Source organism: Geotrypetes seraphini, chromosome 10 (genome assembly GCF_902459505.1).
Source record: "Geotrypetes seraphini chromosome 10, aGeoSer1.1, whole genome shotgun sequence".
Classification (NCBI taxonomy): domain Eukaryota; kingdom Metazoa; phylum Chordata; class Amphibia; order Gymnophiona; family Dermophiidae; genus Geotrypetes; species Geotrypetes seraphini.
The window spans coordinates 27,984,253-28,108,972 of NC_047093.1; the positions used below are offsets into that span (position 1 = coordinate 27,984,253).

The 124,720-nt window shown below is 44.2% G+C and overlaps 2 protein-coding genes across 2 annotated transcripts; one reads left to right on the forward strand and one right to left on the reverse strand.

Annotated features, from left to right (window-relative positions):
• Positions 1 to 8,915: 8,915 nt before the first annotated feature.
• OTOP3 (otopetrin 3) lies at positions 8,916 to 14,723 on the forward strand. Its single transcript, XM_033962237.1, has 5 exons — positions 8,916 to 9,021; positions 9,160 to 9,286; positions 11,903 to 12,509; positions 12,642 to 12,853; positions 14,276 to 14,723. The coding sequence occupies exons 1-5, from the start codon at positions 9,014 to 9,016 to the stop codon at positions 14,444 to 14,446; spliced, it is 1,125 nt and encodes a 374-aa protein (XP_033818128.1). The 5' UTR covers positions 8,916 to 9,013; the 3' UTR covers positions 14,447 to 14,723.
• Positions 14,724 to 25,606: 10,883 nt separating this feature from the next.
• On the reverse strand, positions 25,607 to 112,721 carry HID1 (HID1 domain containing). The gene is made up of 19 exons (XM_033961768.1): positions 112,317 to 112,721; positions 91,578 to 91,727; positions 88,103 to 88,273; positions 81,838 to 81,951; positions 79,462 to 79,568; positions 75,361 to 75,480; positions 60,183 to 60,405; positions 58,617 to 58,673; positions 58,314 to 58,454; positions 56,204 to 56,294; positions 55,340 to 55,491; positions 48,844 to 48,922; positions 48,249 to 48,413; positions 45,370 to 45,597; positions 37,534 to 37,667; positions 32,755 to 32,835; positions 31,072 to 31,163; positions 28,828 to 28,986; positions 25,607 to 27,989 (listed from the first exon to the last, which is right to left on the reverse strand). The coding sequence occupies exons 1-19, from the start codon at positions 112,380 to 112,382 to the stop codon at positions 27,926 to 27,928; spliced, it is 2,394 nt and encodes a 797-aa protein (XP_033817659.1). The 5' UTR covers positions 112,383 to 112,721; the 3' UTR covers positions 25,607 to 27,925.
• Positions 112,722 to 124,720: the final 11,999 nt, after the last annotated feature.

Genomic DNA, 124,720 nt, shown 5'->3' on the forward strand with positions numbered 1-124,720 from the left:
GGGGCACTCGGAGAAATTGAAAGGGGACAGGTTTAGAACAAACGCTAGGAAGTTCTTTTTCACTCAGAGGGTGGTGGATACGTGGAACGCGCTTCCAGAGGCTGTTGTAGACAAGAAAACATTAAATGGTTTCAAAGAAGGTTTGGATAGATTCCTAGAAGAAAAAGGGATTGAGGGGTATAGATAGGTATAGACCATTGCTCAGGAAATGGGCCTGATGGGCCGCCGCGGGAGCGGACCGCTGAGCAGGATGGACCTAGGGTCTGCCTCAGCGGAGGCAACTTCTTATGTTCTTATGTATCGAGCGATGGTGCGCCCGCATCTGGAGTACTGCGTCCAATACTGGTCGCCGTACCTTAACAAGGATATGGCGATACTCGAGAGGGTCCAGAGAAGAGCGACTAGGATGATAAAGGGCATGAAAAACCTTTCATATGCTGAAAGGCTGGAGAAACTGGGGCTCTTTACCCTGGAAAAGCGGAGACTTAGAGGGGACATGATAGAGACTTATAAAATCATGAAAGGCATAGAGAAGGTGGAAAGGGACAGATTCTTCAGACTAGCGGGGACAACAAAAACAAGAGGGCATTCAGAAAAATTGAAAGGTGACAGTTTCAAAACGAAGGCTAGGAAGTTCTTCACTCAGAGGGTGGTGGACACCTGGAATGCGCTCCCAGAAGAGGTGATAGGACAGAGTACGATATTGGGTTTCAAAAAGGGATTGGATGATTTCCTGAAGGTGAAGGGGATTGAAGGATACAGATAGAGGGTAACTATACAGGACACTAAATGAATAGGGAATGCACGATTTAGGTAAAGGATCACTTACAGGTCATGGACCTGGGGGGCCGCCGCGGGAGCGGACTGCTGGGCACGATGGCAATGCTTATGTTCTTATGAGGCTTGGGGGGGAACCGTAAATCTATGCGAGGCCCTGCGTTGTGGGATGCCTTACCTCTGTCGTTGCGGGCTATACATAATTTTAAATAAAATAAATGTAGCATACTATGCCGCATTTTGTATCGTAATTTGAATATTTTTTACTGCTGAAATTGTTTATCGCTTACGTTTGGCTTATTCTTGCTGTGTGAATTCCTTCAAAAAGGAGGCAAATGAATCCTAATGAAATAAATAAAAATCCAGGAATGGTCTACTCACGGCAATTGAACTGGATGTGAAAATGATACCTGGATGCTTTTCAAGTTCATAAACCGCACCCTGCTAATCAATTCAAACATATCTCGCTTACCTTTGGCTTTACGTCACCTTTCAGGCTCATAGGTTTGTTTTTGAAAGCTCAAATGCCTCTTTCATAGAGCTGTAATTGAATTGCAATCACCGGTTATAGCCCTGGGCACCATTTGTCCTAGGAGCATGTTCAAGCTCTCGGCATCTACTGAATTGAACAACAACAACAAAAAAAAAGGATCTGTGTTAATCCATGTAAAGCTGCTTACCAATGACAAATAATCTACACCAGAGGGGAAATAAGCCCTTTTGCTTGCTCTTTCCTTTGAAAAGGTATCCACACGCACCATCTTTTGCTTTCAGAACAAGAAAACAACCGCAAGTCAAAGATTCAATACTCAAAGTAAAAATGAATGGCAATTGAAGGGGTGGAAATAGGAACAATAAAGGTCAACCTACAAGAATAAAGTAAATATGGAGTTAGCATCATTATGGAAGGGTGGAAGACGGCCTGGATCGGGCTCTCAACGGAGGTGGCTCCCATTTCCAGATCCAATCGAGAGTAGATTACCACAATGTAGTATCTTGTGGTATTTCTAAAACAACCTTGAAAAGGCTGCAAACTTTACAAAACCCTGTTATACCAGGGGCCGCTGAAAAGTTCTCAGCCCAGCCAACCAAGTTGGGGCAGTCTCCATCGATGGCTATACACGCGAGTCCAGGGAATTTCCACTTTTTTCTTTCCGTTGGAAAAATCGGGAACAAAAAAAAAAAAAGTGGAAAATTGCTGAGCATTGTGTATAGCCCTCAACGGAGACTGCCCCAACTTTGTTGGTTTTATTTATTTAATTAATTATTTAATTTGGTTTTTAGCCCGATCTCCCCAAAAAGCTCAGAATGGGTTACAGGTTAAACATACATAATATACAGTAGATGGGTTACAATTTGCCATACTTACAGTTTTTATCCTAACTCGACTCCTACTGAGGATCTAGTACCAATATACATTTCTTTGTAATCCACCAAACGTAGGCAGAGGAATTAGGTGAAGAGGTCTGTTTTCATTGCTTTCCTAAAGTTCAGGAGTCCTTCAAGGGACCTGATCGGTGGGGGCAGTCGATTGCAGTAGCTCGTTATGGATGGGAGTAGGAACGCCATTTGGCGGTTTGCAGTTGAAGGGCACAACCAGGGGGTGTTTTGAGGTATATTAATATTTCATCCTGCGCGTGGAGGGACCTACTTGGCACATATGGAGGAAGTTTGGTCGTCAAGTAGCCCGGTGCCATGTCAGGCAAGTATATGAACACTAGGATCAGGCCCTTGATGACACAATGTTTGGCTATGGTTATGGAGAGTTTTTAGAAGTCTGATTGCCACGTCTTGTACATACTGGAGATGTACGTTCTTCGCAGAGACCGTTGAATAGTGCTTTGCAGTAGTCCACACAAGAGAGGGCTAATGCATAGAGTAGTTGGGTGAAGTCAGACTCAGAAAAGTAGTTTCTTATTTTTCAGAGGCATCACATGTAATAAAATGAAAAAGAGACTATCTGAGAGATATGGTTAGAAAGGGACAGGTTGGAGTCGTAGAAACATAGAGTATGACGGCAGAAAAGGGCCGACGGCCCAACAAGTCTGCCCACTCAAGAACCCTCCCTCCTCGAGAATCCATCTTTTAAGCATTCATCTGGAGTGACCCCACCAGACGGTCCCATTGTCCCTTGAAGTCGAGCGTGGTACTGGCCTCAACTACCTGACGTGGAAGACTATTCCATTGATCAATTACCCTTTCGGTGAAGAAGTATCTCCTGGTGTCCCCATGAAATATTCCCCCCCCCCCTGAGTTTTAGTGGGTGCCCTCTTGTCACCGTGGGACCCATAGGATAAAAGATTTCTTCCTCCACCTCAATGCGGCCCGTGACGTATTTGAATGTTTCTATCATGTCCCCCCTTTCTCTACGCTCTTCGAGAGAATATAAGCGCAGCCTGTTCGGACGTTCTTCAAGGAATATTCCTAGGCTGCATGCTTGGTTGGGCTGAGAACTTTTCAGCGGCCCCTTGTATGTATCTCTTATGCCACATACAGAAATTTCATCAAGTGATCCCTCTTTTTAAAAAGATTCATTGGCTCCCAATAGAGTTTAGAATCAAATTCAAGATTATAACCTTACTTTTACTTTTCCAGATTTGTACTCCTTTGTACCAACACTCATTGACTATCCCTATATACGAGAGGGTGCTGAAAAGTTCTCATTCCAGTCAAGAAGAGCATAACGTGAATATGGTTCAATCAAATGATCTGAAACAATCTCAAAACATAGAATTTCGTTTCTGCAAATTGGCACTTAACGAAATAAGATAACACTTTTCAGTTACAGTGGCAAAATAATGCTCAGGAAGTTGGTTGGTTGGGCTGAGAACTTTTGAACACCCCCTTATGTGTGATAAAAGTGAACCAAGTATAGGACAATCAAGCCATTGTGACATCACTGATGAGGTTGGCTCTTAGGCATTGGTGGAATGAGGCATTATGACATCACAATCTCAGCTCTGGAATGTTGCTAGAAAGGGAGGTGCTGAAAAGTTCTCAGCCCAACCAAGACGAGAATGACGTGGAAATGATTCAGTCAATGATCTGAATATCAAAACATAGAATTTCGGTTCAGCAAATTGGCACTTGACAACATAAGATAACACTCTTTTCAGCTACAGTAGCAAAATAATGCTCAGAATTTAGGAAGCTGATTGATAATTCCTCTCACCTTGGGTTCTGCATCCCCTACCCTGTATGTTATGTCTGTCTGTTCAAGTTAGAATGTAAGCTCTTCCGAGCAGGGACCATCTATAAATGTCAAAATGTAGAGCACTGCATTCGCCTTTCAGCGCTATATAAGTGATAAGTAGTATAAGTATGAGGTGGTAAGTGAACACACATTAACATTCAGCAGCACAAAACCTGTAAAATAAGATGAGAAAACTCTCAAAAAGTGCTGTGTAACATTTGCAGATATCATGTGCTAAGCTCTTTAGTAAAAGGGCCCTTCAGTGATACTCTTTGAAATTTGCTTCTAGCTTTATAACAGTACAAGGAATCCAATCTTCTGTTTTATTTTAAAATCATAACTTCCAGGCGAAGAAATTTGAGAGACTACAAATCCAGAGCCTTAAGGATCCTCTATAGTAAAACCCTAAGCATGCATGCGCACTTAGAAGGCATTGATCCCTGCCGCCGTGGCTGTGTTCAATTTACGTCACGTGTGGCATGTGTCAGCTTGCGGCGCGTGCAGCGGTTTGATCAGCGCCGAGAGCAATGGCAGAAGGGTGTCCTTCAGCCTGGACAAAGCGGACAGGGTGCAGGTGCTGCGAGGCATCCGGCTGCTACTGCTGCACAGGGAAGTGGAGGGGGAGAGGGAAAGGGGGCTGCTTTGGGGGGAGGGGGGAGCTGGGGGGCAGGCAGCAATCTTGGTTTGCTGGGGGGGGAGACAGAATGGGGCCACGAAGAGACAGGCAGGCATGGCGCAACAGAGAGAGATAAGCAGTCAGGGGGCCAGGGAGAGAGACAGACAGAAAGACAGACAGCCAGATAAGGGGCCAGGGAGATACACAGACAGAAAGAATGACAAACAGACAGGGGGCCAGAGAGACAGACAGACAGCGGCCAAAGAGAGAGAGACAAAGAAAAAAAAAGATAGACAGACAGTGGCCAAGGAGAGAGAAATAAAGACAGACAGACAGACAGGGGGCCAGGGAGAGACACAGACAGAAAGAATGCCACAGAGAAAGACAGACAGCGGCTAAAGAGAGAGAGACAAAGAAAAAAAAGACAGACAGACAGAGGCCAAGGAGAGAGAGAGAAAGAAAGAAAGACAGACAGACACATCTATACTAGCATCCGTTAATGTAACGGCTTAAAGACTAGTTTATAAATAAACCTGTAATCTAGCACAGTGGTTCCCAACCTTGTCCTGGAGGACCACCAGGCCAATTGGGTTTTCAGGCTAGCCGTAATGAATATGCATGGAGCAGATTTGCATGCCTGTCGCTTCCACTATATGCAAATCTCTCTCATGCATGAATTTATAGAATAAACTTGCTAGAAGTATATGTCCCTCCAATGCATATTCATTAAGGCTAGCCTGAAAACCCGATTGGCCTAGTGGTCCTCCAGGACAGGGTTGGGAACCACTGATCTAGTATACACTTGAATGACTGAACGTCTGTCAATGCAGGACACTAGCTAGACTAGTCTCCAATCAGTTTTAGTTCTCTTTGCAAAGGTCTTCTCTGAATTGATTTTTCTTTTTCGGAATGCTCGCTTAGGATCACTGCTTTTATTCGGGGCATGCAGCATCTTGCTGCATGTGTTTAAGATTGGCTATGAAGCCACCTCTACAGACTGCTTTGAGCCACTGCAAATCATCTTCCCAGTCCTGGAAATTCTTTTCACCAGTTTTCAGGTAAGGAGATCCTTTCTGCTCACTGCTTTACTTTTCTTCATATGCTGCCACCTTGTGGGTACTTTGTATAACTGCATGTTCTTCATACTTGTGCTCATACAGTACAATTATGTAATAATTAGTGGAAAAATGTTGCAGCCCGTAGCAGTGTAGGAGGTTCTCTGATACCTGGCTTTAATTTACATCATAGTTTATCAGCTTCAAAAGCATTAAAAAAGAGAGTGGAAACCACGAGAGACTTTCCTGTCCTATTAACCCTCTTTCTTCCTCCCCTCTTAAAGTCAATCAATTTGTACCTTTGCTTAATCTTTGTAAACCGCATAGAACTTCACGGTATTGCGGTATATAAGCTGTTATTATTATTATTATTATTATTTATAGCTCTGCTGGCTTTCTTTTGGCATTTCAGTCAGGTTTCTAATTGCAGCCCTGGGCAGCTCTTCAGCATGGAGTTTGCAGGAGATCCCTTGCTGTCTCTGATACGTGTTTTCTGTTTGGCTCTAGAGAGCTACAAAAAAAACCTGGCATCACACATCGGACGTAGAAAGCAGATTGAGGGTTGTCACCATTGGTATCAGAAAGCTAAGCTGACACCCTGAAACTATTTCGCTTTACACGAAGACTACAACTGCCTGGGAAAAACTGATTCTGCTCTAGTACTATAAAAGGGGAAATGTAAACAGGAGGCCTAGGTTGTGAAGGCACATTGAAATACATGTTACATCAATTTAGCACAGACTTGTACATTTGCACTGAGTCTTTGTGGAAACTTATATATTTTGTAGCATGAACGTTTTTATTCTAATCTTTGTGGGGGTGTGAGGGGTTCAGTGAACACTGGGAAGGGTGGGAGGGGTCTTTACTTTGTCTCTGCAGTGGTTATCTGGTCACTTTTTGATACTTAGACCTGTTTTCACATCGTCTAACTCACAACGTATAAGTTTCATCCAGGAAGTCTCGTAAAACATTCGATTATCCCTGCAGGACGGCTACGTCTAGGTTGGCCCACATCCCACCCACACCACTCCTCCAGACACGTCCCTTTCAGCCTAAGAAGTCCCTCGACACGTCCAGAAAGTTGGTTCGATCATCGGCACTCGGACGACCTGTCTTTTAGGTTGTCCAAGTGCCGACTTGGGTGGGTTTTTAGACGTGTTTGAGTTTTGATTATGAGCCCCAATATGCTTATTCCTTAGACCAGTGTTTTTCAACCGCTGTTCCGCGGCACACTATGTTGCCTGGTGTGCCGTACGGTCAGGGCCGCCATCAGGGCAGTACCACCAGTCTAGGGAGAGGGGCGGTCCGCCCCACGTGGACAGGAGAGAGCTGGACGGGGGACCAGCGGAGTTCAATACATCTCGAGCCGCGAGGCTCGTCTTCTGTTCCTGCCTGCCCTGCAGCTAACATATAGCCGATCGCAAGCGTTCCCCGATGTCAGCGCTGACGTCGGAGGGAGGGCTTAAGCAAAGCCTGCCCTCCGACGTCAGCGCTGACGTCGGAGAATACTTCCGTTCGGCTATTTGTGCGCGGCAGGGCAGGCAGGAAGCAGAAGACAAGCCTCGCGGCTTGAGCTTTGTTTTGCTGAGAAAGTTGCAAAGATGGGCTGGGAGGCAAACACGGAACACAAAAGGGGGGAGGGAGTGCGTTTTGGACACAAGGCATGAACTTGGGAGAGAAGAAGGGAGGGAAAGAGATGCTGAGGTGGGGGAGGGAATGGGTTTTTGGACACAGAAGAAATGGACTTGGGAGAGAGGAAGGGAGGGAAAGAGATGCTGAGGTGGGGGAGGGAATGAGTGTTTGGACACAGAAGGCATGGACTTTGGAGAGAGGAAGGGAGGGAAAGAGATGGTTGTGTACACGGGGAATAGAAGAAAGGAGAATTTTTGGTCATAGGGAGGGAGTGAGGTACAGATAGTGGCATACCAGGGTGGGGGGGGGGCAGTCTGCCCCACCCCGGGTTTACGTCCCAAGGGGGTGCACAGCTGGCCACCCTCCAGTGTTGTCCCTAGGCCGGCAAACTGCGGCTCTTTAGCCACTTGAGTGCCACCACCGCCAACGGTGTTGTTGGCGGTGGCAGCATTATAAAATACTTTCTTTGTGTTTATTTGATTCCTATTCAAGAGAATTACTTTATATATAGTCAATATAGGCACAGAGTTAAATTTTTTAACATTTTCTAATGGTGGTGTGCCTCGTGATTTTTTTCATGAAACAAGTGTGCCTTTGCCCAAAAAAGGTTGAAAAACACTGCCTTAGACCTCCGCTAATACAGAGTCACAACCACAAAAGGATTGGAAAACATTCTTCTGTCAACAAATAATGATTTTTTTTTTAAAAGCCATTTTATGCCCTTTTTCTATTTTAATGGTTGTAGTTCACACACACTCCTTTTCCTTTTGTGTCTGTATTGAATTTTGTATGTATATATTATTTGGTGATAGATTGCTGTAAAGTCTTTCCCCTATTTTAATCTGTAATACGCTTTGAAATAATTGACATTGCGTACACATCAAATTTTAATAAAACTTGAAGCTTTCACCTTGTTAAGGTAATCAAACGCGGTTCACCCATCTCCTCCCAACACCTCTGGCCCGGTTGCTCCTCCTCCTTGTGTACTCAATCCGGAAGCTCCCACATCCCAGCAATAGTCATTCCCAGAGCTCCCAGAACCCAACAGCAGCAGCTCTGAAAAGTCCGTAGGTTTCTCACTATTTTCTCTTTATTTTTTTCTGATTACAGACGAGCTTGCTGTTATTCTTCTGCAAGGACTGCACTCAAGTGCAACACACTATCACCAGGTAACGGAATTTTCTTTCGTTAAAGTGGCATAGTCGGAAAGGGGGTTCAGGAGCCCGGGCCAACCTCCCCTCAGGCCTCTTCTAAAACCGCTGCACCTGATCAGAGGCATAACGAAGATGAAAGGCATCCGGGGTGGTGGCACCCCACCCCCGCCCACCCTATCCGCTCCTTCTCCTCCCCTTCCTGCTGTGCGCATGCCCCTTCCTTTCCCCGAGCCTCTTTAACGTTCTGGGCATGAGCAGCAAATCCCAACCTGCTGCTCGCACCAGCGTCAGCTCTTCCTCTGACATCACTTCCTAGGGGTGGGTCCAGGAGTCTACACAAGCCTCAAACACTTTAAAATCATAAGTGTTCGAGGCTTGTGCGATTAAGGCAGAGCTTACAGGAATGGGACAGGGACAGCGACAAAACTTGCGGGGACGGGGAAATTGAGTTCCTGTGGGGACGGGGGCAAATTTGTCCCCATGTCATTCTCCACTTAGTGCTGATATTTTCCAGCGCTAGTTTTTGACTGCCTTTTATGGAATTTGCCCTTACAGTCTCCCCGTGGTACTCCATACAGAAGGCGTCATGTCCCGGTAGGATAATGTTTTCATTTGAAGCATGGCCGATGACAATGAAAAGGGAACAAAGAACCAGGGCAGATAACAGTTTAACCAGATTAAATATCTTTCCAGCTATAGGAAAACATTTTTTTTTTTTTTTTTTTTTTACAGATATGGGCTGACCCTTACCTTGGCCACAGACCTGCTGCTCTGGGTGTTAGTGGTCAGTGATGACTCTGTGAAAAGGGAACTGGAATCTACTTCCCACCCTTGGGAGAACCTCTCCCTCTCAGGTAATGCATTTTCTTATCTTTCCTTCACATGGGGGCGGGCTGGGGGAAGAACAGGGAGGGGCTGGGGTGAAATGGGGCAGAGCTGGAGGTGGAATGGGGCAGAGCCAGGTGTCCTCTTGTTTTAAAGAAGAAATCTGGCAACCCTAGTTCTGAGTGATGTAGTAGTAGTATAACTTTTGATGGGTTCATAGTTGCATGTTTAGCTTTGCTGTAAGGGTAAATAGAGCTATCAAAAGACCAGCAGACAAATGTATCTCCAAACCATTATTTAAAGCAAATACACAATCACAACCTGCTAACACTACAAATATGAGTCCTTTTCTAATCTAATCTAATCTAATTCTTAGGTTTGTATACCGCATCATCTCCACGTTCGTAGAGCTTGACGCGGTTTACAGTAGGAGAAATAGGAAGGAACTAAAACAGAGGGTTAGAGGTAGAAGTGGGAAGAAAATTTAGAGGACTTGGGATGCCAAGATATAAGAGTTTCCTTGATTCCTAAGTTAGAGGAAGACTTACATTTTTTGAGAAAAGCCAGGTTTTCAGATGTTTGCGGAAAACTTGGAGAGAGCTCAAGTTCTGAAGAGGGGAGGTAAGGTTGTTCCAGAGCTCAGTGATTTTGAAGTGGAGGGAGGTCCCTAGCTTTCCTGTGTGGGAAATGCCTTTTAGCGAGGGGAAGGATAGTTTTAATTTGTGGGAGGATCTGGTGGTATTAGGGTTTGAGGAATTCCAAGAAAGAGGGATAAAGGGAGGGAGGATACCATATAGGATTTTGAAAGTTAAACAGGCGCATTTATAGTGGACCCTGGCGATTATCGGAAGCCAGTGAAGCTTGGTCAGGAGCGGGGAGACACTGTGCTGTTTACAAATAAAGTATATTTTGGAAGAATCCATTGCTGAGTGGCTGACATCTTTTGCCTGATGACTTTTCTATTTGGCTCTTCTCCATGTGCCTTCACGTCTTTGCCAGATTTTTAAGATGTCATTTCAGCCATGAGACAACATTCTCAGCTTCTCAGAAGAACATCTGCATTGTCTTCTACAGGCTTCCATCTCTCCAGATGACATCACACCACCACCAAAGGTTTCTATACAGGACCGATGGATAGAAATTGTTGGACTACAAAAAGACTTTATTAGGTTTGAGCAACATTTTGTAAGCCTGATTAACTAATGTAGGTCCCAAAAAAAAAAAATCCCTCAAGGATTACGAATAAATAAAGCTCCAACTATGTTCTTAGACAATCAATCCTTTCTAGACAAATGGTGCTCTCTTCTAAATAAATGCTCTCTGGATTTAATGATACTGTTAGCTGAGACTGCATGTTAAAAAAAGCCATAAAATTAAAATCTCTTTAGAAAACAATGGAAAAAGGCCTTCGTTTCAACCAGACCGTAGTTAATCTTGCACGCCATTCAGACCAATACAAATGCAAACTTAAGGAAATCAAACAGAAAAAATTTATTAGGGATGAGATCGACTACAGATATGGTTCTATTTACCCTTAAAGCAAAGCTAAAGCATATAACTACGAACACATCAAAAGACCAACGGACAATTTTATCACCAAACCATTATTTAAAGCAAATACACAATCACAACCTGCTACACTACAAATTTAAGTCCCTTTCTCCACCTCATGCTATTTACTAATAAAGTATATTTTGGAAGAACCCATCACTGAGTGGGTGACATCTTTTGCCTGACGACTTTTCTATTTGAATTGTCCTTTCCATCATTGAGACTCTTCTTGGCTCTTCTCCAAGTAGTAGCATAACTTACATATCTTTTGTCAAACTGATTGATTTTAACAGGTACTAGGCCCACACCCAGGTTGTCATCCCAAGCCATGCCCTTTCCCCATTCCTGCCCCACCCCTTTTGATGACTTCACCAGATGTGACATCATAGCCCCACCCACAACCTAATCTTTTGCATAACTCCACCCCAAACCTCAATCTTATGCATAATCCCAGCCCAAATCTGGTGCCTTTTGTTTAGCCCCCACCCCAATCCAGTAACACCACAGAAATTGACATCATAACTCTGCCCAGGCCGCATCCCTTTTTCAAGATGGCAGTGAGTAGTAATGGATGCCCCTGTGGGTACTTCCTGTTTCACACTGTTTGCTGCCATCATGGATGGGCCATGTGATGGGAAGTGACATTAATCATTACATCAATCATCAGACCCCACCGCTTGCATTCCTGGCGGAACGTGCACAGTTAATTTTTCCCAACCCTTAAACTATTTTTAATGTATTTTTTCAATCACAGGGCACTGAATTTTTTTGCTTTGTGTGTCCGCTTTCTCTCAGGAACATAAGGACACTTCAGGCTTCACACAGAGGGAAAATTAAACTTTTAGATACAGCCTTTCAATGTGTGCCTATCGTAAAAAGCTTTTGTTTGTTTAAACACTGAACAACCAGCATCTCCTGTTTCAAAAATGTATTGATGAAAAAAACCCCACATTTTGCACTTTAAGTATGAAACCTATCTGTGCTGTAATGATCGAGTTATACTATATGCAGTGTTGTGAGAACTGTATTAGCATTTTCATGTCATATTGTGAAATCCCACTCTGCCAACCAATATTTTTATGTTCTTCGCTTGTTATAGACGAAAAATGCCACTACCTGTGGATGCTCAGATACACCCGTCTGCCCAGTCTTTAAGAGGGGCTATGATACCCTGTATCCATTTTATCTTGAATACTGCCTTATCTGCTGCTCCATGCTCTACGTCATGTGGAAAAACGTGGGGAGGCGGATCCCTCATCATGGCACTCGTGCTTCACCTAAGCTTAAGCTCCAAGGAGTGGTCTTCGGACCTCTATTGGGTTCGTTTACTCTTTTCGTCGGGCTCTCTATTTTCATCATGTACCAGATCCAGGCTACAACCTCAGAGCTCACTAAGCAGGCCTTTTTCATGTACTACATCTACTGTATCACACTATTGCCAATTATGGTCCTCTGCTGTGTGTCAGGGACCATCATCCACAGCTTGGAAGAGCGGGAGCTGGATCCACACAAAAATCCAACCAGAAGCCTGGATATAGTCTTGCTATTGGGGGCTTCACTAGGCCCATTTGCTATATCTTATTACTCCATTGTAGCCTGTGTGGCCGTGGATCCTAGAAGACAACTGAACAGTCTGAACCTGTCCTACTCGGTGATCGTCATCTTGGAACACATTGCACAAAACATCTTTATAATTGAGGGGCTTCGTAGGACACCTCCAGCACAAGGTGGAAATGCAGACCCAACAAGACCACCAAATATAAACTCATATCCAAACCAGTGCTTTCAGCACGAGGAGAGAACTGCGCCGTCTATTGGCCAAAGTCACGTGGTGTCAGATAGACCGAGCGCGATAGACATTGAAGGAAAAGCATTGGAGGACAAGGTAGATCCATCTCCAAGAAGATGTTCAGTGCTTGAGATAAGGCGTCAATCCTTGCAGAACTTCAGGAGGGCTTCCCATGCCTATCTCCATAACTATTCTCGATTAAACTGGAAGAAGCGGGTTCTGAAAGAAATATCGGTCTTCCTTATCTTGTGTAATATTATTGTAAGTATCTCAAGCTCCTTTTCTATTCAAAAGCATGATTATATATTATGAAGACAATTTTCAAACTGCCTGCTTTACTGCAGAACCTGGGGGTATTTTTTCCCTGCATACTTGGCCTTCGAACATTGCTGTAGGGGATAAAGCATATGCAGACATTTCCCCCCCCCCCCCCCCAATTGTTTTTCTGCACATGAATGCTGCACATACTTTTAGCCAAATAAAGGTTGGGCAGGTTTCAGGCAGCCTGAGTAAATTGAAGATTGCCATCTATAAGGCATTGTAAACCTGCATCTTGACTGTCAGAGGCCCATCGGCTCAATATCAAGTTTCCACTACAGAAAGAATCATTTCCGAAATAGCCTTTGTCTTTTTTTTTTGTGGTAGTTGAATATTCATGAGCTAGATTTGCATACAATGGAGGTAATGCATGAAAATTTGTCACATGTATTTATTGTGTCCTGAAAAACTGATTGGCTAGATGTGTCCACAGAACTGAGGCCCGGATGCACTAAACACTCCAAGCATCTAATGATCATATCTAAACCAGTTTAACTGGTTTAGCGATGACCTAATTTACCGACCTGATGTACACAGTGGCTCACTGTGTGCTTTGCCACACATTCGTAGATTCTCTTTGCTATGCAAACGACCTCATTAGTATTATAATGAGGAAATTAATATTAAAACTAGCCCATCTAGCAATGCCCTACCTTTGCTTCGCCATGCACTAAATTTAGCGATTACCTCAAATGGCACAAAAAAACCGACAGGTCTGCCATATTTGTTTTAATGGGTACAGATGTTGTGCATGTGTTACACATACCTGTCCCCATTTTTTAAAAAAAGTTGTGTTGCCCTCCCACCCTCCCCCCAAGGCTGTCATCAGACGGGCTTGTGGCTGTCAGCAGAGGCTCACAGCTATCATGGGGCGGGACCGGCACAACTTTTTTTAAAAATGTGGACAGGTATTGTGCTGTATGTAACACACGCACATCTTTACATTATAAAAAAAAAAAAAAGGCTGAGGGGCAGGAGGCTGCTTCAGGGCTTCTCCTGCAGTTCAGATGTTTGGGATTCCTCTACCAGCTCTGCACATGTCAAGAGTTGGTTTTCCAATGACTGGTGAAGTGGGATTACGGTAGATTTAAACAAAACTCATTTGCATGGGAAGCAGTTTGAGCATGGATTGGTTTGAAAATTGGCCCACAGTGACCCACACGGTCTTAACAACCATTTTTAGTGCTTCCAGGCCTGAGTTGAGAACCTCTGGCCTTGGACCTATGACAAGTGCCTGATTGGACTTTTGGAGCTCCTTCTAAACTCTTCCCTTCAGAAAATACTCATGCCAGGGAACTGTTGAATATATTATCCCAGGATTTTGATTTCTTCTGACTTAACATTTGTTGCTCATTTCTGTCTTAGCTATGGATCATGCCAGCTTTTGGAGCACAACCCCAGTTTGAAAATGGGCTAGAGAAAACATTTTATGGCCAATCCACTTGGTTTACTATCTTGAACTTTGGCCTTCCTCTGGGAATTTTCTACCGAATGCATGCAGTTGGGGGCCTCTTGGAGATTTATCTCACCGCCTGAGAAAACTACTGTCAAGAACCAAATTGACACACAAAGGAAGGTGGTGAGCCATGGAGAGAAGCAAGAGACAGTTCAGAGTTGGCTTAACCACTGGCCAGGACTAAGCAAAAGTCTAGGGTGGCAGCTTCAGAAGGGTGGCAAACAGCTGCAGCAATCACAGAAACTTAGCAGATCCTCAGAGCCAGACAAACTCAAACAGCCCTCAGCACCGTCTTTGACCTACAGGGTTGGTGGGAAGCATTAAATAGCTCAACTACCTGGGTAAATGACTTTTCGAGACTAGTCTTATCAAAGCACAAATGAATCTTTAAAAGTGTAATGTCCAGTTATGCATTTTTTGCAAGAATTGTTCTGGGAGGGTTAGTGTTAGGATGATCTTGATTTTTGAGTTTAATTATCAAAATCTTAGGGGTAGAAGGTAGTGACCTGAAAGCTAATTAAACAGGGTTAGGGAGCACAAGGCCTAGACTGCCCAATACTCTTGTACTGGCTCTGAGACAGTTGCAGGCAGCATCTGGTTTTTCAGGCTTGGTTTCCTGTGGCTTCGTCAAAGAGGTTTATTGGGGGTGAAAGAGCAGGTGTACATTTTACCCACAGTACAATTCCATTATTATAGCGGGTCAAATATTTTTCTGCCATTAGATACAAACCTATTCATGAAGGTACTGAATACCAATAAGACATAGGGCTCCTTGTACTAAGCTGCGCTAGCGGTTTTAGTGCGCGCAAAATTGCCAGATGCGCTAGACGCTACCGCCTCCATTGAGTTGGCGTTAGCTTTTCCATGTAGTGCGGGAGTTAGTGCGCGCTAATCTGCAGCATGTGCTAAAAATGCTACTGCAGCTTAGTAAAAGGAGCCCATAGTAAAACATGGACAGAAATGCAGATGGTACAAAACCCCCTTTGACACAACCCCAAGATTTATATCTTATAAATAGTACAGAACCTCAGACCCACAACTCCGGGCTCATTACATTCATAGCCCTAAGTGTTATGTGTCATTTCCTTGTCAATTCATTTCCAAATTCTTTCATATAAATAGTTCACATTTTAAATAGTAACACTTAGGGCCTGTTTTACAAAGCCGCGCTAGTGGCTGCAGCGCGGTAATAGCCCCGAAGCCCATAGAGATTTAAAGGGCTTCAGGGCTGTTGTCGCACGGCAGCCGCTACTGCGGCTTTGTAAAACAGGCCGTTAGCTTTGTGGTCATGTTTCGCTTCCTGCTTTTGCAAGGCTATCTCTCTATAACCAACAAGCTATAAATATATCAATTTAACATTTCAAACTTTCCCAGCCTATTTTTAGTCATCCCTTTTTACTAATATTTATTCCACCTGACCACTTTCTCAGTCATGATGTCGTTGTCTAAAACCTCACTCTTAAAACCCCACTATAGCAGCTTCCAACTCCTATGTCATCTTTCAGAGCCAGCTGTCTGCAACATCTGGATTCCCCATTGTCTTAAATCAGTGGTTCCCAAACCCTGTCCTGGGGGACCCCCAGCCAGTCGGGTTTTCAAGATATCCCTAATGAATATGCATGAGAGAGATTTGCATATAATGGAAGTGACAGGTATGCAAATCTCTCTCATGCATATTCATTAGGGATATCTTGAAAACCCAATTGGCCTGGTGTTCCTCCAGGACAGGGTTGGGAACCACTGATCTAGAGCAGTGGTTCCCAACCCTGTCCTGGAGGAACACCAGGCCAATCGGGTTTTCAGGCTAGCCCTAATGAATATGCATGAGAGAGATTTGCATATGATGGAAGTGATAGGCATGCAAATTTGCTTCATGCATATTCATTAGGGCTAGCCTGAAAACCCAATTGGCCTGGTGTTCCTCCAGGACAGGGTTGGGAACCACTGATCTAGAGCAGTGATTCCCAACCCTGTCCTGGAGGAACACCAGGCCAATCGGGTTTTCAGGCTAGCCCTAATGAATATGCATGAGAGCAGATTTGCATATGATGGAAGTGATAGGCATGCAAATTTGCTTCATGCATATTCATTAGGGCTAGCCTGAAAACCCGATTGGCCTGGTGTTCCTCCAGGACAGGGTTGGGAATCACTGATCTAGAGAACATCCAAAACAGAGACCCTAGCTCAGGGGTAGGCAATTCCGGTCCTCGAGAGTCGGAGCCAGGTCAGGTTTTCAGGATATCCACAATGAATATGTATGAGATGGATTTGCATGCACTGCCTCCTTGAGATGCAAATCTATCTCATGCATATTTATTGTGGATATCCTGAAAACCTGACCTGGCTCCAGCTCTCGAGGACCGGAATTGTCTACCCCTGCCCTAGCTCAATGATACCCAGTCAAGTTCAGCATTTAATTCCCATGGAGCAACGGTACACAACCAGTAAATCCACCTCTATTCTTTAAAGTTTAACAATTCTTCTAAAACTTCATTGGCTCCCAATTATTTCTAGAGTCTATTGTGAGTGTGCCTGCTTTACATTTAAGATCTTTCTTGCATGGCATCTTTCCTTCCTGCCTTCCTCTGTTTTGGAATTCTACAAGATCTGAGATTGCCAGACCTACTCAAAAACTTAAATTATCTTTTCCTACGCTGAAAGGCGTTATCTATATTGGAAAATAAGGGAAGTCTCTTCTTTTCAAAATTACTGAGCTCTGGAATAATTTCCTGTCCAGTTGCATGATCTGGGCTCTCTCCAATTATTGCGAAAACATCTGAAAACTTGGCTTTTTTTCAAAATTGTGAACTTCGCTTCCCTCTACAACATTATCCCTAGTCCTATTGTATTTGTTCATTTTAATTTTCTGTATACTGTGTTCAGCTCTATCTTTATAGAGAAGATGCAGTATATAAGCCTAAGGTTTAATTTAGTTTATAACAGAGTCTAAGGGCCTCTTCTATCAAACTACGCTAGCAGTTTTTAGCGCAGAGAGCCACGCTGAATGGCCTGCGCTGCTCCCAACGCTCATAGGATCTCTATGAGCGTTGGGAGCAGCGCGGACCATTCAGCGTGGCTCACCGCATTACAAACTGCTAGTGCAGTTTGATAGAAGAGGCCCTAACGGCCTCTTTTACAAAGGTGCGCTAGTGGCTGCGCTGCGCTAACAGTCCCAAAGCCCATAGAGATTTAAAGGGCTTTGGGGCTGTTGCCGTGTGGCAGCCACTAATGCGGCTTTGTAAAAGAGGCCGTAAGTGTAAGATGGTACAAATCCCAGCATATCAAAAAAACAATTTGAAGCTTTTTTGGAAATACACACTTTTTATGGTAATGTGCAACAATGATTTCTTAATGTTTTATGTCGATGTATTAGTATAATTCACCATAACAATGTACATAGACACCATAGATTTGCTGTGCATTCATATTTGAGTTTGGAGAAGTGAAATCACATTGTTGCATTTGTTTTACAGTTATTTTAAAATTAATGTTTTTAAATCCTAATTTACCCTCTCCCCCTTTTACAAAACTGCTCCGATGGTCATAGAGTTCTTATGAGTTTCAGAGCAGTGCAGAGCATTCAGCACGCCAGCCCGTGCTAAAAACCTCTTGCACAGTTTTCTAGAAAAAAGGGGTGGGGGTGGGATTAGCCATGCTGATATGTGCAAAATCAGTAAAAGTTTCTCCAGGATGTTTTCCAAACTGATCCTGGAGCCCACCTAAGAAACTGGATGTAAATTTTCAGTCAAATAGCTGTCCGTTTAAAACTAGGACAATTTTTTTGCAGCACTGAATATCCATGTATAATTTTAAGCAGATAACTTATCTTCTGTTTCTGTTGTGCCATTTGGACAGATAAGACAGCTGCTAGAGATAACCTATCACCAGTTGGGGGGGGGAGGGGAAAGTGACCAATGTGGGCTATTAAAATGTTATTTTACCACTAATGCATGCTATTTCAGCACAGATCACATTTTATGCAATGAGACTAAGGGCTCCTCTTACTAAACCGCAGACGAGCTTCTTTCTGCGGGCCGGCGAGGTTAATGCTCCGATGCTCATTCAATTCCTATGAGCGTCAGAGCATTTACCTCACTGGCCCGCAGTAAGAAGCTCTTCCGCAGTTTAGTAAAACCCAGTATTAGTGATCTGGGGCTTGAAAAAATCTGCAAGACACTGATCTAAGCTCTAAGGCAAGGGTAGGCAACTTTGGTCCTTGCGGTTTTCAGGATTCCCCCAATAAATATGCATGAGATCTGTTTTGAATGCAAATAGATCTCATGCATATTCATTAAGGAAATTCTACAAACCCACCTGGGTTGTGGCCCTCAAGGTCCAAGGTTGCCCACTCCCAATCTAAGGGCTTTCATACAGCAGCATATCCAGACGTGAATTTTTTTTTAGGAGGGGGCAGTGGTTAACATGGTTGGGCACTTGGTTCCCCATTTCTTTTGTCTCCCCCCACCTATGGCTTTGCTCCTACTTTCATATTAAGTGGAAAAAAATGACTCGTTTGTTTTGAGGCACAAGAGCCAGGACATTAACCCAAATACACAAATGTGTAATTGTTAATTAAGTAGATTAAGACCTGTACCGCAGGAAGTCCCAAACTTTTTATGTCATCATGTAAATTTCAAAATTATTGGCACAGCTAGAAGAAAATGTTAACAGCCTATTCCTCAACCCATCCCTCCTTTTCCATTATCTCCCTTGCCTTTCTCCCATCCCCTTCCTTTTTTATTCCATTGTCTCCCCTCTTCCAGCTGGTTTTCTTTTTCACCCTCATCCAGTGTCTTTCCTCGCTCTCTAGCGCCGCCCTTGTTTCTGAATTCTTCCACCCTCATGCTTGTCCCTTCTCTCTTCTCCCAGCAGGCTACAGCTCTGGTCTTCCTCTTTCAGCTGTGATTCTAATCTCCTTCCTCCATCAGCAACCCTTCCTACCTCCTGTGGTGCGGAGAGGCAGTTGTGGTTGCCACATTCATGTGCAAAATGCTCCCACCATGTACAGTTTTGGCACTGTACCATAGGAGCCAACTTTTCAAAATGATTAGGGATGCTAAATCCATTGGAAATTACCACTCTATGGCCACAGTCAAAGAGTTTGCTCAATACCGAGGGTGCTCAAGCATCCAGTGATGACTCCTGTGCTCTGTGCCTGTACATTCCCCACTGTTATTCTTCAGGTGGAGGCAGGCCCAGTCCTAGCCTGAGGCAGGCTTCAGCATCAACAGCTCAGTGCCTTCACTTCTGACAAGGAAGCCAAAGAGCACCCATGGTCACGGCCTGGAACATCTGCCTCCTTTCACAGAAAGCGTGCATCAGAGGAGACAGGACTGCAGGCCTTGAGCCTGTCTATGATGCTCAAAGACTCAGTACTGCACTACTGTTGCTGATGGATGCAGGTTTGGCTGAGCTGGCTCGCAATGAAAATAGTAACAGCAGCAGTTGGAAAGGGAAGTGGGGGGGGGGTTTAGATGCTGGGCATCTTTGATGGGAAGAGTGTGAAGAGGAAGGTCTGGTGTTGAGCACCCTGGGTGGGGAGGGGAGGTTGAGGAAGTAGGATCTTAAGCCACGCAGGGTGGGAAGGAGGTGCACCTCTAAAGGTCTGGGTGGGGTGTCAAGAGATTCTTGGATTGGTCTTGGAAGGAAGGAGAACCTGAAAAATCATCCCAGGCCAGCTGCCTTGTTTGTGAAAATAAGATGAAAATCAGCTTAAACCAATGTTCATCCATTAAACTTCTAGGTTGTTGCAAAGGTAGGGTAACCAGACATCCGGATTTCTCAGGACATGTCTGGACGGCTTTTCAAAACCCGGCACTTTGTCTTGGTTTTGAAAAGCTTAGGACAAATCACCATCAGGTAGTAGGTTCCTCCTGCCCAAGAGCAGACAGCAAAGGGGTGGGGCTAGGCTAGGGCAGATGGTGGAACTGGGTAGCCCTGGGGGCGGGTCTAGGGGGTCCAGATTTTCCAAACAGGAAATCTGGTAACCTTATGCAAAGGTGAAAATGACTGAAACCGATGAGGTACCCTAGCCATTTTATGTTGGTTTTCAGCTCTTGTGTAGCTGCTATAACGTGTAAATCAGAAATGGCCACTTCTATTTGTAGCTGAAATTCAGGGGGAGAGCGAGAACTCAGAACAGTGCAGCCTCTTCACTTTTCTACTCAACGGCACTTAGTCATATACAAAGTCAATAAAAAAGATCACAGCTTGTTCAATTTTTCATCAGTTCGGCCTTTCATAGCTGTTAAAATCCTACTTATCACGCTCAAGGTTAACAGATTATATGAAAAATGGCTTTGCTATTGCTTGCTGTGACAGAACATAAATCGCTCCTACAGGCTAAATCCAGTCCCGAGTTTATCAAGAGCGAGGGGGTTATTCATCTGCTCTCTAGCTTTTTTCAGTCTAAGCCTGAAACCCAGAGAACAGAAATAATCACCCCTAAATTCTCTTTAATCATTCTCAGAAAGTAGGCCTTTCCCCAACCCTGATGTCCAGGTACAAATGACAAGAAACAAATGTAATAGAATGTTCAAGGTAATTCAAGCCAACATTTATCATAACTTAAGCCCACAAAATGTCATTAGCACACCTTGTGTCAACAGGAAGTACCATAAAATGACAATAGCATAAATTATGTCCCTGTAAAGTTAATTATTCTTCTGTTTTTATGATTAACCACACCAATCGTTCCTACTCAACAACAAAGTTAAAGGTTAGGATGTTGAATGAGACCTCCATCTGACCTGTGTTACTCAGAGATAAAGAATGACATGGGGACAAATTTTTCCCTTTAGGAACTCAATTTCCCTATCCCGTCCTCAAGAGTTTTATTGCTGTCCTTGCCGCTGCCCCATTCCCGAAAGCTCTGCCTTAACCGCACAAGCCCCAGACACTTATGATTTTAAAATGTTTGAAGCTTGAGCAGATGAGGACAGACCTTTCAGGAATCGGGCAGGGGCAAGAGAAGAACTCACAGGGACAGGATGGGAAAATGAGTTTCCGTGGGGATGGGGAAGAATTTGTCCCCATGTCATTCTCTACTCAGAGATAGAGGGGACTGTGGGTAGAAAAGATCATAGGTCAAGGGTCTAGTACTCACCAACCCAGAGCAGTAAGAAACGCCAGAGGGGAATGCACACAGCAGAGCGCCTCCTTCCTCAACAGTAAAGACAGACCTACATGAATATTAAGAATTTTCATTTCTGCCCTGTACAAGGGGCCGCTGAAAAGTTTTCAGCCCAATCAACAAAGTTAGGGCAGTCTCCATCGAAGGCTATAGACTTAATCCAGTGATTCTCCACTTTTTTCATTCCATCGGAAAAATGCGGAATGAAAAGGTGGAAAATCGCTGGATTAAGTGTATAGCCTTTGATGGAGACTGCCCCAACTTTGTTGGTTGGGCTGAGAACTTTTCAGCGACCCCTCGCATGCCCTAGGCCAGGGGCAGGCCATTCCAGTGCTCGAGAGCCAGAGGCAGGTCAGGTTTTCAAGATCTCCACAATGAATATGTATGAGATGGATTTGCATGCACTGCCTCCTTGAGATGCAAAACTATCTCATGCATATTTATGGTGGATATCCTGAAAACCTGACCTGCCTGTGCATGAGATAGTTTTGCATCTCAAGGAGGCAGCATGCAAATCCATCTCATACATATTCATTGTGGCTATCGTGAAAACCTGACCTGTCTCTGGCTCTTGAGAATCAGAATTGCCTACCCCTGTCCTGGGCTCCCAGATTCAGCCCTAGAAGTACAGAAATGCTCTCAAATACATTGATCCCTGTTCATAGAAAGATGTAAATCTGGGCATGTGTGTGACCCGTAAGAAACAACACCTATGCATGACAATATTTAAAATTCACAAATAAATGCAATCCAACCCCACACGGCTCTACTCTCCACCCCAAGAACACCTACAAATTTACAGTCCTTGAGCCTACTTTTGGGAATAGAGTACCATTCTACATGCAAAGTCTATGGCTACTGTGACCCACCGGGCTCTACATCTGAATTTGAAAGGGACAGTATGAGCATATTTTCTAATTGTTCTTGGAAAAAGGTTGCACCTGACTTTTCCCATGTGGATTCTTTTCTTCCTCTGGCATAAGTTCACATGCAGTATGCACTTTTCGCTGGGTTAAGGGTGGGTTATTTCAAGCATCTTATTAAGTAAAAAGTATTGACCATCAATGGCTCGTCTAACCTTCCATTTATTTTTAATTGCAATGGAAAAGCTTACAAAATGTGTACAAATTGTGGAAATGATAACTGAATTCAAAGGCAAATAATCCAGTTTATAATCAGTTCTGATATCCCTTCAGTCATTTAATTCAACAATTTTAAATCTTCTTACTCATGCAACACTAGAAATTAAGCCCCTGGTCTCGTTTTGAATGATTAACTTTCCTAGTGATTCTGAGGTTTAACTGTTTGTGGATTTTGAAGTTACCCACGTTACTGGATTCACTTTGCTCTGGCATCACAAACAAGGCCATTAAGAGCATAAATACGCACTATTTGCAGCAAATCATACAAGAACATAAGGAAAGTCATGCCCGAGTCAGAGCAAGCTCCACATCCTGTTTCTGACAGTGACCAGTCTGAGATGCAACTACCCAGCAGGTCCCCAAAAGTAGAACTTTTGTCTCATGGCTCATTGCCAGGACTGAGCAATGACTTTCCTCAAGTCTAACTGGCTAATAATTTCTTTGATGGACTTTTCCTCCAGGAACTTATCCAAATTCCTTTTATTAGTTTACACTTGTTAGTAAATGACCTCCAAAACTTTTTAAATTCTTGGCTTGTTACCTCCTGTTCCCTCTACTCCTTTTTAAGACAAAGCTATTTTTCAAAGAACACAAGGTAGCAGATGGGTTGACATAAAAACATAAGAAATTGCCATACTGAGACAGATCGAAGGTTCATTAAGTCCAGTATCTGGTTTCCAACAGTGGCCAAACCAGGTCATAAGGGTAGAATCCCAAATAGAAGCAACATTCCAGGGCTGAGATTGTGATGCCATAAGGCCTCATTCCACCAATGCCTAAGAGCCAAACTCATCAGTGATGTCACAATGGCTTGATTGTCCTATACTTGGCTCACATAAGACCATAAAAGTTGTCATACTGGGACAGACTGAAGGTCTGTCTAGCCCAGTCTCCCGTTTCCAACAATGGCCAAACCAGATCATAAGGGTAGAATCCCAAATAGAAGCAACATTCCAGGGCTGAGATTGTGATGCCATAAGGCCTCATTCCACCAATGCCTAAGAGCCAAACTCATCAGTGATGTCACAATGGCTTGATTGTCCTATACTTGGCTCACATAAGACCATAAAAGTTGTCATACTGGGACAGACTGACGGTCTGTCTAGCCCAGTCTCCCGTTTCCAACAATGGCCAAACCAGGTCATAAGATCCTGATAAGATCCCAAAGAGTAAAACAGATTCATATTGAGTCAGACTAGTGGTCCATCTAGCCCAGTCTCTTGTTTCCAACAGTGGCCAATCTGGGTCACAGTACCTGGCTACTGAACCAGGGCAAGCAGTGGCTTCCCCCATGTGTCTCTCAATAGCAGACTATGAACTTTATTTTTTTCCAGGAACTTGTCCAAATTGTTCTTAAACCTAGCTACACCAACTGCTGTAACCACCTCCTCTGGCAACAAGTTCCAGAGCTCAACTACTTTGAGTAAAAAAATATTTCCTCCTATTTGTTTTAAAAGTATTCCCATATAATTTTATTGAGTGTCCCCTGGTTTTTGTACTTTGGGAAAGGGTGAAAAGTGGATTCACTCTTACCTGTTCTACACAACTAAGGATTTTATAGATCTCAATCATATCTCCCTATAGCTGTCTCTTTTCCAAGCTGAAGAGTCCCAGCCTCTTTAGTCTTTGCTCATGAGAGGAGTTCCATCCCCTTTACCATTTTGGTCGCTCTTCTGTTAACCTTTTCTAATTCCACTATATCTTTTTTTGAGATACAGCGATCAGAATTAAATGCAATTCTCAAGGTGAGGACACACTATGGAGCAATACAGAGGCATAATAATATTCTCAGTCTTTGCCCCAGCTGCACATGCAGCAGAAGATTTCAGCTACAATGACACATAGATCTTTTTCTTGGGTGGACCCTAGCATCAGGTAACTATGATTTCGATTTTTCTTTCCGATCTTCATCACTTTGCATTGTCCACATTAAATTTCATTTGCCATTTGAATGCCCAGTCTTCCAATTTCCTAAGGCCTGTCCTCGTGGGTTTTGACAACTTTGAATAGTTTTGTGTCATTTGCAAATTTAATCACCTCACTTATCATGCTGCTTACCCCAGGAACAAGCAATGGATTTCCCCCAAGTTCATCTTAACGACTTAAGGACTTTTCTTTTAGGAAATTAGCCAAACCTTTTTTAAACTCTGCTAAGCTAACTGCTTTCCTCACATTCTCTGGCAACGAATTCCAGAGTTTAATTACACACTGAGTGAAGAGATATTTCCTCTGGTTTGTTTTAAATCTACTATGTCGTAGTTTCACTGTGACAGCTGGACACTCTGTCAACTCGACTACTGTAACATCGCCTACTTAGCAATCCCCCAAAAGAATATGCGACGATTACAACTAATGCAAAACACTGCGGTCAGACTAATCTTCGGTCTACAGAAGTTCGATCACTTGACGCCATACTTCAAACAGCTACACTGGCTGCCGATGGAAGCTCGTGTAAGTTTAAGTTCGCCTGCCTCTGTTTTAAAGTTTTCTACGGTCTAACCCCTAAATACATCACTGACCTATTCTCCTTCTCAGCCAACAAACACAAGAGAAGCTCCCACTTGCACTTCGTTTCTCCCCCGGTTAGAGGATGCAAATTAAAAAAACACCATGAGTATCTTCTCTCACATCAGGCTGCTCTATGGGGTAAAGACCTAGAACAACTCCTATTGCCCACCACTTATGAGGTATTCAGGAAACGCCTCAAAACTCACCTATTCCTGAAATACCTAGACAGCTGACCCACTTCCCTCCTTCCCCTCTCTTGCCCTTTCTCCCCATTGTTCCCACATCCCTTAAGTTAACTCAACTTGTACGTCAACTCAACTTGTACCCCACTAATCTTCTGTAAACCGCATAGAACTTAACGGTATTGTGGTATATAAACTGTTATTATTATAAGAATGTGCAATAAAGAGATGAAACAAAAAGGTGGCAAGTTATATATGAAACAACTGGAGACTTGCTTCATATGAAATCCAGTGTTTTAAGTCACATAGGGTCATTTAAAGGAGACCACAAAAAGAGCAACCTTGCTATTGGGCAAGAAAGGCCAATAGCATAATAGCATACATCTTTCAAACAGCTTCATAAGAGGTTTACAAGTGTAAACAGTTGACATTACATTTTTACAAAGATTTTACAAGAAAAGAAAAATAAAAGGGGAGAACCCACCATAACAAAGGCTTAGTCAGAACACAGCAGTAAGAGTTTACAACACTGCTCCAATGCAAAACTGGTATGACAGCTGCCCCCCCCCCCCCCAAAATGGGACTTCCCTCCTGGGACAGAAGCCCTGTGTCATAACCTGTAATATCCGCCACAGGGCCAAGCTACTGATCTCCTGGTACAATCACATCGGTGCGATGAAGGATGCTATTTCAGGGCCCAAGTGTCAGATCAGGAAAGCAGACTTCACCTATTGTCACTGACAAGAGCTGCCAAGCTGCCAAAGTAGCACAGTCACATGATCATGCTGAGGTCACAGGAAGTTGGCAGATCATGTGATCGACCTACTCAATTGTGTGTAGCACAGGACACACCACTCTCCACCTCATATGCAAAGCAAACCAGACTGACTTAGATTATTTCCTGAAGATACCCAACCTCCTCCCTCCAGCCAGGATATTAGCACAGCCAGCTGCTAACGTGACAGTATTCATTCATATTTAGTTATTTTTCCAGCCACAAAAAAATGAACACATGGCTCCGCCCTGTTCTGCCGGGTTTTGGAAAGTCCGTCTGGGACCCAGAACAGTCCTCTAAAGAGGAGGGCATGTCTGGGCTTTCTCAGATGTCTGGTAACCCTATTTGTATCGCTGGCACCAAGCAGTTCTTGCTGGTTCAAGATCTGGACAAAATGGCATAGCCAGTGCTGGCTGACCTGGATAGTGCCTCTGAACATCCTTAAAGATGCCCAATTCGGATAGTGGCACAGAGGTGCATGAGCAGAGCCAGACAGCAATGATATTCAGACTGCAATCTGGATCGCTCCCCAGATAAAAGCAGGTCAGCAATTTCTCAGTCCTAACAACACCCAGGTAGCTATCCCAGCTAAGGGTGGTACTCACCAGTGTACCCAGCACCAAGCACTATCCGGATAATGGCACTGCATATCAATGAATGCCACATCTGCCACTGAAATAAATGCAACCGCAAAGTTTAAATATTGACTCAATCATGTTTGTAACCGTGAACCTTATTGATATAATGGAGTGAAGGAGAGACAGGAAAACAGGAAGTCAAAGGCTGTCCATTTGTCTGACTATCCATTCTAGGCCCTTGTAGCAACGTCTTGTGCTGCTTCTACTACATCTGCCTTCTCTACACACAAGATCACAGAACGGTGGTAGAAACCTCCCCTCATTCAGACTCCTTGGTCAGCAAGGAATGGGAATCAGGAAAGATCCTATTCCCAATGAACTTACAAACCCTCTTCTCCTGTCACATAAACCCTATGTTTCACACAAAGCCCTCTATCTCCTAAATCTCCCTATGTGGTGGTTGGAAAGTGACCAAGGGACAGCCTAAGGAGCACTGGCCCAGAGATCACCACCAGGACCAGCCTTACTAGAAGACCAATCCAGGATGCATGACATGGGTCAGAGGGAGTGTGTCCTAATTTATCTGAAAATGATTAAGGGATCCCCACATGGACCCCACAGACCCATGGCAGACCACTACAGAAAGCCAATCAGGTTCAGAAACGCCCTAGGGCAGAATAAGCTCGCTGTTTCGGGGAGGGGGAAAATTCAACAATTTCAGCCTATCCACCAGCAAATGTATCAGCACTGATTTCTCATTGTTACAGTAATTCCATAGAGGTACAGACCAATAGAACCAGATACAGAGCAAAGCTCAATTTTTAAGATTTAAAAATAAAACATTTTCATTTAAAAAAAAACAAAACAAAACACAATTCTTCTTCTGAAGTCTCAGCAGTGATTCCCTATGGTCTTGATTTAACCCCATAATCTTTTTTTTTTAGCATGATATACAGTGTGCAGGAAATCCAGTGAATGACTACAGGGGGGGGGAGGGAATTGAGAAGCAGCAGAGATGAATCCTCCTCCCCACCCCCAACCAGTGCTCCTTTAGGGTGTCTCAATCCAGTGTTATCTCTAACCCAGCAGTCAGTATCAGGCAGATGAGTTTGGCCTCCTTCTGGTCTGTGCGTTAGATACGATATGTAATGCAAATGCGGGAGAGGACGAGTAGGAAAGGCATAAATTCACTCCTCCCGGCTAGTGGTTTTCCCCTTCAGAATGCAGAAGTGTACTTTCCTGTTACACTCGCTGTATTTCAAACAGTTTCACATCGGTGTCATACCAAATTGGAGGATCCATGTTCCTAAAAAGAAAAAAGTGTTAACGTAGAAATGATTAGCTTCTTTCTAGATTTGTTTCGCTGAAGTGCTGATCTCACAGGGATTCTCTTACTTGTGTCAGGTTGGGACAGCATAGGACAGGCAGCGATGATCTACAGCTTATGCTTCCAAATGGGGGAATTCAAAATTAGAACTCTTTTGTTATGTTAGTTGGTATTGGACCCCCAGTTTCTGTCAAGTTAGGATACAACCTTTTATCATAAACTTGTACTGTAATTGTCAAATTGTTAACTGTTAATTTGGGTGACCTGTCAAATGCGTGCACTGAATGGGAGGTGACCTGTCAAATGCGCCCCAAAGGTGGTTACAAAGTAACCCTCTTTTTTGAGGGGGGACCCCTCCCCACTACACTTAAAATATTCACTTGCTATCTAGTACTAGGGTAAGGTTTACATACGATTATGGGAACCCTTTACATTACTGGATATCTGGAAGGCCCTGATTTGCTCAGACTCCTCAGGCCCTGTCCCTTGGGAGGGCTTGAGGCGCCTCAAGCCCCTCCCAAGGGACAGGGCCTGAGGAGTCTGAGCAAATCAGGGCCTTCCAGCACAATTGACGGAGTGCCATTGTTATGCGCGCACTTGTATATTATGTATGTCTAACCTGTAACCCGTTCTGAACTCTTTGGGGAAAACGGGATAGAAAACTAAATAAATAAATAGAACTTCTAGCATGGAGTTAAACGAACAGTTCCTTTAAGCTGGGTTAGCAGGAGAGGTCCATCTCCTTTCACCAGGCTGGTCATGCACTTCCTGTTGTGACCATCGCAGGCATGGGAGTCAGCTGGTACTGCAGATTTACCTCAAATAGATTACTCCCCACATGTAGGTTCGGAACCACATAGCTGTGCCCGAGTTGGCCTGATATTTGCGGATGAGGATGGGGTGAGGAACTGGCAGCAACCCCACCAGCGTGCCATGCTGCAGGAACTTGAGAATCTCAGACTCATCTGTGAGGCCTCTGTAACAAGAAAAAGCAGGCGTCAGATACCAATCCTTTAAGGCAGAAAGGGCACAGGCATCAGCGCCACACGTGCATATTAAGAAAAGCATGTAGCACATGTCGAACACACGCCTTGAGAAGCACGTGCGAAAGCATGGCTTCCCATGCCTGACCTAGTGACCTCGCAGCCAGTCACGTGTCAGTGTATCCGCTCTGAATATACACAAGACCGATTAATATATGCTGGATCTCCAGTGTCTGCAAATGTATCTCATTAATTCAGAACACCACCATCAAACTATTATTCTAAGCTACTAAATTTGATCATGTAACATCTCTCTTAATCAGAGCGCACTGGCTCCCCATTTCCCATAGAATCACTTTAAAAAAAAATTTCTACTCCTAACTTTTAAAACCTGAATGACACAGCTACCAGGATTCATCCATAGATATCTTATCCCATACACCCCTGTCCGATCCTTGCATTCAAGCAATCAAAATTTATTGGAGGTTCCATCTATTTGACATATTATATAAGATACAACCAGGAAATCAATTTTTTCTGCTTCTGCCCACACTTTCTGGAACAATTTGCCAGTTCCATCCCCTTTACCATCTTGGTCACTCTTCTTTGAACCTTTTCTAGCCCCACTATATCTTTCTTGAGATAAGGAGACCATAATTGGACAATACTCCAAATGAGTTCGCATCATAGAATGATACAGGGGCATTATGAAATTCTTAGTTTTGTTAACCATCCCTTTTTTTAATAATTCCCAACATCCTGTTTGCTTTTTTGGCCGCCGCCGCACATTGTGATTCAGGTTATTCTTCCCAAAGTGCATCACTTTGCATTTGTCCACATTAAATTTCATCTGCCATTTGGACGCCCAGTCTTCCAATTTCCTAAGGTCTGCCTGCAATGTTTCACAATCTGCATGCGTTTTAACAACTTTAAACAATTTAGTGTCATCTGCAAATTTAATCACCTCACTCGTTGTTCCAATTTCCAGATCGTTTATAAATATGTTAAATAGTACCGATCCCAGTACAGACCCCTGTGGCACTCCACTGTTTACTGTCTTCCATTGAGAAAAATGACCATTGAACCCTACCCTCCGTTTTCTTTTTACATTTATAATTTTATTCATTTTTCAACTTATATCAAGTGTATCAAGAAATAACATTTGAATTGAAAAACATCACTTGTATTACTATTATTATCATTAACTGAAATTCATGAAAGTTAATCTCCCCTCCCATCTCTATCACATCAAAAATATTCATTTATATTATATTATACAATATACATTCTATTAAAATATCAAAAATCATCCCTCCCACCCATCCCTATCCCCTCATTTCAATTATCTTATAAAGGGAAAATGTTACTACTCATTACAAAAAGTCAGTCCCCAAACATCTCGAAATTTACCAAAATATCCTCTCTGTGCGGCTAACGTTCTTTCCATTTTTCCAATTGAATGTAATATGTTGAATGGCAATTCCAGTCAGAATAAGTAGAAGCTTATTGTTTTTTGAAGAAATCTGACTTTTCGCTCTCATTGACATGCCAAATAAAATAGTATCATATGTCAAGGCTACCGGATTTTCTAACAACCTATTTATTTGGCCCCAAATTGATTTCCAAAAAGCCAAAATAAATGGACAATAGAATAATAAATGATCTATAAGTCCCAGCTTCAAGATGACAATGCCAACATCTATTAGACTTAGAGCTATCTAATTTTTGTAAATTAACAGGGGTCCAGAAAGCTCTATGTAACAGAAAAAACCAAGTTTGTCTCATAGATGCAGATACTGTACATCTCATCCTTCAAAACCAAATTCGTGGCCATTGAGATGCAGTAATTTGATGCTTTATCTCAATGCTCCAAATGTCTCTTAAAACCAGTGTTTCATTTTTTTTTTAATAAACCCATTTAATAATTTATACCACTGGGCGGCCTGGTGACCCAAGAAGTCTGCCTGAAAACACAGGAACTCCATACTATATTGATTATTAAGATTTTTCCAGTCAGGGAACCCCGCCTCTTTTCTTTCCTAGTTCCTGCTACATACGAGTGTCTCTCATCTACTTACTTGTCTATACAAATCTTCTCCACCTGTGGGACCAGCACCTGTAACAGTCGCATGATGGTCTGTAACGGCAGCTTGGCTTTCCAGGATATCACCTGTAGGTAGAAGAATCGGCATCAACCGACTCGGTCACTGCTCTTCAGAAAGGAGTGGGCGATGTGCAGGTACAGCGGCATAGTAAGGGGGGGGATGGGGCTGTTCGCACCTCCCTTCCCTTCCGTACCTCTTTAATTTTCCCAGCACGAGCAGCATCACGAACTTGCTGCCCGTGTCCTGTCGGCTCTCTCTGATGTCACTTCCGGGTCCTGATCCTAGAAATGACATCGGAGGGAGAGCCGATACGACACGGGCAACAAGTTTGTGATGTTGTTCATGCTGGGAAAATGGGGGAAGGGAAGGGGTCGGGAAGGAGCGGCGGGGGTGGGTGGGGTGGAGATGAGGGCAGGGGAGGAGCACTACCACCCTGGGCGACACTCCCCCTCGCTATGCCACTGTGAGGGTAGTGTTGGCTCAAGGTGTTGTGGTACCCTGAGCCAACTGTTGCTCTGGCGCTCCCTTCCCCCCATCTGCATCAGTGTCTCCCCCACCCACTCACCCCAACCGTATCAGCACCCTCTCCAGCAGCCATCCACTCTACCTTTGCTTTACTCACCTCCTCAGGTTTAAATACAAAAGTAGTATTATTATAAGTATGTATTATTGAGTAGGGAGGGAGGGGAGGTTATTCTATTCAATAAAAATAATTTATATATTAGATTTCTTATATAATATTTAGAATATTACAGAATATTAATTTGTAATTAAATGTTATACTTAATGCATATATGAGAGTTAATCAAGTGTGTATCTTTAAGTTCATATGAGTTTAACTGCTACACTTGTAACATGCAAAAATGAATAAAGAATTAAAAAAAAAAAGTAGTAAACATCTGTTCTTGCATTTAAACCTGCAGAAAAGAGAGCTCAGTGACAAAAGGAATAGATGTTCTCATCACTGTGAAGGCTGAGCCAATGAGGCAGGTTTTTGGCATCCAATTTCTCACCTGGCTCATACTTTCAGCCGGCCCTGTGTGTAGGACATCACTCTCTCATTCTCTAGTCCTCCATCTAATAACCCGTTATTCAACCTGACCCATGCTGCAATACAACCAAGCAGGGCTGGCTCATGAGATTAGGGCACCCTAGCCTATGCCCCGTCCCTCGGCCCATGCCCTATCCTGTCCCTAACCAGTTCCCAATCCCAGCAGGATGAGGCTTTAAAGGCAGGCGTCACTGTTGAGCAGTACAATCAGAGAAGGGAGGAGGGAAATGCTGCACTGATGCCAACACTAGCCCCTGCGGCAGCTGCATCCTGCCGGCACAGGGCAGCAGTATCAGGAGGAGGAGGAAAGTGTTCAAGTTGCAGGGTAGCTTAACTTATGGGCTGATGATGTCACAGCTCTGGATGTTTAGCACCCTTTAGCGCCAGTGCTCTGGACCAGAGCCTCACCTGGTTCATAGGTTAAGCCAGCCTTGCACAAAGCACTACATGGGTCAGAACTCCGCACAGGTTTCCTTTCAAGAAACTCAGACCCAACTGAGAATCTCTAGCTTGACTGAACCCTCCAAGTGCCATGGCAGTAAAGCTCAAACTCCTGACATCCTAAACGATTTGACCTATTGCTTCTCTCTTCCATCATCTCTTACCCAGTCAGAATTTGGCACCCACTGTCCACTGGTAGATACACTGGAGAGACGCCGGCGATCTCTTCTAGGCTGCGTTGCTTCCTATGACAATACAACAGAAAAAGAAACAATGAGAGATGGACCCACCTTACCTCACCCCCTAATGCCTAGGATGTGTCTGTCCCGCCCACTTCTCCTTCAACATGGAGTGGGTTCATCCTGCCCGCCACCCAAACAAGAGGGCTACCCTGTCCACACTACCTCTTGTGGTGTAAACACATCACATTACTAAAAATGCCACAGTGCTAGTGGACGCAGTATGATCAGTAAGCAAGGAGGCACAGGGTCATCGTTAACAAGGGAAGCGTTTGCTAGAGTAGCATCAGAAACTGCAAATGTCAGGAGTGACCAAACCACAAATGAAAAGTCTCAAGATTCTTTTCTGATTGAGAACCAACCTGATCAAAGCATGTTCACAATTCAGATAATTGATATTACAGAGAGGTTATGAGGAAAGTTTAGAAGTAGGATTTGAGGGAGTAAAAGTGTGGAAGTTCAAGTTTATGTTTAAATATTCTTATTAAATTTTCATAGAAGTGTTAGTAAAGCAAACAATGGAAAATAACAGAATTCTTACAGAGGTGCACAACACATTCCCCTCCCCCAACCGCACCCCCCCCCCAATTCCCATGGTTAAACAGCAGTTCAGGAGCATGCAACACAAAAGAAATATAAAATCACAAGTTCAAAAGGCGACTGTGAGCTCGAGGAGTAAGATCCATCCAAAAACGTTCCCAAATCAGAAAACCGGCGGCCAGGTCCTGCATCAAGATTACCAAATTGCCTACATTCCAAAGAGGCATGGGCAATCATCAATGATCGCCATTGACCATAAGACGGCAGATCACTAGATAACCAATTAGTTAAAATGGCTTTCTTGCCCAGAGGCATCACTCTGGCGATTAAAAGCTGTCATTCCCTTTGGTTTTGGGGATGTAATATTATAGTATCCGAATAGTGCTCGGGGAGCTGGAGTCCAGCGCCAGTCCCACAAAGTAGTAGTATAATGGCTCAAACAGAGCCAAAACTGGTGGATACGGGGGCAAGGCCAAAGCATATGTCCCAAGGAAGCGTGAGCTTGTGCACATTTAGGACAAGTATGAATCAGAGTAATCCCCATCCGATAAGCACGCATGGGTGATATGTAAAGTGCGGAAGCTCAAGTTTAATGAAGAAAGTGCAGTCTGTCTTTAGGGAGAGGTACAGAAACTCAGGGGAGCAAGGTGTGATGGAAATGAGGTGTGAATGCCAAAAAAAAAACAACGAACAGCAGGAAGCCTTTGGGGTGATTATATCTGATGACCTGAGGGTGGTCGGACAGCACAAGAATGCAACAAGAAAAATAATGGGCATGCTGGGGAGGGGGGAAGCATGGGTAGAGATAATACGCCTGTGTGTATCTTTGGTGAGGTCTCAGCCAATGTGCTGTATTCAGTTCACAATGTCACATTTCTGAATGAATACAGATAGTTGAGGTAACTCAGAAGGTGGCAGGCAAAATGTGGTAAGCCCTCGTGAAATGAAACTTCATGGTCTGGTTCTGTACAGAACACAAAGAGATATTTGTAAGCCGCCTTGGATAAAAGTGGATTAAAAATGTTTTAAATAAATAAAATAGAAGTGGGGAAAAAAAAATCACAAGACATCTTCAAACAAAAATACCCTCTCCTGGAGGTGCTGAAGAGGAGACTTGTGGTTCTAGCTATAAACAAAGCCTGATGTGCTGAAGCAGGAAACTGACCTTAATGCGAGACCCAGACCCACAGTTTCAAATTCCCTATCATGTGTCAATGTTGACAGGTTTAGGAAGGGTAATGTGGGCCTATAAAGCTGTCTTCAGGGCTGCAGAAAAGGAAAACATTCTGGAGGGACAGTTCCCACCGATAAGAACAGATTTATGGGGCTATAACCTGCTAGCTGGGAACATTTTCCATGAGGGGGTGGGTGAGAGGAAGAGTCAGCACTCCAAGGGTAGCACAAACAAAGAATTATCAAGCACTGCAAAGAGCCTGTGCGCCAATGTCCTGAATCTCTAGGCAGGATTACTCCCCAACATCTACACCACTGTGCATCACACAAAGGAAAAACCCTGTCCAACCTTACTTGCCAGATACCCCAGCACGGAAGTACTGAAGAGCCCCTCATAACAATTTTAGAGAAAATGCAGTAATGATACATGAAAAGTGGTAATGACGGGCCATTATAGAAACTAAAGCCTCAAATCCAAAATGTTGAGAATGGCCAATTTTTCATATTGTGTGGCAGAAATATGAATGAGGCAAGTCCCTTTCAGTTGAAAGGAAACTCCAGAATGAGATGGCATGGGATGAAGTTAAGAGGTCATAGGTTCAGGAGTAATCTAAGGAAATACTTTTTTATAGAAAGGGTGGTAGATGCATGGAATAGTCTCCCAGTAGAGATGGTGGAGACAAAGACTGAATTCAAGAAAGTGTGGGACAGGCATGTGGGATCTCTTAGGGAGAGGAGGAGAGAGTGGATGCTGTGGATGGGCCATTTGGCCTTTATCTGTCATCATGTTTCTATAACCTTAAAACTCTATGACCTCACAATGCAAGTGTTAAGAGGCTTAGCTTATAACAATAATGCTCTATGACCTCACAATGCAGGAGTAAAGAGCCTTAGCCTATAGAGCAGTGGTTCCCAACCCTGTCCTGGAGGACCACCAGCCAGTCAGGTTTTCAAGATAGCCCTAATAAATATGCATGGAGCAGATCTATATTCCTGTCATCTCCATTATATGCAAATTTTATTCATTCTTATTTCAGAGATGGTCACATACTCATATGATCAAAACGCATAGCCGCTCCTAATGTTTAAGGCTTAAACATTTTTATACTGGGGATATGAAAATTCTCCATGGTTTACAATATTACACATATAATTCTCAAAATTGGAGAGTGTGACACAGTGGTTAAAGTGGGAGAACGGTATAGAAAACTGAATAAATTAATAAAATTAAAATAAAAACACAAAGTAATCCAGAAAGCAGCTTCCTATCCAGATGATGGCATGTGCATATGTAAATACTGGTATGCACACACACATACCAGCTAGCACACCAGCTAATCACTATTCTGTAAACACATGCAAATGTGGATGCTTGCGTGGGTGGTTGATGAACCTGCGTCCCAAACTCCGCATCCTGTCTCGCCTGCACATGCAACCAGTAACGATACAAAAAATAATGAAAGGATGGCCACACCACTGCTTTATCAATTTCCACTGGCAGTACCAGTGAACATTCCACCCTGGAAGTCGCCTGCCCCCCAGTAGAGCGTGCCTCGAGAAACACAGGCGCCGACTTCTATTTCAATATATAAGCGGATGATATAATATATAAGCACCACTTCCTTAATCTAGCGAGCAATGGTAGCCTTGGACGCCGCCTCCTCAGTAAAACAGAGCGACAGTCCAAACGACGGAACTCCGGAGTCCTCCTGACATAAGCGTGGCGCACTCTCTGAACATGCAATTTACGCAGCCACTGCTGCTCTGCTGAACCATGGCGCTCACCTAACACCAGCAGTGAAATGGATAGGAAAGACCAAGATTACTTTTGGAAGGAAGGATGGAACCAGCCTCAAAACCACTCGCTCATTGGTGAACACCATTAAAGGCACACAAGAACATAAGAATAGCCATACTGGGTCAGACCAATAGTCCATCAAGCCCAGTAGGCCGTTCTCACAATGGCCAAGCAGACGTGATGGCCAGCAGAAAAACCATCTTTAAAGTATGATCCTTTAGATTATCCTAATTTTTACAACTCCAACTAAGTCATATGCTCAGAAGACTATTGACTGCATTCTTCATAAGAAAAGAAACCTTAACACCCATGAAAAGTCTTTGTCTCAATTTAGAGAATGACACAGTGGTTGTTACCCGCGAGTAGCCGTGGGTAACCCGCCGAAACTGGAAGAGAAAATTAGTGGTTGCTGCGGGGACGGGGACAAGGCCATTCACCGCCCCGTGGAGCGGTGAATGGTCTCGTCTCCACAGTGAAGCCAGCACGGATCGCGCGGTCCAGCATTCCCACCCGATCGCCGCATCCCACGACCTGCCATCTCGCTCCCTCCACCTCACCTTAGGTGCTTGCCGAATCAGAGTTTAATTCTTCTCCCAGCCAGCCTGCTTTCAATAAGTCGCGCATGCGCAGCTGCTTGACTTGTTGAAACTCCTCTGATGCAACCGGAAACAGGAAGTTGGGTCAGAGGAGAAGATTCAACAGCTCAAGCAGCCGTGCGCGTGGCTTATCGAAAGCGTGTGGCTGGAAGAAGAATTAAAGTCAGACTTGGCAGGCACCTAAGGTGAGGTGGAGGGAGGGAGATGGCAGGATGCGGCAATCGGGCGGGAGGGTGCTTCTGGACCACGCGATCCGTGATCGTGCATGTTTCCTCACATTAGGAAGGAGGGAGTGGACAGTAGTCATGGGGATGGGGCGGGCACAGTGATCACAGGGACGGGGCGGGGACAGTGGTTGTGGTGACGGTGACAGTGATCGTGGGGACAGGACGGTGAAGGGATGGTGGTTGCAGGGACGGGGCGGTGACAGGAATGGTGGTCGCAGGGACGGGGCGGTGACAAATTTTTTCCCCGTGTCATTCTCTATCTCAATTCTAGTGTTCCTCTGGTAATCTCAGTGCAGTCCCACAATCCAAGGTCAGATCCCCTCCCTTCCTCCCCCAAGGAAGCCATATTCCTTTCACATCAAGAGCTTACCGTACTCAGTGACTCTGTGTCACTGACTGGAGCAGATGGACTGCCCCCTGCTGGAGACTGAGATGTTTCAGACTCAACAGAACGCATTGTGCCATCCTCAGACACCTGGGACTTCTCTGTGAGCTTTTCAATACCTGAGAAAGGAGGACAGGGAGAGAATTTGGAGCAGAGGACAGACAGGTTCTCTTCACATCTTCTACTGCCTCTGATGGTTCATAATCTTTTGTTACTAAGAAAACTTTGATATTTGCTAACAACATTTGATTTATTCTCTATTTCTTTCCTAATAAGCCTAATATTCTAGTTGTGTTTTTGGTTGCCTCTACCACCAGTGGCATAGTAAGGGGGGGGGGCAACTGCCTAGGGTGCCGGAACCTCTTCGCCCCACCTGTGCCTCGAGAGAAAGAGAGAGTGAAAGAGAGAGAGAAAGAAAGAGAAAGAGAGAAAGAGAAAGAGAGAAAGAGAAAGAGAGAAAGAGAAAGAGAGAAAGAGAAAGAGAGAGAGAGAGAGAGAGAGAGAGAGAGAGAGAGAAAGAGAAAGAGAAAGAGAGACGTCACCACCCTGAGTGCTTCCTACCCTTACACTATGGCACTTTCTGCAACACACAACAAACAGAATATTTCACCATATTGTCCACGATGACACGTAGATCTTTTTTATGCTAGGTTCTACATTAGGACTTACTGCCAAGGGAAAAAAAGATGCATGCGACATCATGGGCAATATGTTGAACTTGTCTGCTCAGTGTGCAGTGGCAGCTAATAAAGCAAACTGAACAGTAAGAATTACTAGGAAAAGAACAAAGGATAAAGCAAACAACATCAGAATGGTCTCCACTCCATGGTGAAAATGTACCTTGAATATTGTGTGCAATTCTGGTCACCACATCTTACAAAAAGATGTAGCGGAATCAGTGGCATAGGAAGGGGATGTGTGTGTGTGTGGGGGGGGTGTCCGCCCTGGGCGCAGTTTCCTAAGGGCACAGTGGCACCCCTCCTCCTCTCCGCTCATTTCTCTCCTTGCCACGGGTGCACATGGTATACCGACAAATGAGCGCAGGACAAATCGCAACCCATTAAATGCGTGCAGGACAATGGCAGCCCATCAATTGCGCTAGTGTTAGGGTAAGGTTTAGTTGAGTATTAAATCTTCATCTAAACCTTATCCTAACACTAAATACCAAGTGAATATTCTAAGTGTAATGGGGGGGATTCTCTCACCCCCCTCAAAAAAGAGGATTACTTTGTAACCCTCAAAAAGACAAAATAGTATCCGTGGTGCCATTGTCCTGCACGCACTTGTCGATGCATGCATTTGACGGGGCGTGATTGTCCTGCGCGTATTTGTCGGGCCACGGGTGCACGCATCCCTTGCCTTCCCCCTTACCTTATTGGCGCAAAGGTTGCTGCCCACATTGGCACTCTCTCTGACGTTACTTCCAGGACCCGCACCTAGGAAATGACGTCAAAGGGCGAGCCGACACCAACATGGGCAGCATGCCGCTCATGCCAGATAGGTTTATAAGGTATGGGGAAAGGGAAGGAGGCGTGTGTGCAGCAAGGGAGTGCGGGGGAGGGGCGCCACAGTCCCGGGCACTGCTCACCCTTACTACACCACCAAGTGGAATTAGAAAAGGTACCGAGAAGGGCAGCCAAAATGATCAAGGAGATGGAACGACTCATATGAGGAAAGGCTTTTTTTTTTTTTTTTTTTAATATTCTTTATTCATTTTTTTTATCTAACAACAAGTGCAATAGATATTAACAGTGAAACTTATACAATATCACTTGAGTATCTATTCTTAGTAATTTCACAATTAAAAATAAAAATAAATCCCTCCCTCCCAACCTTATTCTTACACATGTGATTACATATATATAGTTCTTTATTAATCCAATCCATCAATCTATAATTAAACTTTCTACCCCCCCCCCCACTCCTTTACAATTATATCAGCTGGGGAAAAATGATTATTCATTCATTACAATATTCTATTAATGGTCTCCAAACCTCCTGAAATTTATTGAAATTTCCTTTGTGCAACGCTAACATTCTTTCCATCTTATACATATGACACAGTGAATTCCACCAAAAACTGTAATTTAATCTATTTTTTTCCAATTAAACATAATCTGCTGAATGGCAACTCCTGTCATAATAAGTAGTAATTTATTATTTGCAAAAATTTGACTTTTTTTCCTCATTGACATTCCAAATAAAATAGTATCATAGGATAAAGCCACAGGATTTTCTAACAAACAATTTATTTGGTCCCAAATCGATCGCCAAAATGAATGGACAGTAGAATAATAAATGATCTAACGTCCCTGCTTCGAGATGACAATGCCAACATTTATTAGACTTAGAGCTATCTAACTTTTGTAAATGCACAGGGGTCCAGAAAGCTCAGTGTAACAGATAAAACCAAGTTTGTCTCATAGATGCTGACATTGTACAACTCATCCTCCAAGACCAAATTCGTGGCCAATGAGACGCAGTAAATTTGATGCTTAATCTTAATGCTCCAAATGTCCCCAAGACCAGTTTTTGGTTTTTTATTCATAAATCCAGATATCAATTTATACCACTGTGCAGCCTGGTGTCCTAGAAGTCCACCTGAAAGCACAAGAACTCTACACTATATTGGTTATTAAGATTTTTCCATTCAGGGAACCCTGCCTGAATGACCTGCTTCAGCTGTAACCATCTAAAACTTTTGTGATTTATTAAGACCAAATTTGTGTTGCAGCTGTGAAAAGTCAAGCAGTTTACCATTAGATATAATATCGTCCAGAGTTCTAATACCTGCCATTACCCAATACTTCCAGATGACCAATATTTTACTTAACACCTTTAATTTAATAGTATTATGTAGTCCAGTCTAATCCTTCTGTAAATTAATAATGTCAATTCAATATCAATTTTGCTTTTCTGTACATAAGTCATTAGTTAACTTAACATATATTCATTTAAATCTAGTAAAACAATCAAAATTGCTAAAAACAGATAAGTCTGTAACTGTTACAATGAGTATTTGTACTCAAAAATTAGGACTATCACTATTTTATATTTGAAGATGCGCATGAAAAAGATTAGAACAAATTAAATAGAATGAAAATTTGTATCAAGGTCGACCATTTCTATATATATTCAAACATAAACCATATAGGTGAAGAATCAATTTCAGTAAAATTGAAAAATCTGATATAAGAACCCAAAGTAAATGTGAAACCAATCAGAGCCATATCGGAAACTTGTGCCAGGTTAATCGCAAAGTGGAATAGTCATTAACTCCGTATTTGTTACATATGTTTGAATTTGCAATACATAACCTTCGCAAGCGGTACTGTTCCTTCCAGTCATTTGTCAGCAGATTCATACTTGCAGTGACCATACGAGGATGCAATAAGTTATATCACCAAGAGTCTGTGTTGCTTCGTATCCTCCTTGAAGTTGACCTCCGTTAATTCTGTCATAACCGACTCGGCAGCCAGGAGCAGTAGGGGTTAAAGACCCTGACAGTGCATGAGATCACAAAATCCGACAGTCATCTGAGACTATCGGAGAGCGTGCGCGAGCAGCTGGCAATTCATTTAATCGAACACCAACATTCAAAAGATGGCTCGCAAACGCACTCAGCTAAGATAATCTCAGGCGCGTTGACTGCCACTTCACTCATTGAGCACAGTTCCCCAATGCTGAAAAGCTCCCCATTAAAAATCAACATCTTCCAATCAGAGTCCGAGCACTTCAACAATCTTCTCCTCCTCCCCCAGCCGGAATCACACACACAGCAGAAGTCTTGATATTCAGTTGTAATCAATTCCAACTTCACCATATAGAGCACTCTGATCTGTAAGAATCCCACAACACACTTTCCTCCTTCAACATTTCTGAACTTTAAAGACGATTCTTCATTCTCTGGCTAGAAGTCAGGCTAAGACCACCATACTAGAATATTACACCTGGACATACCATTAATCAATCCGCCACTGAGCAAATTCAGCAAATGAGGAAAGGCTTAAGAGGTTAGGGCTCTTCAGCTTGGAGATGAGAAGGCAGAGGGTAGACCTGATAAAGGCCTATAAAATCCTAAATGGCGTGGATGGGCAAGTGTAAATCGATTGCGTTCTCAGTCAAAAAGTACAAAGATCTAGGGGACTCTCTATGACGTTAAATAGTAATACTTTTTAAAACAAATACATATATCAACAAATCAATCTTTAAGGGTAAACTCCAAGATTCAAATTGGCGGATTTAAAATTGTTTGGAAGCATTGGATTATCGCAGGTATACGGACTTTAGATGATGTTATTTCAAATGGAAAACTGCTTGATTTTTCTCAGTTACAACATAAATTTGGTCTTAATAAATCACAAAGCTTTAAATGGTTGCAACTGAAGCAGGCTATTCAAGAGGGGTTCCCTGAATGGAAAAATCTTAATAATCAGTATAGTCTGGAATTCTTATGCTTTCAGGCGGATTTCTTGGGTCACCAAGCCGCACAGTGGTATAAATTGATATCTGGATATATGAATTAAAAACCAAGGACTGGTCTTAGAGACATTTGGAGCATTGAGATTAAGCATCAAATTTCTGCGTCTCAATGGCCACGAATCTGGTCTTGGAGAATGATATGTACAGTGTCTGCATCTATGAGACAAACTTGGTTCTTTTTGTTACATCTAGCTTTTTGGACCCCTGTTAGATTACAAAAATTAGTCTAGGTCTAATAGATGCTGGCATTGTAATCTGGAAGCGGGGACTTTGGACCATTTAATATTTTATTGTCCCTGTATCATGGCCTTTTGGAAATCAATTTGGTCTCAAATTAATTGTTTACTAGAAAACCATGTAGCTTTATCATATGATACAATTCTGTTCGGGATGTCAATGAGAGCAAAAAGTCAAATTTCATCAAGTAATAACAAGCTTTTGTTAATTATGACAGGAGTCGCCATACAACATATTACTAGCAATTGGAAAAATTATAATAGGCTTAACTACCGTACACATTTTGATGGAATTCGCTATGTCATATTTATAAAATGGAAAGAACAATTGCCATACAAAAAGGGAATTATAATAATTTAAAAAAGATTTGGGGGCCATTAACAAATTATTGTAATGAATAGACATCATTTTCCACTGAAAGTACATTTATACATAGGGGGAGGGGGGAGGAGTTCCTTTATTGGTCTTATTAATAGATAAGAATATAATATTTATATGATATTTGAATTAAATTACTTGTGGGAAGAGTGGGTGGGGAGGGAATAATTTTATGTATGTAAAATCATAATTGAATGAATTTCAAGTAATGTGTAAAAATTTCAAATGATGTATTATTGTGTACTTGATGTAAGATGAAAAATGAATAAAGAATTTGAAAAAAAACAAACAAAAAATAGGAGAAATATGTTTTCACTCTGGAACTCATTATCAGAGTAAGTATAAAAGCAGCTAATCTAGCCAAGTTGAAAAAGTTTGGACAAATTCCTAGAGGGAAACATTCAAAAATTGTTATTAAGGTAGACCAGGGAATGCCACTGCTTAAACCACAGAGGTAGATAACATGGAATTTTACACTTTGGGATTTCCGAGTCTTGCGGCTTTGGGGGATTCTACCAGGTACTTGTGACCTGGATTGGCCACTTTTAGAAACAGGATACTAGGCTAGATGGACTTCTAGTCTGATCCAGTATCACAATTCGTATGTTTTATGTTCTTAGCTCTATTTTGTTGTTAGATGCCATTGACGCATGTTCGAGTCCCAGTGACTTGATGATCATCATCGAGTTTTTGTGGCAGAATACAGAAGTAGATTGCCGGGCCTTTCTTCTGTGCTGTATATAAATTTTGATGATGTCACATCAAACGTGATTCTCCGCCTCCAACACTGCCCATCTGCTGCTGCCCAGACAGGTGGTACATTGCTATTCTGACATTTCTGCTGAAACCTGTCCGCCTTGGGAGGCCCTGATGGGAGTGAAACTACTGACGGCATAGCTTTCAGCTCCTCAGATGCACATAAGCCCCAGTGGCACAAGAAGCCCATGTATCAAGACTGGAGAGTTCTATTTTACTTACATACTAGTGTTTAAACCCGTTACATTAACGGGTGCTAGAATATATGTCTGTCTGTCTGTCTTTCTTTCTTTCTGTGTCTCTCCCTGCCCCTGTCTCTCTCTTCCTTTCTTTCCGTCTTTCTCCCTCCCGCTGTCTGCCCTTCTTTCTTTCTGGATCTCTCTCTGGCACCCTGTCTGTCTTTCTTTCTTTCTGTCTCTCTCCTTGCCCACTGTCTTTCTGTGTGTGTGTCTTTCGTTCTAATGCGCTGTTTGCCTGCCTGTCTTTCTGTCTCTCCATGGCCCCCTTCTGTCTCCCCTCACCCAAAGCAAACCAAGATTGCTCCCAGGCCCCCTTTCCCTCTCCGTTCCCTCCACTTCCCTGTGCAGCAGCAGCATTTCCCTACCACCCTTCCCTGTGCAGCAGCAGCATTTCCCACCCTTCCCTGTGCAGAAGCAGCATTTCCACCCCCCATACACACACTTCCCAGTGCAGCAGCAGCATTTCCCGGCCTTCCCTGTGCAGAAGCAGCATTCCCCCCCCCACACTGCCCTGTGCAGCAGCAGCAGCAGCATTTCCCACCCTTCCCTGTGCAGAAGCAGCATTTCCTCCCCCCACACACACTTCCCTGTGCAGCAGCAGCAGCATTTCTCGGCCTTCCCTGTGCAGAAGCAACATTCCCACCCCCCACCCCCACACACACACTTCCCTATGCTGCAATAGCATTTCTCAATCTTCCCTGTACAGAAGCAGCATTCCCCCCCCACACACACTTCCCTGTGTAGCAGCAGTATTTCCCAACTTTCCCTGTGCAGCAGCAGCAGCATTTCCCGGCTTTCCCTGTGCAGCAGCAGCATTTCCCGGCTTTCCCTGTGCAGCAGCATTTCCCGCGCTCCCTTCCCAGCCGCCGCGTTTAAATTCAGATAAAAGCGCTGCACCGCGCTACCGCTGGCTTCAGTGTCTTCTATCCACTGCGGCCAACCCTAGCGGAAACAGGAAGTAGTCAGAGAGGGCGGGCTGCAGTGGACAGAAGACGGCGAGGCCAGCAGTAGCGCGGTGCAGCGCTTTTCTCTGAATTTTAAATGCGGGTGAGCTGGGGAGAAGGAGGAGGCTTTAAAGTACAGTAGCTGGTTTTGGCGGTGAGTGAGGGCAGGAGGGGGGAGTCGCTGGCTGTGCTGTGTCTCTCTGTGTTCGAATTCGGCAGGAGGGACACAGCACTTGTCAGTGGCCACCGAGTCAGCAATCGGGGGGGCGAGGATGCAGCTCAGGAGACTGGGAAGGTGTTGGCGGGCGGCGGCGGCGGGGACCTCCTCCTGCAGGCGCTTGTGTCTCAGGGGTCCGGCTCATCCCGGCAGGGAGAGAGCTTGCCTGCGCTTCCTCCCAGCAGCAGTTGGTGAGTGAGGGCGGGAGGAGGGGAGTGGCCAGAATGTTCCCTGCCGCCGTGTTCTAAAATGGAACACGGCCACGGATCACACACCACAGCGGCAGGGAACACGCTGTTTTAACAGCGCATGCACCGGTAACCTTTTATTATATAGGATATATAGTTTACAGTTAATTTCCATTCAATACAAGTATACTGCTTTGCAGAAAGTAGCATCACAGTAGTTTACAATTATTATAATCTACAATGTAAAATAAGTATGGAGACGTAGCTAGGTAACAAAGGTAGGAGAAAAGTTACAATCTGTACATAGACACATACATACAAACTCAACTCCAGCTCAGCCACATCATACATTAAAGTGGGGAGGGGAGCCCATAGCCTACCTGGGGTAGCCACCAGGCTTGCCTTAAGAGTCCCTGGCTCAGCTGGAGCAGCAGGGCGAGAGCCTTCCATGGAAACACCATCCTGGGAGTTCGTTCGGGAGATGGGTTCTGGCAATTTCTTCTTTCGCTGCAGAGCTTTCTGAATGGAGGCCGAGTCTGTGGGCAAATTGGCCAACTGGTGAAAGACAGTCCTCTTCCGAATGATGGCATAAACCAGGCTGGAATTCCCTGCAGTTACAAGAAACACATCCATGAGAAACAACCATCCTGGTGGTACAGATTACACTGATTTTGTGTTAAATCAATAACAAACTTTACCAAGTGTCACTTCCTGTACATGAATGTTATTTCACGAACAGGGCACACCACGCCAGCCACCTTCTATGCTACATAAACCTTTCTTCCCCCATAGATGCAGGTTGGGCAAGAAGACTGGGTGAATAAGAGCCTATGGTCATTTTATGAAACTTTTCTCAGATGTAAAGCCAGCGTTACCCATGGGAAAAGCATTTTATAAAACTGCGTGACTTCTGTGCATCTTACTTTGTGCATCTGCCCAGGCATTCACAGAGTGTCCAGCAGAGCCAAAAGCCCAATTGTGATGTACAATACTGTCTTGCTGGAGTTCCCATTGATGCCCTCCCCTGCCCATTCTACTCTGAATTACCTTATATGGGTCACAGACCATGCAAGTCTACCCAGTACCGGGCTTTAGTTCTTTAATTTTTACCGTTCATTTTCAAATTAGAGAACCTCTGCTGGATAAACACAAAGGATCCCTAGTTGGATAATGAATGGTATAAGGAACTAAGACCGGTACTGGAATTTATATGAATTTATAATGTGTATAATTAATGAACAGACTGGATGGACCCTTCAGGTCCTTTATCTGCCATTTACTGTTACTATATATGGGTACAAGCATAGGACTATTTTTTCTAAAATGTGGGAGAAATTGTTCAAATAGCTGGATAGGACAATCAATGAATATCTAAAATCTCAGCTTTATTCATTTTCTTTAAAAATGTTTTTCTTTTTCTTCATACATACATAAAGTGCTTCAACATTGTAATCATTAGTGCGTGAGTGACGAACTTCAGTGGTTATTCAAAGAGCTTCTAAACATTTATTTATAGTTCATTTATAGTCTTTCTTTGACTTAAATTGGTTATAACCACTGAATAAAGGTGACCTTGTGCAAAAAGTGCTGTAGTGCTGTGCTTTAAACTCCTTCAGGTTACATTTACCCCCCAACTCGAGTTTCGAGAATTTCTTCATCAGGAGGGGTACTGTTAATCGGCTCTCTCTCATGGGGAGGACAAGCAATACCGGCTCATTTCACTACCTGTCCCCTCCTGACGAAGAAATTCTCGAAACTCGAGTTGGGGGGTAAATGTAACCTGAAGGAGATTAAAGCACAGCACTACAGCACTTTTTGCACAAGGTCACCTTTATTCAGTGGTTATAACCAATTTAAGTCAAAGAAAGACTATAAATGAACTATAAATAAATGTTTAGAAGCTCTTTGAATAACCACTGAAGTTCGTCACTCACGCACTAATGATTACAATGTTGAAGCACTTTATGTATGTATGAAGAAAAAGAAATAAATATATGAAAAATACGTGTTTGTAAAATCCAGTTATTAACAGGGAAACATACAGGCCATGTATACCAGAAACAAAGTCCTGAGAGGAGTCGGCTTCACTACCAACAAGTTGCAAGAAACATGGAGACAGTAGAAGATGGCTTTTTCCCCTGAAGTAGCCCTTGCCGGACGAAACAGAAAGTCTTTTCTGTCGGGATTATGAGTTGGAAGCCTTTGGTGAAAATCTCCTTTTTCCAGATGAGTGTATTTTGTCCACATTCTTTTTGACTGTATGCTTCATATCTCCAAGAGCTCTTGCACTAATTTAATCAAGCTGTAGCCCTTGCTAACTAATTGAGTTAAGTTTGGGATCCTGGCCTGTATTGCTATATACTGACGCTTATACATAAAAAAGATTTTGAAAAAAAGTGACCAAAACATGATTTTGTATGTATGAAAACGAATGAAATAGTGACTCATATATATGTTCACGGAGTTTTTTTATAAACCCGTGATGAGTGGAGGGCTGGGTACTTGTGTAGTCCCAACCTCCCTCAATTGAGGTTTATTTTTTCTCCGTTTCAATTTTTGGTTTACGTGCTGTCAGTTTTGTTTCTGGCATACATGGCCTGTATGTTTCCCTGCTAATAACTGGATTTTACAAACACATATTTTTCATATATTTATTAATTATTTGGACGTTTTGACCTTAATAAATTGCTTGAAGAAAAAGAAAAACATTTTTAAAGAAAATGAATAAAGCTGAGATTTTAGATATTCATTACAAGCATAGGACTACACACACAACTTTTTGGGGGGCACAGTTTTAAATAAAATTGAACCAACGTTGTAATAATCAGGTTTGGAATAAGTTGCCATTGGATTTACAACCATTAACTGGCTACCTTTGAGAAAAGGTTTCAAAACATCTCTCTTCCCTGCTAATCAGGTGACTATAGTACATCTCAGGTTGTAATGTAAGAAGGTTGGCAAGAGTGGGTGTTAGTCTTTTTGACTTTGACATGTATTGTGTTTTATTAAGATTTGTAAATGATTTTCAATAATTATGCTCAATGATTCTGAATCTTATGCTTAAGATGGTATCTAAAAACATATAATTAAATAAACAACTGACCTCAGGTTCTCTTGCTGCTGTTCAAGCCTATTACCTCATCCCCCAAAATGCATTTGATGAGTTATCAATGGGTCCATTCCCACCACAACCTATGTTCCAAAACAAGCCATCCTGGAGGGATGGAAGACAGACACAGATACAGCCAGGACCATTTACCATCAAACTGGTACTGGATGATGTTATTGAAGACCTCTAGGAGGAAGAAGACCAGATGATGGTTCTGGACAGCTGAGAAGAGGAACCAAGTAGTGGAAAAAGCCTCCAGCAGATGCAGGAGCTTGTTAGCAGCTACCATCGAGAGACTCTTCAGGTACGGAGAAACTGACATATAGACCAAAGTCAGAGAAAGAAAAAAGTGCATAAGACAGGAAGAATCACAAGGCTGGTTAATAACAAAATCTCCACAACCTTATGTCCAAAGAACAGGTATATGTCGCCACCTGCTGGATATATATATGCATTACCACCATTCCATTACCTGTTCTGACCTAACAAAATATTTCTATTCAATTCCTTAAATCAGTGATAATTAGAACTCCTTTTCTTTCCACTTTGTCTGTGACTTTTCCCTTCACCCACAAAAATTTTCTCGGAGAAGAATCCCTTTAAATAGCTCCCAACTAACTCAAACCAGAGTTTTCTTTCTGTTTCCATGTACAGCCACACAGGTCAAATATTTTCAATCTATGCAGCAGCAGCCCTTGGATCCCCAGTGCAGTCTCACTGCCCAATACTGTGTCCAGACCCTTACCATTCACTATGATGGTAAGCAGGCAATCAAAGAGGGGCTGTAACCGCTGATGTCCACTGGTTATGATCTTGTGGAAAACCTGAAACATCACCAAAACATCTATTACCTTGTGGCAACATCACCCTCTCAAACTCTGTAAAGGAAAGGCATCTAATCCCATATATTCTGCCTGCAGGTGCAATATCTGCACAGCAATGGCATCCATCAAATTTCTTCACTCAACGTGTAATTAAACTCTTGAATTTGTTGCCAGAAAATGTGGTAAAAGCAGTTAGCTTAGCAGTTTTGGATAATTTTTAGATAATTTCCTAAAGCCATTATTAAGATGGACTTGAGAAAATCCATTACTTATTTCTAAAGATAAGCAGCATAAAAAGCACAGTTACTTACCGTAACAGGTGTTATCCAGGGACAGCAGGCAGATATTCTCTACATGTGGGTTGATGCCACTGACGGAGCCCCCTAGTGGACATTTTCGCAAGCAGACTTGCTTGAAGACCTTCAAGCTTGCAATTGGACCGCGCATGTGCACGGGCCCCTCCCACCCGGTCTAGAGCATGCGTCTCCTCAGCGTGGCCTCAGTTCAGATAGCTAGCAAAGAAGCCAACCACGGGGAGGTGGGTGGGTTGCGAGAATATCTGCCTGCTGTCCCTGGATAACACCTGTTATGGTAAGTAACTGTGTTTTATCCCAGGACAAGCAGGCAGCATATTCTCTACATATGGGAGACCTCCAAGCTAACCAGAACGGGATGGAGGGAGAGTTGGCAATTCAGGAGAACATATTTTGCAAAACGGACTGGCCAAAATGGCCATCACGCCTGGAGAAAGTATCCAGACAGTAGTGCGAGGTAAACGTATGAACTGAGGACCAAGTGGCAGCTTTACAGATTTCCTCAAGTGAAGTCGAGCGGAGGAAAGCAACAGACGCCGCCATCACTCCGACCTTGTGGCCAGAGACTCGACCCAGGAGAGACCAACAAAAAGAGCGCAACAAAAAGAGATACAAGCGGCCAACCAGATAGAAATGGTCCACTTAGAAACAGAACGACCCAAGCGATTAGGTTTGAAAGAGATGAACAGCTGGGGAGCAGTACGATGAGGAGCAGTGCGCTTCAAATAGAAGGCCAGCGCACGCTTACAATCAAGAGAATGCAGAGCCACCTCTCCAGGGTGAGAATGGGGCTTTGGAAAAAACACAGGGAAAACAATGGATTGGATGACGTGAAACTCAGAAACAACCTTAGGCAAGAACTTAGGATGGGTACGGAGCACCACCTTATCATGATGGAAGACAGTGAAAGGAGGGTCCGCTACCAAGGTTTGAAGCGAACAGAAGCGACAGCAATAAGAAACACGACCTTCCAAGTAAGATATTTCAAGTGAGCACGCGCTAGCGGCTCGAACGGGGGTTTCATTAAGCAGGCAAGGACCACGTTAAGATCCCAAACCACAGGAGGAGGTTTAAGGGACGGATGAACATGGAAAAGGCCTTTCATGAAGCGGGAAAACACAGGATGAACAGAGATAGACTTCCCGTCAATCGGCTGATAAAAAGCAGCAATGGCACTAAGGTGGACTCGAACTGAGGAGGACTTGAGTCCAGCGCCAGACAAGTGTAACAGATAGTCAAGGACAGCAGATAAGGAGGCAGACAACGGCTCCTACTGTTGAGTAACACACTAGGAAGAGAAACGGGTCCACTTCTGATGGTAACATTGGCGAGTGGACTCCTTTTGAGATGCCTCCAGGACGTCCAGCACAGGCTGCGAGAACTGGAACGAGGGCATTAAGTCTCAAGGAACCAAGCCGTTAAGTGCAGAGACTGAAGGTTGGGATGAAGTAGAGAACCTCGACTCTGCGTAAGCAGAGAAGGAAAAACAGGCAGAAGAAGAGGCTCCCTGGAACTAAGTTGCAATAGAAGGGAGAACCACAGCTGTCGGGGCCACCGAGGAGCTATCAGGATCATGGTGGCACTCGTGGACTTGAGCCTGACGAGAGTCTTCAGAATCAGAGGGAATAGAGGGAACGCATACAAAAATAGGTTCGTCCAATCCAGCAGGAAAGCATCCGCCTCGTGTCTGAGTGGAGTGTAGGCCCTGGAGCAGAAGCGGGGCAACTTGTGATTGGGGGGGACGCGAACAGATCGACATCCGGAGTCCCCCAACAAATACCTGACACAGGGTTAAGGAATGGATGGACCATTCGTGAGGCTGCAGAAGATGACTCAACAACTTGTCCGCCAGACAATTGTGTTGGCCCTGTATATAGACCGCTCGAAGGAATATGTTGCGGCGGATGGCCCAATCCCAGAGCCGCCAGAACCTCCTGGCACAGGGACAGGGACCCCGTTCCCCCCTGTTTGTTGATATAATACATGGCGACCTGGTTGTCCATGCGGACCAACACCACTCTGTCGCGAAGCAGGTGACAAAAAACCTTCAGGGCGAGGAAGATCACTCGAAGCTCCAGCAGATTGAGGTGACAAAGTCGGTCGGCACTGAACCAAAGACCCTGAGAGCGAAGAACGTCCAGATGAGCCCCCCAAGCATAGGCCAACGAGTCCGTAGTCAGGACCTTCTGCGGAGGAGGAGCATGAAACAGAAAACCTCTGGAAAGATTGGAAAGAGAGCATCCCCAATGGAGAGACTACCTCAACAAAGGAGTCACGACAACGAGTCGAGAGACAGGGTCCTGATCCTGGTTCCATTGGGACGCTAGAGTCCATTGAGGAATACGGAGGTGAAGTCTGGCAAAAGGAGTCACATGAACCGTGGAGGCCATGTGACCTAGGAGGACCATCATGAGCCGAGCCAGGGCAAAGACAGATTGTCTACCCTCCGGCATAAGCGAACAAGGGCCTCCTGTCGAGGCCGAGGCAAGAAGGAGCGGAGACGAGCCATATCCAGGACCGCTCAGATGAATTCCAGAGACTGGGACGGACAGAGCTGAGCCTTGGGAAAATTCACCTTGAAGCCGAGGCTCTGAAGGAGCAAGATGATTTGATTTGTCACTCGCAGAACTTCATGGCGAGAAGACCTTTTGATCAACCAGTCGTCGAGGTAGGGAAACACCTGCAGGACGCAGAGATGCAGGGCTGCAGCAACCACCATTAGACATTTCGTGAAGACCCTCGGAGAGGCCACCAGGCCGAAGGGAAGAACACGATACTGGAGATGGAGATTCCCCACCGGTATCTCAGATACCGGCGAGAGGCTGAGTGTATCGGAATGTGCGTGTACGCCTCCTTGAGGTCCAGTGAGCACAGCCAGTCACCCTCGTCCAAGAGGGGGTACAAAGTAGGAAGGGTGAACATTCTGAACTGTTCTCCGACCAGAAACTTGCGCGGAGGTCCAGGATTGGATGCAGATCCCCCGTCTTCTTGGGTACCAGAAAGTATCGGGAATAAAATCCGGTGTTCCATTGGTCCGGGGGAACCTCCTCAACCGCCCAAAGGCGAAGAAGGGCCTGAGCTTCCTGCAAAAGGAGAGGCAGCTGAGACCAAGCAGAAGGTAACTCTCTTGGAGGCAGGTCCGGGGATACGTGACTGAAGTGAAGGGAGTACCCCTCCCAGATGATAGAAAGCACCCAACTGTTGGTGGTAAGACTTTCTAATGGGCATAGAAATGATGGAGATGACCCCCGATGGAGAGGGGGGAAGGCTCCAAGAGGAAGGGAGCCTGAAGGCTCGGACTGGAATTGTCAAAAAGATGGCCCAATCTTCGCCGGAGCCGGCAGCTGGGCCTTAGTTTGAAGTTGCTGCTGTTGTTGAGGCCGCTTCGGGGGAGGCCGAGAGAACGCAGGAGTAGATTTCTGTGGATACCTCCGGAGAGGAATTTTGTATTGCCGAGCCGGAGGGGTCTTCAGCTTAAGTCTCACCAAAGAGGCAAAGGACCGTTTGTGGTCCGAAAGGCGCTTGGTGGCCGCTTCGATAGACTCATCGAAGAGCTCATGACCCACACATGGGAGATTGACAAGACGATCCTGTAGATTCGGATCCATATCCACAAGACGGAGCCAAGCGAGACGACGCATGGCGACCGCAAAGGCCGTGACCCTCGAGGACAACTCGAAGGCGTCGTAGGTCGCCTGGAACATATAGAGGTGGAGCTGGAAGAGGGTCACCTCGAGGAGGCAAAACTCCCGACGCCGAGAATCCGGAACAAGCAGAGGGTGTCCACACAGAACCGGAGGTAGGACGTGAAGAGAAAGTTATAGTTGAGGACACAATTCGCCATCATTGAGTTTTGGTAAAGACGGCGACCAAACTTGTCCATCGTATGGCCCTCTCGGCCCGGAGGGACAGCAGCGTAAACCTTAGAGGGGTTGGACTTTTTCAAGGAAGGACTGATGAGAAAGCTGAGAACTCTCAAACCCCTTAACCGGAATCGTCCGGTAACGGGACTTCAACTTGGAGGGAATGGCCATGACCGCATAGGGGGTCTCCAGGTTCTGGAGAAAGGTTTGCTGGAGAACCTGGTGCAAAGGCAAGCGCAACGCCTCGCGGGGCGGATGATCAACACCCATCTCCTCCAGATATTCCTGGGTATAACGGGACTCAGACTGGAGGTCCAGTTTCAGGGCCCTACCCATGTCAGAGATGAAATGAGTAAAGGAGGAGTGTCGAGAAGAAGACTCATCCTCCTGAGGATACCCCGAGCAAGATCTGGGGGCAGCCGAGAAAGAGGGAGAAATTTCCCTCGAATAGTAAGCCGGGGCCTCGGAGTCCCGCGAATGGGAGACTGAAGAGGCTCTACTAAAGTGTCTGGGGGGCGTCGAGGAACGACCCCGTGCTAGGTGGGCCGGGGAAGACCCCGGGGTCCTAGGAAATAACTGGCGACGCCTCGGGGAAGACTAGGTAAAGGAAAAGTCCTCCACCAGTTTTGAAGAAGGCCCCATAGAGGCTGGTAGCTCGATGGGGAACACAACCCCGAGTCCAACTCGAGGACAAGCTTGTGTCTAGAAGGTTTCACGGTCGGAGACCTGCCCTGAAGGGGCGGAGAAGCCCGGGGCTTTTTAGGAGGGGCAAACTTCAACAAAGTAGCAGGGGAAAAATAACCCTCTGGTCTGTAACCCCAAAAAGGTACAGGTGACTTGGGGGATGAAGAATCACTCGAGGGAACCCGGCGAGTCTTGCAGGCAGGGCCTCGAGAAATGAGGGGACACTCAGGCTGGTCAGACCGAGACTGGGTCGAGACCGAGGTCAGAGGCGTCGAAGTCGGGACCAGTTGGCTCACCACCGAGGAAAGCTGTGTGGTAAGAATAGCCTTAAGCATGTCCTCGAACATAGGCACCAAGACCAAAAGTGGTTGGGTCTTAGGTGCAGGCGTGCACTCCTTTGGGGGGCGACCTCATGAAAGAGTATTCCCTACGTGAGGGGGCACGCTTAGAGTGATGTCTCGAAGATGCCAACGAAGCGGTACTGACATGAGACTCGGAGGTAGGCTTCTTTGCCGGCACACCTGAGGAGGAAAGAGGAAACTTACCCGAGGCCGGAGTAACAGGAGGGGCCGGGGACTTCGAGGCCGAAGCACCCAACGAGGGTGCCAAGGCCAAGCTCAAGGCCTGTCCCGCAGGATCCATGGGGCCAAAGAGTTAGAGAATCTTGCCCACCCTCCGACGAAGAGCCCGCGGTTGCAAGGTCACACAACGGGGGCACGACTCAGTGCGGTGCTCTGCACCCAGGCACTCTACACACCAACGATGAGGGTTGGTGATGGAGATAACCCTGGTTGCACTTAGTACAGTTTTTAAACCCGGAACGAGGCCAGGACATAAGAAAAAAAGACAGCCGCGGTCCCGCGAGGCCAGGCGGCCAGAGTAAGACTGGGAACCCAGTCAAAAAGGTATGAACCGAAAACAAATAAAAAGAAGAAAAAAAAAAAACCCCAGACGCGAGCACAGCGACTCAAAAGAAACTAACCAAACAAGCCGCGGTGCAAGAGGGACGATATCGCGTGAAGCAAGGGAGCAGTGCTTCTGGCTCCGCGGAAAACAGAGGACACGCTGAGGAGACGCATGCCCTAGACCGGATGGGAGGGGCACGCGCGCATGTGCGGGCCAATCGCAAGCTTGAAGATTTTCAAGCAAGTCTGCTTGCGAAAACTTCTGCTAGGGGGCTCTGTCGGTGGCGTCACCCCACCTATAGAGAATATGCTGCCTGCTTGTCCTGGGATAATGTGTTTTATCCTTTTGGGATCTTTCCAGCTACTTATGACCTGGATTGGTCACTGTTGGAAATGGGATACTGGCTTAATGGACCTTTGGTCTATCCCAGTATGGCAACATTTATGCTCTGAAACAGAGAGACAGAGCAAGTGTTTTCCCAGAAAGCATACAGAATCCAGACTCATAAGACTGGCATACCTCCAGAGTGTGTGTGCACAACCTAAGCTCACAGCAAGGAAAAAAATCAGTACAATGCTCTCCTCCCCCTTTTGGGAGCACAGAACCTATACTTGCATGATTCATGGTAAACATAAAGAGCCTGAACTCACCACAATGAGAAGATCGGCATGTGTTCCTGTAAACACAGGAATGTCCATCGGCACTCTGACAGAATATGGTTTGTTCAGTCGCACCCCGAAGTTGCGCTCCCCGCTAAGTAGCAGGAGGATGAAAACCCCGATATGCATGAGACCCACTCGGGCTGTGGAAACAAAAAAGTATAAAAGTGGGAGAGAGTGGCGCAGTGGTTAATGCTACAGCCTCAGCACCCTGAGGTTGTGGGTTCAAACCCACGCTGCTCCTTGTGACCCTGGGCAAGTCACTTAATCCCCTCATTGCTCCAGGTACATTAGATAGATTGTGAGCCCGCTGGGACAGAGAGGGAAAACTGCTTGAGTACCTGAATAAAATGCATGTAAACCGTTCTGAGCTCCCCTGGGAGAACGGTATAAAAAATTAAAATAAATAAAAAAATAAAACAAGAGAGGAGAAGTCTTACAGCTATTGATTAAAGAAAAGAGATCTATGAAGTGAGTGAAAAAGACAAGCTGAATACAGGAAGTAAGAGATGGCAGGGAAGAATTTCCTTAGTAGCATTAAGTAACATGCTTTCACCATGTCCATGAATGATATTTCACTGCAAACAAAGAGTGCTATATTCACTCCAAACAGAAAATCTTACTAATAGCTGCTGGAAAGCACTGTTGTTCCAGGGCAACATCAGTGGCAGACAGCTCCACAGCAAACAAAGAAATTATCCCAGGTCTTATATTAAAGTCTCCAGCAAGCCAGCAAATCTTGTGTCTAAAACTGGCAAAACAGCAACAATGGAACATTCCTTACCCTGAGGCCCAGCCCTACTGTGCTGGAGACTCAACAAGAGACATTTTCTTCAACCAAAATCCTGAACTCACACTGATCTGCTCGGGCGTCGTTCAGAAAGAAGAGAATGGGAACCAAGATATCCAGCACGTCGCTGCTCTTCAGAACAAAGAAGAGGAATTTCTAAAAGAGATTAAGAAAGAGGTCAGAAAGCTCTGCAGAGCAGTAACAGGTAATTCTGAAGAGTCAGCAATGCCAAGCATGTATCACGGCACCTTTAGCACATATATACTACCAGCTATCTTTAGAAAGTATGATGTGAAAGCCCATGCTCATTTCTAGCCATTGAGGGGGGGGGGAGAGGGAGGAGTTCAACCAGATCATTCTATCAGGGTAGAAGATTTGGAAAATCATTCTGCTCAAGTAACAATTCATTTATATACCATGACTACCTTGCAGTTCAGTGCGGTTTACAATTCTAAAGTACTGCACATTCACAGTGAATTACAATTCAGCTATTTTAAAAATTTATCAAAAAGATACGTTTTTTAAAATCAGTTTCTTGAAGATTAGATAAGTATCAGATCTTAGAATCAGCAAGTCAAAACTAACATCCTCTCAGGTGATACTTTCTCTATCTCTGAACTGAGGCTTGACCAAGTCACTCCTAATCCTCATCTTCGTGTCATTTATTTATTTATTCAATTTTCTATACCGTTCTCCCAGGGGAGCTCAGAATGGTTTACATGAATTTATTCAGGTGCTCAAGCATTTTCCCCTGTCTTTCCTGGTGGGCTCACAATCTATCTAATGTACCTGGGGATAGAATGACTTGACCAGTGTCACAGGGAGCACTGTGGGTTTGAACCTACAACCTCAGGGTGCTGAGGCTGCAGCTTTAACCACTGCGCCATACTCTTCCTTGGAAAGTGTCACTCATCATCTCTCTTCAGGGCCTTGGGTGCAGCCCTCTTGCACCATTGAAATTTTTCAGCACCCCAGGACACCTGCTCTTAAGGTCAGCCAGGGCTGGAGAGCCAGAATATGATGGTGATCCAGTTGTTGCACAATGGCCAGAAAGTTTTGGGGTACAACCCCAACTGGGCTGAAGCAGGATGGGAGGGGTTATATATGGGAGAGGGGGGTATAAATTTCTGGGCAAATGGAACTAAATCCTTTCCCTGGCTCCAGCTAAGCAGCAAGTACAAAAAAGCCGGAGGAAACTGCTGGGTCAAAAAATGTGGAGGTGCTGGAACCTTTCAAGTGAGCCAAATGTAATGAGTTGGGCTGCTAAGAAAGAGCACCGCTTCCAAAGTTATCACTCCCAACTCAGTTCTGGGAGACCCAAGACAGTTGGATTTTCAAGGACATCCAAAATGAATACGCAAGAGAGATCTGCATACCTGCATCCACTGTATGCAAATTTATAGCATGAATATACTTTGCAAATATTCTGAAAACCCAGCTGCCTAAGGGGGCCACCAGGACAATTTGTAAAACTCAGGTCTAAAGTACTTGGTTTTGCCTGGGGCCAATATGGCAAGAAAACATTTTAGCCAAGCAACTTTTGAATGTGGATCTTGGAAACCAAGCTCAAGGCTACAGGTTGAGATTGTAGGGCAGGACTCCATCTCATATCACAAATCATCCTACCACTGGTCCTCGGCAGGTCACCAGAGGAGTCTCAAACCTCCACTGGAGGCCGAGACCAATCCTGTATCGGTGTTTAAATCCTGACTTCTTTTATTAACTCTAAAAAGCCAATGTAGCATCAGTGTGTATGGCTCCCTCTTCTCTTTCCTACCACACTGAAATGTTGGTAATAACCACCTTCTGTTCAGGCATATATTTAAAGCACATAAGTACCACCCCAGTTAATAGAATCTCTCAAACTTCCCATGCTCCTCCCTCTTCACCCCTTCCTTATGAAATGTAGAAAAAAATATATAAATAGGACATGTGAGCTTTGTGACTTGCCAAAATCATCACAAAGACTTCATTGTTATTTTTTTTTTTGCTGACTGTCCAGCTCTTCTTGTTGTAAACCGCCTCGAACTACTATGGCTTTGGCGGTATATAAAAAATAAAATTATTATTTTACCCCTTCCAATGTCCAGCACATCCCTTTCCTTTGTCCTATTCTACCTTCTGACATGTTCCTCTGTCCATCCCCTCTCAAAAGATCCTTCAATAAATCTTTACCTTGTTGAAGTCACAAAGTTTCCAGAAGAGAACCAGCAGTTCCTGATGGAACTGTATCTTCTTGCTGGAGTTTGGAAGGTAGGTTTGAATGAGTGGGTTTGATAATAAGCGAGCAATCCCCTTCAGAATAAACTGGAAATCCTGAGGACAGAAAGGAGCAAGATGTAATGAGCCAAAACCTACAAGCAACCTTGCAAACTTGTCAAAGGTTAACACGCCCCAGAGCTCTGCCACCCCCCCCTCCACACGATCAATTAATTGATCATTTCCCTTGTAGAAAAGCTCGGGAAGGGCTGCTCTTACCTCCTCCCGATGAATCCGAGACAGGTAGTTTACAAACAGGTTTTCTGGTCCTGGAGGCTGGTGGACAGGAAAGAGAGATCTAATCAGAAAACAGATTATTTTCATTGAATTTGTTTTATACAGAATATTCACAAAGCAGTGGAATATAGAGGGGAGGTAGTATTCTTTATGGTGAAAATCTGTTGTTCCCGTTTATTTTTAATGCCTATTTTGGGGAGATTTTTAGAATTTTACTCCCTCTTCTAAGAAACCGCACTAGCGGTTTTTAGCGCAGAGAGCCTTGCTGAATGGCCCGCGCTGCTCCCGACGCTCATTGAGTTCCTATGAGCGTCAGGAGCAGCACAGGCCATTCAGCATGGCTCTCTGTGCTAAAAAAACGCTAACGCGGTTTCGTAGAAGAGGGGGTTAATCTCTTTATAATTTTCCTTTCATTTTTACCACCTCCCCTTTTACGAAGTTGCGTTAGGCTTTTATATCGCCAGCCGTGGCAGTATTAGCTCCAACGCTCATAGAAATTCTAACAGCCTTTGAGCTAATACCGCCTCAGCTGGTGATAAAAAAAATAAAAGCCTACCGCATCATTGTAAAAAAAGCCCTTAATTTTTGTTGTTGTTTTCCCTAAAAAAATAAATATATAAATATATTTATTTTAGCTGCTGACCACTGTTCTTTGCTCTAAGTTTAGACCGTAGTTCATTTCTCCACAATAAAATCAACACAAAATTGTTTACAAAAATTGGATTGCTCTAAGTCTAATAGATGTTGGCATTGTCATTTTGAAGCTGAAACTTTAGATCATTTATTGTTTTATTGTCCATTCATTAAGGCTTTTTGGGTGTCTATTTGGGATCAAATAAATTGTTTGTTAGAGAACCATGTAGCATTGTCATATGACACAATTTTATTTGGCATAACTATGAGAGCTAAATGTCAAATATCTGCTAATAATAACAAGCTTTTATTGATATTAACAGGAGTTGCCATCCAACAAACAACAAATAATTGGAAGGACTGTAGAAGACTGAATTATTGTTTTTGGTGGTCTTCAGTTTGTCATGTGTATAAAATGGAAAGAGCGTTGGCTGTTCAAAAAGATTATTATAATAAATTTAAGGATGTGTGGGGACCTTTATTAAATTATAGTAATGAATAAGTTACACTTTTCCCAATCTTAATACATATGTGGATTTGGGGGGAGGGGATTTCTTGTTTTTCCATTAAGAATATATAGATGATTGTCGTAAGATATTATTTTCATGTGGTATATATTAGTTGTATATGAATTTGGGAGGGGGTGGGGGTTAAATCTTCTTGGTGTATGATATTGAAAATTTTTCAAGTGATGTTGTATTATATTTGGTTGATATTTACTGTACACTTGATGTAAGTTTAAAAATGAATAAAGAAATTAAAAAAAAAAAAAACACAACACAAAATATAAATCATCATATGACAAGACAAATTCAAACAGAATAAATGTGCAAATAATATACAAAAAGCCAGCCAGACAGTCTATATAGCTTTGTCCTGCTCTAGGTAGGCCGTTTTGAAAAACAAGGCCCTTACATCGGTATCATCCATGGCAGTGCTGGTGGTAGTGCCGTCCACGGTGGAACTAACGCTGGAAGATGCGTCATAGTCCAAAGTGACAATCAGCACCTGGGCCGCCTCTTCAACCAAGGGCTCACGGTAGTCAGAGAAGAGCAGATGGTTATAGGGAATCCCATAGCCCACAGGATCGTAGGCACAGACAACATTCAAGAGCGAGGTGAAGAGAGGGAGTGCATGCCTGTAACGGAAAGAAAGCAGCGTGATCAACAGGACAAAGACAGCTGAGAAGGGATACGACAGTGGGCTCAGTAGCATAGCGAGGGTGAGTGGTGCCCCTCCCCCCCATTCCCCCGTACCTTTTTTAATTTTTCAGGCGTGAACATCATCACAAACTTACTGCTTGCTCTATGTCAGCTATCCCTCTGATATCACTTCCTAGGCGCGAGGCCCGGAAGTGACGTCAGAGAGAGGCGACACAGACGTGAGCAGCAAGTTCGTAATTCCGCTCGCGCAGGGAAAATTAAAGAGATACAAGGGGAATAGGGGCTGTCTTAGCACAAACAGCGCAGAACAAATAGCAGGGCGTGGAAGACCTTTCTAAGTCTGGACAGAGTGTGTTATAAGTGAACATAATACTACTTGTACACCTTAAAAATTTATTGCCTGCTGTTTTGCCTTTGTTGGTTTGTGGTTCTTTATTGTTAATAAAAAAAGATTTAAACATAATAAATCCATATCAGGATAATTAACAAAACGATCAAGAAATTATATATAGAGAAGAGCATAATATGCTATTTATGTAATTTGCTGGTTAAACTGGTTAGGGAAACTTAGGGCTCCTTTTACAAAGGTGCGCTAGTGGTTTTAGCGTACGCACCGGATTAATGCATGCTAGCCAAAAATCTACCACCTGCTCAAAAGGAGGCGGTAGCAGCTAGTGCTCGCTATTCCGCACATTAAGGCCTTAACGCGCCTTCATAAAAGGAGCCCTAAATATATAACACAATTATAAGTGCTCTTTCTCTATCTCCTCTCTCTGTTCAGTCTTTATTTGAAACACATTTCAGTTCCCGCTTCAAAGCCAGGTCTCTGGTGCTCTTTGTCCAGACTGCCATGCCCAGGGGAATAAGAGAAACCTCATGGCTTAATTAATACCTGATGGCTCTTAGACTGGTAGTTGGGTGGGGGGAGGATATTTGATTTCCCATTCTTGAGCTCAGAAGAAAGATGATCTAGCACAGTGGTTTCCAACCCTGTCCTGGAGGACCACCAGGCCTATCGGGTTTTCAGGCTAGCCCTAATGAATATTCATGGAGCTGATTTGCATGCCTGTCACTTCCATTATATGCAAATCTCTCTCATGCATATTCATTAGGGCTAGCCTGAAAACCCGATTGGCCTGGTGGTCCTCCAGGACAGGGATGGGAACCACTAATCTAGCATTTCATTATTTGGTAGAGAAAGGGAGCTTGTATATCTTAACTATATTTTAATAAGAATGATCTTATAAGTATATGTATGTATGTGTGTACCCTGGATCCAGGAGAGAATGTGAGAATGGGAAGTGTGATTATATTTAACTTAAAAACTTATGTTTATAAAGATTTAGATTTTGGACAACCCAGAGACAACATATGGAAATTGACTTACCTGACCTTTAAGCTAGGTTACCATGGAAACTCTCTTAAGTCTGTGACACTCCAAGAGGCCTGCTTGCCTTCCTAGATGCAAAGGGGGGGCCTTTTGAGCCCAGTATAGAAGAACATTAGATATTCTCATTAAGGGGGCCGTGTGGGGCTTTCTTTAGTGTCTGTGAAGCTATCAGCTTTTCCAGCATGAGTAAAAATTAGTCAAACATAGAAGATGATGGCAGATAAGGGCCATAGCCCATCAGGTCTGCCCACTCTACTGACCCACCCCCAAGTCTACTATCCTAGGGATCCCACTCCTGGTGACAGGTTCCCTTGGCTTAACCCTCTAAGGGATTCCACATGGGCATCCCATTTGCTCTTAAATTCTTGCACACTGTTTGCCTCGATCACCTGCACCGGGAGCTCGTTCCAAGGATCAACCACTCTCTCGGTGAAGAAATATTTCCTGGTGTCGCCATGAAATTTCCCGCCCCTGAGTTTGAGCAGATGCCCTCTTGTGGCTGAGGGTCCTTTGAGAAAGAGAATCTCTTCTTTCATCTCGATACGGCCAGTAATATACTTAAACGTCTCGATCATGTCTCCTCTCTCTCTACATTCCTCGAGTGAGTACAGCTGCAAATTTTTCAGCCTTTCCTCGAACGATAGATCCTTGAGCCCCAAGACCATCCTGATGGCCATCCGTTGCACCGACTCTACTCTCAGCACATCTTTTCGGTAGTGTGGCCTCCAAAATTGCACACAATATTCCAAATGAGGTTTCACCATGGTTCTGTATAATGGCATTATGACTTCAGGCTGTCATTATACAGAACCAATGATTCATTCTCTAAGGCTATAAGAAGGGTGCTAGTTAAAGATACATTTTTTGTTTAAGGCTACAATTTTTGTTTACCTACAATAAAAAAGTTTTGTATTTCTTTGATAAAATTTTAATCTAAGTGGAATTGGGGAGTTCTTTTGAAATAAATACATTGTGATTAACATTTTGTGTAAATTACTGTAAACAAATAACTGTTATATCTTGTAAACCTTTTATTTAAGCCTGTTCCCTGTAAAAAAAGCCAAATGTCTGTGAGTGAGAGCCATTCCCCTACCATATGTGAAATGCTTTATATGGTAGGAGGAATATTTTAATCAATCATGAGAAGGTAGGGATAAATGTATATAAGTGATGGAGTTCATACGGCAAATTGGAATTCCTCCCTTCAGCAAGATGGCATTACTCTGCTGTAAAAAGATGAATTGCCATTGTACAAATCATAATTATTTATGAGCCTTGTAAGATTATTCTGTTATGAAATAACTTTTGAATAAATTTAAATGTTTCATTGGCAATAGCGTATTTGTACAATTACTAAATAACGGGGACTACCTGTTCAGACAGGGAAAGGAAGGGGGCGCACACATACACAGCAGGGGGGGTCAGGAAGTTGCAGGGGGAGGGGCAGAGAGGACAGGTGCTTGTGCCCCTTACAAAGACTGTGCCCAAGGCAGATCCGCCCCCTTTAATATGCTACTGAGTGGACTACAAAATTCTGCGTGGTGTAGAATAGACAAACATGAATTATTTATTCTTCCAAAAGTACTAAGACTAGGGCATAGGCAGCAGAATGCCGTTTTGTTTGGAGGGGACCAAAAGCTAAGCCCTAGCCAGCAGAATCCTGCAGCACAGTCTCTCACTAGCTCCTAACTCCCCCACCCACCTCCTCCCGGTGCTGTACTTTTAAATCTTTGGGCAGCCGCCACGCAGCATCAACGTACAGGCCTGCCCCCAGAAGTAGAATGAAGGGTTCTGGGACAGGCCTGCTCATTGACACTGAGCGGTGGCTGCCCAAAGATTTAAAAATATAGCACTGAGATGGGGATAGGTGAGCGGGAACTGACCCGATCGGTGACTGCTAATCTTTGGGGAGGCGATGGCTGCATCACCTCCCCTGTTCCAACGGCCATGGACTAGGGGACACTGAATGAAGTTACATGGTAATGCTTTTAAAACAAACAGGAGGAAATTATTTTTACTCAAATAGTTAAGCTCTGGAACTCGTTACCAGAGGCTGTGGTAATAGTGGTTAGAATATTTAGGTTTAAATATTCCAGTATGGCTGCCATCAGCTTTTTCATTTTTATAGCCTATAACTATTTCTTTCTGTGAATCTGTTCCTTTTTTGTATCAAATTCATTTTATAGTCACGGCAACAAAATCTTCAAAATATGAGAGCTCACCTTCAATGCAATCAACCTCAAAAAGATCAGAAAAGGAGCCTTAGCTTAAAGATCTGATGCAGCAAAACCTACATACTGCCGACATTAAATCTGAACTCAAATCTGTGTCTTTACTGCTCAAGGTCTGGAGCACGGCTGGAAGTACTTGAGGAGCGCATGACTGCTCACCGATGGCTGTAGCTAGTCTTCGTTTACATAAATGGATCTTCTGAACAGCACTATTGAATCTCTTGAAAATTGTTTAAGGAGAAACAATTTGCGACTTCTGGGATTGCCTGAACTGATTGAGGGTAAAGATTGGGTCTTTTTTTTTTTTTTTTGCAATCTTTTATCCCTCAGTTGCTGGGAAGTACATTTGATCAGCTGCTGGTCATAGAACATGCTCACAGGATTCCTAGTGGGCCTGCAAACCAGCCAAAAATATCTGTTGGTTATTGTTATTATTATTTTTTCCCACTGTACAGCAAGCTATGACTGTTTTGCAAATGGCTCGTTTGAAAAAAATCTCTAATTCATAAAAACAGTAAACTATTTTTTTTTTACACCTGACCTTGCTAAATAGACTGTATGTTACAACATTTTATTGAAGGAAACAAGTAAATATACAATAATATAAAACAAATAGATATGTATTACAATTAAATTCACAATTATTATATTTCCATACATATTTCTATCATTCCTCCCAAATATATATCCATATGACCTATTTCAAACCCCCCTAAACCCCTCTATTCCCTTTCCCCATCCCCCTTCCCTACCCCCATTCTTTTTATTTTATTTTCAATTTATTACATTGTAACCAATTCCATCTTACACATACATCCCCCAGTTCCCACCCCCCCACCGAATGGAAGGTGATCCAAAATACCAGGTATTAGAATGCAATGAATGTTTCCAAAGCTTCAATGTAAAACATTAATAATCATACTTCGTGCTCTAGATGAAAGATTTTGAATATAAGGGTTCTAAATTTTCAAAAAGAGATGAATTCGTCTAGGAAATCTATGAACCTCCCAAACCTCAAATAACAAACGATGGAATTGATTCATCCAATGCCAAAAACTAGGAGGATCTTTCTGTAAATACATTTATGACCAATCATACATACCTTTTGAAATAAAATGCATCTCCCTTGTCCATATACCCAACAAGCAGCAGCTTTACCAAATAATACTCCTTTGGAGAGTCCACTAATGAACTATCCCATAATGAACCCAAATATAATAGACTGTAAAACGTCAACATAGTTTCCCGCATTTATGTTCAAAATTTAAGGCTCTCGGGGCCAAATTTGGTCTATTATATCCTGCTAGGATGAGAGTTACATACAAGGAATGCTCAGCCCAACCAATCAACTTCCTAAATTCTGAGCGTTATTTTGCTATTGTAGCTGAAAAGAGTGTTCTCTTATTTTGTCAAGTGACAATTTAAATTTAACACCTCATAATTGACACTAATTGCACCAATTAAATGTTACACGTACAACTTGGAAAGCACAACTCTATGAAAAATATGAGCCATTCTAGTGTGTGAATTTGAAAAGGGGACACAGCCAGGGGAGGGGCCTGGGCGGATAGCACAGTTACTTACCATAACAGGTGTTATCCAGGGACAGCAGGCAGATATTCTCTACATGTGGGTGACGTCACCGACGGAGCCCAATAGCAGACGTTTTCGCAAGCAGAATTGCTTGAAGACATTCAAGCTTGCGATTGGCCCGCGCATGTGTGCATGCCCCTACCGCCTGACCTAGGACATGCGTCTCCTCAGCGTGGCCTCAGTTCAGATAGCTACCAAAGAAGCCAACCACAGGGAAGTGGGTGGGTTGCGAGAATATCTGCCTGCTGTCCCTGGATAACATCTGTTACGGTAAATAACTGTGCTTTATCCCAGGACAAGCAGGCAGTATATTCTCTGCATGTGGGAGACCTCCAAGCTAACCAGCATGAGATGGAGGAAGAATTGGCAATTTAGGAGAACAGATTTTGCAAAACGGACTGGCCAAAATGGCCGTCACGCCTGGAGAAAGCATCCAGACAGTAGTGCGAGGTAAACGTATGAACCGAGGACCAAGTGGCAGCCTTACAGATTTCCTCAATCAGAGTCAAGAGGAGGAAAGCAACAGATGCCGCCATCGCTCTGACCTTGTGGCCTGTGACTCGACCCGGCCTGAGCGTAACAGAAAGAGATACAAATGGTCAACCAGTTAGAAATGGTCCGCTTAGAAACAGAGCGACCCAAGCAATTAGGATCGAAGGAGAGGAACAGCTGGGGAGCAGAACAGTGAGGAGCGATGCGCTTCAAGTAGAAGGCCAGCGCACGCTTACAATAATGAGAATGCAGAGCCGCTTCTCCAGGATGAGAATGGGGCTTCGGGAAAAACACAGGAAGAACAATGGATTGGTTGATGTGAAACTCAGAAACAATCATAGGCAAGAACTTAGGATGGGTACGGAGCACCACCTTATCATGATGGAAGACAGTGAAGGGTGGGTCCGCCACCAAGGCTTGAAGCTCACTGACCCAACGGGCAGAAGTGAGAGCAATAAGAAACACAACTTTCCAAGTAAGATACTTCAAGTGAGCCCACGCTAGCGAGCAAGGACCATGTTAAAATCCCAAACCACAGGAGGAGGTTTAAGGGACAGATGAAAGTGGAAAAGGCCTTTCATGAAGCGGGAAACCACAGGATGAACAGAGATAGGCTTCCTGTCAATCGGCAGATGAAAAGCAGCAATGGAACTAAGGTGGACTCGAACCGAAGAGGACTCGAGTCCAGCACCAGACAAGTGTAACAGATAATCCAGGACAGCAGATAAGGAGGCAGATAGTGGCTCCAGCTGCCGAGTAGCACACCAGGAAGAAAAGCGGGTCCACTTCTGATGGTAACATTGGCGAGTGGACTCCTTCCAAGACGCCTCCAGGACATCCAGCACAGGCTGTGAAACTGGAACGAGGGCATTAAGTCTTGAGGAACCAAACCGTTAAGTGCAGAGATTGAAGGTTGGGATGAAGTAGAGAACCTCAACTCTGCGTAAGCAGAGAAAGAAAAACAGGCAGAAGAGGCTCCCTGGAACTGAGTTGCAACAGAAGGGAGAACCACGGCTGTTGGGGCCACCGAGGAGCTATCAGAATTATGGTGGCACTCGTGGACTTGAGCCTGATGAGAACCTTCAGAATCAGAGAGAATGGAGGGAACGCATACAGAAACAGGTTCGTCCAGTCCAGCAGAAAAGCATCCACCTCGAGCCTGAGAGGGGTGTAAACCCTGGAGCAGAAGCAGGGCAACTTGTGATTGAGGGGCGACGCAAACAGATCGACGTCCAGAGTCCCCCAACGAGCAAACACTTGGCGCAGGATCAAGGAATGGATGGACCACTTGTGAGGCTGCAAAAGACGACTCAACTTGTCTGCCAGACAATTGTGATGGCCCTGAATGCAGACCGCTCGAAGGAATATGTTGCAGTGGATGGCCCAATCCCAGAGCCGCATCGCCTCTTGGCACAGGGACAGGGACCCCGTGCTCCCTTGTTTGTTGATATAATACATGGCGAGCTGGTTGTCCATGCGGATCAGCACCACTCGGTCGCGAAGCAGGTGACAAAAAGCCTTCAGGGCGTGGAAAATCGCTCAAAACTCCAGCAGATTGATGCGACAAAGGCGGTTGGCAAGGGACCAAAGACCTTGAGTGCGAAGACCGTCCAGATGAGCCCAAGCATAGGTCGCCGAGTCCATCGTGAGGATTTTCTGCGGAGGAGGAGCATGAAACAGAAAACCTCTGGAAAGATTGGAAGAGAGCATCCACCAATGGAGAGATTCTTCAACAAAGGAGTCATGACAATGAGTCGAGAGACAGGATCCCGATCCTGGTTCCATTGGGATGTAAGAGTCCATTGAGGAATACGGAGGTGAAGTCTGGCAAAAGGAGTCACATGAACCGGGGAGGCCATGTGTCCTAGTAAGACTATCAAGAACCAAGCCGGGGCCGAGGACAGATGGGCCATCCTCTGGCATAAGCGAACAAGAGCCTCTTGACGAGGTCGAGGCAAGAGGGAGCAGAGATGAACCGTATTCAGGACCGCTCCGATGAACTCTAGAGACTGGGACGGACAGAGGTGGGACTTGGGGAAATTCACCTCGAAGCCGAGACTCTGAAGGAGCAAGATGGTCTGATTCATCGCTCGCAGAACTTCATGGCGCGAGGACGCTTTGATCAACCAGTCGTCGAGGTAGGGAAACACCTGCAGGTGGTGGAGACGCAGGGCCGCAGCTACCACAACTAGACATTTCGTGAAAACTCTGAGAGGCCGCAAGGCCGAAGGGAAGAACACGATATTGGAGGTGGAGATCCCCCACCCAGAATCTCAGATACCGGCGAGAGGCCGGGTGTATCGGAATGTGCGTGTACGCCTCCATGAGGTCTAGTGACCACAGCCAGTCCCCCTCATCCAAGAGGGGGTACAAGGTCGGAAGGGTGAGCATTCGGAACCGTTCCCTGACCAGAAACTTATTCAGAGCACGGAGGTCCAGGATCGGACGCAGATCCCCCGTCTTCTTGGGTACTAGAAAGTACCGGGAATAAAATCCGGTATTCCACTGGTATTCCACTGGTCGAGGAATCTCCTCGACCGCCCGAAGGCAAAGAAGGGCCTGAGCTTCCTGCAGAAGGAGAGGCAACCGAGACCAGGCAGAAGGAAACTCTCTTGGAGGAAGGTCCGGGGGCACGTGACTGAAGTGAAGGGAGTACCCCTCCCAGATGATGGAAAGTACCCAACTGTTGGTGGTCAGACTTTCCCACTGGGTATAGAAATGATGGAGATGACCCCCAATGGGAAGGGGGTAAGGCTCCAGGAGGAAGGGAGCCCGAAGGCTCAGACTGGAATTGTCAAAAAGACGGCCCAGACTTCGCAGGAGCTGGCGGCTGGGCCTTAGCTTGTCGCTACTGCTGTTGTTGCGGCCGCTTCGAAGGAGGCCTAGAGAACGCAGGAGTAGTTTTCTGCGGATACCTCCAGAGCAGTGTTCCCGCTAAGCTGCGCTGGCGTGCGCTGGCGCACAAAATATTAGGTTGCAGCGCACAAGTTTCTCGTCACAGCGCAGGACCGGCAAGATTGACTCATTTGAACTTCTGCAAGATCAGCATCGGAAGCGTGCGCTGGGCCGGAGAGATCTTGGGGAGCCTCCGACAGTGGCTTTCTCCCCTCTCTGCAGCTCTCCTTTACTTCCCAGCGCAGCGATTCACGAAGGCAGCCTCGGGGCTTTTGCTGAGTCGCGGCTGCCTCTGATGATGCAACTTCCTCTTTCCTCAGAGGCGGCGCGACACAACAAAGGACCCGAGGCTGCCTTCGTGAATCGCTGCGCTGGGAAGTAAGAAGAGCTGCTGGGAGGGGAGAAAACCACTATCAGTCTGGGAAGCTGCTGGGCAGGGGAAAAAAGGGACAGCTGCTACTGGAAAGGGAGAAGGAGAGATGCTTCTGGGAGGGGAGGAGGGAAAGGAATCTGGGAAGCTGCTGGGCCAGGAAAAAAAAGGGACAGCTGCTACTGGAGAGGGAGAAGGAGAAGGAGAGATGCATCTGGGAGGGGAGGAGGGAAAGGAATCTGGGAAGCTGCTGGGCCAGGAAAAAAAAGGGACAGCTGCTACTGGAGAGGGAGACGGAGAGATGCTGCTGGGAGGGGAGGAAGGGAAGAGAGTTACTGCTGGACAGGAGGCTGGGAGAAAGAAAGAAAGGGGGCAGGCAGGGAAACAGAAGGAAAGAAGAGAAACAGAAAAAAAGAAAGAAAGGTCAGGGAGAGAGGAAGAAAAAGTTGGGGGAGGGAATGAGGTGTGGAGGAGAGAAAGCATACAGGCTGATAGAAGGGAAGAAAGATTGGATGCACAGTCAGAAGAAGAAAGTGCAACCAGAAATCACCAGACAAGGTAGGAAAAATGATTTTATTTTAAATTTAGCAAAGTGGAGGCAGTATTACCACAGTTTTCAAAGGAATTTGCCCAAATAACTTAATAGTTAACTGGGTAAATTCCCAGAGATGAAAACTTCCCTTCACTTATTATGCACAGTTCTGAATTTATATCTGCTGTCTATATTTTACAATATGGTCCCCTTTTACTAAACCGCAATAGTGGTTTTTAGCGCAGGGAGCCTATGAGCGTCAAGAGCAGTGCTGGGCATTCAGCGCAGCTCCCTGCGCTAAAAACTGCTATTGTGGTTTAATAAAAAGGATGGAGGGTATATTTGTCTATTTTTGTATGCTATAAAAACCAAATACAGAGAGAGACTGAGAGCTGTTGACGAAGAGCTACGTGTGTGTCTTTCTTCCATTCCAGCCAGAATATCAGCTTTGTGTTCAGCCAAACAGGCCCAGGTTTCGCACTGAATAAAGTATTTTATAATTTTTATTTCATAATAAAGTAATTATAAAATACTTTCTTTGTGTTTATTTGATTCCTATTCAAGAGAATTACTTTATATATAGTCAATATAGGCAGAGAGTTAAATTTTTTAACATTTTCTAATGGTGGTGTGCCTCGTGATTTTTTTCATGAAACAAGTGTGCCTTTGCCCAAAAAAGGTTGAAAAACACTGGTCTAGAAATTGAAAGCATCAAACGTATTGTCTTCTGGACTGTTTTTAATTTACAGTTTACACATATGGATGTAACAGACATAACTACATTTGTTGTAAAACATTTATTAAGATATCATTTCATCCCTACAATTTCTGTGTTCTTAAAAATATTATTTAACGTTATTTAATTTAGCGTGTAGGCCTAAAATTCCTTTGAATACCTCGTCCTCATGTATCAGCAACTTTGACAACATATTTATTTGGCTCATAACTTGCTGGCGCCCGATATTTTTAGCTCACAGTGAAAAAAGTTTGCTCACAACACCCGCCCGCTTAGAGGGAACACTGCAAAGTCCAGAGAGGAATTTTGTATTGCCGAGCCGGAGGGGTCTTCAGCTTAAGTCTCACCAGAGAAGCGAAGGACCGTTCGTGTTCTGAGAGGCACTTGGTGGCTGCCTCTATGGAATCAAACAGCTCATTACCCACGCAATGGAAATTGGCAAGACGATCCTGGAAATTCGGATCCATGTCCACTATCCAGAGCCAAGCGAGGCAACGCATGGCGATCGCAAACGCCGTGATCCTCGAGGACAACTCAAAGGCGTCATAGGCCACCTGAAACATATAGAGGTGGAGCTGGGAGAGGGTCTCCTCGAGGAGACGAAACTCCTGAATTCGAGAATCCGGCACATCCTCCCGGAACAAGCGGAGGGTGTCCACACAGAACTGGAGGTAGGATGTAAAGATAAAGTTGAGGACATGGTTCGCCATCATTGAGTTTTGATAAAGACGGCGACCAAATTTGTCCATCATACGGCCCTCCCTGCCCGGAGGGACGTCAGGGTAACCCTTCGAGGGGTTGGACTTCAAGGAAGACTCAACCACCAAGGACTGGTGAGAAAGCTGAGAACTCTCAAACCCCTTCACCGGGATCATCCGGTAGTGGGACTCCAACTTGGAGGTAATGGCCGTGACCGCATAGGGGGTCTCCAGGTTCCGGAGAAATGTTTGCTGGAGAACCTGGTGCAATGGCAAGCGCAGCGCCTCATGGGGCTGATGATCAACACCCATTTCCGCCAGGAATTCCTGGGTATAACGGGACTCAGACTGGAGGTCCAGGTTCAAGGCCCTACCCATGTCAGAGATGAAACGAATAAAGGAGGAGTTTCAAGAAGAAGACTCATTCCCCTGAGGAGACTCTGAGCGAGATCTGGGGGCAGCCGAGAAAGAGGGAAAAATTTCCCTCGAATAGTGAGCCGGGGCCTTGGAATCCCGTGAATGGGAGATGGAAGAGGCTAAATAAAGTGTCTGGGGGGTGTCAAGGAACGACCCTGTACAAGGTGGACCGGGGAAGACCCCGGAGTCCGAGGAATCAGCTGGCGAAGCCTCGGAGAAGATGGGGCAAAGGAAAATTCCTCCATCAGTTTCGAAGATGACCCTTTAGAGGCTGGCATCTGCCTCGATGGGGAACGCACACTGGAGTCCAACTCGAGGACAAGGGTGTGCCTGGAAGGCTTTGCAGTTGGAGACCTGCCCCGAAGGGGAGAAGACTAGAGCTTTTTAGGAATGGCAAGCCTCGACATAGTAGCAGGCGAAAAGTGGGCCCCTGTTCTGGACCCTCGAAAAGTCACAGGGGACTCGGGGGATGAAGAATCGCTTGAGGAAACCCGACGAGTCTTGCAGGCACGGCCCCAAGACACGAGAGAAGGACGCTCAGGTTGGTCAGACCGAGGCTGGGTCGAGACCGAGGTCAGAGGCGTTGAGGTCGGGACCAGTTTGCTCGCCACTGAGGAAAGCTGCGTGGTAAGTATAGCCTTAAGCATGTCCTCGAACATAGGCACCGAGACCAAAGGCTGTTGGATCGTAGGTGCAGCAGTGCGTTCCTTTGGAGGCGACCTCGAGGAAGAGTATTCCCTACGTGAAGAGGCACGCTTAGAATGATGTCTCGAAGATGCCAACGAGACGGCACTTACATGAGACTCTGAGGCAGGCTTCCTTGCCAGCACACCTAAGGAGGTAAGAGGAGACTTACCCGAGACCAGAGTAGCAGGAGGAGCCGAGGCCAAGGCACCCAACGAGGGTGCCGAGGCCGAGCTCGAGGCCTGTCCCGCAGGATCCATTGGGCCAAAGAGTTGGAGAATCTTGGCCACCCTCCGACGAAGAGCCCACGGTTGCAAAGTCGCACAACGTGGGCACGAACTCAGTGCGGTGCTCCGCACCCAGGCACTCCACACACCAGCGATGAGGGTCGGTGATGGAGATAACCCGGTTGCACTTAGTACAGTTTTTAAACCCGGAACGAGGCCGGGACATAAGAAAAAGGACGGCCGCGGCCTCGCGAGGCCAGGCAGCCAGAACAAGACCAGTGAACCCAGTCAAAAATATACGAATGGAAAAATAAAGACGCGGGCACAGCGACTTAACCAAAAGTAACCAAATAAGCCACGGTGCAAGAGGGACAACGAGATCGCGCGAAGCAAGGGAGCAGTGCTTCTGGCTCCGCAGAAAACATAGAGCTGAGGCCATGCTGAGGAGACGCATGCCCTAGGTCGGGCGGGAGGAGCATACGCAGGCTAATCGCAAGCTTGAAGGTCTTCAAGCAAGTCTGCTTGCGAAAACGTCCACTAGGGGGCTTCGTCTGCGACGTCACCCACATGTAAAGAATATGCTGCCTGCTTGTCCTGGGATAACATGGGTGTTCTTAAAAGTTAGGCACACTGTTACAGAATATGCCTGATGTGGGCGCAAGTTAGGTGCTGATTTTCTTTGGCCTAAATGAGTGCATCTAAATGTTATGCCATGTACAGCTGCTAAGCACGATTCTATAAAAGGTAAGTGCACCTTGTAGAATTGCACTAAGCAGTGTTCTAGTTGGCGCTGATTTTTTGGCTATATATATATATATATATATATATATATATATATATATATATATATATATATATACACACACACACACACAATCAGGCCCTTGGTCAATAAGCAGGACATAAATAATAAATAAACAAAATAATAAAAGAAGCAACGTGAAGTCAGAGATCAAGCTTTTATTTCAGCAGGATTTAGCACAGATTATTTGCATTCAAATTTAAATTACTGTTCAGCTGAATACAAATAATGTATTTGGGGCCAAATTGAATTGAAAATGAATATTCAGTACTGTCCGATTAGCAGAGCTCCAAGTACTATGCTCACATCAACAAAGGCCAGAGCTCCTCTATCCCTACCCCAGTACTGAGACAGAAGTGATAAACAGAACAAAACACTAACCAGAGAATGGCTTAGCAGGGTTTAAAAAAAGGCTTGAATCATTTTCTAAAACAGAAGTCCACAGGTCATTATTAAGATGGCTTGGGGAAATCCACTGCTTATTCCTAGGATAAGCAGCATAAAAACTGTTTTACTACTTGGGATCTAGCTAGGTACTTGGGACCTAGGTTGGCCACTGTTGGAAACAGGATACTGGGCTTGATGGACCTTCGGTCTGTCCCAGTATGGCAATTCTTATGTTCTTTCACACCACTGATCTCTTTGTGACCCAGTATTCAGCTGACTCCAAGCACCTGAAATAACTAGCTAAGTTTAGCTAGTTATCTTAAACCCATTCTTAACTGCAACCTGTCCAATTAAGTTTACTCCTGGGGGAAGTCTACACAAAGTTTTGGAAATTTTGCACATAATATTTAAAAAATTTTCACAATTCTGCATTATTTCGGGGGGTGGGGGAGGGTGTTGCACAGAATTTCCCCATGCTAAGGTCTGAAATGTTCTCCTGCCTTCCATTCCTCAAAATCCAGCCTGCCCTGTTCCATCTCTCACCACAACTGCAATTCTCTCTCCCTCTAATTCCTAATTCTGTAGTCCAAAACCCCTAATTCTGTCTACCCGCAAGGTCTTCAACATGAAATAACCCCCACCCCACTTCTCATTTTTTCTCCTCCTCTCCCGAGCTATCATTGCATTTCTCTTTTACCCCATAATATACCCATAAGCTTGATCTCTCCTCACACCAGTGGCACACTCATCTTTCTCTTCCCTGCCTCACTTGCTCTGTATCCCCTTCCCCCCACTTCCATAACACTCTCTGCATCAGTTGCTCTCTCTTCTTCCCTCCCCCAGTAGGTTCACAATCTAAGTTATTTGTACTTGGGGCAATGGAGGATTAAATGCCCAGAGTCACAAGTTGCTCAGTGTGAACTGAATACAAATTCCTTGGTTATCAACCTACTGTGCTAATCATTAGGCCATGCCTCCACTCCATAACTAAACCTTCAGCCCCTAGGGTCTAGCCTCTTTTGTTAGGTGACTAGATTCTTTGGAATATTAGTCCCTTACAAATCTAGAAAGTAAGAAAATTTAGAGAATAAAAATGCATTCTTATAGCACACAATCAAAGATAATTACATCAAAGATTTATTTCCTGCCTCAGTTTCTCCCTCATTCTGCCCTACACCACATTGCACGAGGGATCACTCATTCTCCTCTTCCATCTCACTATCCCTCATCACTCAGCGCCAAGGGTTTCTCCCATCTTGCTCTGCTCTTCATTATATATGCAGGAAATCCCTCCCCCTCTATCTTTCTGCCCCTCAACATTTAGCACAGTGAGTTTCTCACCCTCCATCTTAGTTTAACAGCATGTGTGTGTAGTTTCTCACTCTTCCCTCTCCATCTCAAGGCACAGCAAGTCTAACGTCCTCCCCTCCATCATCACACAGCAAGAGGTCTCTTCATCCTTTATGTGCATCTCACCTGTTCTCTGTAGAGCAGAAGAACTGTACCCAGGGGTTGATACCACTGCCACTCTCGGAAGATGGTGCCAGGTACATGGCTTCTGAGAAACAAGTCAGCAAAAGCTTCAACAACTCAGTCCTTCCAAAACATAACAGCAGAAAGAAAGGAATGTCAGGGAGTTGCAATGAGACTCTCCAGTGAAGGGACTGTGGCCCTTCTTGCTACTACTTCTCCAAAATATTGACTGGGAGGGTCCAAACACCACTTGAGAATAAAGAACTGGGAGGGTCCAAATGCCACCTGAGAATAAAGAACTGGGAGGGTCCAACGCCACCTGAGAATAAAGAACTACTCTCCACTAATCGTTAAAGACTTAACTGCAGTTCTATAATATCTCCCACTATCCAACTTAAACACTTACCTATGGAAACAATCTGGTGCCATCAACCTTCAGTTGCAGCTACCCAGGAATTTTTTTTTTGCCTACTTAAAATCTTTTCCCAGTTACATCAGTCTGGCAACAACCATTCTAAATCAGAATACTGTACCTGTATTTTCACAGGCCCTAAACCTGACCACTAGGTGTCAGCATTGCACAATGACTGATTGGAGAGGGGAAGGGCTACTGCACACTGCCTGTGATGCATGGAATGGATCCCTAGCTATGGCAAAACTGAGGAGCTTTGAAACCAGGTCCCTCTGCAGGTCAGTTCATAGTTAAAACTGCGCGAGACAATAACACACAGACAAAGCCGGGCAGACAATAACGTGCAGGACATCAACGCGCCGGATTTAATCTGAATTTGAAAGTGCCCTGAGGGGGTTTTTGGGAGGGGAACCACCACACTTAACTTAGTAGTGTGGGCGCTGCCATTGGGGTTGTGGGGGGGGAACCCACCATTATAGAGGAACAGGCTTTTTCCCTATTTTTTAAGGGAAAAAGTTCAGTTTCCTCTTACACTCCCCCCCCCCCCAAAGGCAGCGCCAACATTACCAACACACACCCTCGGAGCACTTTCAAATTCTGTTTAAAGCCGGTGCGCCGATGTCCTGTGTGCGACTGTCGGCCCAGATTTGTCTGCGTGCGATTGCCTAGCACAGTTTTGACGCATCACCCTGCAGGTCAGTGCACAGTTTTGTCACTCAGCCATTTGAATGGCCCATCACAACCAATATCATGCAACTTTCACCACCACAACCTCAGAGCCAGGGGCACTGGAGCACATTTTTGGTTAGAGGAGCCAAAAAGTCATTCTCCAGCTCTACCCCCAAACACTCTAATAGCCAATGCTGTGTTGGACAATATTGGTAGAGATTATGACCCTTGTGGCCCATTCTTATTTAGCTGTTTATGGATATACAAGGTTTGGTTAAGCCTCTTCAATAAATTAATTGAAGCTTAGCCAAACTGAACAGTCTCAGCCTGCAGTCAAAGTCATTATGGATCACTAGGGAGATATGGGTCGCTGATGGAACCAGGGCTGGGTTAATAATTATTCTAACTAGGTAGCAGAAAGATGCTGCAGTCAAAGCAAAAGAGATACCAACATCCAGACAACTCAAAAAGACCATCAGCTCAGGTAGGTCATTAGAGATTTATCCAGGTAAACTGCTTTTGGAAACTGCCCTCATTATGTATGTACTCTACCTATAAAAGAAAAATTTAAATTTACAAAGTAAGATGGCCATCTCTGCAGGATTGTTCTGAAGTGGGGGGGATGTTGGAATTTCTGAGTTTAATTATGATAATTGCAGGGGAGGGCCTAAGGCAGGGGTGTCAAAGTTCCTCCTTGAGGGCTGCAATCCAGTCCGTTTTCAGGATTTCCCCAATGAATATGCATGAAATCTATTTGCATGCACTGCTTTCATTGTATGCTAATAGATCCGACTGGATTACGGCCCTCGAGGAGGGACTTTGACACCCTTGGCCTAGGGGCATGAAAAACAAGGTCTGCCCAATATCCTTGCACAGGCTCTGAATGCAACCCATCCCTCTGGCTGCCAAAAGATCACCAGAAGCAGCTGGCAGATGATGCTGAAAACTCATTCCATGCCTGTACCGCTCAAATACTTTAAAATTCATAGGGCAGCTGTGTTCATCTCATGCATCCAGTATTGCCAACTTGTTCCAGATCTCAGGACTGCTGATCCACTCCTGCTTTTATTGCCTGGCTTACAAACACCTTTAGTTCAGGTGGTGGATGCCTGAAGGAGGTGGTGGAGGGGAAAATGGTGATGGAATTCAAAAAAGCGTGGGATAAACACAGAGGATCTCTAATTAGAAAACAAATGGTATAAATTAAAGAACTAAGGCCAGTATTGGACAAACTTGTACAATTTGTGTCCCATATGTGGTGATTTGGTGTAGGATGGGCTGGGGAGGGCATCAATGGGAACTCCACTATCTTGGAACATGAAGACTTTACTGGCCAGACTTTACAGTAGATATCCTGCAAAGAAAGACATGGTTGGATAGGCTGAAGTGAGCTTAGATGGCAACTTCAGCAATTGGAACCTAGGACAGTACCAGGTGGACTTTAGTCTATGGCCCAGAAATATCAAAGAAGAGAAGTTAATTTAATCATGTATTTTTAATGATAATAGCTGGATGGACCGTTCAGGTCTTTATCTGCCGTCATTTACTATGTTGCTACTGATTTCCCTAAGAAAGGAAAGACTGCAAGCCCACCCAGGCACTGGGGAACACTAGAACTGAATCAAACTGTCCTGATAATATGAAACCAGCTGATAAACCTTTATGCATCATAATGGTCAATGTATGCCTGTAGCACAGCACCTGGGCATTGTAGACCTTGCAGCTGGCTCTCAGCAGCCTGTCCTAAATTGTCTAATATGCCACTAACAGACAATCTGGCAGGATAGTGTCAGCCGGAGCAGTAGCCTAGTGGTTAAAGCCCTACTAGTACTAATCATTTCTATAACACTACCAGACGCACGCAGTGCTGTACATTAACATGCAAGAGATGGTCCCTGCTCAAGAGAGCTTACAATCTAATTGTGATAAACAGGACACAAAGGATGAATCTACACACTTGCACTGCTCATACCATAACATAATAAATGATGGCAGAAAGACTTATATGGTCCATCAAATCTACCCAAAAAGGTGACAGGAGTTGTACATCCCACTCCCTAAGGGTTGCATCCCCTAAGCCTTAAGAAGGATGGCTGTTTAAGTTTGTTTTGATTCCATTCTCTTTCTGTAGAGTGATCCTCTGTGTTTATTCCACACATTTTTAAATTCCTTTTTGTACCCACAACATTCCCCAAGATCAGGGGTGGGCAATCTCATTCCTCGAGGGCCACAACCCAATCGGGTTTTCAAGATTTCCACAATGAATATGCATGAGTGGCGGAGTGTGTGGGGGGGAGGCAGACATCTCGAACGTCGTCTTGGTCAAGGTGCCAGTACCTCTCTGCCACCCCCCCACACACCATGCTTGTGCCCTATCTGCCCCACCTCCCCACACCTCTTTAAATCTTCACCAGCGCAAGCAGCTACTCTGGCCTGCTGCTCACGCTGGCCTGGCTCCCTCTGAAATCACTTCCAGGTCACGGGCCCAGGAAGTGACCTCAAAGGAAAAGCCAACATGAGAAGCTGCTCATGCTGGCACAAATTTAAAGAGCTAAGGGGGTGCAAAGAGAGGGTGAAAATGTGGTGTAGGGGGTGTGGAAGGAGCAGGGGGGTGGCGCAGAAGGAGTGGGGGTGGGGGTACCACTGTCCCAGGTGCCCTCTATCCTTGCTACACCACTGAATGAGATTGATTTGAAGGATTGATGCAGTCCATGCAAATTAAATCTTGTGCATATTCATTGTGGACATTTTGAAAACCCAACTGGGTTGGGGCCCTCGAGGACCGTGATTTCCCACCCTTGCCAAGATGGTATTTCAGGATTCACTGTTCTCTCTGAGCTGAGCCCTGAGCTGATAACCAGGGAAACCTGGCTTAAATCCCACTGTTGATCCCGATGATCATGGCATTGCCTAACATACAAATTTAGATTTTAGGCACTCCGAGGACAGAGATGTACTTTAATGTAATTTAATTCACACCTTTTCAGAAGTAGCTGAAGTTGAAAATCGATCAATCCTCTTACCTGTTCAAGTCATGAATGTAGTTGGGTTGAGGGGAGTGAGCAAAGCCGACACCAGCCTCCCAGATGTACTCACAGCTGTCGAGAGAGTGAATGTCCTCCACGGTCTCCTGCAGCACAGAAGAGAACGGGAGGTGAGCATTTCTGAACAGACACAGTGGAAGCTTTTCAGGGAAAATGGAGTCCTGACGGCATGAGGTTAGGCTACTGATGCAAAAACAGTGTCAGGTGAAATATGCAGCAGCTGTGATACTTCATCTCTGTTGCTCCCATACCATTGCTTAGGAGACAATCCCACTGGGACAATCTCCGAGTTCACACTCAAACATGGGGTTCTCCTTACACATAGGGGCTCTGAACTTCAGCAGCACCATATTCTTAACCCATTCACTGAAAGGACACTCACTGTCTGCATGAGAATCAACACTTACAGACTCTTACAGCCTTCAAATGTAACCTCCTACTGGAGGATGGAATTAGCAGGATAAATTCATTCACCTCTACATCCCCCTCTAGTGGCTCCCTGAAGAGCAACGTGGGCTAGGAAATGAGGTTCAGAGACTGCTGCTATGATAAGTGCGCTGAAGGGAAGTTGCATAAAAAGACAAAACCATTGCTTGGTGCCAGTAGTTTCATTTTCATCATTCCCCCCCACCCCCACCCCTACACCCACTCACCCCCCCCAACACACCTCTGCTCATTCCACAATGCCTCCAACCTGTCCATTTAGGGCTTCCAGCAGACTAGGATCGCCTCTAAGCAGAAGGAGAGCTTCCTTACTCAGTGAATGAGTGGATGTCAATAAGTCTTGAGTGTAATTCTAGGCCACTGCTGGAGGCTTATCCCACTACTGAATCTTCACCATTACTCTCATCAATAAGCTAAACCAACAGCTGGTTGGCACAGTCTCCTGGAAAAGAACTGCCCTGTCTAACTGACCTTTTCTTTGTCTTAAGCTAGGCTTAACCCTTCTCCGTCCAGCAACTGACCCTTTCTCTATCTAAGCTAGTTTTCTCTTTGAACACTGCACATTAAATCACATTATCATTGCTCTATCTCCTAATTCTATAATCCTGTACACGCATTTCCACACTTAGGGCTGGATTCAATAAATGGCATGGGTGGGTCAGGAACGTGCCAAACATTATATGTTAGCTTCAAGAATCACGTCAATTACATTAATATTCCATAACTATAATCACACATGTAACTGCCAGTTTAGCATTTGTGCTTAATGCACAGCGTCCTAATTTTAAACTTTAGCCGACCTGTGCAGAATTTATCCCTATATGTTCCCAGATGCATTCACTCACATACACCTTCGTACAAACTAAGGCCCAGATTCTATAAACAGTGCCGGTATTGGCAGCCACTTATGAATCGGTTGCTGATCGTGTGTCAATCACACACTAGCACCATTTGTAGGATTGCGATTGGGTTGGGGTTTTTTTTTTTTTTTTTTTTTAACACAGGCACCCTAAATGTAGACCCCATGTACCTCCATAAATGCAAGACTGGCGCCTTAAATTTTTTTTAGAAATGTGCCCCCTGATTGGTCAGTTAGGTGGTAATAGGTTACCTATCGCTGCCTAACTGCAGCGCGTCCTGTACAGAATTTCTGCCACTAAATGCCTCTGCTTCCTCCACATACATGAGATTTAAAAAACACAGAATTAGTCCCACCCCTAGCCCTAGGATGTGCACACACTTGCAACATTCAGCCACATCAAAAACAGAGTTGGCATCCTACCAGTACTCCCTCTCTGCCGGGCCATGGATGATGTCTGACAAGTGAGAGAGGAGACAGAAGGATGAATGTCTGTGTGTTTCTGAGGAGCAAGTGTGGCCCTTCAAAATCTATCCATCATCCATACCTGAATTTCCCTAAAGAACAAGGAGTGATGGCGGAAAATCCTGCCGGATGACCCTGGAACCTGAAAGATGATGGGGGTAACTTAGTGCCCATGTTACTGGTCACATGGACCATACACTTATTAAAGAGCCACAGTAAACTGTAGTGCCCAGGCTCCCAGTTCACCTGCATCTGTAGGTACGTCATAGAACAAGAGCTAAATCAATAGTAGGGGGCCATGCTCAGCTCAGCTCATCTGTGCTGCTGTTCCCATACAGGAACAAAGATCACCCTCGCTGCTTTATTCCCAGTAGCTCAAACGGCAAACAGTGCACTGAGGAAGAAGATGCAAGATTTCCAAAAGCCTCATGCACAGTGGCTCTGAATCTGTAAACAAGCTAAAATGAACCAGGAGAGGACAAGCGACTCCCCTCCACCTGCAAACATCCTTGTCCTCTTTCCAGGCACTCTGCCACATAGCAAAATCTTCCTAGCAAGCCACACACACGGGCAGTGCCTGCACTCACCGCGCCACTCTTCTTATGGCTCTGGACGGTGAAATCTGGGCAGAAGAGCAGATCGGCAACAGCAAGTAATAAGGACTCTGCCAGTGGCCTAGCATTCTCATCTTCTTCATTCCCCTGAGAGAGAGAGAGCACGCATCAGACCCTCAGTCACAGCTTGAAATGTATTGTGTATCCTGCAACCAAATACAGCTGATACCAGACACTCAAGTAATAAGAACTCTGCCAGTGGCTTGGTGTTCTCATCTTATTCACCCCCTTAAGAAAGAGAAAGAGAGAGAGAGAAAGAAAGAAAGAGAGGGAAAGAGAAAGAGAGAGAAGTGGCACCAGATCCGTCTCAGCCTGAAGTGTGTGCCTTAGAAAGTAGAGGGGGAATTCCATGGAAGGGAACTTAAAGTAAAACAGACTTCAGCATTAATTGAGGGAAGATGTAATTAGTTCAGAAGAAAATTTCAATGCAATTTACAGAAGCTGCTCTTCCTAAGTGTGGTTAAACATACAGGTGGTCATTTATGACATTAAAAAAAAAAATCCACTCGTACCCGTTCTATTCCATTTAGGATTTTGTATGACTTCAATCATATCTCCCCTCAGCCGAATCTTTTCCAAGCTGAAGAGCCCTAACATTTTTAGTCTTTTCTCATCCAAGAGGAGTTCCATCCCCTTTATCATCTTGGTTGCTCTTCTTTGAACCTTTTCTTTTTTTGAGATATAGCAAACAGAATTGAACGCAATACTAAAGGTGAAGTCGCACTATGGAGCAATAGAGGCATTATATTGACTTATAAGTGCATTCACGTTACAGCTCCTCTCCCCATTTCTCTTTCCCTATACTCCTCCCCTAGGACGCCATTCATTGGGTAAGTCTATCTTATCTGTACCCTTCTCCTCTACTGCCAAATCCAGACCATGCTCTTTCTCTCTTGCTACACCATATACCCAAGTCATTATTTTATTTTAAGCTCCGTCCCTTGGCAGTATTCAAATCCATGCTAAAAGCCTTTTTTGAGGTTGCTTTTAACTCCACTCGCTTGTAAAGTGCCCATGCCTGAGAAACTCCCTAACCCTCTGCTTGTCCTGTTTGATTAGTTTGCAAGTTCTACTGATCAGGGACTGTCTCTTGAAATTTTTAATGTACAGCTCTATCTAACAGCGCTATAGAAATGAGAAGTAGTAATTCTAGTAATTATCCCACGTGTAAAAATATGCACAATGACAAGATTACATGTACTTCTTTGCACATTTGACACCATTTATAGAACTAAGTCCCAAAAAATTGGCGCCGACCTAAAAATGCATAGCGCTCAAAGTTAGGTGTATGGGGACAGTATGATAGAGACGTTTAAATACCTAAGCACGAGTTGAGTCTCTTTCTATTGAAAGGAAGCTCTGGAACGAGAGGGCATAGATAAAGTTAAGAGCCTTAGGTCAGGAGTAATCTACGGAAATACTTTTTTCCAGAAAGGGTGGTAGATGCGTGGAACAGTCTCCCGGAAGAAGTGGTGGAGACAGATACTGTGTCTGAATTCAAGAGGACCTGGGATAGGCACGTGGGATCTCTTAGAGAGAGGAAGAGATAATGGTTACTCAGATGGGCAGACTGGATGGGCCATTTGGCCTTTATCTGCCATCATGTTTCTATGCTTCTATAACCTTAAAGCTCTATGACCTCACAATGCATGTGTTACAAGTCTTAACCTATAATCATAAAGTTCTATGACATCACAATGCAGGTGTAAAGAGCCTTAGCCAATAGGAAGAGGAGGAGATAGTGGATGCTATGGATGGGCCATTTGGCCTTTATCTGCCATCATGTTTCTAGTGCTGAGATCCACACCTAACTTTCAGCATGAGGATTTATACCAAGACAATGCAAGTCTTCATGCTTAGTTTAGGCAGCGAGCTCCCTTATTCTATTGCATATAAACTGCAGGAATGGCCCCAATCCAGCCACGACCCGCCCATGGCCACACACCCTTTTGATTCCACAAGTAAAATTTCCATGCGGATCCTAGCATCTAAAAATGCGTGCATAAATTTGAATTGATGCCAATTAGCACCTCTAACTGATTATTAGCACACAATTTTCAGCGCTAACTGGGTTGGTATTCAGTTATATTGTACATGGGAACTGCGGGTGCCCGAATTTCCACACATAATTTTTAGCACTATTAATAGAATTAGGACATTGGTGTAGGTGTGTTCTGACTTCTGAGGCAGAGTGTGGACAGGGATGCAATTTACACTCATATTGTATAAAATCTACTATTCTTTGAGCTGGTGTACACATGGCTTCGTTTTACCCGTGATATTTTGTAGACACCTAAAGGCTTCTGTGTCTTTATAAAGTAAGCTGCAAATAGGTGCCTTTTTGTCCTCTCAAGCTAAGCGACGTAGTATAAACTTCCCATCACGCTGGATGTTTCACAATATGCAAACTTATAGGTGCACGGAGAGTAGGTATCCGGGTGGGGAGTGGGTGGAAGCATGGCAAAGTTTAGGTCAGGGAAAGGATAAGTGCATACACAGATCTGCACATTCAAAGCTAGATGTGTACTTTTCCGGCAAAATTCTACCTGTGCAAAAAGCAAATGTTGTTAGCGTTCACTCTGTAGATGTAATTTTCAAGGAGAAAGCACGTGGATATTTTCCCTTTGAAAACTGATGCACGAATCAAAGGTATAAAAGGAAGCGCAAACTTTGTATGAAAGTACACAGTTTGAAATTCAATCTCTTGACTATGCATTTCACCTGCAAAACAAGTGAAAGGTTATTTTATAAATAATTTTTTGCCCTAAAAAATTCCATTATGAAAAAAAAAAAAAAAAAAAGATAAAAAGACCTCAGAAACATTGCACCTCATAAGCCGTGCAGAGCAAGCGATCCGTGAATCTACACTTAACATTTCAGTAGACGGGTCTATCTTAATAGCACACTATTAAAAAAGAAATGTAAACACAATATCACGGCATACATATAATCACTTATCAATGAAAGTATAATAAACAGATCTTATCGTCTCCCATATCAATGATCTCGGCTCCTACCACCCAACAATACACAATAATATATTACTGCTTGAGGTCCTTAACTCCTTATCATATTCAGGGCAATGGATTATATTGCAGGTGAGATCACACCTTTGCTGTCCCTTTTAAGTATTGTTTTAAATAGCATTTTCGACTTAACTTAGGCACTGGTAGGGAGCCTACCAGCGCCGTTTAGAGAATATGGGCCTATGGCTTTAATGAAAGGCAGGCTGCAGCCTCCAAATCCACCATAACAGCTGACATTGTACATTGAAGAGCTATGCAACAAGCAGAACCGTGAAAAAAGTGGCGACGTGACGTTTTTTCTTTCCCTGCTCACAGGATACACATTCATGTTAAATGCAACACAGCGACTGACTGCAGCTGATATCTTACAAGAAGCATTCATTGGTTCCATATTTTCTATAGTCACCAATACTGATGGTGGAGGGGATAAAATCAACCAGCTCACGTTTGCCCCCTGGAAAGAGACACCTGTGATCAACAGCTCCAAAACCACAACAGAAAGTCCCAAGGAGCTAAACCAAATCAAGTTTCAAGTTTATTTATATACCGTTTATCATATATAGTCAAACCTCAGTTTACGAGTAACCCGGATTGCGAGTGTTTTGCAAGACGAGCAAAACACTCAGCAAACTTTTGACTCGTAAACCGAGCATTGACTCAATTTGCGAGCCCCCACCCGTCCCGACCCAACCGCGGGAACCAACAGTATTGCTCCCCCCGAGGCCACCGGCGCTTCTATCGCCTCTTCCCCCCCTCCCCGACTGGCCCTGTCCTTACCCCTGCACCGCCGGTGATAAAAGTGCCTGCCGCCGGTCTGCTGCTGAGAGGGTGAGATCCAGAAGGCCTTGAGCATGCGCAGATGCTCAAGGCTCAGCAGCAGACCGGCGGCACGCACTTTTATCACCGGCGGTGCAGGGGTAAGGACAGGGCCAGTCGGGGAGGGGGGGGAAGAGGCGATAGAAGCGCCGGTGGCCTCGGGTGGAGCATGGGAGTCGGGGTGCGTCTGGCAGGAGTGAGCCAGCACTTGAGAGTCCCAGCAGAGGGGGTAGTGGCATCCAAGGGGAGGGAGGACAGCATCCGGGAGCGGCAGAGCCAACAGTGTCCAGTCGGGCTCTGTTGCGGCAGCAGCGGTTGCGGCGTTTGCTTAGCCAGCACCACCCGGCAGTGAGAGGCAGCCAACAGCAGCAGAGGAGGAGAATTGGAGGAGCCGCGTGGATGGGTCTGTGGCAGAGGCAGCGGTGGAGGCGTCCCTAATGGTAATTAAGTTTTTGGGGATGTGGAACGAATTGTTCAAGTTTCCATTATCTTCTATGGGGAAAGTTGCTTTGATAAACGAGTGTTTTGGTTTAAGAGCATGCTTCTGGAACGAATTATGCTGTTAAACCAAGGTACCACTGTATATCTAAACGGTTTACAATAAAATACTATAAATAAGTAAAAACAGAATATACAAAAATCTCAGTGGCTAATGCAAAAAAGGCTCGCAGTACAGCTGTGCGCAGATGTCTGAGTGAATAGTTTCTGCTGCAAGAAAGGAATATTACATTTATTCACATCTTACATGCAATAAAATTGCAGCTAATGGGGGAGGCGTGGGTCAGATACACGTACACAAAGGTTCTGCGGTAAGCATGGCTTCTTGGTGTGCAAGTCCAAAAAAGTGTTAGCACACATCGATGCCTATACTTTTGTACCTAAATATGAGCCTCACAAAAATTTCTTGCGCATAAAATTTTTGTGAGGCTCATATTGGGGAAAAAGGAACAGGCACCGATGGGAGTTTTTACTTTAGATTTTGCTTGGACATGCACACATCTTGTTATCTGCCACCTAACTTTATAACTGGCAGGCGCTTCCTTCTGGTTACAAAAGATAGCAAAACTGGTAGTTAAACTCTCAAAACCCTGGCAAGAAATCCTTTCTGCAAACTCCTCTATACCATCTCTGACCTGGTGAAAAAGATTTTCACGCTGTGGACATTTCAAAAGTTTCTTTGCATTGCATGGGATTCTTAAATGAGTTCATCATGTTACATTTTAATATATTGTGTGGCCACGTTGTGTGTTCAGCTCCTCTGTATTCTCCGCCTAATAAATGTACGCACACACTCAGCGATAACCATATGGTTAGGCTCACAGAGATTTATGTATTATCCTCTCAGTCGTCCTTGAGAAAGAACACATTTTTTTAACTTAAACTGAACTCAGCATCTGCTGTAAACTTATTTTCCCTAAGAAGAGGCCGACAGAGAGAAATTATTTTGTAACAGCTGCCATGGCAAGTCTGTGGTATAATAAAACTTTATTATACACTTGTTGTAAATTATAAATGAATAAAGAATTAAAAAAAAAAAAAGAAAAGAAAAGTAGGCTGAACAGGGCCAGCTTATTTATTCAAACATGGATCTTCATTTTCTCGGTTGCCTCTTCAAGAAATAGCCTTCTCCTTTAACTGCTCTTCTCTGATCACACCTCCTTCCTAGAGATTTATCTGCTACAGGAAGTCTCAGACCAAGCCACCATGTATGTACAGCACTGAATCTCAGCAATGTCAGAATGGTCCCTTCGTCTCTTATCACTTCTGACTAGGGTGAGTAGAGAATGACACGGACAAATTTGTCTCTGTCCCCGCAAGATCTCAATATCCCTGTCCTGTCCCTGCGAGTTCTGGTCCTGTCCCATTCCCGCAAGCTCTGCCTTAACTGCACAAGCCTCGAACATTTATGATTTTAAAGTGTTCAAGGTTTGTGCAGATGAGAACAGAGCTTGCAGGAATGGGACAGGGACAGAGCTCGCGAAGACGGGATGGGGATAGAGAGATTCCACGGGGCAAATTTGTCCCTGTATCATTGTCTAGAGACCCTGAATCAAAGAAGGTAGAGGCAAGACATCGGCCAGAACCTGCACAACTCTAGAGTAGGAGCGAAAAGGTACAGCTAGGGGTGTTTGTTTTCAATCAGTGCAAAACCAGCATCTCAAGTGTGAACTTCCAACTGAAGGAAGGGAGCAGGGAACAGAGAAGTGAGATTAAGGGGGGGAAAGGGTAAAACCTTACTTGTTCATTCTCAGGAGCGATGATCATCTTTGTAATATCATTAAATTAGTGAAATGCCACCGTCAATACAAGTAACTGAATAGACGGGTGAGGGGTTTGTATTCTCTGTACCCACAAATATCACAGAAAGACCCCCCTCACATGCAACAGATACAGACCCCTCCTCGGCCAGCTCCAGGGACAGTGGACCAGAAGAAGCCTCGCCAGTCGGGGTCCTCGAAGATGTAGGGTAGGATGCGGGTGAGAAGCCGAGTGCAGTTCAAGACAATCTGCTTCTCTTTCTCAGAGTTACATCCACTCTCGGCTCCCTGCACCAATTTTTCCACAGCCTGCAAGATAAAAACCACGCCAAGTGTCAGGACGTGGGGCTTCCACATGTTACCAACTCTCTGGAATTCTCGGCCTTTTTATCTCCATTCAGAAAAATCATTCGCGAATTTCAAGACGCAATTAAAAGGCATACAAGTTTCAAGTTTTATTAAAATTGGATGAATCGCTTAAGCTTAATACAAAGCGATGAACAAATCTAAAAAAAATAATAATAATAATAATAAATCATCAAATTCAGAGAGTCAATACAAATAACAGAGAAATCACATAACAAACAGGACTGAAAGGGAAGTGGGGGAAGAAATACAATGCATGATTGTAAATGAGATGAGTAAGGGATATAACAATAGGGAGGGATATAAAAAAATATATATATATATCAAAAGCTGGAATTAAAAAGTATGACCTATCTATAAAAAAAACTAGCAGTCAAAAGCATCTTTACAAAGAAAGCATTTTAAGTTTCTTTTAAACCTATCAATGAAATGTTCTTCCCTTATGTGTATTGGGAGGGAATTCCACAATTGCAGAGCGACAACTGAAAAAAATTGTCTCCGTGTATTAATGGATTTGAGAGAGGGAACAACCAACAAATGTTGATCATTAGATCTAAGTGATCGGGTGGGGGCATAGGGTATTAAGACTCTGCCAATAAAGGAAGGAGTTTTATAAAGTATTGATTTAAGGCTTAGTAGACATATCTTGTAAGTTATTTGATGTGCCACCGGGAGCCAATGAGATTTTTTGAGAAGTGACTTTCTGTTCTTAATTTTCTAGGTAACCTTTCTCTGAAGTTCCATTCTTAACTTTATCTCAACTAGTGTGGGCAGAACAAACCTTAGTTTTCAACCCTGTCATATTGTTCATTCCTTCCCTTTCCTCAACCTTTTTTGTTTTATTGCAACCTACCGACTCCCTCCTTTCCTCGTATTTCTTGGATGATTTGGACTGTTTAACTGTATTTTATGGTTTGCTTATTTTTTTTGTTCCCTACCCTATTTTATCTTATTGTTAATTTATTTTAAACTTTCATTGTAAACCGCTTAGATTTACCTTTGGTTTTATATTTGCGGTATATTAAATAAATTGAACTTGAACGCGCCCTGCCTACTTACCCACCCTCTAGTGCCCACACAATCACAGCCCTCACGCTGCCACTCACACTGCAATTTATTACATTACTGCTCCATTTACGAGCTGTAATGTAATATAATACATTTCACATTTATTTATAAGTTCAATGCAGATCACAATAAGATAACCCAACTCAGTGGCGTAGTGAGGGTAGGATGACCTTGGGATGGTGGTACTCCCCCCTCCTTCCCTGCCCCCCATGCCACACTTGTACCTTCCCTTCCCCCCCCCCCAGTACCTCTTTAAATCATCACCAGCATGAGCAGCTTCTTCGGCCTGCTGCTCGCGCTAGAATCAAGTCCTGGTCCTGCGACACAGAAATGATTTCAGAGAGGAGCCAGGCCAGCGCAAGCAGCAGGCCAGAAAAGTTGCTCATGTTGATGACGATTTAAATAGGTATGGTGGGGGGAAGGGAAGGCGTGAGCATGGCAATGGGGGGGGGGTCCGCGGAGAGGTGCCGGCAACCCAACCAAGATGATGCCTGGGGCAGTCCGCTCCACTCCCCTTACTATACTACTGATCCAGCTCAAGTTAGATCCTGGGAATGTACATAGCTAGAAAAATACAAAAGCACTTAGTTGAAAATGTAATCACCCAAGGCAATGAGCAGCAAATAAACCAGACACAGAAAATAAACAGTTATAACAGTAATTAAAATATTCAAATAACAATATACATTATGACATAGCACAGATGAATTGTAGTTCTTTTTAACAGCTTTTTAGAGAACCCCTAACCAGTTATGAGATATTTTTGAGCTATAAAGGTTTTTAAAAATTTGATGAAGCATTTAAGATTTATATTAGACTAATTAACAAGACATTAATGAAGAATAAATTAAGGGATTCTTAATAAAATAATGTAATTAATTTATAGTCTAAATAATAGTAGGGAGGACGGGCTTAAGCCGGTGATTTCATCAGGAGTAAAGAGATAAGACTCTTTCTTCTCTTGGAAGAAATTCCAATGTGGGAAAATTACTCTGCTTTCTGAGGCTTGTTCCCGTCAGTTGAATTTAATTGAATTTGGGTGAAATTATGGTTTAAGAAAGACACAATTCAGCTTGACCTCTTAATGATTCTGCCTCTTTATATATAGCATGTTACGGATCATGTCAAAAAAAACAACAACAAAGGGGTAAAACAGCCACACAAAAGATATGACCGACAAAAATAGTGGAAAAAGTCACACATCTGGATGACACAATAAAAACTACTAAAAATAGTTACTAAAAATGCAAAAATGTAAAGTAGCATATCACAGTGGTGAATAGTACACAATACCTATTAAAATATCTTAATAGGAAGCACAAGGTGCAAGTGGAGATGGAATAAAGAGACAAGAGATAAGAATAACAGGAATTAAACAGAAATAGAGGTCCCGATTCTATAAACAGTTACACACTTGTAGGTGCCATTGAGTGCAATCGTCAACCAGACGCTAGGTGCCATTTAGAGAATCGTACCAAGTGGCACCCAAGCAGTCCTAAGCACCAGTAGGCATTGAATCCTTAACTATGCTACATTTATGTCAGGATCTTTTTGGCCTAAATGAGAGCTAGATTCTCAAAACCGATGGGATGCGGTCACAGCCATTATTGTAGCGATTTCAAAGAGGCGAGTCATTCTCAAAAAAACTACTATAATTCATGTAAATCTTGTAAAAACCCCTCATGCATTCATTTCAAGGCCTTCATTAGACCAATACAAAAAGTACTAGAATTAAAATCTAATGCAGATTATTTTACCACCACATTTAAAATTTACAGATCTTTTTTTTTAATGCACTAAAATGGAAATAAATGTTTAAAAGTGCATTAGAACAGTAGTAAAAGTCAGATTTTCAGAATTGGTGGTAAGCATACAAATCTCTCTCATGCCTTTTCATTATATTCATTTACACACATTGTGATGAAGCATGGCCATACCAAGAGAGACTCAGAGAAAATAAGTGCATGAGAGTGGAGGACAGTGTGGTGTAGTGGTTAGAGCTACAGCCTCAGCACCCTGAGGTTATGGGTTCAACTCCTGTGCTGCTCCTTATGACCCTGGGCAAGTCACTTAAATCTTCCACTACCTCAGGTACATTAAATAGATTGCGAGTCCACCAGAACAGCTGATTGAGGACTTTGATAGGCAGTATATAAATAAATGAGACAGGGCAACGTACCTTGTAACACAGAGTAGCAAGGTTCGAAGGAGACTCTTCCCTCACGGCTCGAATTTCTGCTGCTGGCACCAGAGCAAAGACATCCTGAACCGAGGTAGCTGTATCTGCCCAGAACTGGTCCCAGAAAGCATCGTCCGTCGCCTCCACTGGCTGTAAAAAGGCAAAGAAACATTTTTGGGTTACCTTATAAACCACCCCCACACCAAAATTCCGAGAACAAAACACAGTATAATACACAAAACATATATAAAAATCTTTTCTCCAGGCCTGACCACCTGGAGCAGGCCTCTATCTAAGGCTAAAAATAGTGGGGTGATCCACCCTGAAGGCTGAGGAGCGCAAAAGGGGCCCTTCCAAGGCTATCTGACACCATACCTTTTTTCTCCTCTATCACCACAGGATTACTGGCAAACAGGAACAGGAAGTGATGACAGAGATAGGTCTATCATGACAGTGCAGGGCCTGAGGTAACATGGGATCAAGAACAGTTGCTCCAGTTCCCTCTTTTCCATACCCTAGGGAAAGCGCAATCTCTCTCAGCTGCTTGGCAAAAAAAAAGTCACATGCTCAACACTTAGAGATGTAGATACAAAGGTCAATAAACATATTGTAGGCAACATCTCCACACTAGAAACATGGGTTGGGGAAGACATACATATAACAGTAGTCATATCAAGAACTGATGCCCTTAAACTCTAATGCTTATTTTTAAGTGCTGTAAGATTTGAGGACAAGCTCATGATAGGTGTGCATGAATAGGGTCCAACTGAACTGCGTTGTGACCAAGAAGAAAACAGAGGTGTTATACACAGGTAGTTTCTTAATAAACTGAAAAACATCCATTCATGTTCGAAAAGCACTGAAACTGCTGGTGGAACATCTGAAAAGGCTTCACTTGTAAGGGAAAATTCAGGAGAAATTAAGGAAAAATTCACAGTTTATAATTTTGATTATTCAGGAAAGAATAAGGGGTATTTGGGTTCAAGGGTTGAGATATGTGCAGGTACCAAGGACAATGCTTCCTGTTTGATGTCTCACACAAACAAACAATGTCTATTTTTAACCCCTACCTTTTGAATGATCCACCTTTAGCCTGTTCTATCCAGGGGCCATTTTCATGTTTATTGTCTTCAAACTATTTGTTCTTTATATGCATCATTATTTATGTTGTTGATCTATTAAATACTAACCCTGCCACATCATTTCAATGCCACATTTCCTTGATCCGTCTACAACAGGGGTGCCCAACGCGTCGATCGCGATCGACAGGTCGTTCGCTCAGGCGACCCCAGTCGATCGCACAGCAGGTTCCCTTCTCTTTTTTTCCCCTCCTGACCGGCCCGCCTCTTAAAGAACGCTGGCCAATCAGAGTGCTGGAAGGGCGGGGTGAAGGTCGGTGGGGGACGGAGCTCAGCGCATCACAAGAAATAGAAGCGCCTGTAATGATTGAGGTAAGAGCGAGGCCTAATGCTGCCCGATATACAATTTTTAAAACCCCAAAATCGGCCTCCCAATCAGTGGCGTACCGAGGTGGGGCGGTCCGCCCCCACCCCAGGTGCACGGCTTGGAGGGATGCACAGCCGTCCGGGTCCTCCTGCCCTTCCTTTCCACCGGTCTGCGCACGGGGCTCGCACCCGCCGCCCAAATGGTGCTGTTGGTTATCGCGAGACTCGCGGGAGTTGACGGCACCATTCAAGCGTCGGCGCGGGACCAGGCAGGCGCGAGTCCCGAGCACGGACCGGGGGAAAAGAAAGGCAGGATTACCCGGACCTGGCCGGCTGTGCGCCCCTCCAAGCCGTGCACCCAGGCGGATCGTCCCCCTTCTAAATCCATTGTACTTGTCTTTTATTCAGTTCCACTAATGAGCATTGTGACAGGCAGTTCTTACGGGGCAGTTCTTGGAAGTATTTCTTTGTTTTTCTGTGCCTAAGTATTCTATTAATTTAACTTCCTTATTCCTGTGGGGATCTCCAAAGGGGACGAATGGGAGACGGCCGGTGGCAGGTGGCACTTTAGCAATTCTTACAGGTTGCCATAGGCCTCAGGAGCTGTCTTCCCTCTGCCGTGGTCCTGCCCCTCCTCTAAGTCAGAGACAGGCTTGGGGCAGAGGGAAGACAGCTCCTGAGGCCTATGGCAACCTGCAAGGATCGCTAAAGTACCAGCGATCCTCTCTGCAGACTGCTCCCTGCTGGAATTAGGTAAATGGATGTGGGGAGGGTAGGCCTTCGGGGGGGGGGGGGGAGGAGGGGGGAGTGCAGTCCTTCAAGGGGTAGTGCAGGCCTTCAGGGGGGGGTCAGGCCTTCGGGGGAGGGGGGCTATATAATAAAAAAATATTTGAACATAAATACAAAGTACACTCGGTGTGTATATATATATATATATATGTTTAGCATTTTTATTGTTGGTAGATCATTTTGACTTGGTCATTTTTAAAGTAGCTCGCAAGCCAAAAAGTGTGGGCACCCCTGGTCTACAACATCCCTACTGTGCACCCCTCCCCACATTGTGAACAAACTGATGCCACATTTGATAGTCACTTCTACATGGTGAAGATACTTCTCCCACTGGGAAATCGTTCATAAATACTACTACATCAGTCATCCACGATCATCACATTTTCTTATAAAGGTCACAAACACTGCACCAATCACAAGATGTGGTTGTCAAAAATACTTTTTAACCCATCACCTCAAGAATTTTCTGCAGAAACCCTAGGACCAGCAATAAGTGTCAATAAGGTAGCCGCTGTTCAGATGCTTCGAGAGAGACTGGTGGTTGAGTGAGATCTTCTGTTTGCAGCATTCCAACCTCTAGACCAGTGTCCCACAAACTTTCTTTTTGCTCCAGCACACTTACGGAGCAAATGTTTTTCTGTGGCACACCCATAACCCCACCTCACTCCTCCCCTAACCCGCCCCACACAAACCTCGTCTTGCTTTCCCTGAGCTCAGGGTCATGTCTGGAGGACCTCATAGAAGCACAGAAACATGATGGCAGATAAAGGCCAAATGGCCCTTCCAGTCTACCCATCTATAGTAACCATTATCTATTCCTCTTTCTAAGAGATCCCATGTGCCTATCCCAGGCTTTCTTGAATTCAGACAGCCTTTGTCTCCACAACATCTTCCGGGAGACTGTTCCATGCATCTACCACCCTTTCTTTAAAAAAGTATTTCCTTAGATTACTCCAGAGCCTCTTAACCTCATCCCATGCCCTCTCATTCCAGAGCTTCCTTTCAAATGAAAGACTCGACTCCTGTGCATTTACATTATGTAGGTATTTAAACGTCTCTATCATATCTCCCCTCTCCCACCTTTCCTCCAAAGTATACAGATTAAAATCTTTATGTCTGTCCCCATACGCCTTTTGACAAAGACTACGCACCATTTTAGTAGCCTTCCTCTGGACTGACTCCATCCTTTTTATATCTTTTTGAAGATACAGCCTCCAGAATTGTACACAGTATTCTAAATGAGGTCTAAATTCAAAACGATATACAATATAATATGGGGAAGACAGACAAAACAATTAACATTAACATGGATAATCATGATTTATTGGATAAGAAAGGAATGCGGGGAGAACTACAATTGTAATAGGAAGAAAACAATTATAGGACAGAACACGAAGACAGGAAAAACAACAAGCAGAGCCTTGTAGGAATTCTATCTGTTGAAAGCGTCTTTATACAGAAAGCTTTTTAATGATCCTTTGAATTTATCTAATGACTTCTCTTCTCTCAATTGTTTTGGTAGTGAATTCCAGGTTTGTGGGGCTACAACTGAAAAGATAGTATCCCTCCAGGTATTGTCATCAGATCTCAATGCTCTTGAAGGTGATTAGGGAATGAGTAATCTATCTAGGAATAGGGGAGATTTCCAAGATAGTACTTTATAAAGTTAATAAAGATATTTTGAATGTAATTCTATGGTTTATTGGTAGCCAATGAGCATGCTTTAGAAGGGGTGTAACATGATCAAACTTTCTGGACGGTGATGATTTTTATTGCAGTATTTTGGATAAATCTGTAACCATCTTAATTCCTTTGTGCATCGGGGCCTTAGAGCAGCCCACATGGCAGTTCCAGGAGGAAACTTCCACATATCCAGAGAAAGACGGGAGAGGGGAGATATGATAGAGATGTTTAAATACCTACGTAATGTAAATGTGTACAAGTCGAGTCTCTTTCATTTGAAAGGAAACTCTGCAATGAGAGGGCATAGGATAAAGTTAAGAGGTGATAGGCTCTGGAGTAATCTCATACTTTTTTTTACAGAAAGGGTGGTAGATGCATTGAAAAGTCTCCCAGAAGAGGTGGTGGAGACAGAGACTGTGTCTAAATTCAAGAGGGCCTGGGATAGGCATGTGGGATCTCTCAGAGAGAGAAAGAGATAATGGTTACTGCGGATGGGCAGGCTGGATGGGCCATATGGGCTTTAGCTGCCATCATATTTCTATGTTTCTATCCTGAAACTGGGAGGTAACTAACTTTTATCAAGTTATTTGTAGCTGCGCAGGGTGTATGTTGGTTTACTGTACCATGCTCAGGTGCAGTGCACAGAGACTGGGTGTGTCTGAGGCTATTTGATCTTGAGCCATTTGTGGCTTGTCATAACAATGACACCCATATTCCTGGCAGCATTACCACCTCACCAACGGCACCACTAAACATAATTTGGAAAGTATTTTGAGGAAGGGCCTCTTAAAGACCTAGACCCCATGGAATTACGAGTCAGATTCCTTGGGTCTCATAAGAACATAACATAAGACCATAAGAGTTGCCATACTGGGACAGACTGAAAGCCCACCAAACCCTGTATCCTGTTTCTTATGTTCTTATGTTCAACAGTGGCCAATCCAGGTCACAAGTACCTGGCAAGATACCAAAGAGTAAAACAAATATTATGCTACTTGTCTTGGGGATAAGCAGTGGATGTCACCAAGTCCATCTTAATAATGGCTTATGGACTTTTCTTTTAGGAAATTATCCAAACCTTTTTTAAACCCTGCTAAGCTAACTGCTTTCACCACATTCTCCGGCAACGAATTCCTGAGTTTAATTACAAGTTGAGTGAAGAAATATTTTCTCCAATTTGCTTTAAATCTACTACTTAGTAGCTTCATTACAAGCCCCTTGTCCCCTTGGAAAGAGTAGACAACCTATTCCACCTATTCCACTTCATTCATTCCATAGGGTTTCAGTGCTTTGGCCAGTTTTTGTTGGGTTTTTTTTATTATTGAATTTTCACATCAATTCACTAGAATAATCTTGTTCCATGTAACACAGGAAAGAAACAACTTTTTACCAGTTTAACCAAAAATCAAATACAAGAATATTACTTATCCCTTTTTTAGACCACAATTATGGGGGGGAATCTTTTATAATGGAGATATTAAAGTAGTAATAAGTTCAAAAGAAAAGGCTTAGTGTGAAACCGGTTACTATCTAGCTAATAGTCCATCACTTAATCAGTCCTTGATGATCTTTTTGACTTTCAGAAACTCCCTCAAGTGGTCTAGAGAAAAAAAGGTATACAGTGGTGCCTCACACAACGAACTTAATTGGTTCCAGGAGCAAGTTTGTTATGCGAAAAGTTCGTTATGTGAAACGCGTTTTCCCATAACAATACATGTAAAAAAAAATAATTCGTTCTGTAGCATAAAATATGCTAAGATGACATAAAAAAAGATAAATTTTTTGTTATTATTTTTATTTAGATACATCTAAAAACATAATTGTTTTTTAAAACAACACACATTTTTTTAAATTTAAAGACAGACTAAGTAGAGTCTAATTTTACAGTGAGAGAGGGCAGTTAAGCGCAGTGCCATCAGTTATCCTGCCCCTCTCAGTGAATTGCCTGGGATGGAGGGAGGGAGAGAGAGAAGAAGGCAGATGATGGAAGTGGGAAGAACTTGTGCTGTCAGCATCAGGCACAAGCGGGAAAGCAGCAGCGGTGAGGGGCTAGAAGTTATCTTCCTTTCATTCATGTCCTTGCCACCCCCGTCCCTTGGTCGGTCCCACAATTTCACGCATATCTCCTCCCTCCATTCTTGTAGCCCATAATCTCCTCTCCTGACATCTCCCTGTCCTTTTACTTCCACTATCTTCCTATCCCATCTCTATTCCCTTTTGTCCCTCTCCCCATGATCAATCATCTCACCACCTCTCTCTTCCCTCACCCTCAGGGTTCAAGATTGCTTCCACTCTTTTTCCTGTTGTTCTCTCTGCCTGTCACCCTATGATTTAGCATCCCTTCTGCCCTTGTCCAATATTTCCCCTTCTCTCCCTCCCTCTCATCCCCTGCTCCAACATACCGTATTTCGACTGCCCTTCCATCCCCAGGCCTGCCAACTTCCACTCATTTACTGCTTTCTCCCACCTCTGCCAAAGCCTGCCCCCTCCCCGCAGTGATCGGCAACACCAGGCACCCCCCCTCAATCGGTGAAACAGGGCCCCCCCTCGATCGGCGAAACAGGGCCGGTGACTGCTTTCTCCCGCTGCTGTTGAAGTCTGTAAACAACTTTAACACAAGCCACGGGGCTCTAACAGTGCGTATGCTGCCAACGGCTTCCTTCCTCCTTCCTCTCCCCTCATGATGTAACTTCCCATTTGGTTGATGGAGGAGGAGGAGGGTAACCGGTAGCGTCACGCACACTGCGCGGAAGGATGCAGCTCGGGCGACTTCGTTGTGTGAAACGAAGTTCGTTGTGGGAAGCAAGACCTGAAGTTCGTTGTGCGCAGCGTTCGCTGTGCGAGGCGTCCGTTATGCGAGGCACAACTGTACTTAATTCCCAAATACCTCACTAAACATTTGCAGGGATAAGCTAAAAGGAACGTAGCCCACTTTGGCCAGTTTTAAGAAACGTTTTATAGGTCCTTTATGAAAAAAATGGGAAATGAAAGATTTCAAGAAGATCCCTCATGTTTTCATGCAGAAAGGAAAACTAACATTAGGGGCTTAGCTACCATTAACTGAGACCAGCAAAAAGCTCAGCGTTGCCCAATGATAGAGGCTGCCTCCTATCTAACTGAGGTGCCCTCTATCCAGTATCTCTCTCTCTCCCCCCCCATTTCTTTCTTCTCCCACCCACAAGTCCAGCATCACACTCTAGTCTCATATATATCTACATTAAGGGGTCCTTTTACTAAAGCATGCTAGCTGTTTTAGTGCATGCTAAATGCTAACGCGTCCATAGACTATAATGAACATAAGAACATAAGAATTGCTGCTGCTGGGTCAGACCAGTGATCCATCATGCCCGGCAGTCCGCTCCCATGGCGGCCCTTATGTCAAAGACCAGTGCTCTAACTGAGACTAGCCTTACCTGTGTACGTTCTGGTTCAGCAGGAACTTGTCTAAATTTGTCTTGAATCCCTGGAGGGTGTTTTCCCCTATAACAGCTTCCGGAAGAGCGTTCCAGTTTTCTACCACTCTCTTGGTGAAGAAGAACTTCCTTACGTTTGTACGGAATCTATCCCCTTTTAATTTTAGAGAGTGCCCTCTCGTTCTCTCTACCTTGGAGAGGGTGAACAACCTGTCTTTATCTACTAAGTCTATTCCCTTCATTATCTTGAACGTTTCGATCATGTCCCCCCTCAGTCTCCTCTTTTCAAGGGAGAAGCCCAGTTTCTCTATCTCTCACTGTACAGCAACTCCTCCAGTCCCTTAACCATTTTAGTCACTAACGTGTCTTAGTAAAAGGACCCCTAAATGCAAATGCAATTAATCACTTATATTTGAAGCATTAATGCATCTAGAAGAAGTGCCATTTCCTTCCAATTCACCGCTTCCTACCTTCCAATTTGGTGCCACTCATAAGCAGCTAACTGCAGGCCTCATCTTTCTCTTGTAGTATATACCCCTCCTAAGCTGAAACATATTACTTCCATGACACATAATATAATTACGTACCTTTATACCCTAGGGATGTGCCTTTAAAAATTCAGTACCTGCAGAATCAATTTAATGCACACTGATCTATGAATTCACAAGTGTAAAATTGATTTGCATGCATTAAAAATTCTAATGCACATTAAATAAACTATTTAAATGACTGAAAAGCTAAAAAAAAAGCATGAAAAATTACGGAAAAGTCCCTCCTCCCTTATAAAAAAAAGAAAAAAAGAGAACCAAAATTATTTTTTGTTTGTGCATATTCCCATTACATACACACATGAAGAGTTAAAAATAATATTCCACAAATACTACAAGAAAAAAAAAATCTTTTTCCAAGTCGTATTTTGAACCCTTAGGGCAGTGGTCTCTACTCCTATCATCGAAGGCCAGGTTTTCAGGGCATCCCTAATAATATGCATGAGAGTGTTTTGCATACGATGGAAGCAGTAGGCATGCAAACTATGTATATTCATTAGGACTATCTTGAAACTGTGACCTGCTGGTGGCCCTCAGGGACCAGTAGTTGCTCCACTGCAACAACAAATAGGGGGCCTTGCCTTGTTACAGGAAGGCTGCCAACTTGCCAGGTGCTCTCAAAGGGAATTTGCCAGATTCTTGTTGAAAACCAGCCAGTTTTCAATAGTCACTTGAGGTCCCTTTCCCACATTTCATCAAGCTCTAATGAAATTTAAGAGATGATGAAGTAAATAACTACATTACAACTAGTATTAAACAGCATCACACTCTAGTCTCCTGTACAGTATATCAATATTGGCAACACTGGAACATTGGAATACGGCACTGGAATATTGATTGGTTTCCAATAAAACGTGGCATCGGGCAACGATGCATCGTGTCACCTTATCTGTTCAACCTTTACAGCGAAGTCATTTTCAGAAAAGCAAATTTGGAAGAAGAGAGCGTTAGTTTCAAAGTTGGTGGCTGAAATATAAATAACCTGAGCTATGCAGATGATACAACGCTCACACCAGCAGCAAAGAAGACATGATGTATCTATTGAGAAAACATCAAAACCGAAAGTCATAACATGGGATTAGAACTGAACATAAACAAGATGAAGATCATGGAAAATGATTATGATTTTGAGATGGAAGGCAAAAGAATAGACGTTGTAAAGGATTTCAATCTCCTGGGCTCTTTCGTAAACAAAGAAGCAACTAGCAAAGAAGAAATACTCCTTAGAACAGCACTTGGTCGCTCTTCAATGAATGCGCTCAACAAAGTATTCAAAGGCAAGGAAATAGTACTCCAAACGAAGATCAGACTTGTCCATGCAGTCATTTTCTCAGTTGTCAATTACAGATGTGAAAGATGGATACTACAGAAAGAAGATTGACTCATTTGAGCTTTGGTGCTGGAGAAAGATTTTAAGCATGCTGTGAACCGCCAGAAGAATTAACAAATCAATTCTGGAAGAGATGAAACCGGCTATGTCACTCGAAGCCCAAATGATCAAGTTACAACTGTTTTACTTTGAACACATTGTCAGAAGAGAAAGATCATTGGAGGAGGACATCATGTTTGGGAAGACTGAAAGAACCAGGAGAAGTGGGTGATCTGCAACCAGATGGCTGGACACGTTGAAAACAACCATGGAGATGACGTTGGAGGACCTTACCGGAATAGCTCTCTTTAGATCTGTAACTCATCAAGTTGCTAGGACTCAAAGGCTATCTTATAGGTATCTTGAAAAGTTTTTTAGGCTAAGTCAGTAGGAAGTTATTTAAACATATGCAATTTCCTCCACAGGGAGCAAAGGTGGGTCGCCCCTTCCATTAATTCATTACCGAGAGTCCATGGTAGCATTAGCCACCAGGTTAACAATCCAACCTATAGGAATCCTGCATGTACTACAAACCCCCTACCTGGCTAGTACCCTTCTACCTATATTAACTCTTCATGAATTCAGTGTTGGGGGAAACTGTGTTAGTACAAATAAATTGCCAATGAATGATTTCCAGAATTCCAGCCTGTAGATCTGCTAGAGTTTTGCAACCACTGACTTGACATTTCCTGATTTCCCTCTAACCTCATTCAATATGTTTGCATTTCTCTCCCACTAAATTCTTTGTGTGTTCCCAGTCTCTCTTTGACCATTTCCATGTAAGGAAACCCAAGGCATGTACCATTATCTCAATCCTGCTCTGGTTGGCAGTTTATGCTAGTCAGGTCTTCAGGATAGTCAAAATGAATAAGCATGAGAGAGATCAGCACACATTAAAGGCAGTAAATGCAAATATCTCTCATGCAGGGGTGGATGACCATTGGAACAATAAGGCAGTGCCTGAGAGCCCACAGTCGTATGGGGGGGGGCTCACTCTCTCTAGCTTCCATCTAATATAAATCACTTTTGATAGATACTTAGGGACCCATGGCTAAGGTTGCCAGACATCCAGATTTACCCAGACATGTCCTCTTTTTAGAGGACTGTCTGGGTGTCCAGACAAATTTTTAAAAAGCAGCAGTTCATTCATGTTTTCAAATTCAGGGCCGTGTCTGAAGGGCTTCTGAGCACGGGTGGGTGTGATGTGATGACATCACACATATGCATGCATGTAATGTCATTGCATCACATCTGTGCATGCTTGGAGGCCCTCCAGACACAGTTCTGAGTTGAAGGAGAGAGAAGAGGTTTGGGGGCGGGGCCACATGTCTGGGTTTTAGCTTAACAAAATCTGGTAACCCTACCCTCTCTTGTATACTTGTTGTAGCTATCCTAAAATCCCATCTGCCTGGGTGTCCCCCAAGAACTGGTTGAGAACTCCTGCTATACACAAAAAGGCATGCAGATAATTCAGAGCTCCACAGAACCAGGCAGCTGTTGAGTAACATGTTCCACTTCTTACCAACAATTAACTACTCTGATGGGTCTTCTGAATGATTAGCGGTGCTCCCAAATGCCTCTGGTCTAATCCACCTTCTCCCACGACCACACTCGCAGAATACCACACCAAGCGTCCTGGGATTCTGCCAGCAATACATTAGAAAATTCTCACCCTCCTCCCCATCGGTGACAGATCACAGGCCACTGCAGAGTTCTTAAAGCCACTCTCTGCTCACTTGTGGCAGAGTGGGATGAAGATAGTGCACATGGAAATGGAAAAATGCCCTCACCATGTACAGTAGGCCTACCACACCCCCTCCACAAAACAAAATTATGGAAGGGGGAAGGAAAGAGAATGGCGGCAGGACAACATTTCATGGGCAAGAAAGCTTTGGAGGAATTTTTCACGTCCAGCTATAGCATCCGACAACAATAACAAACAAAGGCACATTGCAAGGCAAGCGTACAGAACAGGAGAGTCACCTCCACGAGCCAATCACAGACAAACAAACAGTGGGAATGTCCAAAGAAAACAGATGAGCTGGTGTGTCTCACGACTCTGCTTTATTCACTCAATGACTCAGCATGTACAAGTTTCGGCAGGCAACTGACTGACTCTAGGTGACAAGCATGTGACAAGGCTTATATAGAGCTGATCATATCCCTTTTCCGTTTCCCTTTGTCTACACATACAGCAGAAGCAGCCACTTCAAAGACATGTGCTGGGCTTCGGGTTCAAGAGGGCTCTGCTGTTTCCCTGGAACAGTGGTAGCACTCCTGCTCCCTCCTGGCTTGGCTAAAGGCCGTTTCTGATGCTGCAAGCCACCAACTGGGAACCAGAAGGGAAAAGTGGTACAGAAAGGCCAAATCAAACATGGCATCAAATAATTAAAAAGGGCCTCGCTGAGCTAGCTTTCAACTGGTCAGACGCAGTCAATAAAACCAAAGACCAATAAGTATGAAATTTGCATCTGTCTGCCTTAGGCACTGAGAGGCTCAAGAAAACAAGAACAATAATAATAAATGCATTCTTATTACACGCCTCATCGCATGATGCTCTAAGCACAGTATAAATCATGCAATTGCAGACATTATAAACTAATGGAAAAAAAAACAACAATCAGTGTACTATCATATACAATATCCAGTAGTCTAAGTGACTCATTATGCACTAAACCAACCAGGGAGGAACTGCTCTGAAAGGGGTATAACAGGTGTGCAATGCCAGAGCAGTGCTTTGACAAACAGCTTATCTATATACGCATTGAGGTGCCGTGGCTTGGAACAAGGAAAAAGAGAGCTACGCACGTCACAGGAAGAAGGAACAACACAAAAGAGCTCTGACGTACCAGGAGACGTCTCCCTCTCTGTGTCTATAGAAGGAAAAAAAAAAAAAAAAAAAAGCAATGCTCTACACAGCTGGCCCAGAGAAGAGAGCTAAATGCAACGCTTGGAAACACCTGCTGAAGAAAAACAAAGGGAGAGAAGAAAACAGGGACAGACATTGTGGAAAAGGAGCAGCTAGTGAAAGGCGAATGGAAAAAACCTGAACACCTAGGAGGGAAAGAGAGAAGAAAGAACGGAGGACAAATTAAGTAATACATGAAACGTCTAATGAAGGAGCGAGAAAATAGAAATGCAGTGCCAACAGACATACAAACCACCACCACGCAAAACAACAAGCATCAAAAGCCAGGGACCCGATAGTCAAAACAATTCCTCGATTGGCTTTTGCTCCCATCTCTTATTTGCATGAAATTTTGTCCTAATTTCTCTACAGCTTGAGAGAATACATTTAGGGCTCCTTTTACGAAGGTGTGCAAGCGTTTTTAGCGCACGCACCGGATTAGCGCGCGCTAGCCGAAAAACTACCGCCTGCTCAAGAGGAGGCGGTAGCAGCTAATGCGCACTATTCCACTCGTTAAGGCCCTAACCCGCCTTCATAAAAGGAGCCCTTACTTTACAGTTTTTAAATCTGCATCTCATCGAGTGCGTTGGTCAATGCAATTCAGTATCTGCAGCTCTTCACTTGTTTACTGTTCTTTAGAGACCTTGAAAATTCTCTTCTCCTACTGACTACACTTATTTTCCTCTGTTTTCAACCATTTTTATATATCACTGATATGTAGAGGGTCTGCTGCTAATCCAGTGTTGGTTTTATGCAAAAGAGGTTCTTAGCACCAGCTTTGCGTTCCATTGATGCTTTATCCCATTAATGTAATACAGTGATACCTTGGAATCCAACGCCCCAGAACTCGAACGCATTGGAATCCGAACTTTTTTTTTGTAGTAAATTTTGCCCCAGAATCCGAACGCCCTGCATATTGTATGTGTGTGTGTCTCTGCCCCAGAATCTGAATGCTGCTTTGGAATATTTGTTAATATTTTACCTTAAAATCCAGTGTATTTACTGTTAAAATTTGAGTTTGTGGGACCCAGGAATGGATTAATCAAGTCTCTATTATTTCCAATGGGAAAAACTGTTGGAATTCGAATGCTTTGGAACTCAAACGGGGTTCTGGAACGGATTAAGCTCGGATTCCAAGGCATCGCTGTAATTGGGTTATTATAATCTAGTTTTATTCTGCATCGATGTTTACAGTTTGGTAAATGTTTGTCTGATCATCAGTGACTATTTTATTCAAATCATTTAGCATTGTGATTCAAAATAGTAAATTGATAACATAGGAAATCTTATAAACCATGTCAAACCAGAGGCTCTGAATAGTTTACAATAGACATAGAAACATAAACATAGAAACTGATGGCAGATAAGGGCCACGGCCCATCCAGTCTGCACACACCGATGACCCTCCCAGAAGCTCAGAACGGGTTACAAGTAGACATTCACAATTGTTTGAAGACAGACTAGTCATGACAACAAATAGGTTACAGTAGACAGTAACAGAGCTTATTCTAGAGCAGTGTTCTTCAACTACCGGTCCATGGACCGGTGCCGGTCCACAGAAATTTCCTGCCGGTCCATAGGGCCGGCATGTGCATCAGGCCCAAAACTGTGTCCTTCAACTGCCGGTCCGTGGTGCGATCGATGCATTGTTAATAAGATTATATTGTGTGTGTATATAAGAAAAATGAATGGAAAAAATAGTGTTAAAATTAGGACTACGGGGCAGGGTCTGGCCCATGACTTAGCCCAGTGTTCTTCAACCACCGGTCTGCGGACCGATGCCGGTCCACAAAATAATTCTTTTATTTCTGCCAGTCCATAGGTGTAAAAAGGTTGAAGAATACTGTTCTAGAGAACAGACTGGTCATAGCGAAGAGTACTAGGAAAAGTATATTGAAGAGGCAGTTTTTTAATGGCCCGATTGGTTAGGGGGTTTTCCAGCTTGGAAAAGAGCTGGCTGAGTGGAGATATGATTTAGGTTTACACCACTCAGGATTTTCTAGGATGGGTACAAGTGAATTATTTTTTTTAGTCTTTGAAAAAGTACATTGATGAAATTACATGAAAATACTTTTGAAACAAATAGGAGGAAATATTTTTTTCTTTCAAAGAATAGAATGGTGAGCATGTCTGGGTTTAAAAAAGTTTGGACTAGTTCCTGGAGGAAAAATTCACGGTCAGCTATTGAGACAGAAATGGGGGATGCCACTGCTTGCTCTGAGATCAGTAGTATGTAAGCTTTCTACTATTTGGGTTTCTGATTAACAAATTTCTGTTCTGTTTTATTTTTATATATTATCTTTAAAAGTGGACTAACACAGCCACCACACCATTTTATTCAGGAATTATTAGGAAATGGAAAGAAAATAAGAAAGAATATTATAATGCTTCTGCATTACTCCAAGGTACGATCTCACCTTCAATATTGTGAACAATTCTGATCCTAAATACTCCACAAGTTGATAAATACACAATAAATATATATATAAAAATAAATATAAAGTGCAACAAGTGCTTATAAAGTGCTCAGATCACCAACCAAAAAGTGCTTTAAAGTACAATTGCAAGTACTAGCACCGGTGGTATGTAGGGACCCTCACAGCACTCGAATGTCCCTTGCACCCCCCTCAACAACACTTTAGTAAACTATATTCACATTAGTGTGTTGAATGGAACACTTATCTTGAGTTGTTTTTTAATTTCATAAATGGAAAGGCGATGTTTCTGTTTCTCCTGTGCTTGTACAGATCTTAAACGACCCCCGTGTATATAAAATCACTTAGCCTCCTGTCAATTTTGATCACCATATCTCGAAGAAGATCTAGGTTTAAAAAATGTTTGGACAAGGTTCTGGAGACAAAACTCATGATCTGCTATTAAAACAGATAAGGGAAAAAGCCCGTGTTTAGCACTGGAAATGGCAGCATTAAATTTTCCTACTCACTGGCATTCTGCCAGGTACTTGTGACCTGGATTGGCCACTGTTAGAAGCAGGATACTGGCTAGATGTGCCTCAGGCCTGACTTAGTATGGCTATTCTTATGTACATGTGCCTAGAGCGGCAGTTAGAACCATAAACAGCAGAGGTACCACAGCATCAAACTTCCAGGACCTACATAGAGGGGCCATAATTAAAAACTCAATCTTCGCCGAGCACAGAGAGGCTGGATCTTTAGATATCACAGCATCACAAGTCTTAGTGGCTGGGGGAGGTTCTGTAAAACATGGTGGCGATACAGGAAAGGGGGCCTGTATATAGTGTTTATGCAATGGCAGGAACTGAAATGGCATATTAGCAAAGATGGTAGAAGCCATCGCTTGGTCAGAATTTAGTCTTGCTCGGGACAAATGTGGAGAGAAATAGTGGAAGAGAGGGTGAAGTAATGGCCTGGAGGGAGCAGGGAGATGGTGTTGGGCTGTATCAAAAGTTTTATGAGTGTTATCTACAAAAAACGGATAGACCATTTTGGTCTTAATCTACCATCATTTGCTATGTTGCCATGAAGTCAACAGACTGATATAAGCTATCCACTACATATATGTATACCTACATACAGTATATTCATATATCTATACCTATAGTGGGCACCGTATGATGCCATTCCTCCTACCAATCTCTGTCCTTTGAAAGTGGTTGCTTCTCTTCAAGAAAGCTTCCTTCAGTCCATCTGAATTCCAAATATGGCTAACAGCTATGGATGGCATACAGATATGACCTATTGACTTCCTCTTTCCTTTGCAGACTTGAATCACTGTTACCAATAAAGAAATGAATAGGCATCCACAAATAATATTCATATCATGATATACACACTGCTGCAGCCTGTCGAAACTGTTTCAAGACACCGGTATAAGCAAAGAGCTTTGGAAGCTAGAACACAGCTGGAAAACACAGCAGACACTGGGAAAAGTCACTGCTTAAAGGCCTCACTCAGTTTCTGTGAAAACACGGCCATATATCACTGGACCCCACTTGACAACTGCTGACTACAGAATCCCACTGCGCACAAGCATATTCTGTGGGCTACAAGCCGCCAAATAAGTCAGGCCACAACAAAGACCAATTGAATAAGGATTCAGAACAAGAAACAGGGCCTTCTCTGGCATTACAAAGAAAGGCACTTCACTGCCCACCACCTTTCAAAAGGAGGGCACAGTTCTGACCTCAGCAAGAACATTCGTCAACAAAATGATTTGAAGTGCTGAGGCACCTCCAAAAGTTTTCCCTATTCTCACTAGATTCAGCAATTATCAAGAACCAAGTACCAGCATTTATGTTAAAATGAAGTGTTCTACAGAAGCACTTGCTATTCCCATCCCTTTGCCAAACACAACAAGGTGGGAAACACAATTCAAGACATGACCTGCTGTCTCAGCACTGGACCCGATATGGCTCCGTCAGCAACCCTCACTAGTGCTGCCCGATTCAGGGGAAAAATATTTTGATTCAATTCGATTCAGCCTATTGAATCGATATTTCGATTTGATTCTCTTTTCCTACCCAATTGGGTGTTTCTTTTCAAACGTCCTGGTGGGTCTATCATCCACCCCACCCCCTTTGCCCTCTCCTACCCATGCTGGCGCTGCGGTGTAAATAAAATAAACAAAAAAAAAAAAAAAAACCCTCTCTTCTCTCTATTAGGGCCTAGCTCACGCTCGCTAACACCAGCCCTGGCAGGATACACATTTCAAATCTGGCATATTGTAATCACAAAACAGAAAATAAAATTATGTTTTCTACCTTTTGTTGTCTGGTCATTCTTCAAATCATGTTGGTCCCTATGCAGCACATCACGACCGATACCCCCCTCCCCCCAATGTGAGCTCTTACATCAGGCCTCCTAAAGCAGCAGCGGAAGTGGATGGCCAGCAGGAGGCAGCGCTTTTTGCTGCCAGAGCACTGCCATTCCTGCTTTAGGAGGCCCAAAGGTATGTGGGGAGGTGGATTGGTCACTGAATCGGCGAGCCCGATTTTTTAAGAGAACAAATCGATTCACCAAAGTGAATCTGTGAAATGATTCAAATCAGCGAATCAGGTGGGAACTAGTTTTAACATCTTGTATCACCCCCAGTGTCAGTGTGCACCCAGTCTTCAAACCCTAGATCCAGACCTGTGCATTTGTTACCATCCCTTCAATGCTTAACCTCAGGAGATGATGATGAAGGCAGGGAGATGGACACAGGGGAAATACTAGAAAGAGAAGTATAGGAGACACAGAGAAGGGAGATGCTTAACATGGGGAAAAACACATACACAGAGATGGAAGATAAACGGTGTGCTTGGAGAAAGAAGAAATGTCAAATGGGCAGGAGACCCTGTTGAGCAAGTTAAGAGAAGACAGAAGGAAACAGAAACCAGAGCCTGAAACAGATTTCAGGTTTATTTAAAATTTGATAATATCACTTATAATATTTCTAAGCGATAAACATGATTAAAAACAGGGCAGAGTATTACAAATTAAAAACATGGACAAGGTCAGACGAGGACTAACCTGATACAAAAGGGACAGGGGTAGAACTACAATCATTATAGGAAAGAAACTAATATGGGAAATAGAATTGAGTTGGCAGAGGAAATGTCTGAAGCCTCCAGTGATTTCGAAGGAAATTTTCTATTTCCTGGAAGAATGAGGAGCTTGAAGCAGAGATTTAATCTACAAAGGCATCTTTATACAAAAAAAGACTTCAGGGAGCTCTTGAATCTATAAAGAGTTGGCTCTTCTCTAAGGAAAGAAGGCAAAGTGTTCCATAACTGTGGTGTGTATATTGAAAATATCTCGGTTCTTCTGGTATTAATAATTTTTAAGGAGGGATTTGTAAGTAAATTTTGATCCGGATTGTAAGGTCCTAAAGGGAGTATATGGGATAAATAATTTGTCAAGGAATGCTGGAAGATTTGACTGGCGAATTTTGAAACAGAGAAGTATAATTTTATATGTTATATGATGCTGAATTGGCAGCCAATGGGCATTTCACAGAAAAGGCGTTACGTAGTCAAATTTTTTTGAATTTGTGATCATTTTTATTGATGCATTCTAGATTAACTGCAATCGCCTTAGTTGTTTCTGAATGATGGTTTTATATAATGAGTTACAGTAGTCCAGTTTAGAAATGATAAGGGAGTGAATGAGGATATTAAGTGCGGCCGGTTCTTGGACCTTTGCGATTGACCTGTCATACGAAGTTTGTAAGAACAGTTTCTTCCTACCAAACTTAATTGTTCACAATAAAATAGTTTTTGATCTACGATCACACCGAGGATTTTAACGCTAGTTCCTCACAACCATCAGATCATGCTTGAACCTGCTGAAATAGGGCAGCAAAAGTAGCTGCCATCACAGCAAAGCAATAGATCCTGACAACCAGACAAGCACAAGGAACTATCAGCTCATACGTTAACCCACATTTTTGTAGGATGTTTGTATGACGATCATATTCATTGAGTTTAATTATCAAAATCTTGCTGGAGGCTTTAGAATAGGGACTTGAAAGTCAATACGAGGGCAGTGCACTTAGGGAACCACCACCCTTGCACCCACTCTGTTGCATCCAAATCAATTCCAATAATGTACTGCAAAAATGCCTATACTACTGAACTATAGGGTTATAAAGAGCTCAATCTTAAAAGGACATCATTTTTGACAATTCGGTGGCAAGAACAATTTAATCTCCCATTCAACAAAAATTGGAATTCAAGCTCCAGTTGAAATTCTGGAGATCTCTTTTTTTCCTCCTAAAAGAAGAGGGCTTGAGTTGTCGTGCCTACCATCTATTGTTTATATTTATTAACATAACAGCCTAAAAAGGATCCAAGCGGTTTATATAATATATTGCAGTGTCTCTCAAACTTTTTTAGCTCCGGCACACAAAATGGAACAAATGTTTTTTTCATGGCACATTATAATTGAAATTATAAAATTGCAAAACCAACCAACAAAAAATTAAATTTGAGAGTTATTTACTTAAAATTATTTAAGCTATATATGGGTAATTATATCAACAACGCGATGAATATGCTTGTTTTCAAGTGCAAACTAACTCAAAATGCTGCTCGATAGTTGACAAGTAAACATGCATTTCATCATCCAGTCATTCTCTTCTTTTTGATATAATTTCTGTCAGAGCTGAAAGTCCAAGTTTGCAAAGATAAGAAGATCCAAATGGTAAGAAAAGCCTTGATTGCTTTGTTGCTCAAGTTAGGATAACTATTGCATACAAAATAAAAATAAAATTACTTGTTGTTAAGTTTTCAAGGACCAATCATTTAAAAGAATGATGCGTATCTGGGCGGTTGAATCCTTACGCACAAAGATGCTCATAACATTGATAAGACTCTTGCCTATATTTAAAAGATAAAGTAAAATTCTGGAATCTGTTGTGACACACCCAGAATCTCTTTGGGGCACACCGCTGTGCCGTGGCACACAGTTTGAGATAAACTGATCTATTGGATGCCTAAATATGTGGGGGGAGTCCATCTAATGGGAATTTGTATTCATATCTGCAAGAGAAAAAGGTACTAGTGCGAAATTCAACTAACATCCCAAGCATGATAGTACTAAAGTGTGATCGTGAATAAAGATCACAGTCTGAGCACCTCGTTTCACAGGCCACAGTCATTATTAGCTTGATTGAACCCTACACTAATTTTACCCAACTTTCCTTAAAAATTAAAAATCATCTGCCACTCTCAGGCCTCCGTGAAGTCTGTTCTTAGTTTTGCCTCAAGAATGTCGCCCCTTCCATTAATTCACCACCGAGAGTCCATGGTGGCATCAGCCATCAGGTTAACAATCCAACCTACCTGTCTAGTCCCCGTCTACTCATTGGAGCCAACTTTTCAAAATTAGTGAGGGTGCTAAGCCCAATGGAAATTACCTCTCCCTGGACACAGTCTGTTCAGTATGGGGGGTGCTCAAGCACCCACAGAGCTGGTTCCTATATCTACTCATCATAAATTCAGTGTCGTGGGGGGAGGGGGAGACAATAAATGGTTTCCAGCGTTCCAAGCCTGTAGATCTGCGAGACGCTTGTAACCATTGCCTTGACATTTCCTGGTTTCCCTCCAACGCCTCATTCCATATGTTTGCGCTTCTCTCCCACTAAATTCTTTGCGCGCTCCCAGTCTCTCTTTGACCGTTTCCGCGCGTTAATTTCCAGGAACACGTCAGCCTTAGATGGAGGAGAATTGTCCAGACCCAGCTACTTGCTGGGACCGGGACCGGGACGCCCCTCCTCTCGCTGCACCTGTGCACCACACCGCCCGCCGGGCTTGGCTCGTTTCCCGGATGCTTACGAGCCCCGGCGTCCAGGTAGCGTCTCTGCCCCCGGTCAACAAAAGCACCGTCCGTACGGACATGCAGCATCCTACACCGTCTTCTTTTTCTTTTTTCTTTCCGGGTAGGGCTGAAGGAGTCACCGAGATCTGGTTATTCCCCCACCATCAAGGTATGTTAAGCACCGGGCCCACACTGCACTTCTCTTTGCCCCGCCGGGCCTACACGTTATGCCCCCTCCCTCCCTCCCGTTCTACCGACCAGTGCTCTGCGCGCCTTATCTCCCCCCCCCCCCCTCGGTCTCTGACCTGGGTTTTGGTGGTCAACTGGATCACCGCCTTCCTGAAGTTGAGCTTCGAGTCGGCGTTGCCCATCCTCTTCCTACGACCTCGCCGAGAACAAGGATCCGGAACCCGGATCCACCTGCCGCAGCTGCCGCGCGCGCTCAACGCCCGCCGCCTCTACCATCTGCTGTGGTGATTCCTGCGTCTTCCTTCTCCTCCCACGTTCGTTAGGGCTGGGAGTCGCGAGCTGCAGTCCGCCTCCCGCGCGCGCGCGCCCCCCTCCCAGTGCCTCACATTTGGGATGAGTACTTCTGGCGCCGGAGGGATGCGGATGGGTCCTCGGCGGCGCGGTTGCCCTTCTGCCGCCGCCTCGCTCCGTTTCCTTTTTAACCCGTTTACCTGCCCACGTTCTTCCAGCCTCCGTCCGCATTATTACGTGGCAGCCCAGCGCGCGCGCGCGCGTAGCCTTTCCTAAAAATAAAACCGCTCAAGATTCCTCATCTCACTGGCCCACGCAGCCGGAGCTAGGCATTGTGGCGGTAATTTTGTACAGGATTGTGTTTGAAGGTCGTCTTGTGCCCTTAAAAACATAGGGGCCAACTTTGGAAAAATGATTGGGGGACGGGGGATGCTAAACTCATAACGCACAACAAGAAAAAAAAAAAAAAAAAAGAAGGAAAAGCAAAATACATCTGTATCTAAATGTCAAGAGCAGGGGGCAGGGAAAATGTAAAAATCAAAAGCTAGGGAAGTCATCCTCTCCTTTCCCTCCCAGTGTGTCAGCATTGTGCTCTCTTCCTCCCTCCTTCCAGTCAAGCAATTTATACCACTTTTCTCCAAGCAGGGCTTCTTTTCCGCCCATCTACACACACTTCCTCCATTCTTATTATTTTTTTTAATTTTCCCTAATTTCATCTCCCCCTCCATCCTCCTGTACTTTTTAATTTTTATCCTCCTGCATAAGCATAATTTGATGCTTTGTATTGGGGGGGCAGAGCATTTAATTGCTCTTGGCCTGCTCTACTCCCTAAATCTTTTATTGTCCTGCTTCTCATTTTCCCAGCCTTCTATTTCCTTCCACTCCCCTGCAAGGTCCAATGCACATTTCCTTAGCTATTTTCCATTCTATGCAGGTTTGGCTCACCCACCATCCCTTTACTGATTCCCACTTCCCACTCTCCTCTACAGGCGAGACTTCTTTATATGCTGAGTTGAAGAACATGTTCTAGCATCCCAGGGCATAGGAGCATGCACTCATACTAAACCACTGTATTCTGGACTGCCTGCAGGATATTGCTCTGGTAGCCAAGGAATAAGCCAAGGATAAAGAAGAGGGTTGCAATTTTACCAAGAGTGAAGAGGGGAGTAAGGATTCAGCAATTAAGCAAAAAGCTAGCCAGGGAGCCAAACCAAAAAACACAGTTTGTAAGACAGCATGTCCCTTCTCCCCAATCCCCAGCACTGCCAACAGTCTCCTGCAGTGGCATAGTAAGGGTAAGAGGCACCCAGGCAGTGGACCCCCCTCCTTTCTGTGCCCCCACTCCTTTTGCACCCCCCTCCTGTTCCTTCATGTCCCCCATTCTACACTTGCGCTCTCCCTCCCTCCCTGTACCTCTTAATCTTCTCCAGCATGAGTGGCTTCTGCAAACATACTCCTTGCACCAGCATTGGATTCCCTCTGACATCACTTCCTGGCCCTGTGACCTGGAAATGATTCAGAGGGGAACCAGGCAGAAGTTGCTTGCACTAGCGAAGATGGTACTGGGTGGGGGGAGGAGGGATGGCATGAGGGTGGCATGGTATGGTAGGGAGGAGAGGTGCCATCGCCCCCAATGATTTGGCACCGGGGCATTCCGCACTGCCTGTATCCCCCTTACTACGCCACTGATCTGCCACCTCTTCCTACTGCGGCTGCTGTGCTACTACTTCATAAGAACATAAGATTTGCCGCTGCTGGGTCAGACCAGTGGCCCATTGCCCTTAGGTCAAAGACTAGTGCCCTATTTGAGTCTAGCCTACCTGTGTATATTCTGTTCCAGTAGAAACTTATCCAACCTTGTCTTGAATCTCTGAAGGGTGCTTTCCCCTATAACAGCCTCCATTTTTACCTCCTGTTGCATGTAATAAAGAAAAAATATTTTTAATTTTTGTGAGGAATGGGAACAATGCTACTCTCCATTCTCTTGTCAGTTCAATCCCTTATCATTACTACTACTATCCATTCAGTCATGTCCGACCCTTGGATACTCTGTAGGCTAGTCCTCGCCATGCTTCTCTGTTTTCCACAGCTTCTTTCAATTGCACAATGCACAGCGGCCGCTAAGGAAGCGAATAGAATGCTAGGAATAATCAAGAAGGGTATTACAAGCAGAACGAAAGAAGTTATCCTGTCATTGTATCGGGCGATGGTGCGCCCGCATCTGGAGTACTATGTCCAATATTGGTCACCATACCTAAAGAAGGATATGGCGATACTCAAGAGGGTTCAGAAGAGAGTGACGCGTTTGATAAAAGGTATGGAAAACCTTTCATACGCTGAAAGATTAGAGAGACTGTGGCTTTTTTCGCTGGAGAAGCGGAGACTTCGAGGGGATATGATAGAGACTTACAAGATCACGAAGGGCATAGAGAAAGTGGAGAGGAACAGATTCTTCAAACTTTCAACAACTACAAGAACGAGAGGGCATTTGGAAAAATTAAAAGGGGACAGATTCAGAACCAATGGTAGGAAGTTCTTCTTCACCCAAAGGGTGGTGGACACCTGGAACGCGCTTCCAGATGGCGTGATAGGGCAGAGTACGGTATTGGAGTTCAAGAAGGAATTGGACAATTTTCTGAAGGAAAAGGGGATAGAAAGGTATAGATAGAGGGCTACTATAAAGGTCCTGGACCTGATGGGCCACTGCGTGAGCGGACTACTGGGCATGATGGACCTCTGGTCTGACCCAGCAGAGGCATGGCTTATATTCTTATGGGTCTTTGGTCTCCCCTGCTTCTTTTTACCACTGACCATTCCAAGTAGCATCTTCTTTTCTAGTGAATTCACCCTCATCACATAGAAACATGATGGCAGATAAAGGCCAAATGGCCCATCCAGTCTGCCCATCTGTCCAAAATAGGTCAGTTTCTGTCTGGTAATCTTGCCTTCCAGGGATAACTCGGTTTATATGATCAAGAACATCTTTGTTGGTGATCCTAGCTATCCATGGGATTCATAGAAGTCTTCTCTAGCACCACAACTTGAAGGAATCAATTTTTCTTCTATCTGCTTTTGTGAGCGTCTATGTCTCGCAGCCATATGTTGTGATTGGGAACACAATTCTATTGTTTAACGGTTCCTCCCTTCTATTCCTTTTTACATATTACTTTAATTCATTTAGATATCATTTACATAGATGGTGCTCCTATCTGTAAAGTTAGGAATTTCTAAGATATATTCTACATGCTTCTCTCCTCTCCACTCCATAATCCTCCCTACCCTCTTCTAACCTCTTCCCCTGTAATGTCGCCTAGAGCTTGAATAGGTATGTGCGACGCACAAATGGAAGAAATAAATAAATTAATGATCAGTCTTTGTTTGATGGTGACTGAGATCTCCTTGCACTTCCATATTTGGTCAATGCTCACCATGGCTGCATGCCCCGGTGCTAATCGACGCTTGATCTCTGCTGTCCAACCGACAATGTGATTAATGAGAGACCGAAGGAAAACGAAGCTATCAACAACTTCTATTTCTTCATTGTTGATTTTATATATATATATATGTAATGTAATGTAATTTATTTCTTATATACCGCTACATCCGTTAGGTTCTAAGCGGTTTACAGAAAATATACATTAAGATTAGAAATAAGAATCTAATATAATAAAACGGTAAGCCGCGCATGCGCACTTCCTAAGCGTGAGTCCATTTTCCGTGAGCTGTAGCTAGGAAGTGCGCATGCGCGGCTCACCCCCTGCCCTCTCCGTCGCCTCCCGGCTCCAGCGGCGTGACAGTTTTCAAAGAGGCACGCGATTGTTTCAACGCGGAACCACCAGCCGTTAAAGCTCCTGGCGCTGACTCCCGAAGGTGGAGGAGAGGCAAGGTAGAAGAAGATTTCCGCTGCCCGGCACCCGAGTCCTTTGCCGCCCCCCCTTCCCTTACCGCGGCCCCGACTGGCGATTTAAGCAGCGTGTCCAGCAGTCTTCACACGCTGCTTCGGGCCCTTCTACTGCCCTGATTTGCTCCGGACGTGCCAGAGTAAATCAGGCCAGTAGAAGGACCCGAAGCAGCGTATGAAGACTGCTGGACACGCTGCTTGAATCGTCATGTGTAGTCGGACCCGCAGGAAGGGAAGGAAAGTAGGCGGCGGCAAAGGACTTGGGCCCGCGTTTGTAGTCGCGACTGTGGGAAGGGAAAGGGGGTAGAGGAAACAATAATGCTGCTGCACAGGGAACTGGTGTGGGGGGAGGGAATGCTGCTTTGGACACACAGACAGAGGGAGGAAGGGAGACAGAAAGACAAGAAGAAAGACACAGGGGCAGGTGCACAGGGAACTGGTGTGGGGGGAGGGAAATGGAGGGGGAGGAAATGCTGCTTTGGACAGACAGACAGAGGGAGGAAGGGAGACAGAAAGATAAGAAGAAAGACACAGGTACAGGGAGACATACAGAAAGACAAACAGACAAAGGGGGCCAGGGACAGAGACAGACAGAAAGAAAGACAGCGGGAGTCGCGTCAGGAGGGGTGCGGGATACCGCAGAGGGAACTTTTCCAATGGGTGCAACTGGGCAGCTGACGGGAACCTCTGATCAGGGGCAGAGCAAGGTAACTGTATCATAGGGATAAGAAGGAGGAGGGGGAGAAAAAGGAAGGGACGCCTACTGCTGGACAGGGGGAGAAGGAAAGAGGTGCTGATGGACAGGGGGTGGGTGAAGAAAAAGGAACGGAGGCCTAATGTTGGACAGGGGGAGAAGGAAGGTGCTGCTGGACAGGGGGGAGGTAAAACAAAGGGAGAAGGGCTGCTGCTGCATAAGAAGAGCTGTGAAGGGGTGGTGGTGGATACAGGGGAGGTAAAAGGAAGGGAGAATGGACAGGGGGAGCAGGCAAGGGGTGGTGATGGACAGCCAAGGAAAACGAAAGACAGAAAGAAAGAATGCGGCTAAGGAGAGAGAGAGAGAGAAAAAGAAATAAAGAGAAACACACACACACATATATTCTAGCACCCGTTAATGTAACGGGCTATAAGACTAGTATATAATATAATTACTCAAATGCACAATGAAAAAAACAACAATTTACCAACATTCTTGTGCCACACAACAGTGCAAGATCCAGAAATGTATAAACCATTGAGCAAACAATTTTAACATTTTCTTTCACCCCCCCCCCCCCCCCCGCAATACAGAAAAACATCTGAAAAAACAACCACCAAGTATACAGCATTATGCTAATTGTAGCTCCAAATAGGAAAGTTACAAGTTCAACAGTCAACTTCTATCAGTAGGTGTAAGGAATTCCAAAAGGGTTCCCATATAGTTTGTAATTTTCTCCCCTTGGAGTGTTCAAATCAGGAACACGCAATCTTTCCAGTTGCGAATATTGGAAGAGCAAAGCCCTCCACTGAAGCAGTGAAGGAGCTTCTGGGGTTAGCCAAAGTAACAAAATAGATTTAACTCCTAGAAGAAATGCAATTTTATGGAAATCTCGTAAACCTTTAGGTACTGCAGCAACGCCTGGAAAGCAAAAGCAAAGGGGACGGGGTACATTGCACCTGCCAAAGATCAAAAACATGCTGCAAAATCCTCTTCCAAAAACGTGTTATAATCGGGCAGGAACAGAACATATGTCCCATAGGAGGGATCTTATACAATCTGGGTCAATCGGAGCCTCAGCCCCCCCTCCCCAGTGCATCCCAGGATGCACCAGAGAGAGGAAGGCCCATTTTGGAAGAGGTGGGCCAGCTGGCCAGAGGGAGTAGAGCATCCCTTCGGTCAGCCATTTAATTAAATGGGAAAGGAGTCGAAGGCAGGGGGGGGGGTGTTGATGCAGCAGGAGAGAATTGGCATCTCTCCCACTGCCAGGGGGGGGTTTCTCTTGGCAGCGGGAGAGAGAGGGCATCTCCTGCTGCTGGAGGGTGGGATTCACTTGGCAGCGGGAAAGAATGTGCATCTCTGGGGGGGGGGGTGATTGCTTCTCAAAACAGCTTTTCTAGCAGACTGTCATACCGGGGTTTTAAACATTGCTGTCGCTAATTTTTGTCACCAAAAACCAACGCCACTGTTAGAAAATGGCTTGGCGATTTTTAATAATCCACCGGAGTGCTCATTTTAATGCTGAAGAGCCCATTTGGATGGCAGTGTCGGAGATTGCTAGAAACCTCGCTAAAAACAGAGATAAATCATTTTGATAATCTGCCGCTAAAATGCGTGCAGAATAAACCGTCAGAAAACAGTTTAGCGATGGAGTTAAAGTTTTGAGAATCTGGGCCTATGTGTTTTTCCATAGTAAAACAAAAACACAACAACATCAAAGATGAATGGAAAATCCTAATCAAACAATACAATACCAAACTGAAGGAAAAACGAAAAAACTACTACTCCAAACTCATCAGCACAGAAAAACCAGACACAAGAATACTTTTTGACATCTTAAGAAATCTCACCGATACCAAACCATTTCTCGCCACCCAAGGAAACCAAACCCCCACAGCCACCCAATTAGCGGATCACTTCAAACGCAAAATCATCACAACCAGATCCACATTCAACAATTCAAGAATCAACATAGAAGAAATACGAATTAATCCCAAAACAGATGAAGCAATCCCAGCAGACAGGATATGGACAAACTTCCCAAAGATACAATGGTCAGACTTGAACAGGCTTTACAAAAAATACAGCAAATCCTCATGTGACTTGAACAACTGTCCCTCATACTTACTAGCAACAGCTTCCACCAAATTTAAAGCTAGCCTCACACTATGGCTTCAAACAACACTAAGTGAAGGTCATTTCCCACCGGAATTAGGAGAAATCATAATTACACCTATCCTAAAAGATCCCAAAGGTCCTATAGATAATCCTGCAAACTATAGACCAATCGCTTCAATCCCTCTATACATTAAAATAACAGAAGGCCTTGTCGCACAACACCTCTCCAACTACCTTGAAGACCATCACATACTACATCCATCACAATCTGGATTCAGATCCAACCACAGCACAGAAACTCTATTGGTATCACTATTAGACATTGCCCGACAACACCTCAGCAAAGGAAACAAGCTGCTTCTCATTCAACTCGATCTCTCTGCGGCATTCGACCTAGTTGACCATCACACACTACTCCAGATATTAGACGCAATAGGAATTTCAGGTAATGTTCACAAATGGTTCCAAAGCTTCCTCAAAACACGAACATACAAAGTCAAATCAAAAGAGCACGTATCCGACCCATGGTCAAACCCATGTGGAGTACCACAAGGATCACCATTATCACCCATATTATTTAACCTCTTCATAGCATCCCTAGGCATAACCCTAGACGCCCTAAACACAGTATCATTCAGCTACGCAGATGATATAACTATCCTCCTCCCCTTTAATATTCAAGACCCCTTATCCACAAACTACCTGAAAATGATAATGGAAACGGTAGAAAAATGGATGTCAAGTCATAAACTAAAACTGAACTCGGAAAAAACTAAATTCCTACTACTGGAAAGGGAAAAAAAACCATCTCTCACAGAACTAGAAGTAAACACAATCAAGTACCCAATGCAAAGCACACTCAAAATCCTGGGAATCCTACTAGACAGAAATTGCACAATGCAGTCTCAAATCCACAAAATCATCCAAAGAGCATTCTTCACAATACGTAACCTAAGAAAAATAAGAAAATTCTTCAACAAAGATCAATACAAGATATTAGTACAATCCCTAGTACTGAGTATTGTAGATTACTGTAACAGCCTATACCTATCATGCCCAAATTACATGATAAAACAATTACAGACAGTTCAGAACACAGCCCTCAGAATCATCTACTCACTAGGCAAATACGACCACATCACCAAAGCATACTTAGACCCACACTGGCTACCAATAAAAGCAAGATCTCAGTTCAAATTCTACTGTCTACTATACAAGGTAATACATGGAACAGCACCCAGCTACCTAAACAACAGACTACACCGTAACCTCTCACACAGATCAAGGAGAACCCAGAGCCTATTCACTCACCCCCCTCTCAAAGGAACACGACGAAAGAAACTATATGACAGCCTTTTAGCGACACAGGCAGCAAAGATCGATACTACCATCACCAATCTACTGACCAAATCAATAGACATTAAAGCATTCCGAAAAGAAATCAAAACTCATCTCTTCAAAAAACACTTCCCATCATCATAACCTCACAAAAGTTTAAGATAATGCTCTCATGACTACCCAAACACCACCACCAGCAACACCCGAATCCGAACAGTATTATCTCTACTCGTCTAAACAACAGAATCCGGACAATATTATCTCTATTCATCTAAACAACCTATCACTATCTACTATCTACTACCAATTTATCCTGGAAAAGTCCAGAACAACAATTGTAACTTAACGCATTCTTGTTTATATGTACTGCAATGCTACTGGAAATGTCCAGTCTTCTAACTTGTAATCCGCTTAGAACCGCAAGGCACAAGCGGAATAGAAATCACTTATGTAATGTAATGTAATGTAAATCTGAAGATAGACTGCCCATTTTAATGAAAACACCGGAAATTATTGTAATGTCTAAATCTGAGGAAAACAGAGTCAGGAAGACCTATAGCCCTATTCACTGCTAAATGTCAACGTGAAGTGCTATGTGAAATGTCTAATGTCTGAGTTGTATAAAGTTTCACCAATTTGATTTATAAGGATCAGAAAGGCTTAGTAGCAGAAAGGCAAACCCAGGATAATATATAGATAGTTGGGAAGGTAATACATAAATCTCAGGAAGATAAAATGCCAACTTAATATTTATTGTCAGATGGTGAGAAAGCTTTTCTACAGTGCAAACTGGCAAATTATTCAGTTAAGAAAATCAGATTTGGCAAAAATGTTATTAATTAGGTAAGGAAATTATATAAAACCCATCTCCCCTCTATTATTCACTCTAATAACAGAACCCCTGGCCCCTGCTATTGATAAACATTTATATATCACTTTCCTAGAACAACCATTCAAAGTGGTTTACAAAACCTAAAAACAAATTACATAAACATAAGGATAATTATATATATTATAATTGAGAAACATAGAAACAGGCCAAATGGCCCATCTAGTCTGCCCATCCACAGTAACCATTATCTCTTTCTCTCCCTGAGAGATCCCACGTGCCTATCCCAGGCCTTCTTGAATTCATACTAGAGAGTTGCACGGGGACAGAAATCCCACCCGTCCCCGCCAAAGTCCCACCTGTCCCCGTGAGGAATCCCACCCGTCCCTGCGAAGAGTCCCCTCTGTCCCCACCTGTCCCCGTGAGGAATCCCTTCCGTCCCCGCCCATCCCTATAAACTTCAGAAATAGTTATTTCATTTAATTATGCTACTGAATTAAAGGCTCTGGTAGAAACCCATTTACAAATAAGCAAAAAGACTTTATTAATTTGGAAATATTAATTGGGAAGAATACATACTTTGTAAACGGGTTTTTACCAGAGCCTCTAATGTATATAAATTTTTATCAGCACAACTAATATACTATTTTATCCTGAAGCAAAAAAAAAAAAAAAAAAAGAAATATAATTTTTTTCCTACCTTTTTTGCCTGGTTTCTGCTTTCCTCATGTTCTCATTCAATTCCTTCCATCCACTATCTCTCTTCTCTCTGCATCTTCCATTTGCTCTGTTACTGTGCCTCTCCCTTTCTCCCCCCTTCCAAATTGGTCTGGCACCCATCTTCTTCCCTCCGCACCCCCCATAGTCTGGCATCTCTGTCTTCTTCCCTGCAAGCGTCTTCTCCCCACTCTCTCTTCCCCATTTCCTTTCAGCGTCCTTCTCCCCCCCATCTTCCCCATGTCCTGTCAGCGTTCTTCTCCCCCCTCTGACTTCCACATGTGCTTTCAGCGTCCTTCTCCCCCCTGTCTTCCCCATGTCCTTTCAGCGTCCTTCTCCCCCCATCTTCCCCATGTCCTTTCAGCATCCTTCTCCCCCCCCTCCGTCTTCCCCATATCCTTTCAGCGTCCTTCTCCCCCTTTGTCTTCCCCATGTCTTTTCAGCGTCCTTTCCCTTCCCGTCTTCCCCATGTGCTTTCAGCGTCCTTCTCCACCCCTTTGTCTTCCCCAGTGCTTTCAGCGTCTTTCTCCCCCCTCAGTTTTACCCATTTCCCTAAAGCGTCTTTTCCTCTCCACTCCACCTTTCCTCCCTTTCTCTCTCCCTGCCCCTTACCTTCGTGGCACTTCCCCGCTTGCCCAACGACAGAACAGGCCCGGTCCGACAAACCTCCCTGCCCTGTAGCCGTGAATCTAAATTACCTTCTTACAGCAGCTGGAGTATTGAAGCTGCTGTAAGAAGGTAATTTAGATTTGCGGCTACAGGGCAGGGAGGTTTGTCAGACCGGGCCTGTTGTCAGTAAGTCGGGGGAAGCGCCACAAAGGTAAGGGGACCTGGCCGGCTGTGCACCCACCCCAAAGGCTGCACCCGGGGCGGACCGCCCTCCCCGCCCCCCCTTGGTACGCCACTGCCTTTCCCTACCTGCCCTGCCGCAGCACTCAGCCGACCGGAAGTCTTCCCGATGTCGTGGAAGACTTCCGATCGGCTGTGGCAGGGCAGGTAGGGAGAAGACGAGCCTCGCGAGTACATCCAACCCCGCAGGAACCCCGCAACCCTAGGGGGCGTCCCCACGGGATCCCCGTGACCCTAGGGGGCGTCCCCATGGGATCCCCGTGACCCGAAGGGGGAACCCGCGGGATTCCTGTCGTCCCCGTTCCCATGTAGCTCTCTAATTCAGACACAGTCTCTGTTTCCACCACCTCTTCTGGGAGACTGTTCCATGCATCTACCACCCTTTCTGTAAAAAAGTATTTCCTTAGATTACTCCGGAGCCTGTTATCTCTTAACTTCATCCTATGCCCTCTCATTGCAGAGTTTCCTTTCAAATGAAAGAGACTCGACTCATGCACATTTATATTACATAGGTATTTAAACGTCTCTATCATATCTCCCCTCTGCTGTCTTTCCTCCAAAGTATACAGATTGAAATCTTTAAATCTGTCCCCATACGCCTTATGATGAAGACCACACACCATTTTAGTAGCCTTCCTCTTGACCGACTCCATCCTTTTTATATCTTTTTGAAAGTATGGCATCCAGAATTGTACACAATATTCTAAATGAGGTCTCACCAGAGTCTTATACAGAGGCATCAATACCTCCTTTTTCCTAATGGCCATACCTCTCCCTATGCAACCTAGCATCCTTCTAGCTTTCGCCTTCATCTTTTCAATCTGTTTGACCACCTTAAGATCATCACATACAATCATACCCTCTCTTCTGTCATGCACATAAATTCTTCATCCCTAAACTGTACCATTCCCTCTGGTTTTTCAGCCCAAATGCATGACCTTGCATTTCTTAGCATTAAATTTTAGCTTCCAAATTTCAGATCATGTTTCAAGCTTCGCCAGGTCTTTCTTCATGTTATTCACACCATCCGGCGTGTCTACTCTATTGCAGATTTTGATGTCATCCTCAAAGAGGCAAATCTTACCCGACAGCCTTTCAGCAATATAATTTATAAAAATGTTAAAAAGAACAGGCCCAACAACAGAACCCCTGATACCATTCCTGAGGGTCCACTGCATTAAACTGAATGCAAATCTGGTGATTAACGAACCCATAGCAGCATACAAACCCCCCCAAAAAAATGTTTTGGACATTCGGCTAATGTGGGAAAATTTTCACCAGGTCTGGGGCAGCAAAGAAAGGTTGCTTGAGAGGAGAGGATGTCTACTGGCATCCCCTCTCTCTCCCCCTCAGCCCAATCACAGTGCCCCAAATATCTTGCATCGCCCTCTCCTCCCCCCCCCCCCCCGCCCCACCGATGGTCTAGTGGCCCTCCTCCCTTCCCAATTTGATGACCCAAACGCTCCTATCCACACTTCCTACCCACACATTTTCCCTTGTAGTGGTACCCTCCCATGCCCTGAACCAGCCCATAGGACCACCCAAGCCTACCCACCATACCTTAAAACAGAAGGCAGGAGCAAGGCCCACTCATTCCTACCTCCAGCGTTGCCATCTTGAAAAATGGTGGCATCCTGCACTGCGCATTGCATCTGGGAATTTTTCTCTTATGTGGCAGACTAATCCCGCCCAAGACTCAAAGTAAACAAAGCAATGGGACCGGATAACCTACACCCCAGAATGCTCAGGGAGTTAAGGGAAGTCCTGGCAGAACCATTATCTG

Excerpts from the sequence above, each read along its gene's own strand:
- HID1 (XM_033961768.1), bottom strand. The coding sequence starts at position 112,382 with ATGGGCAACGCCGACTCGAAGCTCAACTTCAGGAAGGCGGTGATCCAG. Across the intron at positions 55,492-56,203 it reads CGACGCCCGAGCAGATCAGT|CCCGAGTGGGTCTCATGCAT; the intron begins GTGAGTTCAGGA and ends TTGTTTCCACAG. Across the intron at positions 27,990-28,827 it reads TGGGGAGTAATCTATTTGAG|GAACATGGATCCTCCAATTT; the intron begins GTAAATCTGCAG and ends TTTTCTTTTTAG.
- OTOP3 (XM_033962237.1), top strand. Across the intron at positions 9,287-11,902 it reads ACCTCTCCCTCTCAGGTAAT|ACGAAAAATGCCACTACCTG; the intron begins GCATTTTCTTAT and ends CGCTTGTTATAG. Across the intron at positions 12,510-12,641 it reads CTTTATAATTGAGGGGCTTC|ATAGACCGAGCGCGATAGAC; the intron begins GTAGGACACCTC and ends ACGTGGTGTCAG.